Genomic DNA, 144,179 nt, shown 5'->3' on the forward strand with positions numbered 1-144,179 from the left:
CACCCGCATTCAGAGAAGTTTCTTGCGCATTATTGTGGGCATTTTTCCGTATAAACGTCCGCATAGATTGAATTTCCATGCGGATTATTGTGGACATTTTTCCGCATAAGGGCATAAGCATCCGCATACAATGATTTTTCGATGCTGGTCGAAAACGCAAATATTTCTGAAGATTTTCGTAAAAATTCGCCAAAAAAACTAAAACGGGATTTTCGAGGCGAAAATTCGCAAGCAACACTGCTACATGCTACATTAGCACTATCCAGGAGCGCCACGGGGAGGATTCCCAATGCCCCCCTTTTATACAACTGGGGGGACCACAGGGTCCCAGGCTCTCTCACTGCCTGGGAACCACAGCGACACCCCGGAGGGGGAGGCACAGGCGACCCCCCCCCCCAAGCGTGGCCAGCGTCGGGGAGAGCCGTCCACACCCACCTCCCAATATTAAAAACAGGCACTTACCTTAACGTCCATTGCGTTCTGCTACATGCGCATTAACTTGGGGGCACCACATGAGAAAGGAGTGAAGCATGGGTCACCCCAAACTTTAGAGCTCAGGGCTGGCTCACATACAGCACTCCAGAGGGGGGGGGAGGACAGGTGCAGACAACTCACTCCAGGGCTCACACCACCGGAGCAAGCCATCCACCACCTGCCTCCAAAGGATACAAACTGCAAAAAATGCTTTCCATGAGAAAATTAATGCGCATGTAGCAGAACGCAATGGACGTTAAGGTAAGTGCCTGTTTTTAATATTGGGAGGTGGGTGCAGACGGCTCTCCCTGGCACTGGCCACGCTTGGGGGGGTCGCCTGCGGCACCTAGCCTCCCCCTCCGGGGTACCGCTGTGGTTCCCGCGGTCCCTCCGGTTGTATAAAAAGGGGCATTGGGAATAGGGATGCTCAAATTCGGCTTCGGGAGATATCTGGATTTTTTCTATCCGGATATCTCCCAGTAATGCTGTGCGGGCTGGGCGGGGGGGTCAAGCTTACCTCTCTGACGTCTTCTTCGGTCGTCCCTCGGCGCCTCCCACGATGAGCTCCATGCGCGTCACTTGATTACAAACACTTCCTCCTTCAACCCGGAAGGAGGAAGTGTTTGTAATCAGGTGACGGCCGCTTGGACCGCATCGTGGGAGGCGCTGAGGGACGACCGAAGAAGACGTCAGAGAGGTAAGCTTGACCCCCCCGCCCAGCCCGCACAGCATTACTGGGAGATATCCGGATAGCAAAAATCCGGATATCTCCCGAAGCCGAATTTGAGCATCCCTGATTGGGAATCCTCCCTGTGGCGCTCCTGGATAGTGCTAATGTAGCATGTAGCAGTGTTGCTTGCGAATTTTCGCCTAAGTCATTTTCGCATCGAAAATCCTGTTTTCGTTTTTTGGCGAATTTTCACGAAAATCTTCAGAAATATTTGTGTTTTCGACCAGCATCGAAAATTCATTGTATGCGGATGCTTATGCCCTTATGCAGAAAAATGTCCACAATAATCCGCATGGAAATATAGACTATGAATGTATTTTGTAGGTACTGATCTTTTGCAGGAACGGATCTTTTGCAGATAATGATCTTTTGAATGTGTACAGCAACTTTGTGTGCAGCATCTTGCAAATATTTCTATCTTATGGGGAGTTCAGCTCCATAGAATAGACTGTGTAGGTGTGGCTCTGATACTACATGGAAGGGGGTAAAATTGGTCTGTGATCTTTCATTTTTCCAAAGACTTTTATCTGATGTGTGTACCCACCTTTATTCTTCTTGCTTCAAGGTTGAGGCACATACTCTATTAGATAGATAGAAGATGCGGCGTATGCTACGACGCGGGACGGCTAGTTCAAAATGATTCTTTCAGAGCAGTATGTGAACTAATGACCTCTCCTCTGCCAGAGGAAAAGTAAATAGTCCAGGAACAGTTGAGATAATAAAAGTCAGATAACAGCCCTCTCCATGACTAAAGGTTTCATACACTGGCCCGATTTGCGCCCGTTTCGACAGCAGATTCGATCACTGGGATCGAATCTGCTGCCAATCATTCACGCTACACGCCGAATTTCAATCCTTTTCGTCCGATCCCGTCGATCGCGTCGTGCGGAAAATAACCGTCGATCGCCCGCGGGTAAAGATCGCATCGCTAGCGGCGTTCGAGTGCCCGACAACCGACGCAATAAAGCCGCATACATTACCTGCTCCGCCGGCGCGACTCCCGGGTCTCCGCTCTTCTCCGTCTCCGCTCTGGTCTGGTCTCCGGCATGCTTCCCTTCTTCCTGTCCCGGCAGGAAGTTTAAACAGTAGAGGGCGCTCTACTGTTTAAACTTCCCCCAGACAGGAAGAAGGGAAGCATGCCGGAGACCAGAGCAGACCAGAGCGGAGACGGAGAAGAAGAGCGGTGACCGGGGGCAGTCGCACCAGCGGAGCAGGTAATGTATGCGGGCGGGGGGAGCGGCGGCAGCACCACCACAACAGATTGTGATCAGTTTCAGGCTGAAATCGGTTCACAATCTGTTTGCAGTAAAGGTAGCCATACGATCCCTCTCTGATCAGATTCGATCAGATAGGGATCTGTCTGTTGGTCGAATCTGATGGCAAATCGACCAGTGTATGGCTACCTTAACTTAGTCGGAGAGCTTAATGGCTTGTTTGCATAGAGATAACAACTGGAGTTTCTCAACTCTTCCGGTACTGGAAACAATTAGACTGATGTATCTGATCTTAATGTTTTATTTCTTAGCTGTACTACACATACAAATCATAATATCATAATTTTTTTTTCGCTTCAGTGTCTCTTTAAGCAGATATCGATCAGATATTTGACACTTCCTCAGCTCTGCTACCTGTCCATGCTGGAAGGGGGAGACACACTGATAAAGGGGGATGCCTTTGTAGGCTTTTGTGAGGAGCAATGACCATGAACACACATTGCTGGACACTATTAACCCCTTCTCACCACTTGAAGAATTTTATTTCAGCAAGCAGATTAGTGTATACACTGAGGAGTTCATTGCAGCCCTCCTGTGAAGGAAATGGTCCAGTCTGCTCTATCTGACACACAATGGACTCCTCACAGTGAATCCAAAAATTAAAAAGCAGACCTATTGGTAACAGGCAAGATGTATCTCACCATGACAGATCATGAGAATATGCTAGCTACACTGCAGATCTCATATCAGAGCGACCCACTGCATGCTGTGACAGAACAGCGGCGCCCATTGCGGCGGGTATACAGGAAGTAATGGGAAGCGGCCTTCTTGTGGGAAGCGGCCACCAAGAAGGTAATGCAATCAGCGGCCGCAGGTAGAGGGGAAGGGAGGCGGCCGAGATGCTGCTCCTGCACCCCATGCTGCCTGACGCAAATGCGTCACTTGGCATCATGGGAGATCATTTTTCATCTTTTGTTTAAAATAACTTTTCAGCATTCTGCAATTAAGAAAGTACCAAAAACTAGTATTTATTTATTTATTGCTTCCTGATCGCTAAAAAAAGCATTTTATTGATAAGGTGCAAAAATATCACCTGGGAGAAAAAGGTGAATTGAATATGGGCCCTCATATTCAAGAGAACACAAGTAAGTTCTGAAGGAAAACTAAAGCTAAACTGAAGAAAAAGAGCAATTATATGTTGTGATTAGTCATATTTTATAGAGTCCAAGCATTAAAGTCTAAATCTGTCCCTGACAACCAGATACTGCAGAAGACAACTATGATGTCGATCTTTAGTTTTAGTGTGTTGTTTTTCTCCTAGCAAGCTCAGTACTGAAGCATGGCGTGATGTGCTTCACACATTACACTCATTCAAGTGGTTCTGTCTACAAATTAGCTTTCAGGACAAAGAGAACCACAAAAGAGGAGGTGAAAAATAAGTGGGCTAAACTCCTCAGTGTGGCGGCCCTGTTACAGGCGATGTCGGTTTTTACACTCTTATAGTAATTTCTTTTTGGCAGAGTCAAGCTGGATCCTGCTTCACAGATGGCGTCAGTGGTGCAGCCATATAAACTTTCCGTTACTGTGGTGAAATCTGCAACACACAAGAGATATGGATCAGGAACCCGGTTAGTGCAAAAATAGGTCTTTGGCATCATTTGCAGCCACGTGTTTGTTAGCAGCTGACACATGGGCCCATATGCAATTAACATTTTCTCCTGAGTTTTCGGTGATATTGTCACGCATTGTCATAATCTGACTTTTAAACCACCAGTAAGTCCCGGTTTAAATTAGCATTTTGTTTGCGGATCGGAACCGGGCCGTATACTGTACAAACGGAATGGACACAAACTGATCCAATGTTAATCTATGGGACCGTACACATCCGTACGTCCGGATACATTACCTACGTTCCGGTCCCCGGATCGAAAAAATGCTGCAGGTCCTAATATTCCGGATCGTTGCTCCCTGCGGACCTGAAATGGAAGGTTTTGCAGGGCAATAGGAACAAGTAGAAAACGGAACTTATCCGTGATGAAAAACTAACTATAACAAGTAACTTGTCTATATATCTTATCTAAAGTTTAGATAGTTTACACAGCAAATCTAGCTGCAAACAGCTTCAACAGTGTATGATTATTTATTGCTGTGATACAATGAGAGCGGCCATGTTCTGTTTGTAAATATTGTCACAGGCAAGCTGATAGCATTTGCATCTGCAGACCTCAGCTCAATCCCCTCTACTCCTCCCTCCTCCCCTCTGCCTCTGAAATTTCTGGCTAGTAATCTCCTCCTCCTGCCCAGACTGAGCTCCCATGAGCCCTTGCTACAGTGCCAAGGCTCTCCAAAAAGTTGTGGGCGAGGCTTGTGTATAGGGAATTAGGGTAATAAAACAAAACAAAAAAAGTATTTGGCTTGAGAAATGCCCTGTAAACTATATGAAAGGAACACAATTATGCAATGTGTAAAAGTTTATCTCGAATCCACTTTAACAACACACTGGCTATAAAAACGGACCTTTCTAGCCTCTTCCTGTGTACTCTCTATGGTACAGCGGCCATCTTGGCTTGTTTGGCACATGGGCCTAGCAGTGCTGCAGGAGTGGGATCCATCCCAGTTCATTGATTTCTGGAAAGAGATGGAAGACATCAGGCCATACAGCATCTAGGACCTGATTGTCCAAGCAACCTTTCAAGGAGTAGATGGTGCACCCACCACCATCTCCTGCGAAGAGCAGGCCTCCGTCACACATAGTAGTAGGTTAAAATTAAAAACGAGGCTATTCCAAGCCAGAAGCTGTAGAAATACACTGGATCCATTGTCCAAACAGCAAGCTCTCTCCTCAACAATGACCACAATGTATTTAAAGCGGAATATAACCCTGCATTTCTACTTTGCTCTAAAACATTATTTACAGCATATTATATGCAAAAAGCATTTTTTTTTTACTAGACCAGCATTGGAAGAGTTAAAAACAGAGGTTTAAAGTTCCGTGGAGAGATATGCAGAAGTTCAGATTGTTACATTCTATTTAGTTAAATGTATCTATTGAGAACTGTTACACACTCTTTGGCTGTCCTCCAGCTCCTTCTCAGTCAGAGAGAGTAAGTCAAATTCAACACTTAGATACATTTATGTAAACAAAATGTATCTATGTCAGCTTCGGATGCGTCTGCAGAAATCTCCAGGAACTTTAAAGCTCTGTGTAACCCTTCCAATGCTGGTCTAGTAAAAAAAATGCTGGTTGCATATATTATGCTGTAAATAATGTTTTAGAGCAAAGTTGAAATGCAGGGTTATATTCTGCTTTAAAAACCATTTAGAGCTCTGGTGTATATATAGCTATCTTTAATGCTAATTTTAGAACTTCCCCTTTAAAATGGAAACTGACACAAAACGTATGAAAAACAGATACAAACGGAGCCGAAACGGACCGGAAACGGATTTAAACCGGTCCGCAACAAATCCGTTTGAACAGACAACGGATCCATTGGAACTGACAGTTTTGGCACGAAACGCTAATGTGAACCGGGCCTAAGCAAGAAAATACTCAAAATCATTTTGATAGTACTTTTTCACCAACATTAGGTACTTCTTTCTATTGTAAAATGCTGAAAGGTTAGTTTAAAGAGAACCCGAGGTGGGTTTGAAGAATGTTATCTGTATACAGAGGATGGATCTGCCTATACAGCCCAGCCTCTGTTGCTATCCCAAACCCCACTAAGGTCCCCCTGCACTCTGCAATCCCTCATAAATCACAGCCATGCTGTGAGGCTGTGTTTATATCTGTAGTGTCAGTCTCAGCTGCTCCCCCCCGCCTCCTGCATAGCTCCGGTCCCTGCCCCCGTCCCTTCCCTCCAATCAGCAGGGAGGGAAGGGATCCAGGCGGGGACTGGAGTTCTGCAGGAGGCGGGGAGAGCAGCAGACTGACACTATAGAGATAAACACAGCCAGCTCTGACAAGCTGTTTGTCAGCAGCGTGGCTGTGATTTATGAGGGATTGCAGAGTGCAGGGGGACCTTAGGGGGGTTTGGGATAGCAACAGAGGCTGGGCTGTATAAGCAGATCCAGCCTCTGTATGCAGATAATATTCTTTAAACCCACCTCGGGTTCTCTTTAAAGAGAAGATGAAAATTATCTCCTAGAAAACAACTAAGGAGAAAAAAAGTGAATTGCATATGGCCCATTGTGTGGTTACTGTGCAACGGGAAACCACTGCATACCCTGTCTAGCAAGCGGCTGTCAGGTTTACAAGTTACTTAGGGTTAACAGCTTGAGGGACAAAGAAAATTATTAGCTGACCCATGGGCAATGGATCATTTTCACAAATTGTGATCGATTGATTAAAAACTTTTCTTGGATGGCTTTTCTGACTGATCCCTTCTTTCCTCAGGTTTCCGTATTCATTGATTGGTTGGCTGTATATATCAGAGCAGATAAAAATGGCGCAGTATGGGTGTTAGCAAAAATGATGCCATGGTTGGCTGCAACAGTAAAAAGAGCGATTAACGGCAATTAAGTTAAATAATGGCGCTCAAAAATAGCGGGCACAATTAATCAGTCGCTATAATTTAACTTCATTGCAGCTAACCGCGCCTTTTACTTTTGCTGCCTATGTCAGTAGGGGGTAGTTTAGGGAACTAAGGTTATGCAGGGGTTGGGGGGACAAAGGGTGTTAAGGTTAGGCCCTTACTTGTCTGCTTGTTCGGTACTGAAGTGAAACTGAAGTGTAATGGTCGACGTATTGGAGTGTTGTGGATAACCCTTAACCACTTCACCCCCTAGGGGTTTTTACTCTAACAGACCAGAGCAGTCAGTGCTCCTCCCTTTTTGCCAATAACTTTATTACTACTTATCACAACAAAATGATCTATACCTCGTTGTTTTTCGCCACCAATTAGGCTTTCTGTGGGTAGTACATTTTGCTAATATTTTTTTATTCTAAATACATTTTAACACGAAAAATAAGAAAAAAAAAACCATTATTTCTCATTATACGTCCATTCTAGTTTTAAAATAAAACGTTCTGCTGTGGATAAAACCCACACTTTTCACTTTCCCATCTGTCCCGATTATTACAACATTTAAATGATGTCCCTATCACAATGTGGCAACAGTATATTGTTTGGAAATATAGGTGTTAGTTTTTCAGGTGTTTTTTTTTTTTTTTTTAATTCGTTCCCTATTAATTACAAGCCCCTATGTAGTAAAGTAATAGTAGCAGTAATGCAGTAAATAGTTGCCTGACTCCCCAAGGCAAGTATTTTATTTTTAATGATATTTTATTTTTTTTTTTGGAAGTGTAAGTTATTAATTGTATTAATATTTAATTATAAGTGTATGTGTATGTATGTCTGTGTAATTTTACGTTTTGGCCCCTAGATGGTGCTGCAACTCTCTCCTGTTTTATAGGAAGTGTTCATTTTTTTATTTTTTTTTACATTTTACTGCCTCTGAATGCTTTCTGTTTTGTGAATGAACATGGCTTCTGATCGGGGTACTGCCCATTCATTCCAGGCATTGTGACCGGGTAGAGGAGTGCTTGATCCTTTTCCTCAATCATGGATCGGGATTTTAATAGTTTTTTTGTGCTTTGTTTAAAATAATATTCCTATTTCAGCTCTCTCCTTCTGGCAGATGTACCTACCTTGTTTCTCAGTTCTCATGTAGTGTATGCAGCGTTTTTCCTCTCCGGTGCACTTTAAATTCTTGCGGCCTAGACACCGATCAGAGTTGGGGACAAAGCAAGCTGGACAGGTTAGCCCGTTGTCCTCGTCACTGATGTTTGGCACTAAGGACAGGAGAGATAACATTTTGTTATACAAGAAAAAATAAAGATATGGCAAATGTCAATGTAAGGGATTGAATAGGGATTGAATAAACATCAAGTTGTTTTGCAGCAAAGACCTGTCTTAGACTGTTTTCAACCCTAATGAGGGCTGTACAGAGACCCTGTTCAGCTTCCAACCAAGCAGTGTATTCTGCTCTATGTAGAGAGGAACAACTGGCATACTAAATATGTCCCATTGTCTGTGCTTACCCAGCCCCCTCCACCCAAGGAAACGGCTAGCTTATGTGCTGTTGCCCCACTTTCCCCTTAGATCAGGCTGCTCTGATATAGCAGAGAAGCATGTCTGTACAGCACTTGTGCCCAAACTATTACCCTTATGATCGGTGCACAAACATTAAGGGCAACAGTTACCATGACTGTGTGTGCGCACCTTTATAGAAGGTTTGGGAGTTAGAACGAGGGATGGTTTAAAGGACAACTGTAATAAGAGGAATATGGAGGCTGTCATATTTATTTCCTTTTCTGACATTTTTGTCAAATATGACAAAACTAGGTGATGACCCAGCGTTGCCCGGGTATATATTTGGCTGGTGTTGGCTCTGCCCACTTTTTCTAACCCTAACACACAATTACTCAGTGATCTAGTTTATGAGCTTTGCTGTCTTTGGCATCAATCATTTGCATTGAAATGAAACAAATCTGATTGGCTGTTTGTGGCTCCACCCCTTTTCTGAATTTTAACCCCAGTCACCCAATGGCCAACTGTACCAGGTTTGAGGCCTGTGCCATTAACATTGCAAGGAAGGCAGCAATGAAATATTCCCCTTGAAAATCAATAGGTGAATTTTGATTGGCTTTTGTAGGCTCCACCCACTTTTCTGAATATTAATCTCAGACACCCAGTGACATGACTGTGTAAAGTTTGAGAACCCTGCCATTAACAGTGTAAGAATGGCTGCAGTTTATATTTTCCCAGTGAAATGTGTATTTGTCTCCGCCCACTTTTTGGTTATGGGGACAAAAAGTATCCTATATGTTACTCCAGGTAATGTACTATGTGTGTGCCAAATTGCATTCAAATCCGTTCAGCCATTGTTGCGTGATCGAGTAACAAACATCCAAACTTTCATATCCTACTAATATAATAAATGGGAAAGTTCAGATGTTTGGATGTTCGGATGTTTGGATGTTTGTTACTTGATCACGCAAAAATGGCTGAACGGATTTGAATGAAATTTGGCACACACATAGTACATTACCTGGAATAAAGTATAGGATACTTTTTATTCCCATAACCAAAAAGGGGGCGGAGACAAATACAAATGTCACTGAGAAAATGTAAACTGCAGCAATTCTTACACTGTTAATGGCAGGGTTCTCAAACTTTGCACAGTTGGTCATTGGTTGACTGGGATTAATATTCAAAAAGGTGGGTGGAGTCTACAAAAGACAATCATAATTCACCTATTGATTTTCAAGGGGAATATTTACATTGCTGCCATTCTTGCACTGTTAATGGCACAAGCCTCAAACCTGGTACAGTTGATCATTGGGTGACTGGGGTTCAATTTCAGAAAGGGGGTGGAGCCACAAACAGCCAATTAGATTTGTTTCATTCCAATGCAAATTATTGATGCCAAACACCGCAAATCTCACATACTTGGCAATTGAGTAATTGATTAATTGTGTGTTAGGGTTAGAAAAGTGGGCACAGCCAACACCAGCCAAATACATAATCGGGCAACACGGGGTCATAAGTGGGCGGAGACAAATACAAATGTTACTGGGAAAATGTAAACAGCAGCCATTCTTACACTGTTAATGGCAGGGTTCTTAACCTCCTTGGCGGTTAATTTTTTCTGCAAAAATTGCAGAATTCCAATTTTTTTTATTTTTTTTTTTAAAGTTTCATGTAAAGCTACCAGAGTGGTAGCTACATGAAACACCACTAGAGGGCGCATGTGGCCCTCTAGTCCGATCGCCGCCGGCAACAATAGCAAACAGGGGAACGCGTATACAACGCGTTCCCCTGTTTGGCTTCTCCTGTCGCCATGGCGACGATCGGGATGACGTCATGGACGTCAGCCGACGTCCTGACGTCAGGGACACACGATCCAGCCCATAGCGCTGCCCGGAACTCATTGATCCGGGCAGCGCAGGGCTCTGGCGGGGGGGGCCCTCTTCAGCCGCTGCGTGCGGCCGATCGCCGCAGAGCGGCGGCGATCAAGCTGTGCGCGCGGCTAGCAAAGTGCTGGCTGCGCGCACAGCAATTTACAAAATGAAAATCGCCCCACCAGGGGCTGAGATCTCCCCCTGCGCGGCATAGCCCGAGCTCAGCTCGGGCTTACCGCCAGGGAGGTTAAACTTTACACAGTTGGTTACTGGGTGACTGGGATTAATATTCAGAAAAGTGGGTGGAGCCTACAAAAGCCAATCAAAAATTACCTATTGATTTTTCAGGGGAATATTTAATTGCTGCCATTCTTGCACTGTTAATGGCACAAGCCTAAAACCTGGTACAGTTGATAAATGGGTGACTGGGGTTTAAATTGATAAAAGGGGGTGGAGCAAAAAAAAACAGACAATCTTATTTGTTTCATTTTAATGCAGGTTATGGATGCCAAAAACCGCAAAGCTCACAAACTTGGTCATTGAGTAATTGTGTGTTAAGGTTAGGAAAAGTGGGCGCATCCAACACCAGCCAAATACATAATCAGCCAATACCAGGTCATCAGTGGGTGGAGACAAATACACATCTCACTGAGAAAATGTAAACTGCAGTAATTCTTACACTGCTAATGGTAGGGTTCTCAAACTTTGCACAATTGGTCACTGGGTGTCTGGGATTAACATTCAGAAAAGTGGTTGGAGCCTACAAAAGCTAATCAAAATTCACCTATTGATTGTCAAGAGGGAATATGTAATTGCTGCCATTTTTGCACTGTTAATGGCACAAGCCTTATACCTGGTACAGTTGGTCATTGGGTGACTGGCGTTCAAATTTAGACAAAGGGGTGGAGCCACAAGCAGCCAATCAGATTAGTTTAATCTCAGTGCAAATTATTGATGCCAAAGACCACAAAGCGCACAAACTTGGTCATTGAGTAATTGTGTGTTAGGGTTAGAAAAAGTAGGCGGAGCCAACACCAGCCAAATACATACCCGAACAATGTTAGGAAATAAGTGGGTGTAGAAAAATACAAATTTCATTGGGAAAATGTAAACTGCAGCCATTCTTACACTGTAAATGGTAGGGTTCTCAAACTTTGCACAGTTGGTCACTGGGGGACGGGGATTAATATTCAGAAAGGTGGGTGGAGCGTACAAAAGCCAATCAAACTCCACATATTGATTTTTCAGGGGAATATTTAATTGCTGCCATTCTTGCACTGTTAATGGCACAAGCCTCTTGCACTGTTAATCACCTGTACCTGGTACAGTTGGCCATTGGGTGATTGGGGTTCCAATTTAGAAAAGGGGTGGAGCCACATCCAATCAGATTTATTTTATTTCAATGCAAATTATTGATGCCAAAGACTGTAAAGCTCACAAAACTTTGTCATTAAGTAATTGTTCTAATTGGGTTAGGAAAAGGGGGCGGGGCCAACACCAGCCAAATACGTACCCGGGCAATGCCGGGCGTCCAGCTAGTTTATAATATTAGTAAGATTAGGTGCATGCTTGTTTCTGATGTGGTTCAGACACTGCTGCAGCCAAATAGATCAGCAGAGCTGCCAGGCAACTGGTATTGTTTAAAAGGAAATAAATATGGCAGCCTCAAATCCCTCACATCACAGTTGTCATTTAAATATAGAATTGCTGCTGCAGCCACGACAAGCTTTGACACACCATAAAGGCCTGCTTCAAGAGAAGAGGAAGTTGCTGATGGACTGGAGGGGTAAGAGTGAGGCTACTGACTATGCTGGGGTAGATGGGGGTTGGTGGTCTTGAGGCCATGATGAGGATATTGAAGATGCTAGGGAGTGATTGGGGGTTGCTGAGTGGGCAGGCCGAAACCAAGATTGCAGTGGGGAGTTGGCGTGTGAACCAGATGCTCAAGGAGTTTTGAGGCAAAAGGGAGGAGGGAGATAAGTAGGTTGGGCGGTAGTTGGAGGGTAGTGAGGGGTTTGAGGGAGGGTTTCTTGAGCAGGGGTATTACGGTGGCCTGCTTGAAGTCTGAGGGGAAGGTGCCTGTGGATAGGGAGAGGTTAAACAGGGTAGTGAGGACTGGGGCCAAAGCCAGGAAGTGCGGACGGAGTAAGTCAGAAGGGACGGGGTCAAGGAGTGAGGTAGTAGTATTGGAAGTCTGCAGAAGATGGTTGACTTCCTCAGTGGTAGGAGTGAAGGAGGTGAGGGGAGGATAGGGCGGAGGAGGAGCTGGATGGGAGGGGGTGGGAGGTGAGGATTGAAGGCTGGATCTTTCCTGACAGATGGAGACAATTTTGTTGGTGAAGTGGGTGGCTAAATCTGAGGCAGAGAGGGAAGAAAAGGACGGTGGGGGTTTAAGCAGGAAGTTGAAAGAAGCAAAGAGATGTCGGGGGTTGGAAGATGACCTTGGTGAAGTATTCCTGCTTCGCATCACCAAGCGCAGTGTGGAAATGCAGCAGGTTAGCCTTGTACTGTGGGAAATCCTGGTTGAGTAGAGTTTTCCTCCATTTCCATTCAGTGGCGCGTGTTACCCTCTGGAGGTTGCGAGTATGGGTGGTGCGCCAGGCCTGGGGGTTAGGGGGGCGGTTGAGGCAGAATATTTGGGGAGCGGCTTCCTCTAGGGCCAATGAGAGGGTTTGAGATAGGGGCATACAGATGGTCTGGAGGGGAGAGAGGTAAGCTATTGAGGATGTGGGCGTGGATATGGAGAGAGGGGCTTCTGATGGTCTGGAGTGAAGGGGTTAAGCAATTGAGTGTAGGGGATGGAGAGGGGTTCACTCAGGCTCTGGAGAGGGAAAGTTAGGTTATTGAGAATACAGCGATGGGGGTGGGTTACTGAGGGTGCTGAGTATGGACAGAGAGACTTATTTAGAGTTTAGGGGTGAAAGGAGGTGACTGAGTGTTGGGTGAAAGAGAATGAACACTACCTGATCGCGTATCCCAGTGCTGCCGGCTAGCACATTAACCCCTTAGATACTTACAGGCCGGAAAAGGTGGCTGGCACACATTCCTGTCACAGCAGGTGGTGTTGATCACAATAACTTTAGTTGAGCTTCGGATAGTCCCGGTTCGGCTGCACTCACTGGACTTCCCACACCGTCTGGTGATCTCAAATTCATCCCTTCCATCTGAAACCGAAGACTGGATAATGGCCTATCTCTGATAGCAATGCTCTATCTCTTATATACTTATCATATGAATGTATCAGACAAGCTCTATATTGCTAATCAATAGTGGTGGGCAGAAACGACGGCCATGCATAATTACGCAAACAGAAGGTATTTGCGATAATTCCGTGTTAAAGAGAACCTGTAACAAAAAAAAAGTATCCTGGGGGGTACTCACCTCGGGAGGGGGAAGCCTCAGGGTCCCAATGAGGCTTCCCTCTCCCCTGTAGCTGCAGGCAGTCCAGCGCTGGCTCCCCCGGAGTGTCCCGGAATCCTCCCTCGACAAGCCTGACAAGCGCTGCGCCTGTGCTGGAGGCGGGAAGGTAAATATTTACATTGCTGCTGTTCGGGGAGCTTTATCACCGCCGCCGTTGGACCGAGGAGGACGGGGGAAGCCTCAATAGGATCCGGAGGCTTACCCCACCCGAGGTGAGTACCCCCCGGGGAGGTTTTTTTTTTTGTTACAGGTTTTCTTTCAAGAGGAACTCCAGTGAAAATAATGTAATAAAAAAGTGCTTAATTTTTGCAATAATTATGTATAAATGATTTAGTCAGTGTTTGCCCATTGTAAAATCTTTCCTCTCTCTGATTTACTTTCTGACATTTATCACATGCAAAAGTCCAAGTTTGGTTAGCACACCAATAGAGTTCCAAATGCATTTGTATTTCTTACTGCATTTGTCAGCACTGATTTGTCAGTACTCAGTGCTGACAAATGCACTAAGAAATAAAAATGCATTTAAAACTATAAGCTTGCTAACCAAACTTGGACTTTTGTATTGAATTGGAGGGTGCTTTGCATCCTGGTTATGCACCCTAAGTACACCCACGGTAAGGTGTGCTATCTCCAAACCCACTACTGCACATTTATCACGTGGTGACATTTTTACTGCTGGCAGGGGATGTCACTGGAAGGAGATGCTGCTTGATTTTTTGGCAGTTGGAAACCGTCAGAAAAGTGCAGCAAGGCTCCCACAAAAGTGCAACAAGGCTCCCACAGTGTGATGCAAGTACCTCAGAGCTGAGGCGCTGACATCACACTGTGGGAGGGGTTTCACCACAATATCAGCCATACAGAGCCCCCTGATGATCCGTTTGAGAAAAGCAATAGATTTCTCATGGGGAGGGGGGGGGGGGGTATCAGCTACTGATTGGGACAAAGTAAACTCTTGGTTACGGTTTCTCTTTTTACAAGAACATCTGTTGTTACCCACAATGCACACTGCTACTGAATATGCAAATGATCTCTTATGCACCTGAAGCCAGGTCTTACATTCACAACCGCTGGTGTATAGCAAGCCTATAGCCTGAAAGTCGGAAACAGGCTGTCTGCATGTTGGGTTGGTGTGGCTCTGTAAAATGTAAGGCTATAGGCCTGCTATACACCAGTGGTCCGTTATACCTGGCTTCAGCGGCATAAGGAGATCATTTGCATATTCCATAGAGGTGCATTGTGGGTCACCTCAGATGTTCAGAAATACCTTCTGTTATAAGAAGGCAAAAACTCACTTGCTCCCTGCACACTGCATGCAATTACAATTCCGCTTTTTAATCGGTTTTTACATCCGATTCCGATTCTTAACCTCCCTGACGTTCTATTAAGATCGCCAGGGCGGCTGCGGGAGGGTTTTTTTTTTATTTAAAAAAAACTATTACATGCAGCCAACTGAAAGTTGGCTGCATGAAAGCCCACTAGAGGGCGCTCCTAGTGTGTACTCCGGCGATCAGAAGTAACAAGGAAGGCTGCAATGAGCAGCCTTCCTTGTTTCCCTTTCCTCATCGCCATGGCGACGAGCGGAGTGACGTCATGGACGTCAGCCGACGTCCTGACATCTGCCGCCTCTGATCCAGCCCTTAGCACTGGTCGGAACTGTTTGTTCTGGCTGCGCTGGGCTCGGGTGGCTTGGGGGACCCTCTTTCCCCGCTGCACGCGGCGATCAGGTAGCACACGCGGCTGGCAAAGTGCCGGCTGCGTGTGCTCCTTTTTATTTGAAACGAATCGGCCCAGCAGGGCCTGAGCGGCACCCTCCGGCGGTACTGGACGAGCTAAGCTCGTCCAGACCTCTAAGGAGGTTAATCTTTACTGCATGCTGCGTTTTTTGATCTGTTTTTCTGTTGAATGTATTCAGGGAAAATCGGAATTGTAAATCGGAATCAGAAACGGATTTACAGTGTGCAGGGAGCCTTAGCTTCATTTATGAAATCGTTTTTTATACACATTTTTTTTAAAACACACCTAAAGTGAGAGGGATATGAAGGCTGCCATATTGATTTTCTTTTATATAATGCACATTCCCTGGCAGCCCTGCTGATCCTCTGCCTCTAATACTTTTAGCCATAGACCCTGAACAAGCATGCAGCAGATCAGGTGCTCTGACTGAAGTGTGGCTGGATTTGCCACAGGTGTGTGGGATTCAGAGAGTTTAGCGGAATGCCAGGCAACTGGCATTGTTTAACAGGAAATACATCTCACCTATCCCAGGTGTCCTTTCAGTGGCGTAGCTAACGAGCTGTGGGCCCCGATGCAAGTTTTACATTGGGGCCCCCCCAAGCACTCTATACATAACAATTGATACGGCGCACCAAAACCTGCCAATGGCAACTACAGTGTCAGAGGTGCAAGAACGGGATGGGGAACAGTTTGTTAGTGATTACTACTATTCACGGCATCTATAGAAGTGATTATTATGAGCACAGGACCAATAGAGAGCTAATAATGTAGTTGAGGGAGAGCCCTTCGGGGCCCCTCTGGCCCAAGGGCCCCGATGCGGTCGCTACCTCTGCACCCCCTATTGCTACGCCCCTGTGTCCTTTAGGTAAAGCATGCATACTGGAAAAAATTACCATATATATTCCTGACTCTTTCAAATAAACAGACATCTTCAGAGGGTGAACACAGATAATCCAGGGAGCCGCAGTTTTCAACATTGTAATCGTGACAAATGCCACACCAGATAAAAAAACCTGGAAGAAAAAAGAGTTATAAGTAAATTAATATAATCCGGAGCAGAAGAATGAAGATGTCACACAGTGCTGCCACAGATGGCTTGTCTGAACACTGTTTTTTCACCCTTAAAGCGGTATAAAACCCTGACGTAATATTCAATAAAAACATGTTTTCCTACTTTTTATATGCCATACGGTTATCATATTTGCATTTGTGCATAAGTATTAGTATTCATTTAGAAATTACAAGTTCCCAAAAGTACATTTTTTTTCTTTGAGAGCTGACTTTGCATTTTATTCATAACTGGTTTTATTCATTATGTATTGAAGGCAGAAATGTTTTGAGTGTCTGTCTGTGTCCAGGAGCTTTTGCACTGTCAGAGAATTTGTCACATTCCTCACTTGATACATTTAAGTAAACACAAGATAACATTATCTCCACTTTCAGATGCGTCCAGATTTCTCTGCATTGAAGTTTCAAGTTCTGTGTGTAACCCTTTGAATGCTGTTCTAGTAAAAAAAAAAATGCTGGTTGTATACAATGTGCTGTAAATCATTTTTTAGCGGGAAGAAGAAATGCTGGGTTTTATTCCCCTTTAAAACAGTGTACACAGTTGACATTATGGTCACTCAGCAGGGATCAGAACACGATCGCCAGAGTGTGAAAAAAGGGCGCCAGGAAAAAAGGGCCTGGCTGGATAACGAAATGGCGCCGGTGGATAACGAATTCTTAGTAACGGTAAACATTGTTAAAGAACTTAGTTAATGATAAATATCATTTTTAAAACAGATGGGAGATAATAAAAAAAATATATTAACCGTTTCCAGACCGACGCAGTTGAAATCTACGTCCTGCATGTAGCAGCGCGGATCTGACAGTCACAGGACGTAGATTTCAACAATCGTTGCCGCGCAGGGCGATAGGCATGAACGCGGTACCCCCTGATTGGCGTCAAGTCCTGGGGTGTGTTTTGCAGGAGCTCTGCTCCGTCATCAGTCTCCCAGCGGTGATCGCTGCTTGGTGACTGTTAGATGGCAAAACCACTGTCTACTTACAACGTACAGCGCTGCGATCTAAGGCAGCGATGTAATGGGGACAGCCGTGTCACGCGACTGTCCCCTACAGAGCAACGAGAGCAATCGGCTGTCATAGGCTGCTGCCTATGACCGCCGATCGCAGTGAATGGCTGGCGGGGGCATCTCTAGCTAAGAGTGCACGGAGGGTGTAGCCACTGCCCGCCAGGAACAGGTGAGTGATTGATTCTGCTACATGTTAGGGAGCCCCAGGGAGCAGTGAGGTAATGACCATGAAGGGGCGATTGAGTTGGGGGCCCTGCTTCAGTTCGTCTCAGGGCCCCTTAAACCGACCCTGGGTGTAAGTACCAGAAATATTGCCATGCGCTGTCTCTGCATCTCAATTTTTGCCATTAGTGAATCAAACCTTATGTAACTTCGACTTGGCTCACCTGGTTTTAGATCTATGTTGCTGTTCACTTTAAAGCATTCAAAAGTTTCTACAGATCCTGGAAAAGCTAAAAAGCTCAAAGATCGGTTCTCTTTGCAGACGTTCTCACTGGCACAACCGCTGCCGACACTTTTTTTGAACCCTGTAATGAGGAGATAAAACAAGAGAACATAACCTGAAAGATCTCTAAACAATTCATCTGAATTCCTCAGACCCCCTCTATAGTGATGGTCGTAATCTGCTGATTAGGAATACACACAATTTTGAATACATTTTCACAGTTATAGCAATATGTAATTACGATTTGGGTATTCAGCTGATTTTGTGCAATCCATTCATAATTTCACATCATTTTCACATTATTTTATGTCGACTTTAGTGAAAGCCTCATACATGCTATCATCGCCAAAATTGCTACATATGTTAACCTCCTTAGCGGTATGGACGACTTAATACGTCCATTACCGCCGGAGGTCGCCGCTCAGGCCCCGCTGGGCCGATTTGAATAATTTTTTTTAAACACGCAGCAAGCACTTTGCTTGCTGCGTGTCTCACCTGATCGCCGCCGCCCGCCGCCGATCCGCCGCCGCCCGCCGCGATGCAGGGCCCCCCCAGGCAAGACCCCTGCGCTGCCTGGCCAATCAGTGCCAGGCAGCGCTGAGGGGTGGATTGGGTCTCCCTGTGACGTCACGACGTCGCCGACGTCACAACGTGCGTTGCCATGGCGATGGGGGAAGCCCTAAAGGAGATCCCGTTTCAGAACGGGATTTCCTTATGGCTTACAGCGCCGGCGGCGATCGGAGGGGTGAGAGGAATGCGGAAGGGAGGGGGGCATCATGTAGCTAGCGCTAGGCTAGCTACATGATTGAAAAAAAAATTAAAAAATAGCGCTGCGCTGCCCCCTGGCGATCTTTAACCACTTCAGCCTACAGCTTCAAAAATCTTATGCATCCGAGCAATGTTCACCTCCCATTCATTCGCTAATAACTTTATCGCTACTTATCAAAATTAATTGATCTATATCTCGTTTTTTCCGCCACTAATTAGGCTTTCTTTAGGTAGTACATTTTGCTAAGAGCCACTTTACTGTAAATACATTTTAACAGGAAGATTAAGATAGAAATGGAAAAAAATCATTATTTCTCAGTTTTGGCCATTATAGTTTAAAATTAATACATGCTACAGTAATTAAAACCCATGCATTTTATGTGCCCATTTGTCCCGCTTATTACACCATTTAAATTACGTCCCTATCACAATTTATGGCGCAGATATTTTATTTAGAAATAAAGGTGCATTTTTTCAAATTGCGTCCATCACTATTTACAAGCTTATAATTTTAAAAAATTTAATAAGATACTCTCTTGACATGTATATTTAAAAAGTTCAGACCCTTAGGTAACTATTTATGTAGTTTTTTTTTTTTAATTGTAATTTTTTTAATTTTTTTTTTTTAATACAAAAATGTATTTGGGTAATTTTAGTTTGGGAGGTAAATAGCCAATTTTAGATGTAATATAATGTATGTTTTATTCAATACAGGTATGTGGGTGCAGTTTACTATTTGGCCACAAGATGGCCACATTCAAAAAATTCCTGGATGCGAACAATGTCGCATCTAGGAACTAAAATGAAGAGAAGAAGTTTCCTGGGGGCAGAAATACCACGCTCTCTGATGAGAAAGCGTTGGTATTTCTGCCGGGGACTTAGATCGGTGAATGGGAATTATATTCCCATTCACTGATCGGGGGGGGCAGCGGGAGGCAGCGGGAGCGCGCGCGGGCGCGCGCCCGATCGCGCGCACCACACGGCTGCAGCACCACCGCCTATCTGGACGGATATATGTGTCCAGATATGGCAAAGTGGTTAATAGAACGCCAGGGAGGTTAAAGGAGAAGAACAAGGCAAAACAAAACAAAAATCAAGAAAATCTATTTTTAAAATGCAAAGGAAAGATGTTTTTTTAAACTCAGAAAAATAACAGTTTAACTAGTTACCGCACCGCAGGCGGTATATCTACGTCCTGCAGGACTTCATCTGAAGTCCCAGGGACGTAAATCTTAGTCTATTGCAGTGATCGCCACTGTGCGTACTCCCCGTTCGCTCCCGTGTGGGCTCCTTGTCGCCACCCACATGGTTCCCATTCACTGATCTAAGTGCCCGTAATCAATAAATACCAGCATCAATACGTTGCCAGCGTTCATTGATAAAAATGAAAGTGTACCATACATGCGTTACTTTCTGTAATGTTGTAACGTGTGTAGGCAGTAAAAAGAAAATAATTCGAATAAAGTTTGGGGGACAATTAGTGGTCACAAAAGTAAAATACAAACATACATACTTCCCAATACAAAAAAAATAAATAAAAAATACATGTAATATCCCATTAATTAATCTCTTACCTCCCCTACCATACTTACCAAAATAAAACACTTTAATTAATGAATTCATTTTAAAAAGTGACATTTAAAAAAAAAAGTGTGTGTGTGTGTGTGTGTGTGTGTGTGTGTGTTGTGTGTGTGTGTGTGTGTATGGTGTGTGTGTGTGTGTGTGTGTGTGTGTGTGTATGGTGTGTGTGTATGGTGTGTGTGTGTGTGTGTGTGTATGGTGTGTGTGTGTGTGTGTGTGTGTGTGTGTGTGTGTGTGTGTGTGTGTGTGTGTGTGTGTGTGTGTGTGTGTGTGTGTGTGTGTGTGCGTATGGTGTGTGTGTATACAGTGTGTGTGTGTGTATACAGTGTGTGTGTGTGTGTGTGTGTGTGTGTATGTGTGTGTATACAGTGTGTGTGTGTGTATACAGTGTGTACGTGTGTGTGTGTGTGTGTGTGTGTGTGTGTGTGTGTGTGTGTGTGTGTGTGTGTGTATGGTGTGTGTGTGTGTGTGTGTGTGTGTGTATATGTGTGTGTGTGTGTATGGTGTGTGTGTGTATACAGTGTGTACGTGTGTGTGTGTGTGTACGTGTGTGTGTGTGTGTGTGTGTGTGTGTGTGTGTGTGTGTGTGTGTGTGTGTGTGTGTAATATAACTACATAAAGCTAATACATACATTTTTTTTATATGTATGTCAAAAGTGTATACTACTGTTTTTTTATTTTGTTTTTGCAAATAAGGGCTTGTGTTGAATGCTTGAGAGGCGTAAGGATTGAGAATTGCCACCACCTGCTCCACCCTCCTTACTAGCATGCAAGCATAGCTGCTGACTTCGTATTTCCGTCTCCCCCCTCCCCTCACTATGAACAGCGTAATTCGAATGTTCCGTGCCTGAGCTCCGTGTGCTGGCTTTTTATCTTTTTATTTTTTGGTCTAAGTTTGCTTCCTTTGCTTCCTCCATTCATTACCTCAACCACTATTGCAACATTGCTGTGTCTCTTTCCCTGATCACAGCTATGTGGCTACCACCAATTACCACTAGCAGCATAGCGTGTGCCTGCATATCAGGCTCACTTAGGTTCAGAACAGCCAGTCTCTCTCTCTTTCTTTCTCTCTCTCTCTCTCTCTCTCTCTCTCTCTCTCTCTCTCTCTTTCTTTCCAAATCCAAATCCAAAAAAGCTTTATTGGCAGGACCAAATACATTTAGCATTGCCAAAGCAAAATAGAACATTAACGTGGGGGGGGGGGGGATTGTGGGAATAAGGGAAGGACATGGGTATACAGTCCATAGGAGGATGTACGGGATGGTATGGGGGGGGATGGGGTATATAGTCCATAGGGGAGGGGGGTATAGGCATACAGTCCATAGGGGAGGGGAGTATGGGGTTATACAGTCCATGTGTTATCATGTTCCTCTCAGTTGGTGGCAGGCCGTGACATATTGGGCAGCTATTTGCACAGTTTCTTCCTCTTCCCCCAGTATGATATAGAGTTTCCTCTCCTCATCTGTGGAGGTGAAATCTGCAATGTGGGCGGAGAGTCTTTGGAAATGGGCGGTCCTCAACGGTGTATATTTGCTGCAGTGTAGCAGGAAGTGGGCCTCATCCTCCAGGACCTCCTGGTCACATTGCCTGCACAGTCTTTCCTCCCGGGGCTTACATGTCTGTCTGTGTCGTCCTGTCTCTATCTCCAGGCTGTGGGCGCTCAGACGGTACAGGCTCAAGGCCTGTCTATCTTTGTGGTGGTGTAGCCTCTCCAGATATGGGGTGTCACAGGAGCCCTCAGTGGCTGACCGCACTTAGCCTTCTAAACGGTGCCAGCGCACAGATCGTGCGAACTCTGGTCGCAGTCAATGCGCAGGAACCGTTAAGAATTAGCCGCAGACAACTCAGAAGGGAGCCTGTGAGACACGGGTGATTACAACGTCACCTACTGGTTCAGAGTAAACTGCCACCACCGCGGTTACTATGGGACCGTGGGGCCCACTAACTGACTGACTAATCCTGCGAATAAAACGGTTAAACACACGATATTCTGTCTAGCCAACAACAAACAAACAGTAGCGTATCTTCAGAGACCCGGGATCATTTCTGTGTGTGCTGATAAGCAGGGTAGCGGAAAGTGAATGACTTGGAGAAAGTCGTTTATTCACGCAATATAAATAATTAATATATACAGACAATTATGAAAATCAACAATTATGAAAACAGCAATAGCCAGTATGAAAAATAAAAGAAGGGAGAAAATTACTTAGTTCCTGGAAAGATGTCCTTATTGTGGGAAGAATCATAAAGTCCTTGGTTTCAAAGTCCAGAGTTCAGACCAGGTGGATACCAGCATATCCTCAAGCTGGCATCTCATGAGTGCAAGATGGTTCAGTGTGGAGGACTCTGAGTTTTGGCTCCTCTCCCATTCTTATGCCCCTGATTCAGTAGGAGGAAGTGAGGGCGGGCCCACACACCCCCTTAGAACATGAGATGAGTCCTGCCCTTGTCCTGGAGACCAGAAATCATGCCTTAACCATATATGGGCTCTATCTCACAGAACCGTACAGGTCAGGGCAGATTTACTAATATTTTCAGATCTGCCTCGATGTACCCAGCAGTCTGATACCAAACATGAGGGGTGGGACCCCTGTGGTACCATTAGGGCACTGTTGGACTGCCTAACGGGCAGTCTTTACCTCAGAAGGTTCTGAAATGTTCTCAGACCCAACGCCAGGCAGGGCCCTACCTGCTCTGTTAGTTTGGAGGGTCTGCCAGCCTGGCAACACAGAAAATATGATACATATAGCCATTTATGGAATATGAGAGACCCCTGGGATTTATACCAGGTCATTCCCAGGCAAAGGTTCTTTGAAGTTGGCAGCAGCAAGCCACATGTCGGCTCCCTGCTGGGAAAAGGAGTCGGAGTGTCTGAGTTCCCTCACTCTAAATTTGGTTCTGTCATGGTGTTTGTCACCTTATACCTGATGGATGGGCCATCAGCACAGCTTGAAGCCAGGGACTCTCTGGGCCCAGGCTCATTAGCATATCAAAAGAGCCATCCTGCAGTTAAGGTGATGCTATTCCTCTGCTAAGAAAGGACTGCAGACCTCCTACACAATAAATGCAGATTCTATCGATTTGAAGCGCAATCGACGCAGAGAATCGAGTGCGATCGCTTTTCTTCACGGGCGGTTCCAGGACGCGCCTGCGTCCCCGCGATCGTCCGTGACAGCCCCCCACCCCCTTGTCCGTGGCTTAGCCACTCATCCGCAAGATGTGTGGCGGCGCCGCTAACCTGGCTGACGGGCCTCGAGTTGCCGGTACGGCGGGAAAACCTATTGGAGCCTGTGGCTCGGTTCCCCTGGACCGGTCGCGGTCTGCTACCCTCAGGGTTGACCCAACATGGACCGTTCTGGACAGGGCGTTTGCGCCACTGCAGTCGGATGTGGTGTCTGCCGGGACTGCGGACAACGGGCAGTGGGTTGGTTAGGTCAACAGCCAGCCCACGCAGGGTTCCCCTGCTGAGTGGCTGTGGACCTAAGGGAACCCCGCGGGAATCCCTGGACCTTCCCAGCTCCTGACAGACGGCACATGCCCTGCAGTAGTTGGCTACATCCCTGTTCATCCGGGGCCAATAAAACTGTTTCCGAATACCGGCGAGTGTCTTGCGGACACCCGAGTGCCCGGTCAGAGGATTACCATGTGCGGATTTCAGCACATGTCCCCTAAACGCACTCGGGACCACAAGCCACTTGGTATCCGCGTGGGATCTACCTGTAGGGGGCTGTACAGACTCACTGTACAGTCTCCCACCTTCCCAGTACACCTTGAAAGCGGCCCCGTCTGCGAGGGGCTCAGCGGCTTGCTGCATGAGCACCTCCAGGCTTGGGTCACTTTGTAGTGCGGCTGAGAATACGGCGCTGTCAGTTTCAGCCAACTGGCTCATGTCACACGAGGCCAGCGGCTGAAAGGTCTCATCCCTGCGGTCAGAGGAGGGGGAGGAGGCCGGAACCCCCTCCACCTGTCCTGAGCTCGGGTTCTGAGCAGTGCAGCTGCGCGGTACTGCTAGCACCGGTACACTGTCAGAATGGCACAGACGGACATTACTCAAATCATCATTGCATGCAGTAATGACATTGACAGGTATAGACATTTTTTCATTACAGACAGGTTGTACAGTAAACTCAGGTACAGTTACAGCATCATCACAACAGACAGTCTGTACATCAAACTCAGGTGCCTTTGAAGCAGGCACTATTGAACCTGGTACCCTTGAACTGGGCACATTCAACCCACCTCCCCCTGGTGCTCCCCCAAGTGTATAAAGTACCTGGTGGTGGGTGGAGAGTCCGTCTCCTTCCGTGAGCGACAAGGCGGTCGTGGCAGGTTCATAGTAGGACACAAGCTTGCCCAAATCAGTCCCTAGCAACACAGGGACTGGGAGATCCTTCATAACCCCAACAACCCTTCCGTGGACCCCTCCCACTCCCCAATCCAGCTTCACTCTGGCGTGGGCTATGTGGAAAAGGGTGCCCTCTACTCCAGTAAGGGCAAGGGATCGGCTGGAGCTGATGCTCTCCTTTGGCACAAGATGTGAGTGAACTAACGTGATGTCAGCTCCGGTGTCTCGAAATCCGGTGACAACTTTGCCGTTCACTCTAACAAGTTGCTGCTGGTCGGTTCGGTCGCGGATTTCCTTTCCGCGGGCAAACAGGACAAAATCTGATGATCCAGGCTGTGGTTCGCTGGCGGGCTGCCTCTGCGGTGGGTGAGGTGCAGGTGATGCAGATGATCCAGGTGCTGGTGGTGTCTGTCTCCGCTCCGGACAGTCGAATTTCATGTGTCCGGGCTGGCGGCAGTAGTGACAGGTGACCTCTCCAGGCGCTGCAGGCCTGGGTGCAGCAGCTGCGCTGGGTGGCCTCTGTGGCGGACGGCTCACAGGGGCAGGAGGGTCTGCCGAGGTATTGGGCTGACCTCCTCTCCAGCTGGATGGGACAGTCCTGCGGGTATCAGCCACCCGGGTAGTTGCAAAAGTCTCAGCAAGGTCTGCAGCGACAGTTGCTGAAGCCGGCCTGCGTTCTAGCACAAACTGGCGTACATCAGCAGGGCAAATGTTCAGAAATTGTTCCAGGACTATCAAGTCCTCCAGGACGCCATAAGACCCTTTGGTGAGGCCTAGAGTCCACTGACGGAGTGTGGTGAGCAAGCTGCTGACCACATCTCGGTACGAATCAGAAGACTTTTTCTGCCAGGCCCTGAACTTTTTGCGATAGGCTTCTGGCGTCAGCTGGTACTTAGTAATGATAGCGTCTTTTATAGCAGCATAATCATTATCCTTCTCCGCAGGCAATTCTGCGAAGGCATCAAGCGCTTTGTAGCGCAGCAACGGTGTCAGATGTCTGGCCCACTGGTCTTGGGACAGACGATACTGACGGCATGCTTTTTCAAAAGATCGCAAAAACAAGTCAATGTCTGTGTCTTTTTCAATATTAGCAAATTTAAATTTTGCACTTACGGGTGGTGCAGCTCCTTCAGCAGGGAGACTGGGCGGGGAACTCCGGCTGGCCTGTTGCACTTTTGCCATGTTTAGCTCATGCTGTCGTTGGCGCTCCCGTTCTCGCTCAGCGGCATCCCTCTCCGCGTGGCGTTCTGCAGCAGCGGCCTCCCTCTCTGCGTGGCGTTCTGCAGCAGCAGCAGCATTGCGTTCCGCAGATTGGCGCTCCTCACGCATGTACTGCAGGTACTTGTCCAGGTCAGTGTCCATCAGCTTTTGTAATGCCTGCTGCATTAGCGGATCAGTACAAACGGGCAGTCCAGTACTGGCCGGTTCCAGGCGAGTACTTTCAGAAATTCTGGGATTGGGGTCCACACTGACAGTCTCTGGCGTAACTGTTGCAACAGGGCCCGCAGGATGCTCAACCTCTGTACGCCTAAGATCTTCAGCCTCTGGTTCCCCTTGATTGTCAGATGGGCTGGTATCCACCTCAGCGGACACTCCCGGCTCCCGCAGTTGCTGGGCATCCCATCTGGACAAGTCTGCTATCAGGTCCCGTTTTGTCTTGCGGAGGATGCCAATGCCCCTCTCTTCGCAAAGATTTTCCAGGTCTGCTAGGCACATGTTCTGGTAGTTCCCGGACATTTCCATGCCAAATAAAATAAAACTTTGGGGAGGGGTACTGGCTACACAGTCTCTCTGTATATATAAAAAATATATTGCCTTCCAGCTTCACCAACGAATTAGTTCGTTTATCGATAGCGCTAGCGCTATCGCAGATACTTTCAGCACAACACAGGTCCCAACCGCTGCCTAACACTGTCACAGGAGCCCTCAGTGGCTGACCGCACTTAGCCTTCTAAACGGTGCCAGCGCACAGATCGTGCGAACTCTGGTCGCAGTCAATGCGCAGGAACCGTTAAGAATTAGCCGCAGACAACTCAGAAGGGAGCCTGTGAGACACGGGTGATTACAACGTCACCTACTGGTTCAGAGTAAACTGCCACCACCGCGGTTACTATGGGACCGTGGGGCCCACTAACTGACTGACTAATCCTGCGAATAAAACGGTTAAACACACGATATTCTGTCTAGCCAACAACAAACAAACAGTAGCGTATCTTCAGAGACCCGGGATCATTTCTGTGTGTGCTGATAAGCAGGGTAGCGGAAAGTGAATGACTTGGAGAAAGTCGTTTATTCACGCAATATAAATAATTAATATATACAGACAATTATGAAAATCAACAATTATGAAAACAGCAATAGCCAGTATGAAAAATAAAAGAAGGGAGAAAATTACTTAGTTCCTGGAAAGATGTCCTTATTGTGGGAAGAATCATAAAGTCCTTGGTTTCAAAGTCCAGAGTTCAGACCAGGTGGATACCAGCATATCCTCAAGCTGGCATCTCATGAGTGCAAGATGGTTCAGTGTGGAGGACTCTGAGTTTTGGCTCCTCTCCCATTCTTATGCCCCTGATTCAGTAGGAGGAAGTGAGGGCGGGCCCACACACCCCCTTAGAACATGAGATGAGTCCTGCCCTTGTCCTGGAGACCAGAAATCATGCCTTAACCATATATGGGCTCTATCTCACAGAACCGTACAGGTCAGGGCAGATTTACTAATATTTTCAGATCTGCCTCGATGTACCCAGCAGTCTGATACCAAACATGAGGGGTGGGACCCCTGTGGTACCATTAGGGCACTGTTGGACTGCCTAACGGGCAGTCTTTACCTCAGAAGGTTCTGAAATGTTCTCAGACCCAACGCCAGGCAGGGCCCTACCTGCTCTGTTAGTTTGGAGGGTCTGCCAGCCTGGCAACACAGAAAATATGATACATATAGCCATTTATGGAATATGAGAGACCCCTGGGATTTATACCAGGTCATTCCCAGGCAAAGGTTCTTTGAAGTTGGCAGCAGCAAGCCACATGTTGGCTCCCTGCTGGGAAAAGGAGTTGGAGTGTCTGAGTTCCCTCACTCTAAATTTGGTTCTGTCATGGTGTTTGTCACCTTATACCTGATGGATGGGCCATCAGCACAGCTTGAAGCCAGGGACTCTCTGGGCCCAGGCTCATTAGCATATCAAAAGAGCCATCCTGCAGTTAAGGTGATGCTATTCCTCTGCTAAGAAAGGACTGCAGACCTCCTACACAATAAATCCAGATTCTATCGATTTGAAGCGCAATCGACGCAGAGAATCGAGTGCGATCGCTTTTCTTCACGGGCGGTTCCAGGACGCGCCTGCGTCCCCGCGATCGTCCGTGACATGGGGCCATTGTGTACTCCCTCTGTAGTGATTGGTAGATAGTGAGTTTCTGGGAGTTCTTTATGTCACTTCTCCATTCCTCTATGTATCGGTCCTTGCAGCTTTCTATCATTCCTTTTATTTGGGCTTTTGTCAGCCTGTGTTGGTGGTCTTGGCTGGGCTGGCTCTTGACGTTTTCTTTCAGAGAGCGTGGTATGGCCTCCCCACCCTGGCTCAGTGAGGCTTTATGGTGGTAAGTGCTGGGGTTGCTGCTCTGTATATGCGCCCAATATGAGAGCGCCCTCTGCTGGATAGTCAGCCATAGTGGGAATCTGCCTAGCTCTGCCCGACAAGCTGAGTTCGAAGTGCTGCGATGGACTTGGAGAAGATACTTGCAGAACTCTAGATGGAAGATTTCTGTTGGGCTGGAGTCCCATTTTGATTGGTCAGGGTAGGTGACCGGGCCCCATACCTCACTGCTATAGAGCAGGATTGGGGTGATGATGCTGTTGAATATCTTTACCCAGACTCTCACCGGTGGTTTTAGGTGGTAAAGTTGCCTTCTGATGGCATAAAACGTTCTGCAGGCTTTTTCCTTCAGGGCCTGTACTGCTGGTTTAAAGCTCCAGTTTGGTTAATTTCCAGCCCCAGGTAGGTGTAACTGTTTGTGGTCTCCAGTGGGCAGCCATTTAATATAAATGAGGAGGTGGGCATTTTAGATTTTTTCTCTGGAACACCATCACTTTTGTCTTCTTTGGGTTGATGGGCAGTGCCCATGTGGTGCAGAAACTCTCTAGTACTGCCAGGCTGTCCTGTAGGCCCCTTTCTGTTGGGGAGAGCAGCAGGAGATCATCTGCATACAGCAGGAACTTCACCTCGTGGTCATGCAGAGGAGGCCTGGTGCTGGGAGGATTCCAGGGCTACAGCCAGTTGGTTAATAAATATGTTAAAGAGTGTTGGGCTCAGACTGCAGCCCTGCCTGACTCCTCGACCCTGCTTGAAGAACGCGCTTCTCTTCCCGTCCACTTTCACACTGCATTGGTTCCCAGTATATGAACTCTTGATGACATCATAGATTCTACCTCCTATTCCGCTCTCTAGGAGTTTTAGGAAAAGGCCTGGTGCCACACCGAGTCAAACGCCTTCTTAAAATCCACAAAGCAAGCGTGTATTTTGCCGCGTGAGCTGTGGACATGGGTCTTGATGAGGCTGTGCAGTGTGTAGATGTGGTCGGTTGTGCGGTGTGTTTGCCGTGTGAGCTGTGGACATGGGTCTTGATAAGGCTGTGCAGTGTGTAGATGTGGTTGGTGGTGCGGTGGTTTGGCATGAACCCGGCTTGGCTTTTGCTGAGTACGTCCTGCTGTGTGAGGAAGGAGAGGATCCTTTTATTGATGATGCTGTTAACAGTTTTCTCAGTGTGCTGCTGACACAGATTCCTCTGTAGTTTGCTGGATCGTATCTGTCCCCATTCTTGTAGATGGGTGTTATGAGGCCTTCACTCCAGGCCTGAGGAAAGGAGACCGCACTCAGGATAAGGTCTTTCTCTCTCTCTCTCTCCTCTCTCTCTCTCTCTTTCTTTCTCTCTCTCTCTCTCTCTTCTCTCTCTCTCTCTCTCTCTCTCTCTCTCTCTCTCTCTCACTCTCTCTTTCTCTCTCTCTCTCTCTCTCTCTCTCTCTCTCTCTCTCTCTCTCTCTCTCTCTCTCTCTCTCTCTCTCTCTCTCTCTCTCTCTGCTCTCTCTCTCTCTCTCTCTCTCTTTCTCTCTCTCTCTCTCTCTCTCTCTCTCTTTCTCTCTCTCTCTCTCTCTCTGTTTTTGCAGGGCACAGAGCATCTCGAAAGGTCTCAGCTCCAGCGCTATTAGTCTGCTCTGCAATATACTGCTTTCTGACGGTGCACTGCTGGCATCTAGCTACAATTTGGCTAGCAAGGATCCAGATAGTGCTTTGTCTATGTCGGCTGATCTCACAGCTTGCAGTGGCCCTAGTGTCTCTAGTTCTGAGGACTGGTTCTCTCATGAGGCAAGGTGAAACATTTGCATCAGGTGGCAGAGATTACAGGGGCAGCATGTTTGTACTGTCTTTACACTAACAATATGCAGTCAGAGTAGGAGGAGTATCAAGGGGAGAGCGAGGTGAAGAGGTCATTATTGGAGAAAAGCAGCTTGTTGTGCTGTGTGAGGAGTCTGACAGTGAGTGAGGAGGAGGGAGGCCGGAGAGCAGCATTGGGGAAAAGCAGCTTGTTGTGCTGTGTGAGAGTGTGACAGTGAGTGAGGAGGGGAGGTAGGAGAGCAGCATTGGAGAAAAGCAGCTTGTTGTGCTGTGTGAGGAGTCTGACAGTGAGTGAGGAGGAGGGAGGCAGGAGAGCAGCATTGGGGAAAAGCAGCTTGCTGTGCTGTGTGAAGAGTGTGACAGTGAGTGAGAAGGAGGAGGCAGGAGAGAATCACTGGGGAGAAGCAGCTTGTTGTGCTGTGTGAGGAGTCTGACAGTGAGTGAGGAGGGTAAGGCAGGAGAGCAGCATTGGGGAGAAGCAGCTTGTTGTGCTGTGTGAGGAGTCTGGCAGTGAGTGAGGAGGTGGGGGGGCAGGAGAGCAGCATTGGGGAACAGCAGCTTGTTGTGCTGTGTGAGGAGTCTGTCGGTGAGTGAGGAGGGGGGAGGCAAGAGAGTAGCAGTGTTTCATTTGACTTGCACAGCAGAAGGGAGGAGGTGGCACTGCTGTCCTGACTGAGGAGGAATGGAGGGGCTGAGGGTGAGCAGTGTGTCTGTCACAGACTCACAGCCAGCCAGTGTGCTATTGTGCTGAGCTGCAGCATGTCATGTGAGAACATTAAATGAAGCAGAGAAAGTTGTCGGGTGCTGTGCGATCATTCCAAATGGGAAAGAAGGGGGGAGGGGGCATCCTCACAAGTTTGCGTTAGGCAGCAAAAAGTCTACAACCGGCCCTGCTAGTTCTGGCGTCCTCAGCCCAGCCCATAGTAATTACTCATTTTTCCCTGGACTAATCCTGAAGCCTATAATCTGCAACGGCCCCAGCGTCTTCAGTCCCTGCTGCATCCTCAGCTGAGTAGACATCAAACATCCATCTTCTGCCAGACTGACCTCACAATGGCCGCATGCTACTAGCCTTATGATGCACATGATGCATTTTTTTTTTGGGTCGATTTCCGGTCAACGATTTTCGATTTGTTTTTCCGCTCAATTTCCCACTCGATTCGTTTATCTTTCTTATCAATTTTCATTCACTTCTTTGAAAAATCGGCGGGAAAACGATCAAAAGTAATATTGGACATGACGGAAATGATCAATCGAACGCATATATATCGATTGCAAAAAATGTAATGTGTGTACCTAGCATGATAAACAGCTGACACCTGCACTCTGCGGGCCTGACACAGTGACATGGCAGCGTGCAGTGATTACAGCACCCCCAGTATCTGCAACCCAGCAGGCATCCAGTCTCTAACCACCACAGCAGCTTTCATCTTCAATTTTCAGCCCAGCTACATCCAGTTTGTATCAGACATTAAAGGATACCCGAACTGACATGTGACATGATGAGATAGACGTGTATGTACAAGCACACAAATAACCATGCTGTGTTCCTTTTTTTCTTTCTCTGCCTGAAAGAGTTAAATATTAGGTATTTAAGTGGCTGACTCAGTCCTGACTCAGACAGGAAGTGACTACAGTGTGACCTTCACTGATAAGAAATTCCAACTATAAAACACTTTCCAAGCAGAGTAGAAAAGAGAGAAATGGAGAGCCCAATATGGTGTAGTATGTCAGAGATACGATGGGAAATTAATAAGTGAGATGGTTATACTCACAAGCGTGGGTTACCGCTCAGGCAACCACTGTATAGGCAGGTGAGGAGATTAGACCTGTCCACACTCAGGATTAAGAAGTCGCTCTCTGTAGATCAGAATAAATGGGGTAGGGTCACCCCTCCACCTGGGGTGGACTCAAGTATACTGGTAGGTGATCAGAGGCGCCAGCAGAATAAAATTAATATAAAATTGTTAAAAATTTGGTGGACTTCCCCTCAATAATTAGACACCAAGGTCTGTCATCGAATCAAACGAATACATTTATTCAATAGTACCCCCAAAATTGCAAACGTAGTACCCCAAAATTTGCAACGCGTTTCGTGGGAACAGACCCACTTCTTCAGGCAATAAAACGGGGACAACAAACACAGCAATCAATGCGCAGTGAATTAAGCACCTCTGTGCTAAATGTGCTAAATTCACTGCACATTGATTGCTGTGTTTGTTGAATAAATGTATTCATTTGATTTGATGACAGACCTTGGTGTCTAATTATTGAGGGGAAGTCCACCACTTTCTCTCCCGGCAATCTTTAACAATTTTATATTAATTTTATTCTGCTGGCGCCTCTGATCACCTACCAGTATACTTTCCTAGCAGAAAATGGCTTCTAAAAGCAGGAAAGAGATAAAAAAAGGTCAATAGTTCATACATTTTAGCTCTGGCATACTTCAATGAATGTTTCATTGAGCAAAAACAATAAAACAGTTAAAAACTTAAACAAGTAGATTTAAACATAAAATAAAACTGTGGAATATCTTAAAAAGTCATTTTTAGGAAAAGGAAGATAGATACAATTGTTTATTTCATTCGTTTATTTCTGCCTCGGGTGTCCTTTAAATATCTCTGTATATATATTTGGTTCTGTATATATTTGGTTAGATAGATCTGGCTAAGCATCTCTATATGTCTGGCTGCATAGATCTGGTTCTTGAGGGCCCGTTTCCACTAGCCGTTTGAAATGCGAGGTGATCGCCGCATCGCTTCGCATCCCCCTGCAGGTACGGACGACCACCGGATGCAGCGCCATACGCCTTCCCATCATCAGCTATGGGGAATTGGATGCATGCTGCGGAGAACTGCAGCATGCTATTTTTAAATTCCCCCCACGTCACATCGCGGCGGATCGCACAGGTGAATTTGCGTCAGTGGACACTACTCCATTGACGTGAATTTGTCGCAGTTTCTTTGCATTGCTAGTTATGTTACACAATAAAGACTACAGTAACATACTACTAGTCCAGTGATTGCTAAAATATTGAAATTGATGCATTTTCAAAAATTGGAGGCAACATTTTTTTTTTTTTGCAAAATGTACCTGACACTCCTAACGTATGTGACTGATGTACAGAACGTCAACACAGGTGGGTTCTCTCTTACTTACCTGTCTTGATCATCTTTTGAAACTTCAGGCAGTATTTCTCCTCTCCGGTACAGGCCATCGAGTTCTGGGCTTCACAATCACCCTCTGCACCAAAACAGGCGGGGCAAAAAACCCCATTCTTGGTTTTGTTATCCACTGGCGGCACTTAATGCAAAAAATTGAAGAAATATGGCAGTTATTTCAAGTACTTAAAAAAAAATTGTCAATGTACATACAGTAAATAGAGGTAGCCCAAACTGTTTGCCATCTTGATAAAGCCCTAATGGAAGGGCGAAACAATCGTGGACCGACCAATCTCCGAACCTCTTGCTGACCTCAACATACTTTGCTGCATTTGTTGCCTTGGAAATTGAGGCGTATAACTCTTTTACTGCTGTTATCGTTTTATGAAGATGTTTGGAAAAAGCATAGGAAGTTTTACTATACAAGTGAGTTTCTCCTGGATTCTATCTTATGTGTAATATAATGTAAAGGATCTTTGTTTAACCAGATGTTGCACCGCTTGGGGAAGTTTGTAAAAGTTATCAGGCAGATTAAACTGGTGTGCACTCACTTTTGCTCTATATAAGGAATATAAACCATGAGTTATGTCAAATAAGAGGAGCTAAGCCATGAGTTATGTCAAATAAGGAGAGCTAAGCCATGAGTTATGTCAAATAAAGAGAGCTAAACCACGAGTTGAGTTAGATAAGGAGAGGTAAACCATGAGTTATGTCAAATAAATAGAGCTAAACCATGAGTTATGTCAAAGAGAGCTAAACCATGAGCTACGTCAAATAAGGAGAGATAAACCATGAGTTATGTCAAATAAGGAGAGCTAAACCATGAGTTATGTCAAATAAGAAAAGCTAAACCATGAGTTATGTCAAATAAAGAGAGCTGAACCATGAGTTATGCCAAATAAGGAGAGCTAAACCATGAGTTATGCCAAATAAGGAGAGCTAAGCCATGAGTTATGTCAAATAAGGAGAGCTAAGCCATGAGTTATGCCAAATAAGAAGAGCTAAGCCATGAGTTATGCCAAATAAGGAGAGCTAAGCCATGAGTTATGTCAAATAAGGAGAGCTAAGCCATGAGTTATGCCAAATAAGAAGAGCTAAGCCATGAGTTATGCCAAATAAGAAGAGCTAAGCCATGAGTTATGCCAAATAAGAAGAGCTAAGCCATGAGTTATGCCAAATAAGAAGAGCTAAACCATGAGTTATGTCAAATAAGGAGAGCTAAACCAGGAGTTATGTCAAATAAGCAGAGCTAAACCAGGAGTTATGTCAAATAAGCAGAGCTAAACCACGAGTTATGCCAAATAAGGAGCTAAACCATGAGTTATGCCAAATAAGGAGCTAAACCATGAGTTATGTCAAATAAGGAGAGCTAAATCATGAGTTATGTCAAATAAGGGAAGCTAAACCACGAGTTATGTCAAATAAGTAGAGCTAAGCCATGAGTTATGTCAAATAAAGAAGGCTAAACCATAAGTTAAGTTAGAAAAGGAGAGGTGAATCAAGAGTTAAGTCATTTAAGGAGAGATAAACCGTGAGGTATGTCAAATAAAGAGAGCTAAACTATGAGTTATGTCAAAGAGAGCAAAACTTTGGAGTTATGTCAAATAAGGAGAGCTAAGCCATGAGTTATGCCAAATAAGAAGAGCTAAACCATGAGTTATGTCAAATAAGCAGAGCTAAACCATGAGTTATGCCAAATAGGAAGAGCTAAACCGTTAGTTATGCCAAATAAGAAGAGCTAAACCATGAGTTATGCCAAATTAGGAAAGCTAAACCATGAGTTATGTCAAAGAAAGAGAGCTAAACCACAAGTTATGTCAAATAAAGAGAGCGAAACCATGAGTTGTGTCAAATAAAGAGAGCTAAACCATGAGTTATGTCAAATAAGGAGAGCTAAACCATGAGTTATGTCAAATAAGGAGAGCTAAACCATGAGTTATGTCAAATAAGGAGAGCTTAACCATGAGTTATGTCAAATAAGCAGAGCTAAACCATGAGTTATGTCAAATAAAGAGAGCTAAACCATGGGTTAAGTTAGATAAGGAGAGGTAAATAATGAGTTAAGTCATTTAAGGAGAGATAAATTGTGAGTTAATAAATAAGGTGAGTGTAATGATCTGCTCAGCTGTCTGCACAGGTAGACCGCTGTTTGTCCATTCTTTAGGTCTGAGTGTTGCAGGTCTCTGGAAAAGAGACCTGTCTTCGCTTTGCAAGTTTCAGAGTTACTGTAACGAAAAATCAGCAACGCCGGATGGATTGCGGAAATATGGTCGCATCCAGTCCGGCAAGCGGACCTTCCAACGCGGAATGTGGAAATTCGTCCGCATCCGCTGCGCAAACCCTTCCGAGCACTCTGCTCCAAACTCACCAGCATGCTGCTCACCAGGGCTCTGACATCTTGCCTCTAGGGGGCGGGCGCGCACGACAGACACGCCTTTATACTCTTAGAAAGTGTGTCAGCTGACCTGGAGGTCAGCTGACATTTTAGCCTGCTCTGATTGGTTGCTGCTTGGGGTGGAGACTTCTCTCCCAGGCAGTATATAAGGAAGTGTTTTTCAGTCACACTTCGTCTGTGTTTGCGATACCCTGTGTCAGCACTCAGACCTAGTCTGCCTTGTATTTGAGATTGTGTTATGTATTGGTTTATCGCCAATATATACACATATTATACTGCCTTGATTTATCGTGTATGATTCTGTGCCTGTCTTGACTACTCTTCTGCTTCCTGATTCTGTACTACGCCAGCACGAACCGTTATCGACTATTGGTTTGGTTTCCGACTATTCTCTTGTCTCACGTTTCTGTACTGCTGCCGCCTGATCTCTTGCCGAACCTCATTTTGTCTGACCTTTCTCCCTTCAGTGGAACGTCTCCCACTGTAGGGTTCTATCAGAGGCTTGCCTCTTGAGACGACCGCCACTAGCAAACCCTTGCTGCTAGAGGCCGATACTCCTCCACTCCGTCCTTTGGAGGATCTCACACACGGGGTTCCCATTCAGAGGTAACCACACCTCTGAGGAATTACGGTGTGGTGGATATTTCCACAGACTTGAATTTACACTGTATATTATTATTGTTGTCTGCTGTTCCAGCTTGCTGGAGGTTGTATCTCCGTGCCCTATAGAGATACTCTTTTGTACCTAGCACCCTCTTGCATACGATTGTTTCGTGTCACGCTATACTTGCATTATTGGTGATTCTGCAGATCACCAGATAATCAGGTATAGCATCTGTATTATTGGTGATACTGCAGATCACCAATAATCAGAATATCTGAGCTTGCTGACACCAATCATTACAGTTACTCTGCTGGTGAGGAATTTGCATATACTTGTCATGCAAATTGCCTGGCTGCCTCCTTTGATGGCTTGCAGTATAAATACCTTTTGCTCCCAGAATTCCTTGCTGGTCATGATGGTTTGTTCCTGCTAACTCTCCTGAAGTATCAGCCTTGCTATTGTTTGCTAAGATTATCTTAGAGTAATTCCTTGGGACTGCACTAGGCATCCCTTCTAGTGCAGTCAGGTTGTATTATCTGTATTACCTTGTTCTGTCTCTCTGTCTTGATTGTCTTGTCGCCAGCGGCGGTCGACAGGAAATCATTCTGTCTGTCTGGGAGTGTAGGCCAGAGCTGCAGTTGCTACTGGCTGCTCCATCTGTCTGGATTGCATTCGCCCTAGTGGTAGTGGCAGTGCTTCCTTCTGTATTCTGCCTTAGGGGTGCTAACCAGAGCAGCGGCTGCTACTGGTAGCCCCATCTCTTTGTCTGTCTGGATCGCATCCGCTCTAGCGATAGCAGCGGTGGTTCCTTCTGTATTCTGCCTTAGGGGTGCTAGCCAGAGCTGCGGTTGCTACTGGTAGCCCCATCTGTCTGTCTTGTCTGGTACGAACGCTTGCTGTAGGCTCGGTGAGGTAACCGTTTAGCAAGCGTTCGCGTTCTCTATTTCATGTTTGTGGTTCATTGGTTAGTTAGGGCGGCACGCTTATCACTGGGCGCCTAACGCGCGGTGATCATGTCTTAAACGCGTTCGCTGTTGCAAATGAGTGCGGTGTTCGCGTTTAGCTAGCGTTTGTTATTTTCCTTGATGTTCTGATTGATGTTGCTTGCTTTGCCTTTCTTGCTACTCTCGTGCTCTGTCCTGCTCGATCTTGTGTCACTGTTGGCAATCGCAGTCTTGCAATTGAGTTCATACTTTGTTTCTGCTGATGTGTGTTCACCGTCGCTGGGTGGCGACTAGATTGGTGGACACACATTCATTCTGTCTCTATGCTCTTTCTCTTTTAGGGCTATCCAGCCCTGCATTGCTTCAACTCGTTCAATTCCCGTCTGGCATCTGTGGCTGTGCAGAGGCTGTGTTCGTCTGCACTCCACAGCTCCATCTGCCGGTGGGAATCTCCCTCTACAGGTACATTGCACCCAAGCTGGGTTCTCTAAAATTACACGCTTGTGGAGGATTTCCGTAGTGTCAGTGCGCAGCCTGTGCGCTGATCACGGAAATAATTCCGCAATCGTTACAGTGAGATAATATAACAGATAAGCTTTCTGAATCAGGCCCATGGAGAGGATCAGTGAAAAGATTAGGTAAACACCAGCATTAAAACGAATAGTGCAGCTAGCTGAACAGCATGAACTGTTTAGAGAGGATTTAATAAACAATGTTTTAGGTATAGTAAAAATATTCCTTAAAATATTAGATGTATCCCTTACACACTGGAACTTGAGGCGTGCACTCGTTTTCACTGCAACAGGTGACACTATATGCAACTTTCAATCCAGGAATCGTAAGGCTCTCACTTGTACCGCATCCCTCCTTACTTGGCAGGCAGGTCTTGTGTAGAAAAAAGTCAGAGCTCCCAGAATCTGTAAAAAGGAAGGAAAATTAATGATGTTATTTTTAATTTATCATCAATATTTTTTACTTTCAAGCACAACAGTTTCTGAAAAATTATAATTTCTACAGAGACAACCAGAAGCTTTCTTTATCCGCATTAAGCATTGTAAGGGACGGTTCACAGGTAGAGATGTCGAGAACATAGAATTTTCCGTTCACGAACAGCGATCGTGAACTTCCACAAATGTTTGCGGACAAGCGAATCTGGCAAAGCGCCATAGACTTCTATGGGCAAGAGAATTTTAAAACCCACAAAGACGGTTTCTGCCCACAAAAGTGATGGAAAAGTTGTTTCAAAGGGTCCGACACCGGGACAGGTGTCGGAAAGGGATTCATGTCAAAAGTCCCACCAATAATTACGAAGTTGATGCAAAGTCGGGTTTTAATCCCTAAAGGGCAGAAATCACATTATGCACAGCTCTGGATGTCAGTGGGCTGTGGAGTGTCTCACACACACAAAAAACACAGGAGACTGATGCGCTAGCCCTCAAAAGGGCTGTTTGGGGTACTTTCGCAGTAAGTGAGGAACAAGAACACAGGCCTAGCTAATGCTTTCCCTACCTATCCGCAGCAAATCTGACCCTACTCTCGCTAACAGTCAGCAGCCAGCAGATGTGTAACTGGGGCCTGATGGGGAGGATCTGCAGGAGGAGGAGGTGCTCACTCCACATTCTCCTCTGTCACTCTGGCCTGTCACTTATAGGATGAGGTGGTGGTGGTACAAAAAAGGCAGAAGGTGGGGCAGCACATCATGCAGTCCAGGGGCAGGGCCTCCAGTGGACGTGGAAGCCAGCAGCCACAGCCTGCTTCTGAAACCACCCACTCCCAACCCACAGTGACTGCTGCACCCCCTTCAAGCTGTAAGTGGCTGTTTACCACAGCCGTATGGCAGTATTTTGACAAGTCTGCTTCCAGTGGTGAGCGAAAATGGCGATATTCTCTTTTCATTAATCTTCACGGAAATAATGTAAAATTCAACTTTGAATTAAAAATGCCATTAAAAATCATTTTGTAATAGGTTTGTGATTTTTAAAATTTTCACGCTAAAATAAACTATTTTCACGATTTTGAAAAAAATGTTTTCTGATCGAAATGCAAAAATACAATGTATTTTCTTGAAAAATATTTTCTCAAAATAAAAAAAAGCATTTTCGATAAATGACTGTAGTGAAAATTCCCAAGAAACACTGTCTGCCCCGGATGTTTGCATTGCCATATGAATGCTATGCCACTTCAAGGTGCGAAGAGGAAAAGTGTCTTCAAAGCTTGAAAATGGAGGCCTCCATTGCCACTTGAAGAACCAACACTTGATGGAGTTTGATTGGTGCAAGCAGCAGACCAGTCAGAGCGGCAGCACCACCTTGTGCTTGACCATTCCGTTCTCCTGCACATCCAGCAGCAGCATCCAGCAGTAAACGTAGCCAACCCTCCTCTGTTCCCTCCACTGCTCCCTCAACATTCAGGCTGGTGATACCAGCCAGTCTCAGTAGCTCTCTTCACAGCTTCCCATGTTGTTCAGCCACAGTGCTTGATCTACGAGACCTTTCCTGCAATCACGGTTCTGCCTCCTACTAATAGGAGAATCTGCAAACTGAACGGGATGCTGGCCTGTGCTTTGTATTCTTAGCTCCAGCCATACTTCTTGTGGAGAAGTGGACCAATATGCTAGAGCTGCTAGGGCCAGATTTGTACTTTTCAGCACCCAAGGTCCAGTCCCACCAACTAAGGTCCCATCAATATCATACTGTCAAACTCCCTGACTACACTTCTGAGCTTACCGTGAGTCATGACCTCAGACTGTAACCTCAGCACCGTTATTTCAGTGGCCAGTCCTGACCTCAGACTTTTACCCCAGCTCTGTCCTAACTGCCGTTAGTCCAATCTCTGCCATGGCTCTGCCTCTCCCTCTTGATGTTGTAGTGTTTTTTTTCCTTTCCATTCTTCTTGTCTCTGTTAGGGTAATCCCGTGGCATGTAACCTGTTAGTCATTTGGTGCAAAGCAGTTTGCTACCGATTAGGGGTAGCGGCCATATGAAGACCAATAACTGCATAGACTTTGTACATTGGAGAGCCTGCAGCTGTCACTGGGCCTATGTTCAACGGTGCCATGAGAGCTGATCATAGTCACATTTAACAGATGAAGGCAGTGGCCTAGCTGAGTTGCTTGGGCCCCAGTGTGAGTTTTACATGGGGCTACAAGCACTCTTTTGATATGAAGCCCCAAAACCAACAAAGGACAGTTTCAGAGTCAGAGAGATGTCATCAGAGCAAGGAAATGGTTAGTTTAGTATTACTACTATTCAATGCACATACATAGGTGTTCATTACCAGTATAGCCCTAATGCAAAGTGAGATGGATGAATGGGGGCCCCTAATGGGCTCCTCTAGTCCAGGGGCCCTGGTGTGGTCACTACCTCTGCATTCTCTATTGCTACGCCACTGGATGAAGGTATTTTGATCTGGATATTGACCCAGCTGCCATTGTGGGTTCATTATCCACTCCAGGAGGAAAAGTGGCCACTGTGGTCTAGACCAGGGCTTTTCAACCTGTGGTACGCGTACCACCAGTGGTACTTTGCTGTTGGGCAGGTGGTACACTCCGGGTTTGCCTGTCACTTAATTACCCGCCTGTCTCTTGTCCCGTCTAGCCTCCACAAAGTTCAGCTCCCCCTTGCTTGCTCCTCACTGTGCTGCCCCGCGGCATACTTCAGACCTCAGCTCAGCGGTGAGGAGACAGCCAGGCGAATGGTGCACAGTGACTGCGGATATACATCAAATACAGAAAGAGACATCACTCCATCAATGCCTCCGGCTATTCCCCTCCCATATGTTCCCACTTTTCTTAAAGTGTACCTGTAAAAAAAAAAGAAAGTGCCCCGGGGTACTTACCTCGGGAGGGGGAAACCACTGGATTCTAAAGCCCCATCTACATGATACGATTCTTTGTGCAATTCGATTACAATTCTATTTACGATCCGATTAAATCCGACATGTCCGATCGGGATTCAATTCGATTTGCTATTGTTTTGCAATGGCAAATCGATTTGAATCGAATCCCGATCGGACATGTCGGATTTAATCGGATCGTAAATAGAATCGTAATCGAATCGCACAAAGAATCATATCGTGTAGATTGGGCTTTAAGAAGCTCCTTGTCGGTGTGAATGCATGCGCAGTAGCAGCTTTCCGCTCATGCTCTGGCGGGAACAGCCGAGCATGATCGGGTCCGATCTACTCCGCAGGCACACTGGTGGTACTTTACATTTTTAATGCAATAAAAGTGGTACAATTAGTGAACAGGTTGAAAAGCCCTGGTCTAGACAGCTGGAATATGTTATCCCCCTCCCCCCCCCTTCCCCCTCTGGACCAAAATTGCTAGAGATGGAGTGAGACTGACCTTCATGGATGAGTATTTCTCGGCCTGATTATCTACATACGTTTGTTACGGGATTTTTGCAAGAAGAGATTTACGAAAGTGCAGCAATGTAGTATTAATCCTACAGACATTTCTGTGGAGAAAACTCACACGTTAAGCGCAATGCATATATGGACGCGCAGACCGAACCTTCCACAATGCAGTCAGATGAAGCACCTGTGCAGTTAATTGTTGGTGGCAGAAAGTCTTTATTCCTCTGAAATGCCCCATCTTCATTTCTAGGAACATAAACCATATTACAGGAAACGCACTTTAGGGAAGAGGCTGAAATGACAAGAAAAATACAGGGTTGAAGCAGTGTTTTTTTGTGGTTTTTATCGGTGTTGAAGTGTGATCAAACAACATTACGTACCAATGCAAATCCAACTCTGAAGTAGGGTCAGATTCATCAGTGTTCACCAGAGCCGTTTTTGGACATAAGCAGTCCAGGCAAGACTCAAGGGTGCCCTCTACTGTAGCAGGTGCAAAACTGCAGCTCCCTAAGCTTTTTTTCCACCAAAATAAACACTTTTGCTGTGCACTTTATAAAACACAAAAAGAAAGTTGAGTGCTGCTGGATTAACTGAAGAAAGCAGAGAGCTCGCATGACTTTTCAGTGTAGGTTTGTTTGTATTCCACAATCCCCAGGGCAGTTTCTAGACTAAATTACACCCAGGGCAAGGGTGTAAAAATTGCACCCCCTTTTCCCCCACCCCGTAAACTTGCAAACCCTTACTCTTTAGGGACAGTCACACAGCCACAGGTCACAAGTAGATTTGCCTACTTACTAGTGACAAGCCGCTCACACTCATCCAGAAGGAAGCAGAGACCAGGAAAACACACAGGCAAAGAGAGCCCGGAAAGCCGACTCCTCCATGGGCGCTGTGCACTGACAGCCTGCAGTACCGCTACAGGACATCAGGTGTCATCACGCGGTGGTGACGTGACGATGGCTTGACGTCGGACGCAGGCAGCCCAGGAGGAGTCAAGGAAGGTGATTGCGCTGGTAATCTTCTTCTTCCATTTGACTGCACTGCATGTCTAATCTTGGGTCTAATCTCCCCACTTGCATTTACAGTGGTTGCCTATGAGGTAACCCAAGGCTTGTGAGTATTGCTATTTACATTATCCACGTGATTACCAGTACTTACTGTACTATATTGGGCTCTCGGTGTCTCTCTTGTGTTTCTTAAATGTGTGAATGTGCTGATAAGTTTAAATTGCAAGTTTTACTTTTGGAAATGAACTTTACAGTACATAATGTCAAGTGAAGTTGACTTAATACCTCAATGCCTTGCTATTTCCTGTTCCTACCCACCTCCTTAAAGAGAACGTGTAACAAAATGTACATTTTTTTTTCTTGACAAAGGGGACCCCTTGCAGGCCCCGAAACGATCGTCAGCCATTACGGTCAGATCAAAGATTACATGTGTGTGTGGTGGAACAATAAATTTCAGGCAACGTTCCAACAAGCCTGTGTGCGGATTTCTTTTTTCTATGCCTGTAACAACAAAAACGTCCCCTGGGAGGTACTCACCTCGGCAGGGTCCCAATGAGGCTTCCCCCTCCCCTGTAGCTGCAGGCAATCCAGCGCTGGCTCCCCCAAAGTTTCCCGCAATCTGGGCTAGACAAATTTGACAGGGTTAAAATATTTACCTTCTTGGCTCCAGCGGGGGCGCTGTTGCAGCTCTCAGCATGGAGATAGTCAGAAATAGCCGATCTCTGTCGGGTCTGCTGTACTATGCAGGTGCAGGAGACTTGCGCCTGCGCAGTAGAACGACCGACAGCGATCAGCTATTTCCACCTATCTCTGAGCGGAGAGCTGATACTGCGCCTGCACTGGAGACAGGAAGGTAAATATTTACATCCCCGCCGTTCAGGGAGCTTTTTCGCCACCGCCATGGGACCGAGGAGGACGGGGGAAGCCTCAATAGGACCTGGAGGCTTCCTCCACCCGAGGTGAGTACCCTCTTTAAATAATGAAAATAATGTCAGCCACACCTCCAAGAGAATGTATAACCATGGGCCTGTCCCCAGCCAGGGCTGGCTTGTCCTATATGTACAGCATGGATGGCTGCTGAAAGCTGTAGTCGCTAAGGGACCTTTTACACTTAATCAGTTGGTTTCGCATTGGTACATTTTTTTTTCCTTAGCAGTACATTGTGAGGCTAGGTACACACATAGCAGAAACGCTAACATTGCGCAAAACGCTGCGTTTTATGCAGCAATGTTAGTCTATGGGACGCAGCAAAAAAACGCAGACACCTGCGTTTTACAGTATGCGTTTTTAGATAGCTGGTTTTGTTGCATATTACGCATGAATGCCAGTAAAACGCACATAATGGAAGTCAATGGAGACACTTTCATGCATTTTACATGTGTTGTAAAATGTGATGTATTTCAGCTTCATGTTGTCTTCCTAGTGATTTGCATAAAATGCATATGCGTTTTTTAGATGCGAACCGCAAATACATTAAAACGCACGCAAAATGCTTGAAAAACGCATCTGCAGTAAAAAAAAAAACAAACGCACGAAAAACGCACACAATATTAACATAAAACATGACATAAAACCTAGTTTTTCATGTTATGTTATGTGTGCACCTAGCCTGAAAAAGATTTCAGTTAAAACATGTTTAGTGTGAACTGAGCCATAGGAAAACATGGGCATTACTTTGAAAATCAGTTATCTTTCAGTTATAACTGAGAGCAACTGACCTTAAAGAGAACCTGTACTGAGTAAAAATATTTAAAATAAACACATGAGGTAACTTCAAATGAACATTACATAGTTACCTTGCCATCAGTTCCTCTCAGAAGCTCACCATTTTCTTCTGACAATTATCCCTTCCAGTTCTGACAATATTTTGTCAGATCTGAAATATATCAGTTGCTGTCAGTAAAATATCAGTTGCTGTCAGTTATAGCTGAGAGGAAAATGGGTGTACCAGGTAATGTCCATGTTTCCCTATGGCTCAAGTGGGAGATGTTACAGTTAAACTGTGTGCTGACCAGAAAGCTGTTATGGGTAATGGCCATTTTCAAAATGGAGGACGGAAAATTCCATTGATCACAGTGCACAAACAGGACGCAGGAATGGAGAAAGAGATTGAGGAGTAGACTACACGGGAGGTAAGTATGACTTGTGTATGGTTACTTTGACTTTTATTTTCAGTACAGGTTTTCTTTAAAGAGGAACTCCGGTGAAAATAATGTAATAAAAAAAAGTGCTTCGTTTTTACAATAATTATGTATTTAGCCAGTGATTGCCCATTGTAAAATCTTTCCTCTCCCTGGTTTACATTCTGACATTTATCACATGGTGACATTTTTACTGCTGGCAAGTGATGTAGCTGCTGCTTGCTTTTTTGGCAGTTGGAAACAGCTGTAAACAGCTATTTCCCACAATGCAACCAGGTTCACAGACAGGAAACTGCCAGGAATACCACGGTACTCAGAACTTCTTGTGGGAGGGGTTTCACCACAATATCAGTCATACAGCGCCCCCTGATGGTCTGTTTGTGAAAAGGAATAGATTTCTCATGTAAAAGGGGTTATCAGCTACTGGTTGGAATGAAGTTCAATTCTTAATCACGGTTTCTCTTTAACACTGTACACATTGCACAAGTGAGTGTTTGGAGCCCTGAGGATGGGATTGTAATTCCCATGAAAAAAGGATCCACTGTGGCCTCAAAACACATGGGCGTAACTACACATTTTGGGGGCACCAGAAAAACCTTGATGCCCCACCCCCAGTGTACATGTTATGGCCAGAACCCGAAGTCTGGCCACTTCAAGTTCTGGCCAGTCAAAACTAGACGTGTCCTTCACACTGCGGCCAATACCCAAAATGAATTGATTCCTGGTGGCTCAGTTATACGGTTACTGCTCTGGCTCCTCCCCTTGCCCGCCTCCTATTGACATCTGTTAGCCAGGGACACGCATTCCCCCAGAGTCGTTCGTTGCGGCAGAACGGGTGCTGGCAGAAGCAATGTCTGCAACGTTCCCGCTCTGCTGCAACAAACGACTCTGGAAGCATGCGGGTGTCCCCGGCTGGCAATGCATGAATGGCTCTGTGTGATTGCGTGTGTCCTCGGCTGACAGATGTCAATAGGAGGCGGGCAAGGGGAGGAGCCAGAGCAGTAACCGTATAACTGAGCCACCAGGAATTAATTCATTTTGGGTATTGGCCGCAGTGCGACGGACACTTCCAGCTCTGACCAGCCAGAACCCGAAGTGGCCAGACTGCAGGTTCTGGCCGTAACATACACACCCATGCCTATCCATTGTGCCTCTTGCAGCCTGGGGGTCCATGCTGCAAGGGTCATAAAACAATTGTGGGCATCATAACTAGTGATGGGCCGAACCTCCGATTTTAAGTTCGCGAACCGGGTTCGCAAACTTCCGCGGAAGGTTCGGTTCGCGAAAAACTTCGCGAACCGCCATAGACTTCAATGGGGAGGCGAACTTTGAAAACTAGAAAAAATTATGCTGGCCACAAAAGTGATGGAAAAGATGTTTCAAGGGGTCTAACACCTGGAGGGGGGCATGGCAGAGTGGGATATACGCCAAAAGTCCCAGGAAAAAATCTGGATTGAAAGCAAAGCAGCGTTTTAAGGGCAGAAATCACATTGACTGCTAAATTGCAGGCCTAAAGTGCTTTAAAACATCTTGCACGTGTATACATCAATTAGGGAGTGTAATTAGAGTACTGCTTTACACTGACAGACCAAACTCACTGTGTAACGCACCGCAAACAGCTCTTTGTGTAGTGATGGCCATTCTGGTCTACTGCGCAACATGGCGAGATTGCTCTTCCTCACTCAGTGATGTCAGGTAATGTGTGACTGCCTTATCAACTTTCCATGGCATTGTTAAAAAGCTTACGTTTTGTTTTTAAATTACATTTTCTACTTGCTGTGTACTTGTTCAGTACCGCTACAATGAGAATCCTGTGGAGGCGGGCAAGTCTGCCATTGTGACTCCGGGGTAATGGAGAATGAGGGTTTGAATCCGGTGTGGAGCCTGAGAAACGGCTACCACTACACATCCAAGGAGGGCAGCAGGTAGGCATGCACGCCCGCCCCGAGGTAGTGACCAAAAATAACAATACAGGAGGAGGACTTTCGAGGCCCTGCTGTGTATTTGAAATGAATTAACTTTAAATCCCTTAACGAGAACCAGTTATGGCGGGCAATTATATGGTTGGCAGTCCAAAAGATCTAATTTCACGAGAATCATATGGAGGCGGGCAAGTCTGCCATTATGACCCCGGGTAATGGCCGGGGAATGAGGGTTTGAATCCGGTGTGGAGCCTGAGAAACGGCTACCACCACACAGGCAAGGAGGGCAGCAGTCAGGCATGCACGCCCGCCCCGAGGTAGTGACCAAAAATAACAATACAGGAGGACTATCGAGGGCTTGCTGTATTTGCAATGAATGTACTTTAAAACCTTTAACGAGAACCAGTTATGGCGGGCAAAGATGACACCACATTCCTTTCACAAGTCTGCCATTGTGACCCCGGGTAATGGCCGGGGAATGAGGGATGGAATCCTGGGTGGAGCCTGAGAAACGGCTACCACTACACATCCAAGGAGGGCAGCAGGCAGGCATGCTCGTCCCCAGGTAGTGACTAAAAATAACAATACAGGACTCAGGAGGACTTTTTGAGGCCCTAATTGTAATGAATCAACTTTCAATCCATTAACGGGAATCCGTTATGGAGGGCAAGTCTGCCATCCATTCAAGTGCAAGTTATGCACTGACTGCCAGGTATAATACAATGTGCAGTCACAGATGCAGTGAAAGGTATGCAGTGACTGCAAACAGCCGTTTGTGTAGTGACGGCCGTGCTGGACTGGTGCGCACCATGGCGAGAGTGCAGGTGATGGTGGCTTTTCAGCCCATATGGTCGCCCGCCTGATGTAGCTGAATGACAGAACAGTGACTGTCCAATTGATCAAATTTGGTCTGACCACAATGAAACAACGACCTTATTATCTTTGGTGTGCCACCCCCACCTGAAACACTCATATAGCTGGTCCAGGCGTTGGTGGAGGGTGGATCCCGAAGGGCTACTGCGAGGCGTTGGACTAAAGAATGTCCGCATGTCTGACATCACCCCGAGATCGCTGGAGCGTCCTGTCCTTGCCTGCGTGGACTGCGGAGGAGGAGGAGGATTACTGCCAGTGGTACCTTTATTGCGTTGTACTGTCACATCACCCTTAAATGCATTGTAAAGTATCATTGACAGCTTGTTCTGCAAGTGCTGCATCCTTTCCGCCTTGTGTGGAGTTGGTAACAGGTTTGCCACTTTGTGCCTGTACCGAGGGTCTAGTAGCGTGGCCACCCAGTACAGGTCATTCCCCTTGAGTTTTTTGATACGGGGGTCCCTCAACAGGCTGGACAACATGAAAGAGGCCATCTGCACAAAGTCGGATCCAGACGTACTCTCCATCTCCTCTTGCTCTTCCACAGTGACGTCACGCAACTCCTCTTTCTCCCCCCAGCCACGAACAATACCACGGGAACGTGGAGCAACTGAAGCCCCCTGTGACGGCTGCTGTGGTTGTTTTTCTGCCGCCGCCTCTTCCTCCTCCACAGAAACACCTTCCTCATAATCGTCATCCGAGTCTGACTCCTCTCCTTTCCCAACACGACTCCTCTTCTTCCTCCTCCTCCCCCCTCTGTGGTGCCGCAGGTGTCGAGGAAACATGTGGTTCAGATGAAAATCGCTCCCACGACTCCTCCTGCCGTAGCTGTTCCTGTTCCCGCTCCTCCACATCTTCATCCACCACTCTACGCACGGCACGCTCCAGGAAGTAAGCGTAGGGGATCAAGTCGCTGATGGTGCCTTCAGCGTGACTCACCAGGTTGGTCACCTCCTCAAACGGTCGCATGGTCCTGCATGCATTTCGCATTAGTGTCCACCTGTTGGGCCACAACATCCCCATCTTCCCAGATTGTGTCCTTCTACTGTAGTTGTACAGGTACTGGGTGACGGCTTTCTCCTGGTCTAGCAGGCGAGAGAACATGAGCAGGATGGAATTCCAGCGAGTTGGGCTATTGCATATCAAGCCTCTCACCGGCAAGTTGTTTTTCCGCTGAATGTCCGCAAAGCATGCCATGGCCGTATAAGACCGCCTGAAATGCCCACACAACTTCCTGGTCTGCTTCAGGACGTCCTCTAAGCCTGGGTACTTTGAGACCAATCTTTGCACGACCAGATTCAGCACATGTGCCATGCAGGGTACATGTGTCAGCTTTCCCAAATTCAAAGCGGAAAGGAGATTGCTGCCATTGTCACACACCACGTTGCCGATCTCCAGCTGGTGCGGGGTCAGTCATTGCTCCACCTGTTTGTTAAGAGCAGCCAGGAGAGCTGCTCCAGTGTGACTCTCCGCTTTGAAGCAAGACATGTCTAAAATTGCATGACACCGTCGTACCTGGCATGCAGCATAGGTTCTGGGGAGATGGGGCTGTCTAGCTGGAGAGGAAGAGGAGATGGCAGCACCGCTAGAGTTCAACTGCCACTCAGCCGAGGAGGAGGTTGACAGCGAAGAGGAGGTAGCTGGAGGAGAAGGAGAGGAGGTGGCAGGAGGCCTGCCTGCAAGCCGTGGAGGTGTCACAAGTCGGTCCGCTGAACAGCCACGTACTCCCTGCTTGTTGCCATCGGTCACCAGGTTGACCCAATGGGCTGTGTACGTAATGTAGCAGCCCTGCCCGTGCTTGGCAGACCAGGCATCCGTGGTCAGGTGGACCCTTGACCCAACGCTCTTCGCAATAGATGACACCACTTGCCTCTGAACTGCACGGTACAGTTTGGGTATGGCCTTTCGTGAAAAATAAGTGCGGCATGGTATCTTTCACTACGGTGTCCCAATGGCCACAAATTTACGGAAAGCCTCTGACTCCACCAGCTTGTATGGTAATAGCTGGCGAGCTAATAGTTCCGCCACACCAGCTGTCAGACGCCGGGCAAGAGGTTGACTGGCCGAAATTGGCTTCTTCCGCTCAAAGACTTCCTTCACGGACATCTGGCTACTGCTGTGGGCAAAGGAGCAGGAACCGCTCAAGGGCAGCGGCGGTGTGAAGGAGGGTGGCCGTGAAAGTTCAAGGTAGAAAGCGGATGAAGACGATGCACCTGAAGGAGGAAGAGGAGAAGGAGGGTGGCTTGTCTTTTGAGGGGTGCTGCTTTTCCTCAGGTGTTCTTCCCATAGCTGTTTGTGCCTTTTCTCCAGGTGCCTTCGTAAGGCACTTGTCCCTACGTGACTGTTGGCCTTTCCACGGCTCAATTTTTGGAGGCAGAGAGAACAGATGGCTTTGCTCCTATCTGAGGCACACACGTTAAAATATTTTTAAACCACTGAGCCCCCCTGGGGTGATGGCACTACGGTGGCATCAACAACTGACCTTGAAGGGCATGTTTGCTGCCTGGCCATAGCTAGCGATACATGGCACCGGACACTGCCCCCAGCTGTTTCTGAGGACGAGCTCCCTCTGCTTCTATCATGGAGTCGTCTCCTCCTACTCCTCTCTGGCTCCCCCTCTGAACTGTCCCCCTGGTCATCTCCTCTATTGGGAACATACGTGGCATCCGTATAATCGTCATCATAATCCTCCTGCCCAGCTTCGCTTTCCTCAGACAACTCCACAACTGCACCAACTTCAGGTGGTTCATCATCCCCCTCCTCACACATTACGTCCATACTATCGCCACCTAACTCAGACGTATGAGGTGGTGTACCTGCGCCTTCTTCTTGTTGTTGCAGTAGTGGCTGTGAATCAGTGATTTCACCACCACCACCAAATAACTCCTGTGAAGTGTCAAATGCAGCGGATGTGGTGCTTGCTGTAGCACTGGTGGCTGCGGGAGATGAGGTGTTCTGTGTTAAATACTCAAGCACGTCCTCAGAATTTTGGGAAGTGATGGCACGTGCCTTCTTCTGAGCACTGTACTTTGGGCCAGGTCCGCACGAAATCACAGCAACACCACCTCGCACAGACCTGCCAGTGCCAGGTGGCCTCCCTCTGGGTCTGCCTCTACCTCTTCCTCTACCTGGTTTGTCCATTTTGTCCATCTCGGGGGGAAGCTAGGTATATGCAGTGAGGTGAGTTCACTGAGCACAAAAGGTAGTTATATGCAGTGAGGTGAGTTCACTAAACACAAAAGGTAGTTATATGCAGAGAGGTGAGTTCACTCAACACAAAGGTAGCTATATGCAGTGAGGTGAGTTCACTCAACCCAAAGGTAGTTATATATGCAGAGAAGTGAGTTCACTCAACACAAAAGGTAGATATGCAGTGAGGTGAGTTCACTCAACCCAAAGGTAGTTATATATGCAGTGAGGTGAGTTCACTCAGCACAAAAGGTAGTTATATGCAGAGAGGTGCGTTCACTCAACACAAAAGGTAGTTATATGCAGTGAGGTGAGTTTACTGAACACAAAAGGTAGTTATGTGCAGCGAGGTGGGTTCACTCAACACAAACGTAGGTGTATGCATTGATGAGGTGGGTTAACTAAACACAACAGGTACTAATAGTAGATAAATGCAGTACTGGGTAGTACAATGTGCAGCTCCCTGTCACACACACAGGTAGTCACTGAATGTGCTGCTGCTGCTGGGCTGCTGGCAGTGGGACACACACAGTATGAATTAGCAATGCTGTCTAAGCAACACAAGTGTCTCATACACACAGGGAGTCACTGAATGTGCTGCTGGTGGGCTGCTGGCAGTGGGACCACAGTATGAATTAGCAATGCTGTCTAAGCAACACAAGTGTCTCACATACACAGGTAGTCACTGAATGTGCTGCTGCTGCTGCTGCTGGTGGGCTGCTGGCAGTGGGACACACAGTATGAATTAGCAATGCTGTCTAAGCAACACAAGTGTCAGTTTCAAACACAGGAAAAAAAAATTGATCACACGAGCAGGATGAGCTCTGAAAAGAGCTGTTCTGGTGCGCTATTATAGCAATAAGATTCAGCTAGGAGCAAGCTAAGAAGGCAAGAGCCTGACTAATCTGTCCCTCGGAGAACAAGTCTGCAGCAGCTGTCCCTAGTCTGTCTCTAGCAGGCACACGAATAAGGCTAATGGCCGCCGGAGCCTGCCTTATATAAGGGAGGGTGGGGCTCCAGGGCTTAGCGTAGCTGGATTGGCTACAATGTGCCTGCTGACTGTGATGCAGAGGTTCAAAGTTTACCCTCATAGAGCATTATGGGGCGAATCGAACTTCCGGGAAAGCTCGCTCTCGCCGGAGAAGGCGAACCACCTGAGGTTCGCCTGGAACCGTTCGGCCCACCTCTAATCATAACCTTCATATACATAACTAGTGAAGGCACCAAGATTTTTCCCTTAGGTAATATTTTCACACTTTTTTTTTCTAAGCCACCTGCAGGCCAGATAATACTCAGAATAGGAAACCATAATAGTATCAGTCAGACACCCGCGCCAGACTGAGGTTGGCAGCAGCTGAATGGATTGCAGACAGTATCCCTGGAGTACTGTATAGAGACTAAAATTGGAATAAAATCCACAGCGCTAATTGTAAAAAGTAATTAAACCATTTAATCTATAAGAATCGTGAAGTTTTACTCCTACAAACCCAATTGGGTATAATAGGCACGCATTACCCTCACACACACTTTCTCACTGCAGTGAGCACAAGCAAGGCAGGAAAAATATGGGCCCAATAAAATAAAGTGTACTACTTCCTCTGATTAACCATTTCAGCCCACGGGTATTTTTCACCTTATGGACGAGAGGAATTTTCACCTGTCAGCGCTCCTCCCATTCATTCCCCAATAACTTTATCACTACTTATCACAACTAAATGATCTATACCTTGTTTTTTCCGCCTTCAATTAGGCTTTCTTTGGGTGGCACATTATGCTAAGAATTATTTTATTCTAAATGCATTATGATGGGAATAATAAGAAAAAAATGGGAAAAAAATCATTATTTTTCAGTTTTTAGCCACTATAGTTTTAAAATAAGTCACGCTACCATAATGAATCCACACATTTTATTTGGCCATTTGTCCCGGTTATTGCAACGTTACAATTGTATCCCTACTAGTACAATGTATGGTGACAATATTTTATTTGGAAATAAAGGTGCATTTTTTTCTGATTTACATCCATCACTAATTTTTAGCCCAATATTTATATGCCCTCTTGTCATAGATATTTTTTTTCCCCTAAAGTCAATAGGTGTAATTTACTATTTGGCCACAAGATGTCCCCGCTAAGAAAAAATCCTACTAGCTTACAGTGTACGCTAATAGGATACAATGTATCATTACATTGTAACTAGGGGAAGTGACGTAGGCTTTAGAGATGGCCCGAATGGTTCCCCCGGCGAACGGTTCCCGGCAAACTTCCGGGGTTCGTGATCGCGGAGAACCACAAACTTTTCCCGGAAGTTCGGTTCGCCCCATAGTGCATCATGAGGGTCAACTTTGACCCTCTACATCACAGTCAGCAGGCACATTGTAGCCATTTAGGCTACACCCCCTCCTGGAGCCCCCCCTTATAAAAGGCAGGCGGCGTCAGGCTTTCCCCTCACTCGTGTGTCTGCAGTAATTAGTGAAGGGATAGCTGCTGTAGACTCTCATAGGGAAAGCTTAGTTAGGCTCTTGTAGGCTTCTTAGCTTGCTCCTTGCTGATTCTTATTGCTAAAAAAAAGCACCCCACAACAGCTCTTTTGAAAGCTAATCTTGTTCTTGTGATCTTTTTTTTTTCCCCACCGACACTTGTGTTGCATAGACAGCCTTGATAATTCATACTGTGTGTGTGCCACTGCCAGGCCCAGCACATTCAGTGACTACCTGTGTGTGTGACTACCTGAGTGTGTGACAGGTGCACATTGTAATACCCATTACTGCATATACCTACCTACCTGTTGTTCCCAGTGCACTCACCTACCTACGTGAGCACATGCAGAGTCACTGTGCCTGTTCGGTACCTGTCTGTGTGTGACAGGTGCACATTGTAATACCCATCCCTGCATATACCTACCTGTTGTTCAGTGCAGCCACCTACCTACGTGAGCGCACACAGTGTCACTCTGCCTGTCCGGTATCTATCTGTGTGTGACAGGTGCACATTGTAATACCCATCACTGCATATACCTACTACTACCTGTTGTTCACTTCAGTGCACCCACCCACCTACCTGAGCGCATGTAGTGTCACTGTGCCTGTGTGGTACCTGTCTGTGTGTGACAGGTGCACATTGTAATACCCATTACTGCATATACCTACCTGTTGTGTTCAGTGCACCCATCTACCTACTTTAGTGCATGCAGTGTGATATACCACTCCATGCATACCTGTTAACTGCACCTGTGTGACTGCACATTGTATTACTCAAGTCAGTGCATACCTTTCACTTCACCCCCCCCTCCCCGATATGGACAAAACAGATACAACAGGTAGAGGCAGAGGTAGAGGCAGACCCAGAGGAAGGCCACCCGGCAGGCCTGTGCGAGGTCGTGCTGATGTGATTTTGTGCAGCCCTGGACCAAAGTGGGCGGTGTAAGTAACGTACCTGCCCTGACCATGCTTGGCAGACCAGGCACTCATGGTCAGTGTCACGATTTCGCGAACGCCATTGTGGCAAGCGCATGTAAATGCGCGCAAACTATGATCTGGAGAGCCCCTTTAATTCATATGCCTGGCTTTTAGAAACTCAGTGTTTTTCCATCTCACAACCCCTGAATTGGGGAATGTGAATGTTTGTGTTGTACTTACTGAGAGAAAGCAAGAAGTTTTAAATCAGGATGATACCATTTATTGGCTAACTAAAAATGAATAAAATAAGCAAGCTTTTGGCCTTGCAGCCTTCGTCTGGCTTATATCCTGTTAGTTTGCAAACTGGTGGTACAGTGGCTTACTGAGAGAAGCCATTCACCCTAAAACCAGACCATCCACACAGGAAAAAGGTTATCTAAAAGGGGGGCAATAAAGATTCTCCAGGAAGTCTCCTATCCTAGTTTTAAAGATAAGGAGAGGAACAGATCCGGGTCGTAAACTCATTAGGACCCATTCACATTCCTGCATCTAGCCTGAGGGGAGGTAGAGAGTAAAGCTAAGTACCCACGGGGGTACAATTGTAGCTGTCGCCGCACACGGGAGCGTGTGCGCGACAGTTCGGCGGCAGTTCGGCGACAGCTCGTCGCCAAATCCCTCTGCATCCACACGGCAGCAGAGGGATTAGCGATGCGGCGGAAGCTGTCGCCGAGTTTCCTCCCCCCCGCCGGAAGCTCCGTGTGGTGTGTGTGGGTAGCTGTCGCTAGCCCGCATACACATGCGGGGCTAGCGACAGTTCCGGCGAGGTTGCGGCGACGACTGTAGCCGGCGATTGAACATGTCAATCGCCTGGCGACAGCTCCGACGGGCGACGGTTCGGGGCGCGCGCATCATACACACGGGGGAACTGTCGCCGCAACATGCGCGTGCCACGCGGTTGTGGCGACGGCCGTCCCCCGTGAGTATGGGCCTTTAGAGAGAATGACTTTTAATTCACCTTTATATGAAAGAATAAGTCATTCAGACATTTTACTAAATTAATCAGTTTCTGTCGAGGCTAGCCATTACAAAATTAGCAGACCATTAGTAGTAATGATTTGTGTGTGGTGGAACCATTCAGAATGTTCCTACCATTATCCCAAAACAAGCAACAGCGTGATTTGCCTCGGGATACCCCAAGATGCACATGTTTGGTATCTGTGTGACACAGAACGCTAGAAGCGCACCCGTGTCACTCGCTGCAGGTTTTGGTCAGCTGTTGCCGAGCTATGATCATCCCAGTTATTTCCTATTCTTTCTGCTTGTCATGACAAAGGGCGGGAGAAGGTATACAACACCCATCTCCTTTTACAACTCCGCCCTCTGGCAGAGGAAGAGTTAAAAACCAACAATGCTGGACAGAGGAGAGAGTCTTTTGTCCAGCCTTGCGATACCATCAAAGGAATTGGCATTATGACAAGACTTATCGATTCCACAGAACTTTCCATAACTGGATTTAAATCTTCTGTTGGACTTCATATCACAAAGGACACGGTAACTTGACAAACTGCTCAGACTGTAATCAGCTATTATTTTCATATTGTACCCTTATTATTTCTGTATCCATTTGTTTCTATTGCTATATTTTGTTCTGCATTATTTTTGCTATATTTTGTTGTGCATTATTTCTTTAAATAAACGATTTAAAAATCGTTCGTCTAAGGGCTGTTCTGAAAAATCTCCGCCAAAAGAATTCACATCTTCAAAGAGAGACATGTTACCATAACTGTTTTGATATTAAATATTGTTAGTTTTGCTATCTCTAGAAAGGTTGTCTAATTAACCCTTTTTCCTACAGGATTTAGGAGTTAGAATTAGCGCATTCGCACGTTTTTATTGCGGATTGGTGGCAGCGACCTGGCCTCTATATGAGAGCACATATTGTATCGATTATATATACAATCGAAATTGGACTGTGAATGGACTCACCAACCAATCCAAAAGGTTACTTTGCCTGCAGTTCTGACCGCCTTCAGGATTCCCTCAGGGTCTGAGGCTTTATGGTAAACTGCAGCAAAGGGAACAGGAATTGGTGGGTGACTGCGCATACGTCACATTGCCGGCAGCGGTGCGACCAATCTTTGGCGTCACTCTGTTCACCATATTACAAACCATCGGATGTGTCTATTCCCCGAATGGTAACGGTGTCAGATTAGACAAGATCGGCGCACGTTGTCGCATTATTACCTGACGACCCAGCAACCGCTATTTTAACGTCAACTTGCTCACAGTCTTACAAGCCATCGGAGGCGATTAATCCCTGATGGTACTGGAGTAAGTTAGACGAGATTGCGGGGCTGTTCGTCACAGTCAGGTGGACCCTTGACCCAACGCTGTGGGCTTAGGTCAACTAGTAATGCTATAAAGAACAGTGTGCTTGCTTGGCACAGTTCTGTTCTGCCCCGAGGAACTGCTGAGGTTGTCTATTTTTAAAAACAGGCCCACTAAATAATACTTTTAGCTGCTCTTTTATCTATCTTGGGGACACTGGCTGCACATTTGTCACTCCAGCCTTCCCAGTTCTGACTATTTGTTGAGTCCTTCAAGTAGGACTCTCTCTCTTACATTCATTTTATATTATGCAGCCAATGAAGTGAGACTCCTTTCTTTGACTTTTTAATGTGTTGGGACAGAGCATGAGTCAGGAATTTATACATAGACAATTTGCAGCTGAACCCTCCAAGGGGTAAAGGAACAGAACTGTGAGAATCCGCTCAGCTGCCTGTGCAGGCAGGCAGCCTTTTGACCATTGTTTAGGTTTGCATGCTGCAGGACTCTGGAACAGAGACCTGTCTTTCCATTGCAAGTTTCTGGTCTGTTCTCTTGCTGGGGAATTTGCATACATTCATTATGCAAATCCCCTACCTGCCTTCTTTGATGACTGGCACTATAAGAGCTTTATGTTTCCCAGAAGGCTTTGCTGGTCATTTCCTTTCCATGGTCTGTTCCTGATGGACACTGCTGGAGTGTCAGCCATTGCTATCTCGTATAGTTAATTCCTGGGGGTTGCTTTAGGCTTCCCTTCTAGCCCAGTCAGGTTGTATTATCTGTATTACAATACAATACAATAACATTTCTATAGCGCTTTTCTCCCATAGGACTCAAAGCGCTTAGGCTCTCTCAGATTCAGTAATTAGTAGGATGAAGTATTCACACAACAAAAGTTACATTTCTGCAAATGCCAGACTGAACAGGTGGGTTTTCAGTCTGGATTTAAACACGTCCAGGGATGGGGCTGTCCTGATCTGTTGAGGTAAAGAGTTCCAAAACGTAGGGGCAGCATGACAGAAGGCTCTGGGACCAAAAGTTTTTAAGTGGACTCTGGGTATGACTAGATTATTAGAACCTGTGGATCTGAGAATGCGGGGATTGCTACGCAGCTGTAACATATCTTTCATGTATCCAGGGCCTAGATTATTCAGGGAGTAGGCCGATCTTGAATAGGACCCTCCATTCTATAGGTAGCCAGTGAAGGGAATGCAGGACTGGCGTTATGTGGCAGTGACAGGGTTGGTTGGTTAGCAGTCTGGCAGCAGTATTCTGTATCAGCTGTAGGCGGTACAAGGCCTTTTTTGGAAGGCCAGTGTAGAGAGCATTGCAGTAGTCCAGTCGGGATGTGATGAAGGCGTGGACTAAGGTTGGCAGATCTTCTGGGGGGATGAGGTGCTTGATTTTTGCAATGTTCTTCAGGTGAAAATAGGATGATTTCACCACAGCAGAGATTTGAGTTCTAAAGTTTAAATCCCCATTAATTAGAACTCCCAGGCTACGCACATGATCAGAGCTGCGTAGATCCGTGCCTCCTATTCCCAGTGGTGAAGACTGCAAGTTAAGTTGTTTTGTTATCATGCTCTGCCCTCCAATCAGAAGGACTTCAGTTTTGTCTGCATTTAGTTTCAGCCAGTTGTCATTCATCCATTGCTGTAGTTCACGTAAGCAGGCGTTTATAGTTAGAGTTGGGTCTGTCACACCAGGCTTGAAGGAAAGATATAGTTGGGTGTCGTCTGCATAGCAGTGGTATGTCAGGCCATGTTTTTGGATTAGTTTTCCCAACGGTAGCATGTAAATCGTGAAAAGCAGGGGAGAGAGGATTGAGCCCTGGGGCACCCCATACTTAAGTGTTACAGGGGTGGACAGGAAGGGCCCCATAGACACTTTGTGGGTTCTGCCACTCAAGAAGGATTGGAACCACTGAAGTACTATGCCATCAATGCCGCAGTATTCCTGTAGCCTGTTTATCAAGATGTCATGGTCAACTGTGTCAAAGGCTGCAGAAAGGTCTAGCAGTATGAGGATCGAGCACTCTCCTCTGTCTCTTGCCATGAGCAGGTGGTTGCATATTTGGATGAGGGCAGTTTCAGTGCTGTGGTGTTTCCTGAAGCCAGACTGGAATGGGTCATAACTGTTATTTTGTAGGATTCTGGCTTCTAGCTCGTGTGTCTGCAGTAATTAGTGAAGGGATAGCTGCTGTAGACTCTCATAGGGAAAGCTTAGTTAGGCTCTTGTAGGCTTCTTAGCTTGCTCCTTGCTGATTCTTATTGCTAAAAAAAAGCACCCCACAACAGCTCTTTTGAAAGCTAATCTTGTTCTTGTGATTTTTTTTTTTCCCACCGACACTTGTGTTGCATAGACAGCCTTGATAATTCATACTGTGTGTGTGCCGTAATGCTGTAAGTTGGATGGCGGACCTTATAGCGGAGACTTTGTCTGTGAAGAAATGGGCAAATTGGTCACAGAGGTCCTTTGAAGACTCGATATTAAGTTTTTGACATGCTGGGTTGCTGAGTTTTTCCACTGTGCGGAACAGTTGGGCTGGTTTGTTAACTGCATTTGCAATCTCTTGTGATAGAAAGGATGATTTTTTTCCCGTGATTACCTTTTGGTAGCTCTTCAAGTGGAAGATTAAGGCATGTTTGTCTTCTGGGGACTGAGATTTGCGCCACAGCCTCTCAAGTTTTCGGCCTTGTCTTTTCAGCTCTTTTATACCGTTATCAAACCACTGTGCATGATGGTGTGGAGTAAGATATTTGGTGCGCAGAGGAGCAATGGTCTCAAAGGTGGAGGACACACATTTGTTGTATTTAAATACCAGAGTATCAGGGTCCAAGCTGGAGTCAGTCAATTCATCAAAGCTAAGGTTATCTCGGATATGTTGAGGTGTTAGCCCTTTTAAGCGGCGATATTTTATTTGATTCTTGACCTGGTGTTTGACGGCTGGTATTGAGAGGGAGAAGTGGATAGTGGGATGGTCTGACCAGGCAACAGGATTAATTTCCACATTGGCTATTGACAGCCCAGTATGGAATATAAGGTCCAGAGTGTGACCTTTCCTGTGAGTAGCAGAGCTGATTGATTGGAGGAAGCCCAGTTCATGTAAGGCACGAGGTAGCTCTTTTCCAAATTGTGAGGAGGAGTCGTCCACCCATGTATTGAAATCTCCAAGAACAATCCATCTGGGGTGTTCCAGTGTTAGGTTGCATAGGAGGTCTACAAGTTCCTCAAGGAAGTCTGAGTATTTTTCTGGTGGGCGGTAGATCAGCAATATGTTAATGTTTTCCTCAGCTGAAAGTTGCACCCCCAAGCATTCAAACGAGTTGGTAGGACCTACAGTAAGTAGTCTGATTTTCAAAGCTGATCTAAAGCAAAGTGCAACCCCTCCTCCCCTGCGTTCTTTCCTGTTGCAGTATATCACGGAATAGTTTGTTGGCACAGCTGCCTCCAGGGTGGGGCCAACAGGTTCAGAAAGCCAGGTTTCAGTCAGGCAGGCCAGATCAGAAGACTCTATTAGATCATGTATGATTGCTGTTTTGTTGTTTATTGATCTGACGTTGCAGAGGACAGCCTTGATGGGGCTACCCTGGGAGCTGAGGTCTGAGATTGAGGACTCCAGGAGGGAACAGTCTCCAGATGTGTGGCTGTCATCTCTGCTGGATTGTGCTGGAGCTATTAGGGTTGTTGGCTTTGTGTACTCTGTAGATTTTGTCACAGAGTTATTTTGTTTCTGCAGTGAATAACGTCTTTTCCCACGTCCCCTGGATCCTCTCTTTGTCTTTCTGTAGATTCCAACAGACTTAAGTAGAATTATTGTTGATTTGTCAATTGGATATATATTTCTTGGTTGGTATACAGCTAGAAGTGTCTGTGCTGCATATTGATGTTTACACATTAGGATGGACAAGAGACAGCTCAGGGCTCCTGCTAAGAAAGGCCCTATTTAAAGTCAAGGTGTGAACTTTCACGGCTGTGGCTGGTATCCTGCAGAGATCAAAGGGCCTGTATAGACTGAATTGTCCTTACACAGAGATGTATGGATGGACAGCATGGATTTGAAAACACAGTCCTTTGTTTAGGAGTTTGAAGATATAATATATGTAGAAAAATATAGTCTATTGAGCATAGATGCTGTAGATAATCGATGAAAGTTACTCACAGGATGGGAGACGGCGGGCACAAAGAGGCAGAAAGTCTTTAAGGTCTCAGGTCAATTCCAAGGAAGGTGTGCAGTGTTCAGCCGTGTGTGATACCAAGGAAGATCCAATCCAGCTTAAATCTTTGCCATCCCAAGTAATCCAGGTGTTCTGAAAGGTTATAGGTGTTGCTGGAGAAGTGATACATTAGAATCCACTGAAATTTTGGTCCAGTCTTTCCATTAAGAGGTTTAAAGTAGCAGAAATGAGATGTAATGTCTGGAGCAGCCTTAGAGAGCAGCAGCACCAGTCTGGGCGCGCTCAGTTAGTTATGGGTATTGCCTGTTCTGTCTTGTCTTGCCTGTTGCCATTGTCCTGTCCAAACGGTGGTCGACAGGAAATGGTTCTGATCTCTGTTCTTGGAGTATAGCTGGTGCAGCGGTTGCTACCAGCTATCTCTTCTGTTCTGTCTCCTGGGATCTCGCTAGCTACTGTCCGCTAGCGCTGTGGATCCTTCTGTTCTGCTACTCTGTACCTGGATCGCGCTAGCCACTTTTCGCTAGTGCTGTGGATCCTATCTCTCGCTTGTCCCTGTTTTCGTATGTCTGTCTTGTCTGCTACGCTTGCTGGAGGCTCGGTGAGGTAACCGTTAAGCAAGCGTATGCGTCCTCTGTTTCATGTTTGTCTGTCAATGGTTAGTTAGGCGTGCTTGTCTCTATTATGCTTATCACGTGGAGAACGCGCATAACCGCGTGCACTGTTGCGAATGAGTGCGGTGTCCGCAGTTAGCTAGCGTTTGTTATTTTCCTTGTTATTCTCATTGTATTATTTGCTGTGCCTTTGCTAACCTCGTATTCTGTTCTGATCTGCCTTGTGTTATCATGTCTGGCGATCGCACCTCTCGCGATCGCGTTCCTATTTCATATCTGCTGTTGTGTGTGCGCGGTCGCGGGGTGGCGACTAGATTGGCGCACACACATACAATCTGTCCCTTTGCTCGTTCTCATTCGCAATCGCCTCGATTGCGTTCTGCGCTTCGCACAATTCCTGTCTGGCATTTGTGGAGGTACATAGGATTGGTTCCTCTGCACTCCCCAGTGCCATCTGCCGACAGGAATTTTCCCTCTACGGGTGCGTAGCACCTTTTGCTAGGTGCCTGTAAATATACGCTTCTGGAGGATTTCCGCCGTGTCAGCGCACGCGTTGTGCGCTGATCACGGAGAAAGTTCCACAATCGTTACAAGAACGAGTGATTCAGCCTACAAGGCTGCACCGCTAACCAAAACATTACTGTAACGATTGGTGTCAGCAACCAGAGAGAGAATCTGATTCTTGGCGAGCTGCAGAATACAGATATATACCTGATTATTGAGGATCTGCAGAGTCGTCAATAAGCAAATATGTCTAACCTCTAGACACCTGAGTGTGTGAGTGTTTTGGTGCAACAGTAATCTTTGGACCACCATAAGTAGAGAAGACTCTACTGCAGTCAAGGACACCTGGAGAGGGAGTCCCTGACTGATAAGGAGCAGTGTCCCTTCTGTAGAGCAGGGGACCCCTGCGGGAAGGCTGGACACCCTGAGGGGGGTGACAGCCAGAAGGTCAGACAGGCCGGGTCGGCAACAGTGTATCAGATATGCAAGGTACCAAATCAGAGATCAGAAGAATAGTCAGGAAAGCTACAGGTCATAACAGATATCAGAACAAGGTCTAGTCTGGGGTGTGAGGGCCGTGATCTCAACACCCTGGAACTATGCTAGAGAATAACACAGATGATATACAGTATTCATAGTCTGGGGTGTGAGGGCCGTGATCTCAACACCCTGGAACTATGCTAGAGAATAACACAGATGCTATACAGTATTCCTAGTCTGGGGTGTGAGGGCCGTGATCTCAACACCCTGGAACTATGCTAGAGAATAACACAGATGATATACAGTATTCCTAGTCTGGGGTGTGAGGGCCGTGATCTCAACACCCTGGAACTATGCTAGAGAATAACACAGATGATATACAGTAACTGGCTAAGTGTGGATTCCCAGGTCCTCCTGGTTCTACCACACCGAAAGATCTGACTAAGGTCTGAGTGCTAACACATAAGCATTCGCAACTTCAGACAACCAGCAACTGAACAGCAGGAGATATATATAGTAAAGCGCCCCACAGCGCCGCCCAGCTTCCATCAACCAATCACTGACTGAGCAGGAATCAGCTGACCGCCCTTATCAGCTGATCTTCCTCCTATTGGTATAAAGAGCTTGTCTTGCAGCGCGCGCGCGCGTAGCTCTCCATCTGTGTGCACTACTAGGTCCAGACAACCCAGACACATGTTCCTGCGGGGAAACCGCCACACTGGACGCAGAATCCGCCGCCTTACCGTCAGAACATGCGGCGGCCCCCACACCATTCTTCCCATGTGCACCATTAGTTCCAGATAACCCAGACGCATGCTGACGCGGACAAACCGCCGCATCAGACGCGGAATCAGCCGCCTTACTGTCAGAACACGCGGCGGCTTTTCCGCTATTCATCACAGTACCCCACCCCCGAGGAGTGGACTCCGGACACTTTCCACCAGGCTTTCCAGGATGTAAATCATGGAACTCTTTCTTCAAATCCTCCGCATGCATGCGGCAATCTGGCACCCAAGATCTCTCCTCTATGCCATATCCTTTCCAGTGGACCAGATACTGTACGGAATTCTGCACTAGGCGAGAATCCATAATCTTTTCAATCTCATACTCTGGTTGGTCATCCACCAACACAGGGGGGGGGGGGGGAGGAGTCCACCTGTACAGCTGGTTTCAACAGGGACACATGGAACGATCTCACACCTTTCATGCTGGCTGGGAGATCAACAGCATATGTGACATTATTAATGTTCTTAGCCACTGAAAATGGTCCTATACATTTAGGGCCTAGCTTGGGCGACAATTGTTTCAAGGCCAAATGACGAGTGGACACCCACACCAGATCTCCTGGGGAGAATCTCCACTCTACAGACCGATGTTTATCTGCCTGCTTCTTCTGGGTTTGGAAGGCTTTCTCTAGGTTCCTCTTAACCATTCCCCAAATCTCTTTCAAGGCCCTCTGCCAGTCCTCCAGAGCTGGGAAAGGAGTTGATGCGACTGGCAAAGGAGCAAACTTAGGTGATCTACCTGACACCACTTGAAAGGGGGAATACCCAGAAGAAGAGCTTTTCAGATTGTTGTGCGCAAACTCTGCAAACGGCAAAAACTTTACCCAATCAGTTTGCGCATCAGCAACATAGCACCTGAGAAATTTTTCCAGAGATTGGTTAACTCTCTCGGTCTGGCCGTTGGTCTGAGGTAGTGTTGGGCGAACAGTGTTCGCCACTGTTCGGGTTCTGCAGAACATCACCCTGTTCGGGTGATGTTCGAGTTCGGCCGAACACCTGATGGTGTTCGGCCAAACCGTTCGGCCACATGGCCGAACTAAGAGCGCATGGCCGAACGTTCCCCGAACGTTCGGCTAGCGCTGTGATTGGCCGAACGGATCACATGGTTCGGACCCGAACGCGCTCTGATTGGCCGAACTGTCACGTGGTTCGGGTAAATAAATACCCAAACCACGTCATATCTCCACCATTTGTCTGTGGGTTTAGCTTTGGGTAGGCAGGCAGGGTAGTTCGCGCTCCAGCCACGCTAGCCAGGGTCCCCCCAGTCATTGTGTGTCGCTGCTGGGAACAGTAGTACACCGCTCGCTCAGCCACACTATATAGCATTGTGTTTACTGCCACTCTGTGTACCTGGCTCAGCCACACTATATAGCATTGTGTTTACTGCCACTCTGTGTCTGCTGGGAACAGTAGTACACTGCTCGCTCAGCCACACTATATAGCATTGTGTTTACTGCCACTCTGTGTACCTCGCTCAGCCACACTATATAGCATTGTGTTTACTGCCACTCTGTGTCTGCTGGGAACAGTAGTACACTGCTCGCTCAGCCACACTATATAGCATTGTGTTTACTGCCACTCTGTGTACCTCGCTCAGCCACACTATATAGCATTGTGTTTACTGCCACTCTGTGTCTGCTGGGAACAGTAGTACACTGCTCGCTCAGCCACACTATATAGCACACTATATGCTGCTGGGTTAGCGTTGCCGTTCCCTGTTTATTGAACCTCTCATCTTTATTACATTTATGACTGCATGGCGGCAAAAAGCATTGCTATATCCGCACGCTATTTGTCCTCACGCAAGGCCTGGGATGTTGTGTCTCAAAAAGCGTGGCCTTCTCCTCCTGCGCCTCCTCCTGTTCCATCACGTGTGCTGCTGCTGCTGCTGCTGCTGGGTTAGCGTTGCCGGTCCCTGTTTATTGAACCTCTCATCTTTATTACATTTATGACTGCATGGCGGCAAAAAGCATTGCTATATCCGCACGCTATTTGTCCTCATGCAAGGCCTGGGATGTTGTGTCTCAAAAAGCGTGGCCTTCTCCTCCTGTGCCTCCTCCTGTTCCATCACGTGTGCTGCTGCTGGGTTAGCGTTACCAGTCCCTGTTTATTGAACCTCTCATCTTTATTACATTTATGACTGCATGGCGGCAAAAAGCATTGCTATATCCGCACGCTTTTTGTCCTCATGCAAGGCCTGGGTTGCGTCTCAAAAAGCGTGGCCTTCTCATCCTGCGCCTCCTCCTGTTCCATCACGTGTTCTGCTGCTTGTGCTGGGTTAGCGTTACCGGTCCCTTTTCCTGGAACCTCTTCTCTGTATTACATTTATGACTGCATGGCGACAAAAAGCATGTTACCTGTGCAAAGAAACATGACATTTTCCACATTTAAAAGACAGTTTTTCCTTTGAAACTTTACAATCAATTTTCTCAAAAACTATAAGCTCTTTTTCAAATATTTTTTTTCCTCTTGTACCCACTTCCAAGGTGCACATACCCTGCAAATTTGGGGTATGTAGCATGTAAGGAAGCTTTACAAAGCACGAAAGTTCGGGTCCCCATTGACTTCCATTATGTTCGGAGTTCGGCGCGAACACCCAAACATCGCGGCGATGTTCGGCGAACGTTCGCGAACCCGAACATCTAGGTGTTCGCCCAACAAAAGTCTGAGGGTGGTAGCCTGATGAGAATGCGAGTTCCATGTCTAATTGATGGCAAAAGGCCCTCCAAAATTTTGAAACAAATTGGACTCCCCGATCTGACACTACATTTTCCGGAATGCCATGCAACCGGAAGATGTGCCTGATGAAGAGATCAGCCAATTCCTGGGCCGAGGGGAGTCCTTTCAGAGGGACAAAGTGCGCCATCTTGCTGAAACGATCTACTACCACCCAAATGACCGACTTGCCTTCAGACCGAGGGAGTTCACCCACAAAATCCATGGAAATATGAGTCCAAGGTTCATTGGGGACTGGCAAGGACTGTAACGTGCCCACGGGGGCCTGACGAGAGGGGTTACTCCTTGCACAGATCGTGCACTCCCTTACAAATTCTTTACAATCAGACCCTAAACTAGGCCACCAGGCACATCTAGCCAGTAGATCCTGAGTTCTGGTGGCTCCCGGATGACCGGCATTCTTGTGAGTGAAAAAAATGCAGAATTTGTAACCGAAAGGGCAGTGGCACAAACATGACCCCCTCTGGCTTCCCCTCTGGAACATCCTGTTGATAGGGACTCAAAGTGGCTGACCAATCTCTCCAAGTCTCAGTGGCTAACCTTTGGAGGCAGGATAGTCTCAGGAGCAGCAGGCTGCACTGACTCAAAACACCTAGAGAGCGCATCGGCCTTGATATTCTTACTTCCGGGAGTATACGTGATTATAAATCTGAATCTAGCAAAAAACAGGGACCACCAGGCCTGGCGAGGGCTAAGTCTCTTAGCCCCCTTGATTTACTCCAAATTCTTGTGGTCTGTGTAAACCGTGATAACATGTTCTGCACCCTCCAGCCAGTGTCGCCATTCCTCAAAAGCTAATTTGATGGCTAGGAGCTCCCGGTTGCCGATGTCATAATTTTTCTCGGCAGGTGAAAATCTGCGAGAAAAGTAAGTGCATGGATGCAGCTTGCCCTGCGATCCTGACCTCTGTGACAATTAGAGGTGTACTGAACGGTTCGCCGGCGAACGGTTCCAGGCGAACATTGGGGGTTCGCGTTCGCCTGCGCCAGGCGAACTTTTCCGGAAGTTCGATTCGCCCCATAATGCACTATGAGGGTCAACTTTGACCCTCTGCATCACAGTCAGCAGGCACATTGTAGCCATTCAGGCTACAGTAAGCCCTGGAGCCCCACCCCCCCTTATATAAGGCAGCCTCCGGCGGCCATTACAGTCACTCGTGTGCCTGCTAGAGAGAGGAAAGGGACAGCTGCTGCAGACTTTTTCTCTTAGGGACAGATTAGTTAGGTTCTAGGCTGCTTTGCTTGTTCCTGACTGATTAATATTGCTTTTAAAGCACCCAGCAACAGCTCTTTTCAGAGCTCAACCTGTACATTTTTTTTTTCTGACACTTTTGTTGCATGCACAGCCTAGTTGCTAATTGATAGTGTGTGTGCCACTGCCAGCAGCCCAGCACATTCAGTGACTGACTGCCTGTGTGTGTGACAGGGAGCTGCACATTGTACTACCCAGTACTGCATATACCCCAGTACCTGTTGTGTTTACTTAACCCACCTCATCACTGCATATGCCTAGCTTTGTGTTGAGTGAACCCAGCTCACTGTATCTAACTACCCAGTACCTGTTGTGTTTACTTAACCCACCTCATCACTGCATATACCTAGCGTTGTGTTGAGTGAACCCAGCTCACTGCATCTAAGTCTAACTACCTGTTGTGTTGAATGAGAACCCACCTCACTGCATCTTAAGTACCTTTACTGTATACTGTTCAGTGAACCCAGCTCACTGCATCTAACTACCCAGTACCTGTTGTGTTTACTTAACCCACATCATCACTGCATATACCTAGCGTGGTGTTGAGTGAACCCAGCTCACTGCATCTAACTACCTGTTGTGTTGAGTGTGAACCCACCTGGCCACCTCACTGCATCTAACTACCTGTTGTGTTGAGTGAGAACCCACCTCACTGCATCTTAAGTACCTTTACTGTTGAGTGAACACAGCTCACTGCATCTAACTACCTGTTGTGTTGAGTGTGAACCCACCTGGCCACCTCACTGCATCTAACTACCTGTTGTGTTGAGTGAGAACCCACCTCACTGCATCTTAAGTACCTTTACTGTTGAGTGAACCCAGCTCACTGCATCTAACTACCCAGTACCTGTTGTGTTTACTTAACCCACCTCATCACTGCATATACCTAGCCTTGTGTTGAGTGAACCCAGCTCACTGCATCTAATTACCTGTTGTGTTGAGTGTGAACCCACCTGGCCACCTCACTGCATATAACTACCTGTTGTGTTGAGTGAGAACCCACCTCACTGCATCTTAAGTACCTTTACTGTTGAGTGAACCCAGCTCACTGCATCTAACTACCTGTTGTGTTGAGTGAGAACCCACCTCACTGCATATAGCTAGCATACCCCCGAGATGGACAAAATGGACAAACCAGGTAGAGGAAGAGGTAGAGGCAGACCCAGAGGAAGGCCACCAGGCACCGGCAGGTCTGTGGCTGTGCGAGGTGGTGTTGCTGTGATTTCATGCGGACCTGCCCCAAAATACAGTGCTCAGAAGAAGGCACGTGCCATCACTTCCCAAAATCGTGAGGAGGTGATTGAGTATTTAACACAGAACACCTCATCTCCCACAGCCACCAGCGCTACAACAAGCACCACATCCGCTGCATTTGACACTTCGCAGGAGTTATTTGGTGGTGGTGGTGAAATCACTGATTCCCAGCCACTACTGCAACAACAACAAGAAGGCGCAGGTACACCACCTCATACGTCTGAGTTAGGTGGCGATAGTATGGACGTAACGTGTGTGGATGGGGATGATGGTGGACCACCTGAAGTTGGTGCACTTGAGGAGGTGTCTGAGGAAAGCGCAGCTGGCCAGGAGGATTATGATGACGATTATACGGATACCACATATGTTCCCGGTAGAGGAGATGACCAGGGGGACAGTTCAGAGGAGGAGTCAGAGAGGAGTAGGAGGAGACGACTCCATGATAGAAGCAGAGGGAGCTCGTCCTCAGAAACAGCTGGGGGCAGTGTCCGGTGCCATGTATCGCCAGCTATGGCCAGGGAGCACACATGCCCTTCAACGTCAGCTGCTGATGCCACCGTAGCGCCATCAGCCCAGGGGGGCTCAGCGGTTTGGAAATTTTTTCACGTGTGTGTCTCAGATCGGAGCAAAGCCATCTGTTGTCTCTGCCAGCAAAAATTGAGCCGTGGAAAGGCCAACTGTCACGTAGGGACAAGTGCTTTACGAAGGCACCTGGAGAGAAGGCACAAACAGCTATGGCAAGAACACCTGAGGAAAAGAAGCACCCCTCAAAAGACAAGCAGCGGAGAACAACCGTGGCAGCCGTCACAGGGGGCTTCTGCTGCTCCACGTTCCCATGGTATTGTTCGTGGCTGGGGGGGAGGAAGAATGGATACACTTTTAAACAATTTAAAAATACAACCATCTAAACTTTCAAACAATTTAAAAATACAACCATCTAAACTTTCAAACAATTTAAAAATACAACCATCTATCATTTTCAAAAAATTTAAAAAAAGGGCAAAAAAACTTGCCCTCCGTAAAACATTCTTGGCAAATGCTTTCGACTTGGTTTGTCTTCCGCTGGCTCAAGGGTCCATCTGACCACAGATGCCTGGTCTGCAAAGCACGGTCAGGGCAGCTACAGCATGGGTCTCAGCAGGCTCCCACTTCGGGCCGCAATCCAACCTTCATTCCCCGCGGTGACAATGGCAGACTTGCCCTCCATAACGGATTCCCGTTAAAGGATTTAAAGTTAATTCATTTCAAATACACAGCAGGGCCTCGAAAGTCCGCCTCCTGTATTGTTATTTTTGATCACTACCTCGGGGCGGGCGTGCATGCCTACCTGCTGCCCTCCTTGGATGTGTAGTGGTAGCCGTTTCTCAGGCTCCACACCGGATTCCATCCCTCATTTCCCGGCCATTACCCGGGGTCACAAATGACAGACTTGCCCGCCTCCATATGATTCTCGTGAAAGGAATGTGGTGTCATCTTTGCCCGCCATAACTGGTTCTCGTTAAAGGATTTAAAGTACATTCATTTCAAATACACAGCAGGGCCTCGAAAGTCCGCCTCCTGTATTGTTATTTTTGGTCACTACCTCGGGGCGGGCGTGCATGCCTACCTGCTGCCCTCCTTGAATGTGTGGTGGTAGCCGTTTCTCAGGCTCCACACCGGATTCCATCCCTCATTCCCCGGCCATTACCCGGGGTCACAAATGACAGACTTGCCCGCCTCCATATGATTCTCGTGAAAGGAATGTGGTGTCATCTTTGCCCGCCATAACTGGTTCTCGTTAAAGGATTTAAAGTACATTCATTTCAAATACACAGCAGGGCCTCGAAAGTCCTCCTCCTGTATTGTTATTTTTGGTCACTACCTCGGGGCGGGCGGGCGTGCATGCCTGCCCGCTGCCCTCCTTGGATGTGTAGTGGTAGCCGTTGCTCAGGCTCCACACCGGATTCAAACCTCTCATTCCCCGGCCATTACCCGGGGTCACAATGGCAGACTTGCCCGCCTCCACAGGATTCTCATTGTAGCGGTACTGAACAAGTACACAGCAAGTAGAAAATGTAAATTAAAAACAAAACGTAAGCTTTTTAACAATGCCATGGAAAGTTGAGAAGGAAGTCACACATTACCTGACATCACTGAGTGAGGAAGAGCAATCACGCCATGTTGCGCAGTAGTCCAGAATGGCCGTCACTACACAAACAGCTGTTTGCGGTGCGTTACACAGTGAGTTTGGTGTGTCAGTGTGAAGCAGTACTCTAATTACACTCCCCGTTTGATGTATACACATGCAAGATGTTTGAAAGCACGTTAGGCCTGCAATTTAGCATTCAATGTGATTTCTGCCCTTAAAACGCTGCTTTGCGTCACATCCAGATTTTTCACCGGGACTTTTGGCATTTATCCCACTCCGCCATGCCCCCCTCCAGGTGTTAGACCCCTTGAAACATCTTTTCCATCACTTTTGTGGCCAGCATAATTTTTTCTATTTTTCAAAGTTCGCCTCCCCATTGAAGTCTATTGCGGTTCGCGAATTTTTCCGCGAACCGAACCTTCTGCGGAAGTTCGCAAACCCGGTTCACGAACCGAAAATCGGAGGTTCGCGACATCTCTAGTGACAATACCGCTCCTACCCCCACCTCTGAGGCATCAACCTCCACAATGAAGGGAAAGGCGACGTCAACATGCCTCAGTATTGGGGCAGAACAGAACAGCTTCTTTAAAGTCGAGAAGGCTGTATGAGCCTCAGGTGACCAATGATGAGTATTAGCCCCTTTCTTGGTGAGACTGGTGAGGGGAGAGATGATGGTAGAGTACCTCTTAATAAATCTTCTGTAGTAATTGGCAAACCCCAGGAACTTCTGGAGTGCCTTCAGCCCCACAGGCTGAGGCCAGTCCAGGACAGCAGAAACCTTCCCTGGGTCCATCGAGAGACCAGAAGTGGAGATGATGTAACCTAAAAAGGTTACCGACTCTACCTCAAAGAGGCATTTCTCTAGTTTGGCATACAGCTGATTCTGTCGTAACCTCTCTAATACTCATCTGACATGCTTGCGATGTTCAGAGAGGTTGGACGAAAAGATTAGTATATCGTCCAAGTAAACCAGAACAAACTTCCCCAACACTTTCCTGAACACCTCATTAATTAACTCCTGGAAGACGGCTGGCGCATTGCACAACCCGAAGGGCATCACCAGGTATTTGTAATGCCCATCGGGTGTGTTAAAGGCCTTCTTCCATTCGTCACCATTTCTGATGCGAACCAGATTGTATGCACCCCTGAGATCTAGCTTAGAAAAAATCTTGGCATTGGTCACCTGTGTGAATAAATCGTCAACCAATGGTAAAGGGTAGCCATTTTTCACAGTGATCTTATTCAGTCCTCTGTAATCAATACAGGGGCGGAGACCTCCGTCTTTTTTCTTCACAAAAAAAACCCCTGCCCCTGCTGGTGACCGAGAGGGACGTATGAACCCTTTCGCCAAGTTTTCCCTGATGTAATCCTGCATAGCTAGTTTTTCCGGCCCAGATAGGTTATAAAGATGACCTCTGGGCGGCATACAACCAGATCTCAGATCGATAGGACAATCAAAGGCACGATGAGGGGGAAGTTTGTCTGCTGACTTTGGGCAAAAGACATCAGCAAATTCTGCGTATTGTCTTGGTACGCCTTCAACCTGAACATTGGTATTACCCAGGGTTACTTTCGCTAAACAATGATTATCACAGTGGGACGACCAGCTCGTTAGCTGACCCGTAACCCAGTCTATCTGAGGTGAGTGGATTTGTAACCAGGGCATGCCAAGGATGACGGTAAAGGTTGCCATATGCAAGACCAGAAATTGCAGACTCTCCCCATGTAAGACCCCCACCTTGAGATGCACATTAGGAGTCTGTGACAAGGGGCGGTTACTCTGCAGAGGAGAGTCATCTACCGCAGTGACCAAGATTGGTTGATTCAAGGGAAGCATGGGTATACCCAATCTTTTTGCAAACTCGTAATCGATAAAATTAGCTGCTGAACCAGAATCGATAAAGGCTTCCGTTGAAGCAGTCTGACCCTCCCATGTGACCGAACAAGGGAGTAACAGACGATGATTATGTAGAGGTAAAGACTGCGCACCCAGGGTATTACCTCTGACTACACCTAGGCGGCAGCGTTTCCCGACTTCTTGGGACAATTCCGCACTATATGACCCTCCTCTGCACAGTATAGACAAAGCTGCTCAGTTTTCCTACGATTCCTCTCTGAACGAGTTAATTTGGAGTAACCAATTTGCATTGGCTCAGGTGGAGGTGAGGCAGGTGGAGAAGTGGCATAAGAGACATATCTAACCCTGTCTTTACCACGAGTTTGCTTTTGGTATCGTAACCGACGATCCACACGTACTGCCAGAGAGATTGCTTCCTCAAGTGTTTTAGGTTCAGGGTATCCCAACATCAGTCCAGAAACTGCGTCTGATAACCCCGATAAGAAACAATCCAGTAGTGCAAAAGCCCCCCACCTAGCCGACACTAACCACTTCCTGAACTCAGCCGCATAGATCTCCACTGGATCCTTGCCTTGACGCAAGGTTTTTAGCTTCCGCTCAGAGGTAGACGCAATGTCTGGATCATCATAAATTATGGCCATGGACTTGAAGAATTCTTCAACTGACCTAAGTGCTTCATGCCCTGTTGGTAAATTATACACCCAGGTTTGAGCATCCCTGAGAGTAAGGTCTTGATAAAGGTAATTCTCTGTGCCTCTGTTCCTGACAGATTAGGCCTCAATTCAAAATATGACATCACACGATTCTTAAAATTCTGAAAGTCAGATCTATGGCCAGAAAACTTTTCAGGTACAGACATTCTCAAGTCTGTGACTGGAGGGAATCACACTGAATTAACAGTCGTCTGTAGGACTTGTAGTGACCCAGATAAGGCAGAGATCTGGGCCTGCTGACAGTCCATCACTCTGATGAGATTTTCCACCGAGGTGGTGAGTGTGTCCAGACGATTGTTAAGTGCGTCCACATTGTTTTGGTCTGGCGTTCTGTAACGATTGGTGTCAGCAACCAGACAGAGAATCTGGTTCTTGGCGATCTGCAGTATCACCAAGAATACAGATATACCTGATTATTGAGGCTCTGCAGAATCGTCAATAATCAAATATGTCTAACCTCTAGACACCTGAGTGTATTAGTGTTGTGGTGCAACAGTAATCTTTGGACCACCGGGGTAGCAGGTGGTCCAATAAGTAGAGAAGACTCTACTGCAGTCAAGGACACCTGGAGAGGGAGTCCCTGACTGATAAGGAGCAGTGTCCCCTCTGTAGAGCAGGGGACCCCTGTGGGAAGGCTGGACACCCTGAGGGGGGGTGACAGCCAGAAGGTCAGACAGGCCGGGTCAGCAACAGTGTATCAGATATGCAAGGTACCAAATCAGAGATCAGAAGAATAGTCAGGAAAGCTACAGGTCATAACAGATATCAGAACAAGGCCTAGTCTGAGGTGTGAGGTCCGTGATCTCAACACCCTGGAGCTATGCACGAGAAACACACAGTTGATATATAGTACTAGCCGTCCCGCGTCGTAGCATACGCCGCATCTTCTATCTATCTAATAGAGTACGTTCCTCAACCTTGAAGCAAGAAGAATAAAGGTGGGTACACACATCAGATAAAAGTCTTTGGAAAAATGAAAGCTCACAGACCAATTTTACCCCCTCCCATGTAGTATCAGAGCCACACCTACACAGTCTATTCTATTGAGCTGCACTCCCCATCAGATAGAAATCTTTGCAAGATGCTGCACACAAAGTTGCTGTACACATTCAAAAGATCATTATCTGCAAAAGATCCGTTCCTGCAAAAGATCAGTACCTACAAAATACATTCATAGTCTATATTTCCATGCGGATTATTGTGGACATTTTTCCGCATAAGGGCATAAGCATCCGCATACAATGAATTTTCGATGCTGGTCGAAAACACAAATATTTCTGAAGATTTTCGTGAAAATTCGCCAAAAAACGAAAACAGGATTTTCGATGCGAAAATGACTTAGGCGAAAATTCGCAAGCAACACTGCTACATGCTACATTAGCACTATCCAGGAGCGCCACAGGGAGGATTCCCAATCAGGGATGCTCAAATTCGGCTTCGGGAGATATCCGGATTTTTGCTATCCGGATATCTCCCAGTAATGCTGTGCGGGCTGGGCGGGGGGGTCAAGCTTACCTCTCTGACGTCTTCTTCGGTCGTCCCTCAGCGCCTCCCACGATGCGCTCCAAGCGGCCGTCACCTGATTACAAACACTTCCTCCTTCCGGGTTGAAGGAGGAAGTGTTTGTAATCACGTGACGCGCATGGAGCGCATCGTGGGAGGCGAAAATTAACGTGAAAAAATTAGATGGAAAATTTGCCTGTCAAAACGAAATTAGGCGAAAATTCTGTAAAAAATTATCGAAACAAATCTTTGCATTTTCGCTCATCACTGGCATGTAGCAGGGCGACTGCTTTGCAGTATTGGTTTTTTGACTCTGCATAGTTTGGCATGCAAAAGCAAATGCATATTTGCATGAGCATTGCCTCATGAATAGCCAATTAGGCCAGATTTGCAAAGCCAGACTTGCTAGGGTAGGCCTCTTTTCCACGGACAGTTGATAGGCAGTAACATGCCTCTCAAACTCTTACAACTGCTCACTACTGCCTGGTAACAGCTTGCTGCTGCCTGGAAACTGCTTGTTGCTGCCTGGTATCTGCTCACTGCTGCTTGGTAACTGCTTGCTGCTGCCTGGTAACTGCTTGCTGCTGCCTGGTAACTGCTTTCTGCTGCCTGGTAACTGCTTGCTGAGCACACAGCTCAACAGTCCGTGGAAAAGAAGCCTAAAACTTGGTGATTGAGCACGCATACATTTTCTCATGCAAAGTACTTCTTCTTCTTGCTCGAAGGTTGAGGCACTTACTCTATTATATATATAGATTCCTAGTCTGGGGTGTGAGGGCCGTGATCTCAATACCCTGGAACTATGCTAGAGAATAACACAGATGATATACAGTATTACTAGTCTGGGGTGTGAGGGCCATGATCTCAACACCCTGGAACTATGCTAGAGAATAACACAGATGATATACAGTATTCCTAGTCTGGGGTGTGAGGGCCGTGATCTCAACACCCTGGAACTATGCTAGAGAATAACACAGATGATATACAGTATTCCTAGTCTGGGGTGTGAGGGCCGTGATCTCAACACCCTGGAACTATGCTAGAGAATAACACAGATGATATACAGTAACTGGCTAAGTGTGGATTCCCAGGTCCTCCTGGTTCCACCACACCGAAAGATCTGACTAAGGTCTGAGTGCTAACACATAAGCATTCGCAACGCTAGACAACCAGCAACTGAACAGCAGGAGATATATATATTAAAGCGCCCCACAGCGCCGCCCAGCTCCCATCAACTAATCACTGACTTAGCAGGAATCAGCTGACCGCCCTGATCAGCTGATCTTCCTCCTATTGGTATAAAGAGCTTGTCTTGCAGCGCACGCGCGCATAGCTCTCCATCTGTGTGCACTACTAGGTCCAGACAGCCCAGACACATGTTGCTGCGGGGAAACCGCCGCACTGGACGCGGAATCCGCCGCCTTACCGTCAGAACATGCGGCGGCCCCCACACCATTCTTCCCATGTGCACCATTAGTTCCAGATAACCCAGACGCATGCTGACGCGGACAAACCGCCGCATCAGACGCGGAATCAGCCGCCTTACTGTCAGAACACGCGGCGGCTTTTCCGCTATTCATCACAATTACATTTACAATACGCCTAAAGTGAGAAAAATATGGGGGCAGCCATATTTATTTCCTGCCAAACAATACCAGTTGCCTGGCGGTCCTGTTGATCTCTTCAGCTGCAGTAGTATCTGAATAACACCAGAAACAAGCATGCAGCTAATCCAGCCAGCCTTCAATCAGACACATCTGATGCATACTTGATCAGGGTCTATGGCTAAAAGTATTAAAGAAAGAGGATCGGCAGGAAAGCCAGGGAATCTGTAAGGTTTAAAAGAAAATAAAGATATTAACCTCCTCATCCCTCTCAGTTGAGGTGTGCTTTAAGTTAACTAATCCTCTGAGGGACCCAAGACACTGCAGGCAATACAATATACGGTATCATCTACTTCACCTCCTTAGAATGATCAGATTTTTCATCTTCTGGTGTATAAAATCAGTACATTCAGTCTCTCACCTGTAGATAATATGCCACAGAGGATGCACACGGCAGGAAGGACTGCTTTCATGGTGTCAGGGAGGCCAGAGATTGATGCTGTAGGGATGATCAGTGGTAGAGAATGCCCGATCCAGCCTCTCTCAGCTAGGAATACATGACAGGTCCTCAGGGATCGCTGATGGAACTATCGAATACAGATCGTAAACAGGCTGTAGCAGACACACATCTATAATTCCAAAACATATACAATTGGACAAGTGCACTTCACCATAGAAAAAGTCTGTATAAGGGCTCATTTCCACTATCGCGAATTCGCATGCGTTTTTCGCATGCAAATTCGCATAGCAATACAAGTGAATGGGACTGTTTCCACTTGTCAGGATTCCTTTGCGTTTTTCTGTGCAGAAAAAATTCGCATGGCAGAGCCATCAGAATTCGCATACCGCATACCGCTATGCGAATCGCATACAATGCATTTAATAGGAAATTCGCATGAGGTTTGGGTATGCGAATTTTCATGCGAATTTTCATGCGAATTCGCACAGAAACAATGGAAAAGCACACCAGCACTGCCATGGTTAAATTCTGATACATCGTCATCCATGCGAATTCGCGTGCGAATTCGCATGAAAATTCGCATGGACATCTGGATCACCTTGATGCTGGACCCACGTCTGAAGGGGAAGCTGGGTGAGATCATGACACCATTCACCACCGAGTAATGCACAAGGGAGTTGCAGGAGGCCCTTGTGCGCAGACTACTGGAAGCATTCCCCCAGCCTTCCACCCCCACTGTAACTGCTCTGCCAATCCAGCAACAGGTGCCTGAAGCCGCCACCAGCAGCACAACAACCACCACCAGCAGCAGCAACTGGCGCCCCGGAGACTTGAAGAGCCTAAGCAATAGCCTGTATGCAGTGCAGCAGCCAAGAGCAGAGGTGCCAGTCACAGCATCCACCTCCAACCAGCACCAGCAGCGACTGACCAGCATGGTGGCTAACTGCATGGGGTGATTCAGCGGGCTTAATGACACCAACAGCCCCGTGGACCTCTTGGAGTACTTGGTCAAGAGAGGGAGCTTGCCCAGTGTGCCCTGGAACTCCTGTCCTGCCCCTCTTCCAGTGTCCTCTCTGAGAGATGCTTCTTTGCGGCCGGTGGCATGGTCACCGAGAAGTGCTCTCAGCTCTCCCACGCCTCAGTGGACAAACTCACCTTCCTGAAAATCAACCAGGCTTGGGTGGAAGGTGAGTTCCTGGCCCCTATTGTCGGACACAGGGAGACATAAAGTGGCTGCTACAATGTGTTAACCATGCCTGCCTTTCCAAAGAAAGTTACAACCTGCCTATTTTGGTTCATTTTTTGGCTGTGTTACTACCAGTAAGTTTCCATGGTCCTTCTGTGCTGCCGCACTGACCGGCCACTTTGTCCCCCTGACTCAGTCACTACTAAAGTCTGCGTTCACACTGCCCGGGTCCACTGACAACTCTGCTGTCATGTCATTGCTATATCGCTGCAAAAAAAAAAATTATAAAAACCTCTCTGGGTCTTTTTGGCGTCAGCCACTCATCCTCCTCGAGTGGTACCATCACCGCCAAGTGCCATTGGGACTCACCTTCACCTCTGTGATTGCTTAACGTGTATTTCCCTGTTTAAAACCACTTAGTACCAATTAATGGCCCCATTTAAAGTGTTGATTTCACTTTAAAATCCATTTTTATCAAAAGCAAAAAATTATTTTTGGATTTTTTTTTGTTTAAGTTTTACCCCTTATCACCTTGATAATCCATGCAATTTGGGGGATTGTAGCATGTATATGGGCTTTGCTATCAACGTTAAAAAGAAAATCCGGATCCAGCCGTGGATCCGGACGTGATTGCGTCATTCACGACCGAAAATCCGCGTCGTGGCATGGACGCGTATCAAAATCCGGAACCAATCACACCGGAGGCAGATTTTGTTTCGGCAACGGCCGTGGTTGCTGAATTCGTGGATCGGGACATCCGAACACCACTGATGGTAGGACATTAGAATAAGAAAATAGTTTAGATCCGCATGCGAATTTTTACCGCGGCGATTCGCACCGCACAAGTGGAAATGCAGCCTTAGGGCTCTTTCACAGTGGGACGTTAAAGTCGCACGTTATAAAATACTTTAACCTATTTTAGTTCCTGGACGTAGAAACTACGTCCAGGAACCATGCGCGCTCCCACGGCCGATCACGCGCGTGCACGCGTGCTCCCGGCTTGCGGTTCGTTAGCCAGGCAATCAGTGAATCGGGCTATGGTGCCCGATCACTGATTCCTCTCCCCTGCTGAAAAAGCGACAGCTTCTCTCTGAAGCTGCGCTTTTTCTGGCTGTTGCCTCCCCCATGCGTCTCTCTAAGCGTATGTTACACTTAGAGTGACGTCATGTAAACAAACTCATGGCCGCCATCTTGTGGCCAAAAAGTAAAACTACAAGTAAAAGTAAAAAAAATAAAACTCAAGACACATTTACATTATAAAACTATTGTTTACATCCCACCCTAACAAAACTACCCAAATAAAATGTTTAACCACTTCTGTACCAGAGGGTGGTTTTGCTGATCGGTGCTGCGTGGGCTCTCCAGCCCGCAGCACCGATCAGATAGCAGCCAGGGCGATCAGACTTCCCCCCTTTTTTCCCCACTAGGGGGATGTCCTGCTGGGGGGGTCTGTTTGCCGCCGGCTACTTGCGCTTGCGGGGGGAGGCTCTTCAAAGCCCCCCTCCGCAGCGCTACCTGGCCTCCTTCCCCTTGCCTCCCTCTCCCTTACCCTGTGAGCGGCGAAGGACGGAATTCCGTCCTGCACCTGATAGGATAGGCTTCTGCCTATCAGATGCCGGCGATCCCCGGCCAGTCAGAGGCCGGGGATCGCCGATCTCCGTCACGGCGCTGCTGCGCAGCAGCGCCGTATATATGTAAACACCGGGGAAGATCTTCCCCGTGTGTTTACATTTACCCTGCGAGCCGCGATCGGCGGCTCGCAGGGTGTTCACGGAGACACCCTCCGTGAACTGACATGGAACGGCCGCTCGTACGAGCGGCCGTTTCCATGGAATCCACTTCAGGATTCAGGGGCGTACTTATGTGTACGCAGAATCCTGAATTGGTTAATATAAAAAAAAAAAACATTACAATAAAAAAAACAAAAACATGTAAATATTTACCTAAGGGTCTAAACTTTTTAAATATGGATGTAAAGATGAAATATTTCTATATTTTTTTTATTTTAAACTTGTAAATAGTGATAGATGCAAAACGGAAAAAATGCACCTTTATTTCCAAATAAAATATTGTCGCCATACATTGTGATAGGGACATAATTTTAATGGTGTAATAACCAGGACATATGGGCAAATACTATACGTGAGTTTTAATTATGGAGGCATGTATTATTTTAAAACTATAATGGCTGAAAACTGAGAAATAATGAATTTTTTACGTTTTTTCTTATTCTTCCTGTTAAAATGCATTTACAGTAAAGTGGCTCTTAGCATAATGTACCCCCCAAAGAAAGCCTAAGTGGTGGCGGAAAAAACAAGATATAGATCAGTTCATTGTGATAAGTAGTTATAAAGTTATAGGCAAATCAATGGGAGGTGAACATTGCTCAAGTGAAAACGACGGAACACGAATGGGTTAAAGAGAATCTGTACTCTAAAATTCTTACAATAAAAAGCATACCATTCTATTCATTATGTTCTCCTGGGCCCCTCTGTGCTGTTTCTGACACTCCCTGCTGCAATCCTGGCTTGTAATTACCATTTTTATCCAGTGTTTACAAACCAAAGACATAGCTCAGTGTGTGAGTCATACAGAGCTTGGAGAGGGCCTGGAGAGGGTGTGTATAGCTTTTAGCCAATTGCAAGCAGCACAGCACATTCCAGCCAGACTGCCTCAGCCCGACAGACCAGACAAGAGAAGATTCGATCATATAACAGAGATAATACAGCCACTGTGCAAATAGGAAAGGCTGCAGTTAGACAGAGCACATTAGAACAGGTATCAGAACTTATAGGATAGAAGAAATAAGGATGAAAATTTTGTTACAGGGTCTCTTCAACGCAGAGTAACGCACAGCAATACAAAGTCTGTGCGACATTCACAGTGCACACGTTGCGTTAGTGTGTAACGTGTAGCGTTATTAAAAAGTGCTGCATGCTGTGTGTTTAGCAATGTATCTGCTGCGTTATGTGTGTTGCACATGCTCAGTAATGTTTTTTATTTTTTTAAATGTAACGCATGCACCGTTTTTGTTCCGTCAGTATGCAACGAAAACGGCGCACCAAGAGACACATAACGCAGTGCAAAATAACGTCCAATTTCTTAACCTACATGCGCTGCGTTAGGGGCACGTTGTGCGACTTTAACGTTGCATCAAACTCAACGTCCCACTGTGAGAGAGGCCTTAGGGCCCATTCAAACTAGAAGCGCTTTTTTGAGCGTTTTGCAATTGATTTGCGGTTTTGTAAAAAACACTCCCATTCACTGTCATTAAAATCACGGTAAAAATTGCAGAAAAATCGCTACGATTTTCACATATGCGATTGCGAAATCGTGGCAATTTTTCCACGACCTTAATGAAGGTGAATGAGAGCGATTTTAAAAAACTTCTAGTGTGAATGGTCCCTCACAGTAACTCCAAAGCAGCCAAAATTGAATTAAAATACACATCACTGTATTAACCTCCCTGGTGGTACGCAGATGCAGTGGCTGCGTCCGCGGGAGGGATTTTTTTTTTTATAAAAAATGTTTTGTATTAGTTAACTAGCACTAGGCTAGCTAACTATGTACGGCAAGTCCCCCGGCACCTCTCTGACCCGCCCGATCGCCGCCGGCAATACATACCCGTCCGCGATCCAGCGGGAGCCGCAGCTTCCCAATCAGCTTCACTCATCGCTATGGCAACGATCGGACATGACGTCATCTATGTAAAGCGCAGTCCCGATCCTCCCCATAGCGAAGCCTGGAGCTGATTGGGAGCGCCATTGCGGGATCCCTGGGGGGTATGTATTGCGGGGGCGATCGGTGAGGACCGGAGGCACTTGGGGGGCATAATTAGCTAGCCAAGTGCTAGCTGCAGAATATAAAACAAATGATATTAAAAAAAATCCTCCCGGGGCCATGCGATCCCCTGCGGCGGCGGCTAGCCCGACACTGTGTTGGGCTTACCGCCAGGGAGGTTAAGAGAGTCCTTATTGCAAAACATCACTTCAATGCAGCCACCAAAAGTCTTACAGCTTGATTCACAAAACCGTGCTAACTGTTTAGCACGGGCGTGCTAAACAGTTAGCACGTAAAGTGCCGCTCGCGGACTTTTGCGCATGCAAAGTGCCACGATCGCGACACTTTGCGCGCGCAAAAGTCAGTGAACGGCACTTCACGTGCCAACTGTTAAGCACACCCGTGCTAAACAGTTAGCACGGTTTTGTGAATCAAGCCATAAGACTTTTGGTGGCTGCATTGAAGTGACGTCCGAAGAGTTTTCTGCACAGCAAACCGCACAGAATTCCTGACAAGTGGAAACAGCCCCATCCACTTGTATTGGTTATGCGAATTTGCATGCGGACAACGCATGCGAATTCGCGTTAGTGGAAACGTACCCTCAGTCACAACCCACCTCGGTTCCATTTGATTGGCTTATTTTTAAGCTGCATACATTTGCAAATTTCTACATCCCCCCCCCCCCCCCCCCCCGAGATTATTTGCACATTTTATGACCATTCCTAATGGTGTGTACACACTTGAGATAAAAGTCTTTGGAAAATGAAAGATCACTGACCAATGTTACCCCCTTCCATGTAGTATGAGAGCCATACTCTACACAGTCTATTCTATGGAGCTGAACTCCCCATCAGACAGAAATGTTACCCCCTTCCATGTAGTATGAGAGCCATACTCTACACAGTCTATTCTATGGAGCTGAACTCCCCATCAGACAGAAATCTTTGCAAGATGCTGCACACACAGATGCTGTACACATGCAACAGATCAGTATCTGCAAAAGATCTGTTCCTGCAAAATGCATTCATATTCTATGATATCTGCAGATCATCATACACACCTTGTTTACATCTGCAGATCAGACAATCATCTGCAGATCGGAAAATCCATCCTGGTGGATCTGATCTGCAGATGAATGTCTGTTAAACAAGGTGTGTATGAGGATCTGCAGATATCATAGACTATGAATGCAATTTGCAGGAATGGATCTTTTGCAGGAACAGATCTTTTGCAGATACTGATCTTTTGTGTCTGTACAGCATCTGAGTGTGCAGCATCTTGCAAAGATTTCTATCTGATGGGGAGTTCAGCTCCATAGAATAGACTGTGTAGGTATGGCTCATACTACATGGAAGGGGGTAAGATTTCTGTCTGATGGGGAGTGCAGCTCCATAGAATAGACTGTGTAGGTGTGACTCTCATACTACATGGAAGGGGGTAAGATTTCTATCTGATGGGGAGTGCAGCTCCATAGAATAGACTGTGTAGGTGTGGCTCTCATACTACATGGAAGGGGGTAAGATTTCTGTCTGATGGGGAGTGCAGCTCCATAGAACAGACTGTGTAGGTATATGGCTCTCATACTACATGAAGGGTGGTAAGATTGGTCTGTGATCTTTCATTTTCCAAAGACTATGGTCTGATGTGTGTATGTGGCCTAATGCTACGTACACACATGCGACAACGATCGTTCGTTGTTAACGACGAACGATCTTTTAATTGACGAAAGAACGACCGAAGTAAAGTTAGTTCTAAAAAGTGTGTAACGATCACATCGTTAGAACGAACGTTACACCACGTAAAAGCACTTAATGCGCCTGCGCATAAAATTGTAAAATTCCATGGAGAAAAAGTGAAATGCGCATGTCCAGCCTGGTACGAACGATCGTTTCCAACGATGTACTACTTTTGCAAACGATCGTCGTTGGGAAAAATCCGCCGAGACAGAACTTTCTTTTGTAGCGATTTGGCTCGTTCGTCGTTAGACTTAATAGTCGGTGGTTCGTTTTTTGTAACGATCGTCGTTGGTAAAGATCGGGGAACGATCGTTACAAACGACTATAGTCGCATGTGTGTACGCACCTTTAGGCTACATACACACTTGAGATAAAAGTCTTTGGATGCATCCGCATGTGAATTTTTTTCTGTGGCGATTCCCACCGCACAAGTGGAAACGGGCTGTAAAAAAAAAAATATCATAATTTAAAACGACCAAGCAGAGTTGAAATCGCTAATCGCAAATCACAATCACTAGCAAAAAGCTTACATTTTTTTTAAGCGTTTTTCAATCACTCATGAAATCACTTACAAATCGCTAATTCAAAACACCAGCAATTGCGATTGTGATTTGTTACTGGTAGTAGGTTCCAGGCCTAATGGCGGTCAGAAAGTGCTGTTAATTCAGCCCCAGGAGAAATAAGTCTCTAAATTACAAACAGTTTGAGCATCAAAGCAAGCGAGATGTAACCTTTAAACTGGAGAAACACTTTTAATGCCTGGTGCTACAGACATAATCACCTCTCTCCTGGGACCCGATGCACAGGCGGGCGGCAGCTGTGTCGTGGGTGTTTGTTGACTGTGCAATGACAACACAAGTGTTTATGAACCTTCCTAGTAATCAACTGCACAAGCCAGTCGTTTTCTCTTAAAATGGAATAAAACTCTGACATAACATTCAATAAAAATGCCTTTCCTCCTTTTTATTAATGTACCTATACAGCTATCCTATTTGCTTTTGTGCACAAGTATGATTGCCTGTTTATAAATTACAAGTCCCCAAAGTACAGTTTATCTGCTCTGAAAGCTGCTATTGCATTATATTTATAGATTTTAATATATAAATACAGCAGATATCGAATGAGAATTTCTCATCTGTCTCGGCTTGTCAGCTCAGTACAGATCCGTTTCACCACGCGGCTGGCTGTAAGGGTGGGTGCACATAGCAGAAACGCCAGCGTTGCGAAAAAAAGTTGGTTTTGTTGCACATTATGCAGGAACACTGCCAAATGAAACGCACATAATGAAAGTCCATGGGAATGCAATGGTATGCTTTTTTCAATACGTTCCATACGTTCCCCCCCCCCCCCCCCCCTAAAAAAAAAAAAAAAAAAAAAAAAAAAAATATATATATATATATATATATATATATATATTTGGTGCTATTCTGTTAGCCGGACGCAACTACTAGGTGGCGATAAAACTTCAGCGTTGAAAAGCGCTGGGGGAGATTTGGGCGCAATTGAGCTAAGTAATGTAGAATGTCATCTCCCTCGGCCTGCAAAATCCCAGCGGCGTTTATTATTCCCCCTCCAGGCTGCCATGGATAGTAGGGAAAGATGTAACTCTGCTGCCAGAGGGAGATTACATTCTACATTACTTACCCTCTTTCCCTGAAAATAAGACCTACCCTGAAAATAAGCCCTTGCTGGAACTTTGAGCATGCTTGAAATATAAGTCCGGTTCTTTTCCGTTAGCCGGGCACATCCTCTAGGTGGCGATAGAACTCCAGCAGAGTTACATCTTTCCCAACTATCCATGGCGGCCTGGAGGGAGAATAGTAATTATCGCCACCTAGAGGATACGCCCAGCTAACGGATAAGTACCATAAGTCCTACCCCGAAAATAAGCCCTAGTGGAAGTTAAAGCGAAGGAAGAGGTAGCCAGTAAGTGGTGACACAGTGGTGCAGTGCCAATCCAGCACTGATCCTGTCATCTCAGCACACAGCAAGGTTATCTGCTGTGTGTAGGGAAGACAGGGCAGGTGCCTGATCAGTACAGTAGCATACTTTCAAATCCAGAAACATTACAGTACAAAGGAACAGGAAATGTTCTGCTGAGAGACACTTCCTAATAGAAATATAAGACATCCCCTGAAAATAAGCCCTAGCACATCTTTTAGGCTGGTTTCACAGTGGAACGTTACAGGCGCACGTTAGTGCAGCCTGTAACGCACCCCAACGCACAGCAATGAAAAATCAATGGGCTGTTCACAGTGCCCACGTTGCGTTACATTGTAACGCAGCACGTCCAGATAACGTACTGCATGCAGTACTTCGCCACGTTAGACTGTTTGCACATGCTCAGTACGGGTGTTTTTTTTTAATTTTTGGGGGCGGAGAGGAGGCAGGGAGAGGCCGGTACGTAGCCAGGCACATGGCTACTTAATATTCACTGCACTTGCAGTGTTTTCTTCTCGCTGATTGGCTGGCGGGACCACGTGATGCGGAGAGCTCCGCTCACGTGGTCTCCGCAGTGCCTCCGACAGAGCAGGCGCACCAAGAGCTGCTTGTAACGCGGTTCTTGGTAGCGTCCTGCTCCAACACCACCAGGCGTTGCATGAGGGGCACGTTATGCGACCTATAACGTCCCCTAAAACGCAACGTCCTGGTGTGAAACCAGGCTTAGAGCAAAAATTAATATAAGACACTGTCTTATTTTCGGGGAAAGACGGTAGCTCAGTTGCGCCCGACTAACAGAGTTTTATCGCCACCTAGTGGTTGCGCCCGGCTAATGGAGAAGAACCATATATTTCATTTATTTTTTTTTGCTGTATTTTCGCTCCTGTTGTCTTCAAAGTGATTTACATAAAAGGAAATATAAAAATGCATGGAAAAAGCATAGACATATGCGAACTGCAAATGCATTAAAACGCACACAAAACGCATGAAAAATGCACCGCAAATGCACCTAAAACGCAGTAAAAATGCCCAGCAAATGCACCTAAAACGCAGTAAAAATGCACAAAAAATGCACACAGCATTAACATAAAACATTACATAAAATGCAGCTTTTCACTCTAAGGGCTTCATTCACCAAGCCGTGCTAACTCATAGCACAGTCACCCTAGTGTTTTGTGCGCGCTATAACGTGTGTACCGGTTTACGTGTGCTAACGTGAATTTTTCGTGCATAATTGCTCATTTTCATGTGAAAATTAGTATTTGCGCGTGAAAATTTGCGTAAGTGCTCGCAAACCGATCCGCGCGTTATAACTGGGTGCAAAACGCTAGCGCGACCGTGCTATGGGTTAGCACTACTTTGCGAATCTAGCCCTGTGTCACATGTGAACCCAGCCTAACTAATTGTAACAATTGAGGAATGTAAACACAAGGTCATGTTATCTATAGAGATGTCGCAAACATAACATTTTCTGGTTGCGAACGCAAACTTCAGAAAACTGTTTGCGAACATGCGAATCTGGCGAACCGCCACAGACTTAAATGGCCAGGCGAATATTAAAACCTACAAAGACTGTTTCTGGCCACAGAAGTGATGGAAAAGTTGTTTCAGGGAGTCTAACACCTGGACTGTGGCATGCTGGAGGGGGATCCATGCCAAAAGTCCCACCAAAAATTACGGAGTTGATGCAAAGGCTATAATTCATAAAGGCGTGGTCGGCAAAGTAAATCCATGCAGGAAAACACTGCTTTCGGTATTTTAGACTTCTGGCTGCTCATTCATAAAAATGTTGCCAGTTGCGGTAGCAGTGCAGAGATTTCCCGAACTAGGCTGGCGGTAGGCAGGCAGTAGGCTTGCGGAAACACAGGAAGCTGGCAAGTTGATACATTTCTCCGTGTTCCGCTCTACTGCAGCTGCCTGGGAGGTCTGTGTGTCTCCATTCACTTAACATTGTTATCGCCACATCCAAGGGAGCGGTATTTCCCGTCCTCATACCACTTGTGTAAATCTTTATGAATTAACATTTTGTTACATTTGTTCCGATAATCACTGCACAAGGCAGTGATTTATCGCTCTGCTCGGTAATGTCAGCTTTTCATGCGGAAACAGCCTTTATGAATGGAGATCTTGCTATGTGTTCGGTAAAGTTGGCTGTGTTCAGCATTTCCGCATGCGGCAATGCTTTATGAATGATAGCCAAAGTCTGGTTTTAATTCCTAAAGGGCAGAAATCACATTATGCACAGCTCTGGGTGTCAGTGGGCTGTGGAGTGTCTCATACTATACAAAATGCAATAGTACTACCAGAATGCAGTGAAATAATAATACACTAGAGTAATTCTGTGCCTGCAACTTAAAGTGAACCTCCGGATTAAAAATCTACTCAGCAGCACTGAAAAGGCCTGGTGTTTCTTTAATAGTTTCACAGCATCAGAACTTTGTTTTTCTTACTCAAGCTTCATTTTTAGCTGCACAGAAGAAAACTGCCCGGGCACCTTTCCCCTAAAGCATGATGGGATTTCTGATGTTGTTGTTCTTGTTCTGCTATTTTGGTGCAATTTTTTTTTTCTTATTTGAATTTGAGACTTGAAGCCTAGCGCGCCCAGCTGGGAGGGGTGATCAGGACACAGGACAGTTGTAACTGTGTCTTATGGTCCCTGTCACTTCCTTTTAACCAAAAAAATGGTTGCCCCTATGAAAACGATGGCTGCCCCCATGAAATTACAAACACTTGCCTGTTCTTTTAAAACAGGGTGGGTAAGAAATTATATTACCTATCTATTTTAATTAACATAACTAATGTAACTTATTGACAGTATGTTTGCTTAAGCTGAAGTTCCCCTTTAATGAGGCAACAGCAGTAGTGTGCACACAGCTCTGGGTGTCAGCAGGCTGTGGAGTGTAGAGATAGCCCGAATGGTTCGCCAGCGAATGGTTCCAGGCAAACCTCCGGTGGTTCGCGTTCGCCATGTAAGGCAAACTTTTCCGGAAGTTCGGTTCGCCCCCATAGTGCGCCATTAGGGTCAACTTTGACCCTCTACATCACAGTCAGCAGGCACATTGTAGCCAATTAGGCTACACTTTCTCCTTGAGCCACTCCCCCCCTTATAAAAGGCAGGCAGTGCTGGCCATTACACTCACTCGTGTGCCTACATTAATTAGAGAAGGGACAGCTGCATCAGACTCTCTCATAGGGAAAGATTAGTTAGGCTGTTATAGGCTTGTTAGCTTGCTCCTGGCTGATTGTTATTGCTAAAATAGCACCCCTCAACAGCTCTTTTGAGAGCTAATGTTCTCCTGATGTGTTTTTTTTTTTGTGTTGCCCACTGACACTGCATTTTACAGCCCTATCTGTTGCAGCTGGGCCTTGGTAATTACTATTACTGTGCCAGCCAGGCCCTGCCTAACTATCTATACTGGGACAGCTACCTATGCCTACCTAACCACTGGGGCACCTACTTACCTATATGGGGACACCTACCTATGCCTACCTACCTACTTATACTAGGGGACCTACCTATGCCTACCTACCTATACTGGGTCTCCTGCCTATGCCTAGCTAACTACTGAGGCACCTACTAGTGTTGGGCAAACACCTGGATGTTCGGGTTCGGGAAAGTTCGCCGAACATGGCCGCGATGTTCGGCATGTTCGGGCCGAACCCCGAACTCCCCGAACATCCCGCTTTTGGGGGCCCTATGGGGTCGCAGGCATAAGGGGGGAGCATGCCCCGATCGCGGGGGGGTCGGAAATTCCCCCCACCCCCTCCGCTAGCGCTCCCCCCTCTGCCCGCTTCCCCATACAAAAGTTTAATGAAGTAAAACAGTACCGGTCTGGTGGTAGTGGGTGGCTGGCAGTGGGCGGCACTGTTTAGTGAGTGACTGAGGAGGAGGAGTCCGGAGAGTGACGCGTTGAGGGAGGCCGGGCAGCGGGCGGTTCAGCAGTAGTACGGTACTACTGCTGAACCGCCCGCTGCCCGGCCTCCCTCAACGCGTCACTCTCCGGACTCCTCCTCCTCAGTCACTCACTAAACAGTGCCGCCCACTGCCAGCCACCCACTACCACCAGACCGGTACTGTTTTACTTCATTAAACTTTTGTATGGGGTAGCGGGCAGAGGGGGGAGCGCTAGCGGAGGGGGTGGGGGGAATTTCCGACCCCCCCCCCCCCGCGATTGGGGCATGCTCCCCCCTTATGCCTGCGACCCCATAGGGGGGCAGTATTCGGCCGAACAGGGCCCTGTTCGGCCGAACAGGGGCCCTGTTCGGCCCTGTTCGCGGCCATTTAGTAGTTCGGGGCGAACCCGAACTTAAAAGGCCGAACACCATCAGGTGTTCGGCCGAACTCGAACATCACCCGAACAGGGTGATGTTCTGCAGAACCCGAACAGTGGCGAACACTGTTCGCCCAACACTAGCACCTACCTATGCCTACCTACCTATACTGGGACACCTACCTATGCCTACCTAACTACTGGGGCACCTACTTACCTATATGGAACACCTACCTAAGCCTACCTACCTACCTATACTAGGGGACCTACCTATGCCTACCTACCTATACTGGGGAACCTACCTATGCCTACCTACCTATACTGGGTCTCCTACCTATGCCTAGCTAACTACTGGGATTCCTACCTATGCCTAGCTAACTACTGAGGAACCTACCTATGCCTACCTACGTATACTGGGGCACCTACCTATAACTACCTACATACAAGAAGATAATAAGGTCGTTGCTTCATTGTGGTCAGACCAAATTTGATCAGCTTGACAGTCGCTGTTGTTCTATCATTGAGCTACCACAGCCCGGCGACCATATGGGCTTGAAAACCGCCACGGCCTACACTCTCACCACGGTGCGCACCAGTCCAGCATGGCCGTCACTACGCAAACAGCTGTTTGCGGTGCGTTACACAGTGAGTTTGGTGTGTCAGTGTGAAGCAGAACTCTAATTACACTCCCTGATTGATGTATACACGTGCAAGATGTTTTAAAGCACTTTAGGCCTGCAATTTAGCATTCAATGTAATTTCTGCCCTTAAAACGCTGCTTTGCTTCAAGTTCAAATTTTTTTCCCCCGGGACTTTGGGCATGTATCCCACTCCGCCATGCCCCCCTCCAGGTGTTAGACACCTTGAAACATCTTTTCCATCACTTTTGTGGCCAGCATAAGTGTTTCTATTTTTCAAAGTTCGCCTCCTCATTGAAGTCTATTGCGGTTCGCGAAAGTTCGCACGAACTGAACCTTTTGCGGAAGTTCGCGAACCGAAAATCAGAGGTTCGGGCCATCTCTAGCGGAGTGTCACGCACAAAAAAAATCCACAGGAGACTGATGTGCTAGCCCTCAAAAGGCCTGTTTCGGGGTGCTTTCATAGCAAGTGAGGAACAAGAACACAGGCCTAGCTAATGCTTTCCCTACCTATCTGCAGTAAGTCTGACCCTGCTCTCACTAACTGTCAGCAGCCAGCAGAGAATTAATCCAATACGTCCACCACAACTGCTTTTTGATGGGGGGGGGGGGGGTTCAAGAAGGGGTGCCAGCTGATTGGCTGCCATATCTCTACTGACTGTGACGTAAGGGGTCAAAGTTTAGCTCAATGATAATGTATAGGGGGCGAATTGAACACGCCAAATGTTTGCTGTTCGCCACGAAAGCGAACAGCCGTTGTTCGAAGAATACACTTCGCCGGCGAACTGTTCGGGCCATCTTTGGCAGAGCCGGATTAAGGCTAAATGGGGCCCTAAGCAAAGTAACTGATTTGGGCCCCCCATCATGTCGTAATAGAATCAGAAGATGCAGCTGCACAGCAACATGCCGCACACACCAGGGCAGCTGAGCTACTGGTTGCTATGGGCAACAGCCCGCTTTCCTCTGTGGGTGCACATTGCAGGGAATAGCAGCGGCAAAATGCAGAGTGAGAGATTAATGGCTTGGACATTTGTACTCAGGGGCTGGGGCACCCCTGTGAAGAGGGCGCCAGATATCACAGCAGCAGCACTTTCCCCCTGCATCTCCAGCCTGGCAATAGCAGAAAGCTCTGGACACCGCCAAACCGGAAGCCATTCCCCAGACAGAATTACATAACCACCCCCACCACCGAACAACCGATTTCCTCCCAAATTAGACAGCCACCATGCAGCCTCCATCCCAGTGAATACAATAGTCCAGCAGAGAAGGCAGCCGCAGTGGGGGAAAATGACAGCACCAGATGACTCACATTCACCTATTGCGATCCAAGCAATAGAGGTCCCGTCATCCGGAGCCCATCTGTCTCCTCTAGAGTGCTGCAGCTCTGTTACTACTACTATTACTACTTCCTACTTCCTGTCTGATCTGAGAATCAGGAAGTTTAGAGCGAGCAGCTGCACTGAAGAAGAGACAGATGGGTTTCAGATGACGGGATCTCTATCGCTTGGATCATGGATAGGTGAGTGAGTGTTTGCCATCTGCTGCTATCATTCTTGCTGCAGCTGTGGTTCTCTGGGGGAAAGGAGGGAGGAGTGGGCAGCGGCAGAGCGCACAGTATCAGGAGGGGGACCTAGGAGGAGAGCCTGGCTCTGAAGACAATCAGCAGCACACGCCATCATTTGACAAGACAAATAACATTTATATCGCGCTTTTCTCCTGGCGGACTCAAAGCGCCAGAGCTGCAGCCACTGGGATGCACCCTATAGGCAGTAGCAGTGTTAGAGAGACTTGCCTAAGGTCTCCTACTGAATAGGTGCTGGCTAACTGAACAGGCAGAGTCGAGATTCGAACCCTGGTCTCCTGTCAGAGGCAGAGCCCTTAAAGGGACTCCGAGCAGTGCCTATGGGTATGCCTTTAAGCATACCCACAACTAATTAATTACATCCTCACACCTACCAGCATGATGTTTGTAATTATATCCCCCTGGGTTCCTTATATTTCATTGCATTGTGCTGAATCGAGCTGACGACTTTGGAGAAAAGTCTTCCTGTGTAATACAATGTAACTATGGAAAGATGCATATCATTTTGAAGCCCTCTTTCTCCTCTTTCCAATGATAGATAAACTGCCACCCTATGCCTTTTAGTTTTTGCTATTTTCAGGATCGAAATTGGCGTGGCCGCGATTTCGATTGCAAAAATAGTGAAAACTAAAAGGCATAGGGTGGCAGTTTATATATCTTTGGAAAGAGGAGAAAGAGAGCTTTAAAATGATATGCATCTTTCCATAGTTACTGCACAGAGTCCCTTTAAAGGGGAACTGAAGAGAGAGGTATATGGAGGCTGTCATGTTTATTTCCTTTTAATCAATACCAGTTACCTGGCGGCCCTGCTGGTCTATTTTTCTGCAGTAGTATCTGATTAAAACCAGAAACAAGCATGCAACTAGTCTTGTCAGATTAGACTTATAAGTCTGAACCACTGAAACACCTGATCTGCTGCATGCTTGTTCAGGGGCTATGGTTAATAGTATTAGAGGCAGAGGATCAGCAGGGCTGCCAGGCAACTGGTATTGTCTAAAAGGAAATAAACATGACAGCCTCCATATACCTCTCTCTTCAGTTCCCCTTTAACCATTATACCATCCAGTCACCGCTGACAGGATGGCGAGGGCTGGTTTATGTGCTGATGGGGCCCCTTTGACTCTGAATGGGGGCCCCAAGCGACTGCTTTTGTTGCCTGGTCGGTAATCCGGCCCTGATCTTTGGTACCAAGAAACATCTTGGACTTTAAGCATCTGTTCTCGAAACAGGCTCTCCAAGTCCAAGGTGTTCACTGGAACAAACACTATTCCACTGCCCTAAAGAAACGAGGATGGACTTGTGAAATTAGTTGTCATTTGTGTCTAATACATTTAATTTTCAGAAGTCATTCCTCATACCACGCTACCTGTACGCTCATCCAGCAGATTACGCCCTACTAAAGGTCAAACTTCACCAGCAAACTCAGTTTGATTAACTTTGCATTCCTTTCAACACTTACTGAGTTCCTATCATTGCTTATGTCAATATCCACTTTCAGTGTGTCGGCATAACTGTTCTACAGAGCACAGCTTTTCTCGAATCTAGGCCAAACCAGACTGGGTTGATACGCTGTTCGCGTCGTTTCTGGACATGGTCCGACCCCCAATGACTGCTAATACAGCAGTATACATGGCCTTTTATTATGGGTCTGATATACCCATCCTGCGGGCCTCAATGCTTATGTTCTACATTTTATTACTAATATCACTGAAGGCTTGCACCTACCCGTGTTGTTCCCTTCCTTCCCCCCCCCTTCCCTCCCCTCCCCTTCGTCCATTCCATGTCTGTTATCCCCCTGTTCATATACTAAAGTTAACTCGGTTTCTGCAACTTGGTATGATCGTATCTGGCATAGTGTATCTAACTTTATATTCAACCTACTAACTGCTCAATACATACGGTACTATTTTGTTCACTGTTACTATGCACGCAAGCAGAAAGTGCATCTTGTATTCTGGCATGATTTATGGCGGCTGCTTGTGGATGACAATGGCTAGCCCTCCTCCGAGACAACAAACCCCGCCAAACCCAGTGGTGGTTATCTCCCACAACGTAAAAGGCCTAAACTCGCCTGCTAAACGCAGACAAGCCTCAGATGAATATCGCAGGAAAAAAGGGGATATCTGGATGCTCCAGGAAACACACTTTAAAAAAGGTAAAGAGCCCAAATTTTGGCACAAAAACTACCCTTCACATTTTTATTCTTCCAATAATAACAAAAAGGCGGGGCTGGCTATTGTCGTCCACAGAAGGCTAAACTTTGAAATGTGCTCTACCTATAGAGACTCATATGGTCATATCTTAATAGTCAATGGGACAATTGGAGTGCGTTCATTCTCCCTAGTTAACATTTACGTGCCAACAGAGGGAAGGGTAAACTTCTTTAAATCACTCCATAACATTATGCTCAGCAAATTCTCGGGCACCATAGTGCTTGCCGGAGATTTTAATACCAAGATTGATGACCCTGTACTACTAGCAATCCCTGCTTCACCTTCCAGAAAACGCCTGTCTCCCCCCCGCGCATTAATGAATATCCTAAATTCTTTTAATCTCTGGGATACTTGGCGTATTTTACACCCAGGTGAAAAGATACACACCTTCTACTCACACCCGCACAAATCCTACTCCAAAATTGATTTTATTTTTATAGCTGCTGGGCTTATCTCTTCTCTCACTGATGCGGATACCTCAGAAATATCATGGTCAGACCACTCCATGGTATTATCCACATTCTCTAACTGGGTAAACACCCCCAGACCTAACTTTTGGAAGATCAACGAAACTCTTTTAACAGACCCCAATTATGTCACAGAACTTGATAAAGCCATAGCCTCCTATTATCAGCTCAACTCAGGGCAAGAACAATCTTCTGCCATGGTATGGGCGGCTCACAAAGTAGTGATCCGTGGGCAACTGATACAAAAAGCTTCTCGACTTAAGCGCGAGAGAGAGAAGAGAATAGCCGAGCTAACTGCCTCTATTAAAACTTAAGAGCTCCAGCATGCTAACACTAAACTAGACTCCACACTCCTTGAATTAAATAAACTCAGGGAAGAGCTTAATAGCCTACTTGCCCATAAAACTGAGAAAGCCCTCCGATTCCTTGGCCAACTATATTATGATAAAGCTAATAAGCCAGACTCCCTACTAGCAAAACGCCTCAACCAGAAACAAGCTCAGACCAGATTACTACCTCTTCGCAACTCTCATGGGAAACTTTTACATAATCCTTTAGAAATCCTTGCAGAATTTAAAAAAATATTACTCTAAACTATATGACGGGTCTGTGACCGATAAGCTGAAAGTTCCAGCCCCCAAAGTAGCAGAGTATTTATCTGCTACCAACATCCCCAAAATAGCTCAATCGGAAAGAACTACATTAAACGACCCTATTTCAACGGAAGAGGTAGCCACTGCTGTTAAGTCCCTAAAAAGTTCTAAAGCTCCCGGGCCTGACGGTTATACGGGGGCCTATTATAAAAAACTTTCTGCTAGACTTGTCCCACTTCTTACAAAGGTTTTCAATGATGTGATGTTCAGGGGTATAGAATGGCCTCCGGACATGCTTAGGGCACATATTGTTGTAATACCCAAACCCAACAGAGACACCACACATTGTAACAATTACCGCCCGATCTCGTTAATTAACACAGACCTTAAAGTGTTTGCAAAAGTTTTGGCAACCCGACTTAACCCTATACTCTGTCGTGTCATTCACCCTGATCAAACAGGGTTTATAATGGGCAGACAAACCACCGATAATATTAGGCGTAACCTGGACTTAATACACTGGGCCCATACCTGTCGAACGTCTTCTCTGCTCCTCTCAGTTGACGCGGAGAAGGCGTTCGACAGGATAGATTGGAGGTTTCTACGTATAACTCTACAGAAATTTGGAGTAGGTCCCCACTTTTTAAATGCTGTTCGTAGTCTGTATACTTTGCCCACAGCAAAAATCTGCAATATGGGTTTTCTATCCGAAGAAGTGAGCATTAAAAATGGCACGCGGCAGGGATGCCCACTTTCACCCCTGCTGTTTGCTATGTGCATGGAGCCACTGGCTATTAGAGTCAGAGAATCTCCGGATATCCACGGGCTAACAGTAGGTAAAGAGGTGTTTAAAATATCCTTATTCGCAGATGACACAATGTTCTCCCTCTCCAACCCGGAAGTGTCTCTGCCCAACCTTGTAAAACTCATGGACGGTTTCAGCCAGGTGTCCGGGTTTAAAGTTAACTCCACTAAATCAGAAGCAGTCCCTATCTGCCTATCAGAGACCCAGCAAATGGCTTTACACCAATCTTTTGGGTTTACATGAAAGCCCAAGGGGGTGAAATAACTTGGAGTTACCCTTCCTTCAAACTTGGAGGATTTATATAAGCTTAATTACACGCCCCTGTTTCAGAAACTTCGAACTCTACTTCTGGAATGGGAGGATTACAACATTTCCTTATTTGGGTGCATAAATTCAATTAAAATGAATATCCTCCCAAAGATTCTCTATTTCTTTAGAGCCCTGCCGATCCCTGTGTCGCAGAAGGACCTAGCTAAACTACAGAGTCAATCCTGCAGGTTTGTCTGGAGGGGGAAGACCCCCCGAATTAAGTTCAATTATTTAGCTCGATCAAAATCGCAAGGTGGCACAGGCTTACCTAACTTCTCATTCTACTATAAAGCAGCACGCCTAGCCCAAAATATGGCCTGGGGCATTACTGTCTCCCCCCCTAGATGGGTCTCCCTCGAGGCTCAAATTATCCAGCCTATATCTGTCTCTGATATTTTGTGGCTCCCCTGCGGGTCACACCTTCCAGACAAACTCCGGCTCTCACCTTTTATCCAATATGCAGTTAGCTCATGGCTATCATGGAGGAAAAAGGCTAACATTTGCTACCCACACGCCCTTTTAGAGCCCTTATATCATAACCCCAACATTCCCTTCACCGCCCAATCACCTAACTGGAATAGATGGAAAAGGGCGGGCATTAAGAATGTCAACTCTGTGCTTAGTGATGGTAAATTACTCTCCTGGGAAGATTTGAAAACCAGATTCAACCTCCCAAACTCTGACTTCTTCTGCTACCTGCAGCTTAGAAGCTACATCACATCTTCTCTAAAGCTAGATATAACATCTAAACCCTCACAGGTCAAACGGGAATTTATTCAAGGAGCAGACAGGCCAAATTTAATTTCTCAACTATATACAATACTATGGTATGACACCCTACCGCTCCTTATTCCTCCTATAGAAAAATGGAACAATGCCTTAGCTATAGACTCCCCCGAAGAATGGACCTCCATTTTTGACAATATGGCCAGAACCTCAGCTAACATAGTACTAAAGGTAAAAGCTTACAAAATACTGTACCATTGGTATTTCACTCCCCGGAAATTAGCTAAAATCAAAGCCATACCAACCCCTAAATGCTTTCACTGTGATGACACCAATGCGGACACGGTTCACTGCTGGTGGAGCTGCCCTACAATCTCCAAGACTTGGGACGAATGCTTCCAACAAATCACTTTAACATTAGGTTTCCCAGTACCTAAAGATATGGGTACCGCACTATTCAGTAAGGATTGTCCAGGCCTTAACTCACATCAGAACAAGCTAGTATCTTTAATGTGTGTGGCCAACAGATGCCTTATCGCTAAATTTTGGAAAGGCCCCTTATCACCACCATCCTGGTTTGTCCACAAAATCTGGTGGCTCTACCGCATGGAACAGATCACTCATATGCTCAAGTCAACAATGCATATCTTTGACCGAATCTGGGACCCCTGGATACTAAGATTCCCCTTAGGCCAACAGCCCTTAGATTAACTACTTTAGGACCGCGGTGATTGAAATCTATGCCATGTTGTGGGGGGCTCCTGGCTGGCAGGGCGTAGATTTCAATCACCGTCTGCAGCGCGCATTTGCCGTTTCCGTCACTCCCTGCCGATTGCACCGCTCAAACCTGACGTTTCTCGACACAACTCACAGGCTCTGCCTGCCTCTATGACGGCCGTGTCTATCAATGTAAGCCGCTCCCATTGGTTTACATTGATAGACATGGTCAGGAGCCAATGAAAGTTGCTCCTGACCAGTTCACATGACTCTGCCGTCATAGAGACGGCGATGACAGCGGTTGTGGCGGGTATGCGCGGCGATTCGTCAGGATTCCGTCGTTTTTGTACCAGCGCTCTCTGGTCCTTAAGGGGGCAGATACCGCTGGTACTTAAGTGGTTAACTCATCTACTGTACTCCAAGATGCACTAAACTCTTTTCAACTTTTAAGTAGTGCCGTTGTATAGTCTACTACTTTCATGAGCAATACTGTACTCCACTTGCTGTTACCAAGTTGTAAACGCTATGTTTGTTCGAATTTTCCTCATCTGTGATACTCTGTTGATAACCAAACTTCTTGATTTTTATGTATTCTATCTCATGTATCACAAACCATTTTCTTTCAAATAAAAATATTGTAAAAAAAAAAAAAAAAGAAGTCATTCCTCATCTGAGGTAAGATACTTTATTTATCCACTTATTGTTTTTGATACTGTACATCTATGCCCCCTGAGACTTCATCTTACCCTCAGGTGTCTACCCCGCCACGATCACTGCTGTGCATGCTCCTGCGTGCGTTCTCACAGTTCCCATTCATCGATCAAATTGCCTGTGATGAGTGATCACCAGCATCAATGAGATGCCGGTGGTCATTGACAAAATGAAAGTGAAAGCATATGCTTGCATGAGAAAGGAGCGCCAGGAAAAAAGGGCCCAGCTGAATAACAAAATGGCACCCGTGGATAACGAAATCTCAATAACGATAAACATCGTTCGTTAGCAAAATTGACTAACAATCAATACCATTTCAAAGTGGACAGAAATAAAATCTATTTTCTAAATTATAATAATAAATAGCAGCCTTTTTTCAGCTGCATGATGACAAATAATAAATATTTTACATTTATTGGAGGAACCCCTCCCTTCCTATCATATTGCCGAGACAGGATCCGGCAGACTAGTGGAGGTGATAAAAACAAAAACAAAACACAGGCTGCTACTGATGATGTCACAGGGGAGGTGATCTCAGCTTGTGTGAGATTTCACATAGACGACGCCCCTTTGAGGGAGGGTAGCTGGTGACAAACACACCAATGATTTAAAACCTCCTACTAAGCTCTGAAGTAATGGCTGACACCTGTATAACCCTAGTTATGAAAAGAGAAGGGTGAAAAGCATGCACTGTAATGCTCATAGGCTTGAAGGAGTGTTTATTTATCTTTGTATGTGTCAGAGTGGTGCAACTAAATATTTTGAATTAAAAAAATGTTTGGTTTGGGTCTACTTTAAGGCTACTTGCAGCCCAAGACGTTGCATTAGGTGCCACGTTAAGGTCGCATAACGTGCACCTAACGCATCGTATGGTGCTGCAAGAGAGGACGGTAGAGTGAGCCGCGTTAGGCGGCTCTATCCCTATAAGGTCTCCCAGAGTGGCGCTGATTGGCCGGCGGGACCACGTGATGCGGAGCGAGACACTCCGCATCACGTGGTCCCGCCGGCCAATCAGCTGCCGCCAGTGCAGTGAATATTAAGTAGCCATGTGCGCGGCTACTGTAGCTGCATCTCCCCGCCTCCTCTTCGCCCCCCACTGCGCATGTGCAAACAGTCTAACGCGGCTATAGCCGCTCTAACGCCGTAGCATGCTGCACTTTCCCGACAACGTGCAGCGTTACATGTAACGCAACATGGGCAGTGTGAACAGCCCACTTGTGTTACATTGCTGTGCGTTGGGGGAGCGTTACAGGCTGCACTACCGTGCGCCTGTAACGTCACTGTGTGGAAGCAGCCTAAAGCAAACAGTCAACAGAGTTGATAACGAAAATATATTAATGTTAAAAATCATTACATAATTCAACAACACAGCTTAACCCAACTCTACTCTCACACAGAGTGGTGCCTAAAACGAACCACCCCCCAGTGGTGCCTAACCACTCCCTCGGTGGTGCCTAATCCCAACCACCCTTCCCCCCCCCCCCCCCCCCCCCCCCGTGTTGCCTAACCCTAACTGCGCCCTGGGTGGTGCCTAGCCCTAAACCCCCCCGGTGGTGCCTAACCCTAACAACTCCCCCTGCAGAAACGCCCTTTTACACATAGAAACGGTAATATCCTTGATAACATAAAATCATACAGATATACAAACAAAATAATAGGACAAAGAGATATAATGTTGCAAGCTTCTAAAACAATAACCTACTTCAAAAACTTTATTGTTCTAATGTTGGTAATGATATTTATCGCAGCACCCTTTTTTCAGCTTATTTTGCTGTATTAACAATAATTGCATTAGAGTATATGGCGGCTAGAGATGGCCCGAACCTCCGATTTTCGGTTCGCAAACCGCGTTCGCGAACCTCCGCGAACATTCGCAAACATGCAAACTTTCGTGAACCACAATAGACTTCAATGGGGAGGCAACTTTGAAAACTAGAAACATTTATGCTGGCCACAGAAGTGATGGAAAATATGTTTCAAGGGGTCTAACACCTGGACGGGGGCATGGCGGAGTGGGATACACGCCAAAAGTCCCGGGGAAAATCTGGATTTGAAGCAAAGCAGCATTTAGGGTTGAGCCGAAATTTTCGAAATTTCGCGTTACTATAATTACGCATGCAAAATTTGCTATTACGCCGCAAAATTATGGTAGCGTAATTGCCATTAAAATTGTAATTGATAATACCGTAAGCGTAATTTTCAATGCGTAATTTCGCATTTCGTTCATAACGTAATTTTACGTACAACTATACCGTAATTTCACGTTAAACCATAACTTAATTTCGCATTTCTTCGTAATTTCGCGAATTTCGTAATTACTTGTTAGCTATAAAAAGAATCAGCGGTAGTCAGACGAACGCTAACAAATTTTCGCATATGAACGCTTTTTTGCGTTAAATAATGTAAAAACTAACCATGCGCAGTTCAAGGGTGTATTGACAAGAATGTTTCTATGCATAGAGCAAGCTTTTTCGCAATAATTACACTGTGATCAATGAGAGTAATATGAACTATCACGAAATTACGTTACGTAACTACGCTTACAAACGTTTGCATGCAAGGCAAACGTAATTTCGCGATACCCACCGTAACGCGAAAACTACGCGAAAATTAACGCTTACAGTAATATGAACTATCGCGAAATTACGTTATGTAACTACGCTTACAAACGGTTGCATGCAAGGCAAACGTAATTTCGCGATACCCACTGTAATGCGAAAGCTACACAGAAATTATGCGCGAAATCCTTCTTAATTACGATGATGTACTTACGCCCATAATCGTACTTACACTAATAACGCAAAATTTCGCGAAATCGTAATTAAGTCATTACGCTCACCTCTAGCAGCATTTTGAGGGCAGAAATCACATTGCATGCTAAATTGCAGGCCTATATCTTGCATGTGTATATGTTACGGCCAGAACCCAAAGTTTGGCCACTTCTAGTTCTGGCCGGCCACTTCGGGTTCTGGCCGGCCAATGTGCGAAGTGGCCGCTGCGCTGCGGCCAATGTTAGAAATGGATTGTTTACTCTGATATTAATGTATCTTCTGGCCGCAGCGCAGCGGCCAAACGTATTAATTTGTTGCAATTAACCCGGCGGCAATGTAACAATTCAAGCCGCCGGCTTTTTATCTGCCTCTCTCTCCTTCTCCCCCCGCCTCTCTCTCCTCCCCCCGCCTCTCTCGCTCTCCTATGGGCAGCCGGCGGGGACACGAGTGTCCCCCCCGGAGTCGTTCGTCGCGGCAGGTAAGCCTGCCGTTCTTGCAGAGCGGGTGCTGGCAGAAGCAATGTCTGCAGCCTCCCCGCTCTGCTGCCCCTGCTGCGACGAACGACTCTGGGGGACTCGCGTGTCCCGCGCCGGCTGGCCATAAGAGGAGAGAGAGAGAGGCAGATAAAAAGCCGGCGGCTTGAATTGTTACATTGCCGCCGGCTTAATTGCAACAAATTAACTAAGTGGTTATACGTTTGGCCGCTGCGCTGCGGCCAGAAGATACATTAATATCAGAGTAAACAATCCATTTCTAACATTGGCCGCAGCGCAGCGGCCACTTCGCAAATTGGCCGGCCAGAACCCGAAGTGGCCGGCCAGAACTAGAAGTGGCCAAACTTCGGGTTCTGGCCGTAACATATACATCAATCAGGTAGTGTACTGCTTCACACTGACAGACCAAACTCACTGTGTAGAGCACCGCAAACAGCTGTTTGTGTAGTGACGGCTGTGCACGTATATGCAGTGATGAAGCAGTCGTAGACCTGTGAAATGTGTTGCAAAAAATGGAGTTATGAATAAAGAGAATTTTTAGCTGATACATTAACTTGTGAGAGTCAATTTGTGTAGGTAAGACTACCACTACCGCCCTTTTAAAACATTTTTTTAAATATTACTCTATTTTGGTGCCTGTGTTGAACCGCTTATATTTCACTATAAGTCCACCCTTGGTGGAGGGGTGTTACCCCATCTTCTCTTCCTGTCTACAGAAAGCGACTTTAACCTCCTTGCCAGTTATCCCGAGCTCAGCTCGGGGTAACCTGCGCAGGAGGATATCTCAGGCCCCGCTAGCCCGATTTGCATAATTTTTTTTTGTTACAAGCAGCTAGCACTTTGCTAGCTGCTTGTAACTTCCGATCGCCGCCGCTCGCCGCCGATCCGCCGCAATCCGCCGCGCCGAGTCGCTCCCCCCCACCCCAGAGCCCTGCGCTGCCTGGCCAATCAGTGCCAGGCAGCGTTGAGGGGCGGATCGGGATTCCCTATGACGTCCCGACGTCCATGACGTCGGTGACGTCATCCCGCCCCGTCGCCATGGCGACCGGGGAAGCCCTGCAGGAAATCCCGTTCTCAACGGGATTCCCTGCATACTCTGATCGCCGAAGGCGATCGGAGTGGGTGGGGGGATGCCACCGCTTAGCGGCTATCATGTAGCAAGCCCTTGGCTCGCTACATGATTTAAAAAAAAAAAAATTAAAAAATGTGCGGCGCTGCCTCCTTGCCGGATTTTTTAGACCGGCAAGGAGGTTAAAGAGGAACTCCAGTGAAACTAATGTAATTAAAAAATTACAATAATTATGTATAAATGATTTAGTCAGTGTTTGCCCATTGTAAAAGCTTTTAAATCCATGATTTACATTTTAACAATTATTACATGGAGACATTTTTACTGTTGGCAGGTAATGTAAACAGCTATTTCCCACAATGCAGCAAGGTTCACAGACAGGAAACTGCCAGGAGTACCACGGTCCTCCGAGCTTCTTGTGGGAGGGGTTTCACCACAATATCAGTCATACAGCGCCCCCTGATGGTCTGTTTGTGACAAGGAATAGATTTCTCATGTAAAAGGGGGTATCAGCTACTGATTGGGATAAAGTTCAATTCTTGGTCGGAGTTTCTCTTTAAACCCAAGTGGGGTGGGGTCTAATCTTCCCACAATGGTTACCTAAGCACTAACCCACCTTTGTGAATCCCTTTCCTTTATCACCTTAACATTGACATTAACATACTACCTGTATACTATCAAGGGCTCTCAATCTCTTCTCTTTGTCTTATTGCAATGATGAGATCTGGTGAGAAGGGCTGCTTCCTGGAAACATCTGAGCAGCTGTGAAATTACAGATGTGCGTCGTCTACAGCTTGTTTACAATCTGTGTCCCACCCTTTCAGCAGCGATCCCTGAGGACCTGTCATGTATTCCTAGCTGAGAGAGGCTGGTACCGGCATTCTCTACCACTGATCATCCCTACAACACCAATTGCTGGCCTCCCTGACACCATGAAAGCAGGCCTTCCTGCCGTGTGCATCCTCTGTGGCATTTTATCTACAGGTGAGAGACTGAATGTACTGACTTTACACTGCGGCTGAAGAAGCTGATGGTTCTAAAGGTGGCCATACACTGGTCAATTTGCCATCAGATTCGACCAACAGATAGATCCCTCTCTGACCGAATCTGATCAGAGAGGGATCGTACGGCCACCTTTACTGCAAACAGATTGTGAATCGATTTCAGCCTGAAACCGATCACAATCTGTGGAGCTGCCGGCGCGAGTCCCCGCTGTCCTTCTTCTCCGCTCCGGCTCCGCTCCGGCTACTGAACTTCCTGTCCAGGGGAAGTTTAAACAGTAGTGGGCGCTCTACTGTTTAAACTTCCTGCCGTGACAGGAAGTTCTGTGTAGCTCTGGAGCCCGAAGCGGAGAAGAAGACGACCAGGGGACTCACACCGGCCGGAGCAGGTAATGTATACCCGCTGTATTGCATCGGTCGTCGGGCATTTGAACGCCGCTAACGACGCACTCCCGACCCCCCGGCGACCGGGAAAAATCTTCCGCATGGATGGGTCGATGAGAATCGACGGGAATGATCGATTTCGGACGAAAATCGATCGTTCTGTCAGCGGTGTGCGTGTCGATTTCACAGCCGTTTCGATCACTGTGATCGAAGCGGCTGTATATCGGCGGGAAAATCGTTAGGTGTATGGGCCCCTTAAGAGGTGAATTAGATGGTAGGGTGTATTGTTTAGTTTACAGTACTTAAAGGACACCTGAAGTGAGAGAGATAAGGAGGCTGACATATTTATTTCCTTTTGAACAATGCACATTGCCTGGCTGTCCTGCTGATCCTCTGCCTCAAATGCTTTTAGTGATAGACTCTGAACAAACATGCACATCACCTGTTTCTGACCAAGGCTGGATTTATACTTTTGCTGCCCCTAAGCCACGTATGTTGGAGGTCCTGTGTGCAGCGGTGCCCCTCCCATCCCATGTACAACCCCCTCCTCCATGTATAAACATCTACAGTATGTACTGCAGCCTCTCCTTGCTTTCATGTACAACTCACTTGGGCATCAGCTTCAGTTTTCATGTGTTGCTTCCCATTGGCAACCTTCTCTTTCATTCAGGTGCCCCCTTTGGCTGCAGCCACCCTAGGCCATGGCCTCTGTGATATTTCCAGAAATTCGGCCCTGTTTCTGACTGAAGTCAGACTGGATTAACTGCATGCTTGTTTCAGGTGTGTCATTCAGCCACTACTGCAGACAAAGAGATCAGCAGGATAGCCAGGCAACTGGTATAGTTTGGAAGGAAATAAATATGGAAGCCAGCATATCCTTCTCCCTTCAAGTGTCCTTCAACTGGTCCGCGTTCCGCGTTTTTTACCCCTTAAGGTTCCTGACCAGGGCCGGATTTACCATAAGGCACTTAGGCACATGCCTACAGGCGCCTGATGATGGAAAGGTGGCTCACTCCCTACCCTAGTGCCTCCTTCCCTATGCAGAGTCCTGAGCAGAGCGGTTATTCACCCTGCTCTCTGCATTCGACTAACAAGCACTACCTTCAGTAGGGGGCACCAATAGCTACAGTGGGATGCGAGAGTTTGGGCAACCTAGTTAATTGTCATGATTTTCCTGTATAAATCGTTGGTTGTTACGATAAAAAATGTCAGTTAAATACATCATATAGGAGACACACACAGTGATATATGAGAAGTGAAATGAAGTTTATTGGATTTCAGAAAGTGTGCAATAGTTGTTTAAACAAAATGTAGGTAGGTGCATAAATTTGGGCATCACAAAAAAGAAATGAAATCAATATTTAGTAGATGCTAATTTTCCAGAAATTACAGCCTCTAAATGCTTCCTGTAAGTTCCAATGAGAGTCTGGATTCTGGTTGAAGGTATTTTGGACCATTCCTTTTTACAAAACATCTCTAGTTCATTCAGGTTTGATGGCTTCCGAGCATGGACAGCTCTCTATAACTCACACCACAGATTTTCAATTATATTCAGGTCTGGAGACTGAGATGGCCAATCCAGAACCTTGTATTTGTTCCTCTGCATGAATGCCTTAGTGGATTTTGATCAGTGTTTAGGGTCGTTGTCTTGTTGAAAGATTCAGCCCCGATACAGCTTCAGCTTTGTCACTGATTCCTGGACATTGGTCTCCAGAATCTGCTGATACTGAGTGGAATCCATGCGTCCCTCAATATTGACAAGATTCCCAGTCCCTGCACTGGCCACACAGCCCCACAGCATGATGGAACCACCTCCATATTTTACTGTAGATAGCAGGTGTTTTTCTTGGAATTCCTCCATGCATAGCACCCCTTGTTATGCCCAAAAAAACTACATTTTGGTTTCATCAGTCCACAGCACTTTATTCCAAAAGGAAGCTGGCTTGTCCAAATGTGCTTTAGCATACCTCAAGCAGCTCTGTTTGTGCTGTGGGTGGAGAAAAGGCTTCCTCTGCATCACTCTTGCATACAGCATCTCCTTGTGTAAAGTGCGTCGAATGGTTGAACGATGATGATGTAGGTCTTTGGTGCTGGTCTGTGGGTTGACTCTGACTGTTCTCACCATTCGTCGCTTCTGTTTATCTGTGATTTTTCTTGGTCTGCCACTTCGAGCCTTAACTTAAACTGAGCCTGTGGTCTTCCATTTCTTTAATATATGCCCAGGGCCGGCCTTAGGTTTCACAGCACCCTGAGCGTAGCCAGATTTTGGTGCCCCCCCCATTCAACCTCTTTGTGCGTGCACACACATACACGCCCATGTGCAAGACCCCCTTTAGTGTATATAGGCAGATCTCCCCCTTTAGTGTATATAGGCAGGGCTGCTCATCAGGATTCCGGATATTCGGGTAACCCGGATATCCAAACTTTTTTCAGCTATCCAAACGGATTCGGATTCCGGATACCTGGGCCCAAATCTGGATAGGTATCTGGATATTTGGGCGCATACCGCGGATGTCCGCCGATATTGCGGGTATCCAGATCTGAAATACTGTAACTAAGGAGATGACGTCCTGGAGCCAATCAGAGGGCTCCCAGCAGAAGCCCTAGCAACCAATCACAGAGGGGAACCCTGGCCAGCCCCACCTGACCTATTTGCGCCAATCAGAGGCCTTCCAGCCTAAGCCCTGGCACCCAATCACAGAAAGGAACACTGGCCAGCCCCCCTGTATAATAAGGAGGGTTGCCATGATGAGACAGATCGTCCTAGATTGCTGAATGCTCACTGAGAGACATGCTCCAGTGCTGGTGGCATAGCAAGGGCTGTACACAGTGATAAACCTAAGCTGTTCAGTGATTAACCCCTTCACTACTATCACTACAGTATTGTTAAATCGTTAATTAGCTTGATTGATGTCATAGACTAGTGTGAAAGTTAGAGTGTGTACTCCAGTGCTGCTCACTTTGCAAGTGCCACGTGCCAAGTGCCACCTGACAGTTGCCAAGTGACACGTGCCAAGTGCCACGTGACGCTTGGCAAGTGCCACGTGACACGTGCCAAGTGCCACGTGACACTTGGCAAGTGACACGTGCCAAGTGCCACGTGACACCTGGCAAGTGCCACGTGATATGTGTAAAGTGCCACGTGACACTTGGCAAGTGCCACGTGCCACGTCCGGCATGCTCCTGGCACACGATACACCTGCTGCTGCTGCATTGCCCTGATCCTGCTGCCTGTGCAGCTCCCACCGCCAGGACAGGGTGCCACAGGCCACTGATACCACCTATATTTAACCCAAAACACAATTGCTGCGTAATTTTTTTGGAGGTGTCTGTGCTGTCCAAGTTGTTCGGAGGCCCCAACTGCGGCAGTACGACCACTTCCTGGAACCTCTCCTTTTTTATTGTTTTACCTGTGCCATGGTACTACCAACACTAGGTGCCATAGCGATTCTCTGAACACAATAGCTGTGTAATTTTTTTGGAGGTGTCTGTGCTGTCCAAGTTGTCGGGAGGCCCCAACTGCGGCAGTACGACCGCTTTCTGGAACCTAGTCCTGATGTTAATTGACAGCCATTTTTTTTGGGGGGGGGGGAGATTATAAGTCCCCACATCATCAATTAGTGTTCCCCTTTACAAAATAATGATGCTACATGCCTCATATACCCTAAAAAAAAGCCCACTTCCGGTTTTCTATCCGGATATCCGAATCCGTTGGATATTGCGGTCGGATATCCGATTTGGATTTGGATCGGAAAATGTTGAACTCGGATATCCGACCCGGATCCGATATAGGGGTATCCGGTTCTGAATTAGATCCAGATAGTAAAAAGTGGTATCCGATCAGCACTGCTTTCAGCCATAGCCCCTCCTGAACAAGCATGCAGCAGATCAGGTTTTTCTGACAATTTTGACAGATATGACAAGATTAGCTGCATGCTTGTTTCTGGTGTGATTCAGACACTTCTTCAGCCAAATAGATCAGCAGGGCTGCCAGGCAACTGGTATTGCTTAAAAGGAAATACATATGGCAGCCTCCATTTATCTTTCACTACAGTTCTCCTTTAATCCCCGCCGTCTTTCATCGCAGCTCACTGGCTCTGCCTGTCTCTATGACGGCAGAGCCCTGTGATCGGGTCAGGAGCCAATTTCATTGGCTGCTGGCCGTGTCTATCAACGTAAGCCACTCCCATTGGCTTACATTGATAGGCAGGGTCAGGAGCCAATGGAAGCGGCTCCTTAAGCGGCTCACAGGAACTCTGCTGTCATAGAGATGGCAGAGTGGGTGGCCCAGGTTTCCGCCGTGTGGCGGTGACGGCAATTGCGGTGAGTATGTGGGGCGATTTGTTGGGATTCCGCCAAGATTGTGCCATTTCTTAGCGGTTGCTATGGGGCCCGCCCGAGCCCTACATCACAGGGGGCCCGCAGCAGGATGCCCCCCCTAGGACCTGGAGGGGTTGCAGCATGAGGGGAGAGCTTGGCGGCACGTCGGTAGGGAGGGGGGACGGGCCCCCTCACCCCTCACCTCGGGCTCTTCCCTCTGCGCTCCCCTCCAGCATTAAATAGCGTGGTTATGCAGGCGGCGGTGTTTTATACAGAAAGTCGCGTCAGAGGCTAGATAGAGGAAGTTCCACGTTGGAGCGCACGGAAGGTATGTATCTGCCGCTGCCCGCCACCTGCATAACCACGCTATTTAATGCTGGAGGGGAGAGCCTGAGGTGAGGGAGGGGGGCCCATCCCCCCTCCCCACCGACGTGCCACCAAGCTCTCCCCTCATGCTACAACCCCTCCAGCCCCCAAAATGGCGGCCTAACCTAACCTGGGGGGTGCTGCCTGTCACTCACTACCTAACCTGGGGGTCCCTGTCACTCACTACCTAACTGGGGGTCCCTGTCACTCACTACCTAACCTGGGGGGTCCCTGTCACTCACAGCCTAACCTGAGGATCCCTGTCACTCACTACCTAACCTAGGGGTCCCTGTCACTCACTACCTAACCTGGGGGTCCATGTCACTCACTACCTCACTGGGGGTCCCTGTCACTCACAACCTAACTTGGGGGGTGCCTGTCACTCACTACCTAACCTGGGGGGTGCCTGTCACTCACTACCTAACCTGGGGGGTCCCTGTCACTCACTACCTAACCTGGGGATCCCTGTCACTCACTACCTAACCTGGGGGTCCCTGTCACTCACTAACTAACCTGGGGGTCCCTGTTACTCACTACCTAACCTGGGGGGTGCCTGTCACTCACTACCTAACCTGGGGGGTCCCTGTCACTCACTACCTAACCTGGGGATCCCTGTCACTCACTACCTAACCTGGGGGTCCCTGTCACTCACTAACTAACCTGGGGGTCCCTGTTACTCACTACCTAACCTGGGGGGTGCCTGTCACTTACTACCTAACCTGGGGGGTCCCTGTCACTCACAGCCTAACCTGGGGATCCCTGTCACTCACTACCTAACCTGGGGGTCCCTGTCACTCACTACCTAACCTGGGGGTCCCTGTCACTCACTACCTCACTGGGGGTCCCTGTCACTCACAACCTAACCTGGGGGGTGCCTGTCACTCACTACCTAACCTGGGGGGTGCCTGTCACTCACTACCTATCCTGGAGGGTCCCTGTCACTCACAGCCTAACCTGGGGAACCCTGTCACTCACTACCTAACCTGGGGGTCCCTGTCACTCACTACCTAAACTGGAGGTCCCTGTCACTCACTACCTCACTGGGGGTCCCTGTCACTCACAACCTAACCTGGGGGTCCCTGTCACTCACTACCTAACCTGGGGGGCGCCTGTCACTCACTACCTAACTTGTGGTCCCTGTCACTCAATACCTAACCTGGGGGTCCCTGTCACTCAATACTAGGGATGCTCATTCGGATTCCGCAGAAATGCAATTTCCGAAATTCCGATCGGAAATTGCATTTCCACATCGGAATGCAGAAATCGGTAATGCAAGCTCTGTATGCGGATTTCCACCGGAAAGCGTGGAAATTTCCGCCGGAAATCGCGGAAATTCCACCCGACTTTAACATCGATTTTCTCAAAAACTATAATGTCTTTTTGAAAACTTTTTTTTGCATCTTGTTCACAAGATTAGGTTTAATAAACCCTGAAAATTTGGTGTTTCTAGGACTTAAGAGGGCTTTACTATTAACCGCTAAATTCGGCGGATTTTTACTGTAATGTAAAATGCAGAAAATCTGCATCTGCCCATTTGTGCATTTTACATTACAGTAAAAATCCGCCGACTTTAGCGGTTAATCGCAAAGCCCCCGTAAGTCCTAGAAACACCAAATTTTCGGGCGGAATCTCCGCGATTTCCGGCGGAAATTCCGCATTGGAATGCGGAAATTGGTAGCGGAAAGCGGAATCGGTAATCGGTACATGACGGAATGCGGATTTACCGCGGAATCGGAAATTGGCATTCCGACCATCCCTACTCAATACCTAACCTGGGGGTCCTTGTCACTCACTAACTAAAACTACTTACACTGAGGGGCTAATGTCACTGCCTGAACTGGGGGGCTTCTGTCACTGCCTGAACTGGGGGGCTCCTGTCACTACCTGAACTGGGGGACTCCTGTCACTACCTAAACTGGGGGACTCCTGGTGCTACCTTAACTAGGGGGCACCTGTCACTACCTAAACTATCCAGGCCAGCCAGCCCAGCATCTCCACCAGCCAACCAGCCCAGAATCACTGTCAAAAAGGCCACAGCATCACCACCAGTCAGGCCAGCATTTACTTCAACCAGCCAAGCACAGCCCAGCATCACCGCCAGCCAACCTGGCCACAGCATCACCACCAGCCAACCCGGCCACAGCATCACCGCCAGCCAGGCCACAGCATCACTGCCAGGCCTTTCAGCCCACACATTATCCCCAATCCAGCCAAAAACAGTATTGCCAGGAGGCGCAGCAGCCAGTACAGGAGAATTCAGAAGCCAGGTGAGAGCTGTCTACCATATTAAGGGGGCATTCTGCCTATTTATGTGAAATGCTGTCTATTTATGTGCCTCATGACTGCTGAATTTGTCTTGTTGGGGGTCTCCTGATTTGCTGGGGGCCTCACGATTGCTGAATTTGTCATGTTGGAGGCCTCATGATTCCTGAATTTGTCTTGTTGGGGGCCTCATGATTGCTAAATTTGTCTTGTTGGGGGTCACATGATTGCTGAATTTGTCTTGTTGGGGGTCACATGATTGCTAACTGCAAGACTATGGAAAAAGCTGAATCATCATCATATGAGACAATAGCATTAACCTTCTGCCGCCCGCGTCACGCCAGTAGGCGTGGCCGCGGCGGCAGCCCCAGGACCGCCTAACGCCAATTGGCGTAAAGTCCTGGGGCTCTGTTTTGCATGAGATCGCGCGCATCTCATGCACGGAGGGCGGAGCTCCGCCCCGACTTCAGTCTCCGAGCAGCTATTGCCACTCGGGAGACTGTTAGACGGTGATCACGCCGTCTATTTACTTGGTGCAGCGCTGCGATGAGCAGCAGCGCTGCACTGGGGACAGCCGTGTGACACGGCTGTCCCCATGGGGGACAAGAGAGCGATCGGCTCTCATAGGCAGAAGCCTATGACAGCCGATCGCCATCATTGGCTGGCTGTGGGGAGGGAGGGAGGGAGGGTAGAAATTTAAAGTAACAGGGGTTTTTTTTAAACAAAACAAAACAATAATGTTTATTAAAAAAAAAATAAACATGGGGGGAGCGATCAGTCCATCTCTTCATAGGGGATTCTCAGCAAGGCTTTAATTCTTTATAAAGATACCGTATATCCTCGGCTATAAGTCGAGAAATTTAGGACTGACTCACAGTGTAAAAGTGGGGGGGTCGACTTGTACTTGAGACAGTCCTAAATTTACCAACTTATAGCTGGGGTCCGGTGCCTCTTTCTCTTAATTATGCTATTCTAAACTGCCCCCCTCTCTGGCTCTCCCTCCCTCCTGCCTCCACCTACTAATAATTATGGCCAGTTTCCCTAACAAACCTCCCCTCCCTTCCCAGCCGCTGTGGTGCCTCAAATTTGAATTTGAGACTTGAAGCCTAGCGCGCCCAGCTGGGAGGGGTGATCTGGACACAGGACAGTTGGAACTGTGTCTTATGCTCCCTGTCACCTCCTTTTAACCAAAAAAATGGTTGCCCCTATGAAAACGATGGCTGCCCCCATGAAATTACAAACACTTGCCTGTTCTTTTAAAACAGGGTGGGTAAGAAATTATATTACCTATCTATTTTAATTAACATAACTAATGTAACTTATTGACAGTATGTTTGCTTAAGCTGAAGTTCCCCTTTAATGAGGCAACAGCAGTAGTGTGCACACAGCTCTGGGTGTCAGCAGGCTGTGGAGTGTAGAGATAGCCCGAATGGTTCGCCAGCGAATGGTTCCAGGCAAACCTCCGGTGGTTCGCGTTCGCCATGTAAGGCAAACTTTTCCGGAAGTTCGGTTCGCCCCCATAGTGCGCCATTAGGGTCAACTTTGACCCTCTACATCACAGTCAGCAGGCACATTGTAGCCAATTAGGCTACACTTTCTCCTTGAGCCACTCCCCCCCTTATAAAAGGCAGGCAGTGCTGGCCATTACACTCACTCGTGTGCCTACATTAATTAGAGAAGGGACAGCTGCATCAGACTCTCTCATAGGGAAAGATTAGTTAGGCTGTTATAGGCTTGTTAGCTTGCTCCTGGCTGATTGTTATTGCTAAAATAGCACCCCTCAACAGATCTTTTGAGAGCTAATGTTCTCCTGATGTGTTTTTTTTTTTGTGTTGCCCACTGACACTGCATTTTACAGCCCTATCTGTTGCAGCTGGGCCTTGGTAATTACTATTACTGTGCCAGCCAGGCCCTGCCTAACTATCTATACTGGGACAGCTACCTATGCCTACCTAACCACTGGGGCACCTACTTACCTATATGGGGACACCTACCTATGCCTACCTACCTACTTATACTAGGGGACCTACCTATGCCTAGCTAACTACTGAGGCACCTACTAGTGTTGGGCAAACACCTGGATGTTCGGGCTCGGGAAAGTTCGCCGAACATGGCCGCGATGTTCGGCATGTTCGGGCCGAACCCCGAACTCCCCGAACATCCCGCTTTTGGGGGCCCTATGGGGTCGCAGGCATAAGGGGGGAGCATACCCCGATCGCGGGGGGGTCGGAAATTCCCCCCACCCCCTCCGCTAGCGCTCCCCCCTCTGCCCGCTTCCCCATACAAAAGTTTAATGAAGTAAAACAGTACCGGTCTGGTGGTAGTGGGTGGCTGGCAGTGGGCGGCACTGTTTAGTGAGTGACTGAGGAGGAGGAGTCCGGAGAGTGACGCGTTGAGGGAGGCCGGGCAGCGGGCGGTTTAGCAGTAGTACGGTACTACTGCTGAACCGCCCGCTGCCCGGCCTCCCTCAACGCGTCACTCTCCGGACTCCTCCTCCTCAGTCACTCACTAAACAGTGCCGCCCACTGCCAGCCACCCACTACCACCAGACCGGTACTGTTTTACTTCATTAAACTTTTGTATGGGGTAGCGGGCAGAGGGGGGAGCGCTAGCGGAGGCGGTGGGGGGAATTTCCGACCCCCCCCCGCGATTGGGGCATGCTCCCCCCTTATGCCTGCGACCCCATAGGGGGGCAGTATTCGGCCGAACAGGGCCCTGTTCGGCCGAACAGGGGCCCTGTTCGGCCCTGTTCGCGGCCATTTAGTAGTTCGGGGCGAACCCGAACTTAAAAGGCCGAACACCATCAGGTGTTCGGCCGAACTCGAACATCACCCGAACAGGGTGATGTTCTGCAGAACCCGAACAGTGGCGAACACTGTTCGCCCAACACTAGCACCTACCTATGCCTACCTACCTATACTGGGACACCTACCTATGCCTACCTAACTACTGGGGCACCTACTTACCTATATGGAACACCTACCTAAGCCTACCTACCTACCTATACTAGGGGACCTACCTATGCCTACCTACCTATACTGGGGAACCTACCTATGCCTACCTACCTATACTGGGTCTCCTACCTATGCCTCGCTAACTACTGGGATTCCTACCTATGCCTAGCTAACTACTGAGGAACCTACCTATGCCTACCTACGTATACTGGGGCACCTACCTATAACTACCTACATACAAGAAGATAATAAGGTCGTTGCTTCATTGTGGTCAGACCAAATTTGATCAGCTTGACAGTCGCTGTTGTTCTATCATTGAGCTACCACAGCCCGGCGACCATATGGGCTTGAAAACCGCCACGGCCTACACTCTCACCACGGTGCGCACCAGTCCAGCATGGCCGTCACTACGCAAACAGCTGTTTGCGGTGCGTTACACAGTGAGTTTGGTGTGTCAGTGTGAAGCAGAACTCTAATTACACTCCCTGATTGATGTATACACGTGCAAGATGTTTTAAAGCACTTTAGGCCTGCAATTTAGCATTCAATGTAATTTCTGCCCTTAAAACGCTGCTTTGCTTCAAGTTCAAATTTTTTTCCCCCGGGACTTTGGGCATGTATCCCACTCCGCCATGCCCCCCTCCAGGTGTTAGACACCTTGAAACATCTTTTCCATCACTTTTGTGGCCAGCATAAGTGTTTCTATTTTTCAAAGTTCGCCTCCTCATTGAAGTCTATTGCGGTTCGCGAAAGTTCGCACGAACTGAACCTTTTGCGGAAGTTCGCGAACCGAAAATCAGAGGTTCGGGCCATCTCTAGCGGAGTGTCACGCACAAAAAAAATCCACAGGAGACTGATGTGCTAGCCCTCAAAAGGCCTGTTTCGGGGTGCTTTCATAGCAAGTGAGGAACAAGAACACAGGCCTAGCTAATGCTTTCCCTACCTATCTGCAGTAAGTCTGACCCTGCTCTCACTAACTGTCAGCAGCCAGCAGAGAATTAATCCAATACGTCCACCACAACTGCTTTTTGATAGGGGGGGGGGGGTTCAAGAAGGGGTGCCAGCTGATTGGCTGCCATATCTCTACTGACTGTGACGTAAGGGGTCAAAGTTTAGCTCAATGATAATGTATAGGGGGCGAATTGAACACGCCAAATGTTTGCTGTTCGCCACGAAAGCGAACAGCCGTTGTTCGAAGAATACACTTCGCCGGCGAACTGTTCGGGCCATCTTTGGCAGAGCCGGATTAAGGCTAAATGGGGCCCTAAGCAAAGTAACTGATTTGGGCCCCCCATCATGTCGTAATAGAATCAGAAGATGCAGCTGCACAGCAACATGCCGCACACACCAGGGCAGCTGAGCTACTGGTTGCTATGGGCAACAGCCCGCTTTCCTCTGTGGGTGCACATTGCAGGGAATAGCAGCGGCAAAATGCAGAGTGAGAGATTAATGGCTTGGACATTTGTACTCAGGGGCTGGGGCACCCCTGTGAAGAGGGCGCCAGATATCACAGCAGCAGCACTTTCCCCCTGCATCTCCAGCCTGGCAATAGCAGAAAGCTCTGGACACCGCCAAACCGGAAGCCATTCCCCAGACAGAATTACATAACCACCCCCACCACCGAACAACCGATTTCCTCCCAAATTAGACAGCCACCATGCAGCCTCCATCCCAGTGAATACAATAGTCCAGCAGAGAAGGCAGCCGCAGTGGGGGAAAATGACAGCACCAGATGACTCACATTCACCTATTGCGATCCAAGCAATAGAGGTCCCGTCATCCGGAGCCCATCTGTCTCCTCTAGAGTGCTGCAGCTCTGTTACTACTACTATTACTACTTCCTACTTCCTGTCTGATCTGAGAATCAGGAAGTTTAGAGCGAGCAGCTGCACTGAAGAAGAGACAGATGGGTTTCAGATGACGGGATCTCTATCGCTTGGATCATGGATAGGTGAGTGAGTGTTTGCCATCTGCTGCTATCATTCTTGCTGCAGCTGTGGTTCTCTGGGGGAAAGGAGGGAGGAGTGGGCAGCGGCAGAGCGCACAGTATCAGGTGGGGGACCTAGGAGGAGAGCCTGGCTCTGAAGACAATCAGCAGCACACGCCATCATTTAACAAGACAAATAACATTTATATCGCGCTTTTCTCCTGGCGGACTCAAAGCGCCAGAGCTGCAGCCACTGGGATGCACCCTATAGGCAGTAGCAGTGTTAGAGAGACTTGCCTAAGGTCTCCTACTGAATAGGTGCTGGCTAACTGAACAGGCAGAGTCGAGATTCGAACCCTGGTCTCCTGTCAGAGGCAGAGCCCTTAAAGGGACTCCGAGCAGTGCCTATGGGTATGCCTTTAAGCATACCCACAACTAATTAATTACATCCTCACACCTACCAGCATGATGTTTGTAATTATATCCCCCTGGGTTCCTTATATTTCATTGCATTGTGCTGAATCGAGCTGACGACTTTGGAGAAAAGTCTTCCTGTGTAATACAATGTAACTATGGAAAGATGCATATCATTTTGAAGCCCTCTTTCTCCTCTTTCCAATGATAGATAAACTGCCACCCTATGCCTTTTAGTTTTTGCTATTTTCAGGATCGAAATTGGCGTGGCCGCGATTTTGATTGCAAAAATAGTGAAAACTAAAAGGCATAGGGTGGCAGTTTATATATCTTTGGAAAGAGGAGAAAGAGAGCTTTAAAATGATATGCATCTTTCCATAGTTACTGCACAGAGTCCCTTTAAAGGGGAACTGAAGAGAGGGGTATATGGAGGCTGTCATGTTTATTTCCTTTTAATCAATACCAGTTACCTGGCGGCCCTGCTGGTCTATTTTTCTGCAGTAGTATCTGATTAAAACCAGAAACAAGCATGCAACTAGTCTTGTCAGATTAGACTTATAAGTCTGAACCACTGAAACACCTGATCTGCTGCATGCTTGTTCAGGGGCTATGGTTAATAGTATTAGAGGCAGAGGATCAGCAGGGCTGCCAGGCAACTGGTATTGTCTAAAAGGAAATAAACATGACAGCCTCCATATACCTCTCTCTTCAGTTCCCCTTTAACCATTATACCATCCAGTCACCGCTGACAGGATGGCGAGGGCTGGTTTATGTGCTGATGGGGCCCCTTTGACTCTGAATGGGGGCCCCAAGCGACTGCTTTTGTTGCCTGGTCGGTAATCCGGCCCTGATCTTTGGTACCAAGAAACATCTTGGACTTTAAGCATCTGTTCTCGAAACAGGCTCTCCAAGTCCAAGGTGTTCACTGGAACAAACACTATTCCACTGCCCTAAAGAAACGAGGATGGACTTGTGAAATTAGTTGTCATTTGTGTCTAATACATTTAATTTTCAGAAGTCATTCCTCATACCACGCTACCTGTACGCTCATCCAGCAGATTACGCCCTACTAAAGGTCAAACTTCACCAGCAAACTCAGTTTGATTAACTTTGCATTCCTTTCAACACTTACTGAGTTCCTATTATTGCTTATGTCAATATCCACTTTCAGTGTGTCGGCATAACTGTTCTACAGAGCACAGCTTTTCTCGAATCTAGGCCAAACCAGACTGGGTTGATACGCTGTTCGCGTCGTTTCTGGACATGGTCCGACCCCCAATGACTGCTAATACAGCAGTATACATGGCCTTTTATTATGGGTCTGATATACCCATCCTGCGGGCCTCAATGCTTATGTTCTACATTTTATTACTAATATCACTGAAGGCTTGCACCTACCCGTGTTGTTCCCTTCCTTCCCCCCCCTTCCCTCCCCTCCCCTTCGTCCATTCCATGTCTGTTATCCCCCCGTTCATATACTAAAGTTAACTCGGTTTCTGCAACTTGGTATGATCGTATCTGGCATAGTGTATCTAACTTTATATTCAACCTACTAACTGCTCAATACATACGGTACTATTTTGTTCACTGTTACTATGCACGCAAGCAGAAAGTGCATCTTGTATTCTGGCATGATTTATGGCGGCTGCTTGTGGATGACAATGGCTAGCCCTCCTCCGAGACAACAAACCCCGCCAAACCCAGTGGTGGTTATCTCCCACAACGTAAAAGGCCTAAACTCGCCTGCTAAACGCAGACAAGCCTCAGATGAATATCGCAGGAAAAAAGGGGATATCTGGATGCTCCAGGAAACACACTTTAAAAAAGGTAAAGAGCCCAAATTTTGGCACAAAAACTACCCTTCACATTTTTATTCTTCCAATAATAACAAAAAGGCAGGGCTGGCGATTGTCGTCCACAGAAGGCTAAACTTTGAAATGTGCTCTACCTATAGAGACTCATATGGTCATATCTTAATAGTCAATGGGACAATTGGAGTGCGTTCATTCTCCCTAGTTAACATTTACGTGCCAACAGAGGGAAGGGTAAACTTCTTTAAATCACTCCATAACATTATGCTCAGCAAATTCTCGGGCACCATAGTGCTTGCCGGAGATTTTAATACCAAGATTGATGACCCTGTACTACTAGCAATCCCTGCTTCACCTTCCAGAAAACGCCTGTCTCCCCCCCGCGCATTAATGAATATCCTAAATTCTTTTAATCTCTGGGATACTTGGCGTATTTTACACCCAGGTGAAAAGATACACACCTTCTACTCACACCCGCACAAATCCTACTCCAAAATTGATTTTATTTTTATAGCTGCTGGGCTTATCTCTTCTCTCACTGATGCGGATACCTCAGAAATATCATGGTCAGACCACTCCATGGTATTATCCACATTCTCTAACTGGGTAAACACCCCCAGACCTAACTTTTGGAAGATCAACGAAACTCTTTTAACAGACCCCAATTATGTCACAGAACTTGATAAAGCCATAGCCTCCTATTATCAGCTCAACTCAGGGCAAGAACAATCTTCTGCCATGGTATGGGCGGCTCACAAAGTAGTGATCCGTGGGCAACTGATACAAAAAGCTTCTCGACTTAAGCGCGAGAGAGAGAAGAGAATAGCCGAGCTAACTGCCTCTATTAAAACTTAAGAGCTCCAGCATGCTAACACTAAACTAGACTCCACACTCCTTGAATTAAATAAACTCAGGGAAGAGCTTAATAGCCTACTTGCCCATAAAACTGAGAAAGCCCTCCGATTCCTTGGCCAACTATATTATGATAAAGCTAATAAGCCAGACTCCCTACTAGCAAAACGCCTCAACCAGAAACAAGCTCAGACCAGATTACTACCTCTTCGCAACTCTCATGGGAAACTTTTACATAATCCTTTAGAAATCCTTGCAGAATTTAAAAAAATATTACTCTAAACTATATGACGGGTCTGTGACCGATAAGCTGAAAGTTCCAGCCCCCAAAGTAGCAGAGTATTTATCTGCTACCAACATCCCCAAAATAGCTCAATCGGAAAGAACTACATTAAACGACCCTATTTCAACGGAAGAGGTAGCCACTGCTGTTAAGTCCCTAAAAAGTTCTAAAGCTCCCGGGCCTGACGGTTATACGGGGGCCTATTATAAAAAACTTTCTGCTAGACTTGTCCCACTTCTTACAAAGGTTTTCAATGATGTGATGTTCAGGGGTATAGAATGGCCTCCGGACATGCTTAGGGCACATATTGTTGTAATACCCAAACCCAACAGAGACACCACACATTGTAACAATTACCGCCCGATCTCGTTAATTAACACAGACCTTAAAGTGTTTGCAAAAGTTTTGGCAACCCGACTTAACCCTATACTCTGTCGTGTCATTCACCCTGATCAAACAGGGTTTATAATGGGCAGACAAACCACCGATAATATTAGGCGTAACCTGGACTTAATACACTGGGCCCATACCTGTCGAACGTCTTCTCTGCTCCTCTCAGTTGACGCGGAGAAGGCGTTCGACAGGATAGATTGGAGGTTTCTACGTATAACTCTACAGAAATTTGGAGTAGGTCCCCACTTTTTAAATGCTGTTCGTAGTCTGTATACTTTGCCCACAGCAAAAATCTGCAATATGGGTTTTCTATCCGAAGAAGTGAGCATTAAAAATGGCACGCGGCAGGGATGCCCACTTTCACCCCTGCTGTTTGCTATGTGCATGGAGCCACTGGCTATTAGAGTCAGAGAATCTCCGGATATCCACGGGCTAACAGTAGGTAAAGAGGTGTTTAAAATATCCTTATTCGCAGATGACACAATGTTCTCCCTCTCCAACCCGGAAGTGTCTCTGCCCAACCTTGTAAAACTCATGGACGGTTTCAGCCAGGTGTCCGGGTTTAAAGTTAACTCCACTAAATCAGAAGCAGTCCCTATCTGCCTATCAGAGACCCAGCAAATGGCTTTACACCAATCTTTTGGGTTTACATGAAAGCCCAAGGGGGTGAAATACCTTGGAGTTACCCTTCCTTCAAACTTGGAGGATTTATATAAGCTTAATTACACGCCCCTGTTTCAGAGACTTCGAACTCTACTTCTGGAATGGGAGGATTACAACATTTCCTTATTTGGGTGCATAAATTCAATTAAAATGAATATCCTCCCAAAGATTCTCTATTTCTTTAGAGCCCTGCCGATCCCTGTGTCGCAGAAGGACCTAGCTAAACTACAGAGTCAATCCTGCAGGTTTGTCTGGAGGGGGAAGACCCCCCGAATTAAGTTCAATTATTTAGCTCGATCAAAATCGCAAGGTGGCACAGGCTTACCTAACTTCTCATTCTACTATAAAGCAGCACGCCTAGCCCAAAATATGGCCTGGGGCATTACTGTCTCCCCCCCTAGATGGGTCTCCCTCGAGGCTCAAATTATCCAGCCTATATCTGTCTCTGATATTTTGTGGCTCCCCTGCGGGTCACACCTTCCAGACAAACTCCGGCTCTCACCTTTTATCCAATATGCAGTTAGCTCATGGCTATCATGGAGGAAAAAGGCTAACATTTGCTACCCACACGCCCTTTTAGAGCCCTTATATCATAACCCCAACATTCCCTTCACCGCCCAATCACCTAACTGGAATAGATGGAAAAGGGCGGGCATTAAGAATGTCAACTCTGTGCTTAGTGATGGTAAATTACTCTCCTGGGAAGATTTGAAAACCAGATTCAACCTCCCAAACTCTGACTTCTTCTGCTACCTGCAGCTTAGAAGCTACATCACATCTTCTCTAAAGCTAGATATAACATCTAAACCCTCACAGGTCAAACGGGAATTTATTCAAGGAGCAGACAGGCCAAATTTAATTTCTCAACTATATACAATACTATGGTATGACACCCTACCGCTCCTTATTCCTCCTATAGAAAAATGGAACAATGCCTTAGCTATAGACTCCCCCGAAGAATGGACCTCCATTTTTGACAATATGGCCAGAACCTCAGCTAACATAGTACTAAAGGTAAAAGCTTACAAAATACTGTACCATTGGTATTTCACTCCCCGGAAATTAGCTAAAATCAAAGCCATACCAACCCCTAAATGCTTTCACTGTGATGACACCAATGCGGACACGGTTCACTGCTGGTGGAGCTGCCCTACAATCTCCAAGACTTGGGACGAATGCTTCCAACAAATCACTTTAACATTAGGTTTCCCAGTACCTAAAGATATGGGTACCGCACTATTCAGTAAGGATTGTCCAGGCCTTAACTCACATCAGAACAAGCTAGTATCTTTAATGTGTGTGGCCAACAGATGCCTTATCGCTAAATTTTGGAAAGGCCCCTTATCACCACCATCCTGGTTTGTCCACAAAATCTGGTGGCTCTACCGCATGGAACAGATCACTCATATGCTCAAGTCAACAATGCATATCTTTGACAGAATCTGGGACCCCTGGATACTAAGATTCCCCTTAGGCCAACAGCCCTTAGATTAACTACTTTAGGACCGCGGTGATTGAAATCTATGCCATGTTGTGGGGGGCTCCTGGCTGGCAGGGCGTAGATTTCAATCACCGTCTGCAGCGCGCATTTGCCGTTTCCGTCACTCCCTGCCGATTGCACCGCTCAAACCTGACGTTTCTCGACACAACTCACAGGCTCTGCCTGCCTCTATGACGGCCGTGTCTATCAATGTAAGCCGCTCCCATTGGTTTACATTGATAGACATGGTCAGGAGCCAATGAAAGTTGCTCCTGACCAGTTCACATGACTCTGCCGTCATAGAGACGGCGATGACAGCGGTTGTGGCGGGTATGCGCGGCGATTCGTCAGGATTCCGTCGTTTTTGTACCAGCGCTCTCTGGTCCTTAAGGGGGCAGATACCGCTGGTACTTAAGTGGTTAACTCATCTACTGTACTCCAAGATGCACTAAACTCTTTTCAACTTTTAAGTAGTGCCGTTGTATAGTCTACTACTTTCATGAGCAATACTGTACTCCACTTGCTGTTACCAAGTTGTAAACGCTATGTTTGTTCGAATTTTCCTCATCTGTGATACTCTGTTGATAACCAAACTTCTTGATTTTTATGTATTCTATCTCATGTATCACAAACCATTTTCTTTCAAATAAAAATATTGTAAAAAAAAAAAAAAAAGAAGTCATTCCTCATCTGAGGTAAGATACTTTATTTATCCACTTATTGTTTTTGATACTGTACATCTATGCCCCCTGAGACTTCATCTTACCCTCAGGTGTCTACCCCGCCACGATCACTGCTGTGCATGCTCCTGCGTGCGTTCTCACAGTTCCCATTCATCGATCAAATTGCCTGTGATGAGTGATCACCAGCATCAATGAGATGCCGGTGGTCATTGACAAAATGAAAGTGAAAGCATATGCTTGCATGAGAAAGGAGCGCCAGGAAAAAAGGGCCCAGCTGAATAACAAAATGGCACCCGTGGATAACGAAATCTCAATAACGATAAACATCGTTCGTTAGCAAAATTGACTAACAATCAATACCATTTCAAAGTGGACAGAAATAAAATCTATTTTCTAAATTATAATAATAAATAGCAGCCTTTTTTCAGCTGCATGATGACAAATAATAAATATTTTACATTTATTGGAGGAACCCCTCCCTTCCTATCATATTGCCGAGACAGGATCCGGCAGACTAGTGGAGGTGATAAAAACAAAAACAAAACACAGGCTGCTACTGATGATGTCACAGGGGAGGTGATCTCAGCTTGTGTGAGATTTCACATAGACGACGCCCCTTTGAGGGAGGGTAGCTGGTGACAAACACACCAATGATTTAAAACCTCCTACTAAGCTCTGAAGTAATGGCTGACACCTGTATAACCCTAGTTATGAAAAGAGAAGGGTGAAAAGCATGCACTGTAATGCTCATAGGCTTGAAGGAGTGTTTATTTATCTTTGTATGTGTCAGAGTGGTGCAACTAAATATTTTGAATTAAAAAAATGTTTGGTTTGGGTCTACTTTAAGGCTACTTGCAGCCCAAGACGTTGCATTAGGTGCCACGTTAAGGTCGCATAACGTGCACCTAACGCATCGTATGGTGCTGCAAGAGAGGACGGTAGAGTGAGCCGCGTTAGGCGGCTCTATCCCTATAAGGTCTCCCAGAGTGGCGCTGATTGGCCGGCGGGACCACGTGATGCGGAGCGAGACACTCCGCATCACGTGGTCCCGCCGGCCAATCAGCTGCCGCCAGTGCAGTGAATATTAAGTAGCCATGTGCGCGGCTACTGTAGCTGCATCTCCCCGCCTCCTCTTCGCCCCCCACTGCGCATGTGCAAACAGTCTAACGCGGCTATAGCCGCTCTAACGCCGTAGCATGCTGCACTTTCCCGACAACGTGCAGCGTTACATGTAACGCAACATGGGCAGTGTGAACAGCCCACTTGTGTTACATTGCTGTGCGTTGGGGGAGCGTTACAGGCTGCACTACCGTGCGCCTGTAACGTCACTGTGTGGAAGCAGCCTAAAGCAAACAGTCAACAGAGTTGATAACGAAAATATATTAATGTTAAAAATCATTACATAATTCAACAACACAGCTTAACCCAACTCTACTCTCACACAGAGTGGTGCCTAAAACGAACCACCCCCCAGTGGTGCCTAACCACTCCCTCGGTGGTGCCTAATCCCAACCACCCTTCCCCCCCCCCCCCCCCCCCGTGTTGCCTAACCCTAACTGCGCCCTGGGTGGTGCCTAGCCCTAAACCCCCCCGGTGGTGCCTAACCCTAACAACTCCCCCTGCAGAAACGCCCTTTTACACATAGAAACGGTAATATCCTTGATAACATAAAATCATACAGATATACAAACAAAATAATAGGACAAAGAGATATAATGTTGCAAGCTTCTAAAACAATAACCTACTTCAAAAACTTTATTGTTCTAATGTTGGTAATGATATTTATCGCAGCACCCTTTTTTCAGCTTATTTTGCTGTATTAACAATAATTGCATTAGAGTATATGGCGGCTAGAGATGGCCCGAACCTCCGATTTTCGGTTCGCAAACCGCGTTCGCGAACCTCCGCGAACATTCGCAAACATGCAAACTTTCGTGAACCACAATAGACTTCAATGGGGAGGCAACTTTGAAAACTAGAAACATTTATGCTGGCCACAAAAGTGATGGAAAATATGTTTCAAGGGGTCTAACACCTGGACGGGGGCATGGCGGAGTGGGATACACGCCAAAAGTCCCGGGGAAAATCTGGATTTGAAGCAAAGCAGCATTTAGGGTTGAGCCGAAATTTTCGAAATTTCGCGTTACTATAATTACGCATGCAAAATTTGCTATTACGCCGCAAAATTATGGTAGCGTAATTGCCATTAAAATTGTAATTGATAATACCGTAAGCGTAATTTTCAATGCGTAATTTCGCATTTCGTTCATAACGTAATTTTACGTACAACTATACCGTAATTTCACGTTAAACCATAACTTAATTTCGCATTTCTTCGTAATTTCGCGAATTTCGTAATTACTTGTTAGCTATAAAAAGAATCAGCGGTAGTCAGACGAACGCTAACAAATTTTCGCATATGAACGCTTTTTTGCGTTAAATAATGTAAAAACTAACCATGCGCAGTTCAAGGGTGTATTGACAAGAATGTTTCTATGCATAGAGCAAGCTTTTTCGCAATAATTACACTGTGATCAATGAGAGTAATATGAACTATCACGAAATTACGTTACGTAACTACGCTTACAAACGTTTGCATGCAAGGCAAACGTAATTTCGCGATACCCACCGTAACGCGAAAACTACGCGAAAATTAACGCTTACAGTAATATGAACTATCGCGAAATTACGTTATGTAACTACGCTTACAAACGGTTGCATGCAAGGCAAACGTAATTTCGCGATACCCACTGTAATGCGAAAGCTACACAGAAATTATGCGCGAAATCCTTCTTAATTACGATGATGTACTTACGCCCATAATCGTACTTACACTAATAACGCAAAATTTCGCGAAATCGTAATTAAGTCATTACGCTCACCTCTAGCAGCATTTTGAGGGCAGAAATCACATTGCATGCTAAATTGCAGGCCTATATCTTGCATGTGTATATGTTACGGCCAGAACCCGAAGTTTGGCCACTTCTAGTTCTGGCCGGCCACTTCGGGTTCTGGCCGGCCAATGTGCGAAGTGGCCGCTGCGCTGCGGCCAATGTTAGAAATGGATTGTTTACTCTGATATTAATGTATCTTCTGGCCGCAGCGCAGCGGCCAAACGTATTAATTTGTTGCAATTAACCCGGCGGCAATGTAACAATTCAAGCCGCCGGCTTTTTATCTGCCTCTCTCTCCTTCTCCCCCCGCCTCTCTCTCCTCCCCCCGCCTCTCTCGCTCTCCTATGGGCAGCCGGCGGGGACACGAGTGTCCCCCCCGGAGTCGTTCGTCGCGGCAGGTAAGCCTGCCGTTCTTGCAGAGCGGGTGCTGGCAGAAGCAATGTCTGCAGCCTCCCCGCTCTGCTGCCCCTGCTGCGACGAACGACTCTGGGGGACTCGCGTGTCCCGCGCCGGCTGGCCATAAGAGGAGAGAGAGAGAGGCAGATAAAAAGCCGGCGGCTTGAATTGTTACATTGCCGCCGGCTTAATTGCAACAAATTAACTAAGTGGTTATACGTTTGGCCGCTGCGCTGCGGCCAGAAGATACATTAATATCAGAGTAAACAATCCATTTCTAACATTGGCCGCAGCGCAGCGGCCACTTCGCAAATTGGCCGGCCAGAACCCGAAGTGGCCGGCCAGAACTAGAAGTGGCCAAACTTCGGGTTCTGGCCGTAACATATACATCAATCAGGTAGTGTACTGCTTCACACTGACAGACCAAACTCACTGTGTAGAGCACCGCAAACAGCTGTTTGTGTAGTGACGGCTGTGCACGTATATGCAGTGATGAAGCAGTCGTAGACCTGTGAAATGTGTTGCAAAAAATGGAGTTATGAATAAAGAGAATTTTTAGCTGATACATTAACTTGTGAGAGTCAATTTGTGTAGGTAAGACTACCACTACCGCCCTTTTAAAACATTTTTTTAAATATTACTCTATTTTGGTGCCTGTGTTGAACCGCTTATATTTCACTATAAGTCCACCCTTGGTGGAGGGGTGTTACCCCATCTTCTCTTCCTGTCTACAGAAAGCGACTTTAACCTCCTTGCCAGTTATCCCGAGCTCAGCTCGGGGTAACCTGCGCAGGAGGATATCTCAGGCCCCGCTAGCCCGATTTGCATAATTTTTTTTTGTTACAAGCAGCTAGCACTTTGCTAGCTGCTTGTAACTTCCGATCGCCGCCGCTCGCCGCCGATCCGCCGCAATCCGCCGCGCCGAGTCGCTCCCCCCCACCCCAGAGCCCTGCGCTGCCTGGCCAATCAGTGCCAGGCAGCGTTGAGGGGCGGATCGGGATTCCCTATGACGTCCCGACGTCCATGACGTCGGTGACGTCATCCCGCCCCGTCGCCATGGCGACCGGGGAAGCCCTGCAGGAAATCCCGTTCTCAACGGGATTCCCTGCATACTCTGATCGCCGAAGGCGATCGGAGTGGGTGGGGGGATGCCACCGCTTAGCGGCTATCATGTAGCAAGCCCTTGGCTCGCTACATGATTTAAAAAAAAAAAAATTAAAAAATGTGCGGCGCTGCCTCCTTGCCGGATTTTTTAGACCGGCAAGGAGGTTAAAGAGGAACTCCAGTGAAACTAATGTAATTAAAAAATTACAATAATTATGTATAAATGATTTAGTCAGTGTTTGCCCATTGTAAAAGCTTTTAAATCCATGATTTACATTTTAACAATTATTACATGGAGACATTTTTACTGTTGGCAGGTAATGTAAACAGCTATTTCCCACAATGCAGCAAGGTTCACAGACAGGAAACTGCCAGGAGTACCACGGTCCTCCGAGCTTCTTGTGGGAGGGGTTTCACCACAATATCAGTCATACAGCGCCCCCTGATGGTCTGTTTGTGACAAGGAATAGATTTCTCATGTAAAAGGGGGTATCAGCTACTGATTGGGATAAAGTTCAATTCTTGGTCGGAGTTTCTCTTTAAACCCAAGTGGGGTGGGGTCTAATCTTCCCACAATGGTTACCTAAGCACTAACCCACCTTTGTGAATCCCTTTCCTTTATCACCTTAACATTGACATTAACATACTACCTGTATACTATCAAGGGCTCTCAATCTCTTCTCTTTGTCTTATTGCAATGATGAGATCTGGTGAGAAGGGCTGCTTCCTGGAAACATCTGAGCAGCTGTGAAATTACAGATGTGCGTCGTCTACAGCTTGTTTACAATCTGTGTCCCACCCTTTCAGCAGCGATCCCTGAGGACCTGTCATGTATTCCTAGCTGAGAGAGGCTGGTACCGGCATTCTCTACCACTGATCATCCCTACAACACCAATTGCTGGCCTCCCTGACACCATGAAAGCAGGCCTTCCTGCCGTGTGCATCCTCTGTGGCATTTTATCTACAGGTGAGAGACTGAATGTACTGACTTTACACTGCGGCTGAAGAAGCTGATGGTTCTAAAGGTGGCCATACACTGGTCAATTTGCCATCAGATTCGACCAACAGATAGATCCCTCTCTGACCGAATCTGATCAGAGAGGGATCGTACGGCCACCTTTACTGCAAACAGATTGTGAATCGATTTCAGCCTGAAACCGATCACAATCTGTGGAGCTGCCGGCGCGAGTCCCCGCTGTCCTTCTTCTCCGCTCCGGCTCCGCTCCGGCTACTGAACTTCCTGTCCAGGGGAAGTTTAAACAGTAGTGGGCGCTCTACTGTTTAAACTTCCAGCCGTGACAGGAAGTTCTGTGTAGCTCTGGAGCCCGAAGCGGAGAAGAAGACGACCAGGGGACTCACACCGGCCGGAGCAGGTAATGTATACCCGCTGTATTGCATCGGTCGTCGGGCATTTGAACGCCGCTAACGACGCACTCCCGACCCCCCGGCGACCGGGAAAAATCTTCCGCATGGATGGGTCGATGAGAATCGACGGGAATGATCGATTTCGGACGAAAATCGATCGTTCTGTCAGCGGTGTGCGTGTCGATTTCACAGCCGTTTCGATCACTGTGATCGAAGCGGCTGTATATCGGCGGGAAAATCGTTAGGTGTATGGGCCCCTTAAGAGGTGAATTAGATGGTAGGGTGTATTGTTTAGTTTACAGTACTTAAAGGACACCTGAAGTGAGAGAGATAAGGAGGCTGACATATTTATTTCCTTTTGAACAATGCACATTGCCTGGCTGTCCTGCTGATCCTCTGCCTCAAATGCTTTTAGTGATAGACTCTGAACAAACATGCACATCACCTGTTTCTGACCAAGGCTGGATTTATACTTTTGCTGCCCCTAAGCCACGTATGTTGGAGGTCCTGTGTGCAGCGGTGCCCCTCCCATCCCATGTACAACCCCCTCCTCCATGTATAAACATCTACAGTATGTACTGCAGCCTCTCCTTGCTTTCATGTACAACTCACTTGGGCATCAGCTTCAGTTTTCATGTGTTGCTTCCCATTGGCAACCTTCTCTTTCATTCAGGTGCCCCCTTTGGCTGCAGCCACCCTAGGCCATGGCCTCTGTGATATTTCCAGAAATTCGGCCCTGTTTCTGACTGAAGTCAGACTGGATTAACTGCATGCTTGTTTCAGGTGTGTCATTCAGCCACTACTGCAGACAAAGAGATCAGCAGGATAGCCAGGCAACTGGTATAGTTTGGAAGGAAATAAATATGGAAGCCAGCATATCCTTCTCCCTTCAAGTGTCCTTCAACTGGTCCGCGTTCCGCGTTTTTTACCCCTTAAAGTTCCTGACCAGGGCCGGATTTACCATAAGGCACTTAGGCACATGCCTACAGGCGCCTGATGATGGAAAGGTGGCTCACTCCCTACCCTAGTGCCTCCTTCCCTATGCAGAGTCCTGAGCAGAGCGGTTATTCACCCTGCTCTCTGCATTCGACTAACAAGCACTACCTTCAGTAGGGGGCACCAATAGCTACAGTGGGATGCGAGAGTTTGGGCAACCTAGTTAATTGTCATGATTTTCCTGTATAAATCGTTGGTTGTTACGATAAAAAATGTCAGTTAAATACATCATATAGGAGACACACACAGTGATATATGAGAAGTGAAATGAAGTTTATTGGATTTCAGAAAGTGTGCAATAGTTGTTTAAACAAAATGTAGGTAGGTGCATAAATTTGGGCATCACAAAAAAGAAATGAAATCAATATTTAGTAGATGCTAATTTTCCAGAAATTACAGCCTCTAAATGCTTCCTGTAAGTTCCAATGAGAGTCTGGATTCTGGTTGAAGGTATTTTGGACCATTCCTTTTTACAAAACATCTCTAGTTCATTCAGGTTTGATGGCTTCCGAGCATGGACAGCTCTCTATAACTCACACCACAGATTTTCAATTATATTCAGGTCTGGAGACTGAGATGGCCAATCCAGAACCTTGTATTTGTTCCTCTGCATGAATGCCTTAGTGGATTTTGATCAGTGTTTAGGGTCGTTGTCTTGTTGAAAGATTCAGCCCCGATACAGCTTCAGCTTTGTCACTGATTCCTGGACATTGGTCTCCAGAATCTGCTGATACTGAGTGGAATCCATGCGTCCCTCAATATTGACAAGATTCCCAGTCCCTGCACTGGCCACACAGCCCCACAGCATGATGGAACCACCTCCATATTTTACTGTAGATAGCAGGTGTTTTTCTTGGAATTCCTCCATGCATAGCACCCCTTGTTATGCCCAAAAAAACTACATTTTGGTTTCATCAGTCCACAGCACTTTATTCCAAAAGGAAGCTGGCTTGTCCAAATGTGCTTTAGCATACCTCAAGCAGCTCTGTTTGTGCTGTGGGTGGAGAAAAGGCTTCCTCTGCATCACTCTTGCATACAGCATCTCCTTGTGTAAAGTGCGTCGAATGGTTGAACGATGATGATGTAGGTCTTTGGTGCTGGTCTGTGGGTTGACTCTGACTGTTCTCACCATTCGTCGCTTCTGTTTATCTGTGATTTTTCTTGGTCTGCCACTTCGAGCCTTAACTTAAACTGAGCCTGTGGTCTTCCATTTCTTTAATATATGCCCAGGGCCGGCCTTAGGTTTCACAGCACCCTGAGCGTAGCCAGATTTTGGTGCCCCCCCCATTCAACCTCTTTGTGCGTGCACACACATACACGCCCATGTGCAAGACCCCCTTTAGTGTATATAGGCAGATCTCCCCCTTTAGTGTATATAGGCAGGGCTGCTCATCAGGATTCCGGATATTCGGGTAACCCGGATATCCAAACTTTTTTCAGCTATCCAAACGGATTCGGATTCCGGATACCTGGGCCCAAATCTGGATAGGTATCTGGATATTTGGGCGCATACCGCGGATGTCCGCCGATATTGCGGGTATCCAGATCTGAAATACTGTAACTAAGGAGATGACGTCCTGGAGCCAATCAGAGGGCTCCCAGCAGAAGCCCTAGCAACCAATCACAGAGGGGAACCCTGGCCAGCCCCACCTGACCTATTTGCGCCAATCAGAGGCCTTCCAGCCTAAGCCCTGGCACCCAATCACAGAAAGGAACACTGGCCAGCCCCCCTGTATAATAAGGAGGGTTGCCATGATGAGACAGATCGTCCTAGATTGCTGAATGCTCACTGAGAGACATGCTCCAGTGCTGGTGGCATAGCAAGGGCTGTACACAGTGATAAACCTAAGCTGTTCAGTGATTAACCCCTTCACTACTATCACTACAGTATTGTTAAATCGTTAATTAGCTTGATTGATGTCATAGACTAGTGTGAAAGTTAGAGTGTGTACTCCAGTGCTGCTCACTTTGCAAGTGCCACGTGCCAAGTGCCACCTGACAGTTGCCAAGTGACACGTGCCAAGTGCCACGTGACGCTTGGCAAGTGCCACGTGACACGTGCCAAGTGCCACGTGACACTTGGCAAGTGACACGTGCCAAGTGCCACGTGACACCTGGCAAGTGCCACGTGATATGTGTAAAGTGCCACGTGACACTTGGCAAGTGCCACGTGCCACGTCCGGCATGCTCCTGGCACACGATACACCTGCTGCTGCTGCATTGCCCTGATCCTGCTGCCTGTGCAGCTCCCACCGCCAGGACAGGGTGCCACAGGCCACTGATACCACCTATATTTAACCCAAAACACAATTGCTGCGTAATTTTTTTGGAGGTGTCTGTGCTGTCCAAGTTGTTCGGAGGCCCCAACTGCGGCAGTACGACCACTTCCTGGAACCTCTCCTTTTTTATTGTTTTACCTGTGCCATGGTACTACCAACACTAGGTGCCATAGCGATTCTCTGAACACAATAGCTGTGTAATTTTTTTGGAGGTGTCTGTGCTGTCCAAGTTGTCGGGAGGCCCCAACTGCGGCAGTACGACCGCTTTCTGGAACCTAGTCCTGATGTTAATTGACAGCCATTTTTTTTGGGGGGGGGGGGAGATTATAAGTCCCCACATCATCAATTAGTGTTCCCCTTTACAAAATAATGATGCTACATGCCTCATATACCCTAAAAAAAAGCCCACTTCCGGTTTTCTATCCGGATATCCGAATCCGTTGGATATTGCGGTCGGATATCCGATTTGGATTTGGATCGGAAAATGTTGAACTCGGATATCCGACCCGGATCCGATATAGGGGTATCCGGTTCTGAATTAGATCCAGATAGTAAAAAGTGGTATCCGATCAGCACTGCTTTCAGCCATAGCCCCTCCTGAACAAGCATGCAGCAGATCAGGTTTTTCTGACAATTTTGACAGATATGACAAGATTAGCTGCATGCTTGTTTCTGGTGTGATTCAGACACTTCTTCAGCCAAATAGATCAGCAGGGCTGCCAGGCAACTGGTATTGCTTAAAAGGAAATACATATGGCAGCCTCCATTTATCTTTCACTACAGTTCTCCTTTAATCCCCGCCGTCTTTCATCGCAGCTCACTGGCTCTGCCTGTCTCTATGACGGCAGAGCCCTGTGATCGGGTCAGGAGCCAATTTCATTGGCTGCTGGCCGTGTCTATCAACGTAAGCCACTCCCATTGGCTTACATTGATAGGCAGGGTCAGGAGCCAATGGAAGCGGCTCCTTAAGCGGCTCACAGGAACTCTGCTGTCATAGAGATGGCAGAGTGGGTGGCCCAGGTTTCCGCCGTGTGGCGGTGACGGCAATTGCGGTGAGTATGTGGGGCGATTTGTTGGGATTCCGCCAAGATTGTGCCATTTCTTAGCGGTTGCTATGGGGCCCGCCCGAGCCCTACATCACAGGGGGCCCGCAGCAGGATGCCCCCCCTAGGACCTGGAGGGGTTGCAGCATGAGGGGAGAGCTTGGCGGCACGTCGGTAGGGAGGGGGGACGGGCCCCCTCACCCCTCACCTCGGGCTCTTCCCTCTGCGCTCCCCTCCAGCATTAAATAGCGTGGTGGTTATGCAGGCGGCGGTGTTTTATACAGAAAGTCGCGTCAGAGGCTAGATAGAGGAAGTTCCACGTTGGAGCGCACGGAAGGTATGTATCTGCCGCTGCCCGCCACCTGCATAACCACGCTATTTAATGCTGGAGGGGAGAGCCTGAGGTGAGGGAGGGGGGCCCATCCCCCCTCCCCACCGACGTGCCACCAAGCTCTCCCCTCATGCTACAACCCCTCCAGCCCCCAAAATGGCGGCCTAACCTAACCTGGGGGGTGCTGCCTGTCACTCACTACCTAACCTGGGGGTCCCTGTCACTCACTACCTAACTGGGGGTCCCTGTCACTCACTACCTAACCTGGGGGGTCCCTGTCACTCACAGCCTAACCTGAGGATCCCTGTCACTCACTACCTAACCTGGGGGTCCCTGTCACTCACTACCTAACCTGGGGGTCCATGTCACTCACTACCTCACTGGGGGTCCCTGTCACTCACAACCTAACTTGGGGGGTGCCTGTCACTCACTACCTAACCTGGGGGGTGCCTGTCACTCACTACCTAACCTGGGGGGTCCCTGTCACTCACTACCTAACCTGGGGATCCCTGTCACTCACTACCTAACCTGGGGGTCCCTGTCACTCACTAACTAACCTGGGGGTCCCTGTTACTCACTACCTAACCTGGGGGGTGCCTGTCACTCACTACCTAACCTGGGGGGTCCCTGTCACTCACTACCTAACCTGGGGATCCCTGTCACTCACTACCTAACCTGGGGGTCCCTGTCACTCACTAACTAACCTGGGGGTCCCTGTTACTCACTACCTAACCTGGGGGGTGCCTGTCACTCACTACCTAACCTGGGGGGTCCCTGTCACTCACAGCCTAACCTGGGGATCCCTGTCACTCACTACCTAACCTGGGGGTCCCTGTCACTCACTACCTAACCTGGGGGTCCCTGTCACTCACTACCTCACTGGGGGTCCCTGTCACTCACAACCTAACCTGGGGGGTGCCTGTCACTCACTACCTAACCTGGGGGGTGCCTGTCACTCACTACCTATCCTGGAGGGTCCCTGTCACTCACAGCCTAACCTGGGGAACCCTGTCACTCACTACCTAACCTGGGGGTCCCTGTCACTCACTACCTAAACTGGAGGTCCCTGTCACTCACTACCTCACTGGGGGTCCCTGTCACTCACAACCTAACCTGGGGGTCCCTGTCACTCACTACCTAACCTGGGGGGCGCCTGTCACTCACTACCTAACTTGTGGTCCCTGTCACTCAATACCTAACCTGGGGGTCCCTGTCACTCAATACTAGGGATGCTCATTCGGATTCCGCAGAAATGCAATTTCCGAAATTCCGATCGGAAATTGCATTTCCACATCGGAATGCGGAAATCGGTAATGCAAGCTCTGTATGCGGATTTCCACCGGAAAGCGTGGAAATTTCCGCCGGAAATCGCGGAAATTCCACCCGACTTTAACATCGATTTTCTCAAAAACTATAATGTCTTTTTGAAAACTTTTTTTTGCATCTTGTTCACAAGATTAGGTTTAATAAACCCTGAAAATTTGGTGTTTCTAGGACTTAAGAGGGCTTTACTATTAACCGCTAAATTCGGCGGATTTTTACTGTAATGTAAAATGCAGAAAATCTGCATCTGCCCATTTGTGCATTTTACATTACAGTAAAAATCCGCCGACTTTAGCGGTTAATCGCAAAGCCCCCGTAAGTCCTAGAAACACCAAATTTTCGGGCGGAATCTCCGCGATTTCCGGCGGAAATTCCGCATTGGAATGCGGAAATTGGTAGCGGAAAGCGGAATCGGTAATCGGTACATGACGGAATGCGGATTTACCGCGGAATCGGAAATTGGCATTCCGACCATCCCTACTCAATACCTAACCTGGGGGTCCTTGTCACTCACTAACTAAAACTACTTACACTGAGGGGCTAATGTCACTGCCTGAACTGGGGGGCTTCTGTCACTGCCTGAACTGGGGGGCTCCTGTCACTACCTGAACTGGGGGACTCCTGTCACTACCTAAACTGGGGGACTCCTGGTGCTACCTTAACTAGGGGGCACCTGTCACTACCTAAACTATCCAGGCCAGCCAGCCCAGCATCTCCACCAGCCAACCAGCCCAGAATCACTGTCAAAAAGGCCACAGCATCACCACCAGTCAGGCCAGCATTTACTTCAACCAGCCAAGCACAGCCCAGCATCACCGCCAGCCAACCTGGCCACAGCATCACCACCAGCCAACCCGGCCACAGCATCACCGCCAGCCAGGCCACAGCATCACTGCCAGGCCTTTCAGCCCACACATTATCCCCAATCCAGCCAAAAACAGTATTGCCAGGAGGCGCAGCAGCCAGTACAGGAGAATTCAGAAGCCAGGTGAGAGCTGTCTACCATATTAAGGGGGCATTCTGCCTATTTATGTGAAATGCTGTCTATTTATGTGCCTCATGACTGCTGAATTTGTCTTGTTGGGGGTCTCCTGATTTGCTGGGGGCCTCACGATTGCTGAATTTGTCATGTTGGAGGCCTCATGATTCCTGAATTTGTCTTGTTGGGGGCCTCATGATTGCTAAATTTGTCTTGTTGGGGGTCACATGATTGCTGAATTTGTCTTGTTGGGGGTCACATGATTGCTAACTGCAAGACTATGGAAAAAGCTGAATCATCATCATATGAGACAATAGCATTAACCTTCTGCCGCCCGCGTCACGCCAGTAGGCGTGGCCGCGGCGGCAGCCCCAGGACCGCCTAACGCCAATTGGCGTAAAGTCCTGGGGCTCTGTTTTGCATGAGATCGCGCGCATCTCATGCACGGAGGGCGGAGCTCCGCCCCGACTTCAGTCTCCGAGCAGCTATTGCCACTCGGGAGACTGTTAGACGGTGATCACGCCGTCTATTTACTTGGTGCAGCGCTGCGATGAGCAGCAGCGCTGCACTGGGGACAGCCGTGTGACACGGCTGTCCCCATGGGGGACAAGAGAGCGATCGGCTCTCATAGGCAGAAGCCTATGACAGCCGATCGCCATCATTGGCTGGCTGTGGGGAGGGAGGGAGGGAGGGTAGAAATTTAAAGTAACAGGGGTTTTTTTTAAACAAAACAAAACAATAATGTTTATTAAAAAAAAAATAAACATGGGGGGAGCGATCAGTCCATCTCTTCATAGGGGATTCTCAGCAAGGCTTTAATTCTTTATAAAGATACCGTATATCCTCGGCTATAAGTCGAGAAATTTAGGACTGACTCACAGTGTAAAAGTGGGGGGGTCGACTTGTACTTGAGACAGTCCTAAATTTACCAACTTATAGCTGGGGTCCGGTGCCTCTTTCTCTTAATTATGCTATTCTAAACTGCCCCCCTCTCTGGCTCTCCCTCCCTCCTGCCTCCACCTACTAATAATTATGGCCAGTTTCCCTAACAAACCTCCCCTCCCTTCCCAGCCGCTGTGGTGCCTCAAATTTGAATTTGAGACTTGAAGCCTAGCGCGCCCAGCTGGGAGGGGTGATCTGGACACAGGACAGTTGGAACTGTGTCTTATGCTCCCTGTCACCTCCTTTTAACCAAAAAAATGGTTGCCCCTATGAAAACGATGGCTGCCCCCATGAAATTACAAACACTTGCCTGTTCTTTTAAAACAGGGTGGGTAAGAAATTATATTACCTATCTATTTTAATTAACATAACTAATGTAACTTATTGACAGTATGTTTGCTTAAGCTGAAGTTCCCCTTTAATGAGGCAACAGCAGTAGTGTGCACACAGCTCTGGGTGTCAGCAGGCTGTGGAGTGTAGAGATAGCCCGAATGGTTCGCCAGCGAATGGTTCCAGGCAAACCTCCGGTGGTTCGCGTTCGCCATGTAAGGCAAACTTTTCCGGAAGTTCGGTTCGCCCCCATAGTGCGCCATTAGGGTCAACTTTGACCCTCTACATCACAGTCAGCAGGCACATTGTAGCCAATTAGGCTACACTTTCTCCTTGAGCCACTCCCCCCCTTATAAAAGGCAGGCAGTGCTGGCCATTACACTCACTCGTGTGCCTACATTAATTAGAGAAGGGACAGCTGCATCAGACTCTCTCATAGGGAAAGATTAGTTAGGCTGTTATAGGCTTGTTAGCTTGCTCCTGGCTGATTGTTATTGCTAAAATAGCACCCCTCAACAGATCTTTTGAGAGCTAATGTTCTCCTGATGTGTTTTTTTTTTTGTGTTGCCCACTGACACTGCATTTTACAGCCCTATCTGTTGCAGCTGGGCCTTGGTAATTACTATTACTGTGCCAGCCAGGCCCTGCCTAACTATCTATACTGGGACAGCTACCTATGCCTACCTAACCACTGGGGCACCTACTTACCTATATGGGGACACCTACCTATGCCTACCTACCTACTTATACTAGGGGACCTACCTATGCCTACCTACCTATACTGGGTCTCCTGCCTATGCCTAGCTAACTACTGAGGCACCTACTAGTGTTGGGCAAACACCTGGATGTTCGGGCTCGGGAAAGTTCGCCGAACATGGCCGCGATGTTCGGCATGTTCGGGCCGAACCCCGAACTCCCCGAACATCCCGCTTTTGGGGGCCCTATGGGGTCGCAGGCATAAGGGGGGAGCATACCCCGATCGCGGGGGGGTCGGAAATTCCCCCCACCCCCTCCGCTAGCGCTCCCCCCTCTGCCCGCTTCCCCATACAAAAGTTTAATGAAGTAAAACAGTACCGGTCTGGTGGTAGTGGGTGGCTGGCAGTGGGCGGCACTGTTTAGTGAGTGACTGAGGAGGAGGAGTCCGGAGAGTGACGCGTTGAGGGAGGCCGGGCAGCGGGCGGTTCAGCAGTAGTACGGTACTACTGCTGAACCGCCCGCTGCCCGGCCTCCCTCAACGCGTCACTCTCCGGACTCCTCCTCCTCAGTCACTCACTAAACAGTGCCGCCCACTGCCAGCCACCCACTACCACCAGACCGGTACTGTTTTACTTCATTAAACTTTTGTATGGGGTAGCGGGCAGAGGGGGGAGCGCTAGCGGAGGCGGTGGGGGGAATTTCCGACCCCCCCCCGCGATTGGGGCATGCTCCCCCCTTATGCCTGCGACCCCATAGGGGGGCAGTATTCGGCCGAACAGGGCCCTGTTCGGCCGAACAGGGGCCCTGTTCGGCCCTGTTCGCGGCCATTTAGTAGTTCGGGGCGAACCCGAACTTAAAAGGCCGAACACCATCAGGTGTTCGGCCGAACTCGAACATCACCCGAACAGGGTGATGTTCTGCAGAACCCGAACAGTGGCGAACACTGTTCGCCCAACACTAGCACCTACCTATGCCTACCTACCTATACTGGGACACCTACCTATGCCTACCTAACTACTGGGGCACCTACTTACCTATATGGAACACCTACCTAAGCCTACCTACCTACCTATACTAGGGGACCTACCTATGCCTACCTACCTATACTGGGGAACCTACCTATGCCTACCTACCTATACTGGGTCTCCTACCTATGCCTCGCTAACTACTGGGATTCCTACCTATGCCTAGCTAACTACTGAGGAACCTACCTATGCCTACCTACGTATACTGGGGCACCTACCTATAACTACCTACATACAAGAAGATAATAAGGTCGTTGCTTCATTGTGGTCAGACCAAATTTGATCAGCTTGACAGTCGCTGTTGTTCTATCATTGAGCTACCACAGCCCGGCGACCATATGGGCTTGAAAACCGCCACGGCCTACACTCTCACCACGGTGCGCACCAGTCCAGCATGGCCGTCACTACGCAAACAGCTGTTTGCGGTGCGTTACACAGTGAGTTTGGTGTGTCAGTGTGAAGCAGAACTCTAATTACACTCCCTGATTGATGTATACACGTGCAAGATGTTTTAAAGCACTTTAGGCCTGCAATTTAGCAATCAATGTAATTTCTGCCCTTAAAACGCTGCTTTGCTTCAAGTTCAAATTTTTTTCCCCCGGGACTTTGGGCATGTATCCCACTCCGCCATGCCCCCCTCCAGGTGTTAGACACCTTGAAACATCTTTTCCATCACTTTTGTGGCCAGCATAAGTGTTTCTATTTTTCAAAGTTCGCCTCCTCATTGAAGTCTATTGCGGTTCGCGAAAGTTCGCACGAACTGAACCTTTTGCGGAAGTTCGCGAACCGAAAATCAGAGGTTCGGGCCATCTCTAGCGGAGTGTCACGCACAAAAAAAATCCACAGGAGACTGATGTGCTAGCCCTCAAAAGGCCTGTTTCGGGGTGCTTTCATAGCAAGTGAGGAACAAGAACACAGGCCTAGCTAATGCTTTCCCTACCTATCTGCAGTAAGTCTGACCCTGCTCTCACTAACTGTCAGCAGCCAGCAGAGAATTAATCCAATACGTCCACCACAACTGCTTTTTGATAGGGGGGGGGGGGTTCAAGAAGGGGTGCCAGCTGATTGGCTGCCATATCTCTACTGACTGTGACGTAAGGGGTCAAAGTTTAGCTCAATGATAATGTATAGGGGGCGAATTGAACACGCCAAATGTTTGCTGTTCGCCACGAAAGCGAACAGCCGTTGTTCGAAGAATACACTTCGCCGGCGAACTGTTCGGGCCATCTTTGGCAGAGCCGGATTAAGGCTAAATGGGGCCCTAAGCAAAGTAACTGATTTGGGCCCCCCATCATGTCGTAATAGAATCAGAAGATGCAGCTGCACAGCAACATGCCGCACACACCAGGGCAGCTGAGCTACTGGTTGCTATGGGCAACAGCCCGCTTTCCTCTGTGGGTGCACATTGCAGGGAATAGCAGCGGCAAAATGCAGAGTGAGAGATTAATGGCTTGGACATTTGTACTCAGGGGCTGGGGCACCCCTGTGAAGAGGGCGCCAGATATCACAGCAGCAGCACTTTCCCCCTGCATCTCCAGCCTGGCAATAGCAGAAAGCTCTGGACACCGCCAAACCGGAAGCCATTCCCCAGACAGAATTACATAACCACCCCCACCACCGAACAACCGATTTCCTCCCAAATTAGACAGCCACCATGCAGCCTCCATCCCAGTGAATACAATAGTCCAGCAGAGAAGGCAGCCGCAGTGGGGGAAAATGACAGCACCAGATGACTCACATTCACCTATTGCGATCCAAGCAATAGAGGTCCCGTCATCCGGAGCCCATCTGTCTCCTCTAGAGTGCTGCAGCTCTGTTACTACTACTATTACTACTTCCTACTTCCTGTCTGATCTGAGAATCAGGAAGTTTAGAGCGAGCAGCTGCACTGAAGAAGAGACAGATGGGTTTCAGATGACGGGATCTCTATCGCTTGGATCATGGATAGGTGAGTGAGTGTTTGCCATCTGCTGCTATCATTCTTGCTGCAGCTGTGGTTCTCTGGGGGAAAGGAGGGAGGAGTGGGCAGCGGCAGAGCGCACAGTATCAGGTGGGGGACCTAGGAGGAGAGCCTGGCTCTGAAGACAATCAGCAGCACACGCCATCATTTAACAAGACAAATAACATTTATATCGCGCTTTTCTCCTGGCGGACTCAAAGCGCCAGAGCTGCAGCCACTGGGATGCACCCTATAGGCAGTAGCAGTGTTAGAGAGACTTGCCTAAGGTCTCCTACTGAATAGGTGCTGGCTAACTGAACAGGCAGAGTCGAGATTCGAACCCTGGTCTCCTGTCAGAGGCAGAGCCCTTAAAGGGACTCCGAGCAGTGCCTATGGGTATGCCTTTAAGCATACCCACAACTAATTAATTACATCCTCACACCTACCAGCATGATGTTTGTAATTATATCCCCCTGGGTTCCTTATATTTCATTGCATTGTGCTGAATCGAGCTGACGACTTTGGAGAAAAGTCTTCCTGTGTAATACAATGTAACTATGGAAAGATGCATATCATTTTGAAGCCCTCTTTCTCCTCTTTCCAATGATAGATAAACTGCCACCCTATGCCTTTTAGTTTTTGCTATTTTCAGGATCGAAATTGGCGTGGCCGCGATTTTGATTGCAAAAATAGTGAAAACTAAAAGGCATAGGGTGGCAGTTTATATATCTTTGGAAAGAGGAGAAAGAGAGCTTTAAAATGATATGCATCTTTCCATAGTTACTGCACAGAGTCCCTTTAAAGGGGAACTGAAGAGAGGGGTATATGGAGGCTGTCATGTTTATTTCCTTTTAATCAATACCAGTTACCTGGCGGCCCTGCTGGTCTATTTTTCTGCAGTAGTATCTGATTAAAACCAGAAACAAGCATGCAACTAGTCTTGTCAGATTAGACTTATAAGTCTGAACCACTGAAACACCTGATCTGCTGCATGCTTGTTCAGGGGCTATGGTTAATAGTATTAGAGGCAGAGGATCAGCAGGGCTGCCAGGCAACTGGTATTGTCTAAAAGGAAATAAACATGACAGCCTCCATATACCTCTCTCTTCAGTTCCCCTTTAACCATTATACCATCCAGTCACCGCTGACAGGATGGCGAGGGCTGGTTTATGTGCTGATGGGGCCCCTTTGACTCTGAATGGGGGCCCCAAGCGACTGCTTTTGTTGCCTGGTCGGTAATCCGGCCCTGATCTTTGGTACCAAGAAACATCTTGGACTTTAAGCATCTGTTCTCGAAACAGGCTCTCCAAGTCCAAGGTGTTCACTGGAACAAACACTATTCCACTGCCCTAAAGAAACGAGGATGGACTTGTGAAATTAGTTGTCATTTGTGTCTAATACATTTAATTTTCAGAAGTCATTCCTCATACCACGCTACCTGTACGCTCATCCAGCAGATTACGCCCTACTAAAGGTCAAACTTCACCAGCAAACTCAGTTTGATTAACTTTGCATTCCTTTCAACACTTACTGAGTTCCTATTATTGCTTATGTCAATATCCACTTTCAGTGTGTCGGCATAACTGTTCTACAGAGCACAGCTTTTCTCGAATCTAGGCCAAACCAGACTGGGTTGATACGCTGTTCGCGTCGTTTCTGGACATGGTCCGACCCCCAATGACTGCTAATACAGCAGTATACATGGCCTTTTATTATGGGTCTGATATACCCATCCTGCGGGCCTCAATGCTTATGTTCTACATTTTATTACTAATATCACTGAAGGCTTGCACCTACCCGTGTTGTTCCCTTCCTTCCCCCCCCTTCCCTCCCCTCCCCTTCGTCCATTCCATGTCTGTTATCCCCCCGTTCATATACTAAAGTTAACTCGGTTTCTGCAACTTGGTATGATCGTATCTGGCATAGTGTATCTAACTTTATATTCAACCTACTAACTGCTCAATACATACGGTACTATTTTGTTCACTGTTACTATGCACGCAAGCAGAAAGTGCATCTTGTATTCTGGCATGATTTATGGCGGCTGCTTGTGGATGACAATGGCTAGCCCTCCTCCGAGACAACAAACCCCGCCAAACCCAGTGGTGGTTATCTCCCACAACGTAAAAGGCCTAAACTCGCCTGCTAAACGCAGACAAGCCTCAGATGAATATCGCAGGAAAAAAGGGGATATCTGGATGCTCCAGGAAACACACTTTAAAAAAGGTAAAGAGCCCAAATTTTGGCACAAAAACTACCCTTCACATTTTTATTCTTCCAATAATAACAAAAAGGCAGGGCTGGCGATTGTCGTCCACAGAAGGCTAAACTTTGAAATGTGCTCTACCTATAGAGACTCATATGGTCATATCTTAATAGTCAATGGGACAATTGGAGTGCGTTCATTCTCCCTAGTTAACATTTACGTGCCAACAGAGGGAAGGGTAAACTTCTTTAAATCACTCCATAACATTATGCTCAGCAAATTCTCGGGCACCATAGTGCTTGCCGGAGATTTTAATACCAAGATTGATGACCCTGTACTACTAGCAATCCCTGCTTCACCTTCCAGAAAACGCCTGTCTCCCCCCCGCGCATTAATGAATATCCTAAATTCTTTTAATCTCTGGGATACTTGGCGTATTTTACACCCAGGTGAAAAGATACACACCTTCTACTCACACCCGCACAAATCCTACTCCAAAATTGATTTTATTTTTATAGCTGCTGGGCTTATCTCTTCTCTCACTGATGCGGATACCTCAGAAATATCATGGTCAGACCACTCCATGGTATTATCCACATTCTCTAACTGGGTAAACACCCCCAGACCTAACTTTTGGAAGATCAACGAAACTCTTTTAACAGACCCCAATTATGTCACAGAACTTGATAAAGCCATAGCCTCCTATTATCAGCTCAACTCAGGGCAAGAACAATCTTCTGCCATGGTATGGGCGGCTCACAAAGTAGTGATCCGTGGGCAACTGATACAAAAAGCTTCTCGACTTAAGCGCGAGAGAGAGAAGAGAATAGCCGAGCTAACTGCCTCTATTAAAACTTAAGAGCTCCAGCATGCTAACACTAAACTAGACTCCACACTCCTTGAATTAAATAAACTCAGGGAAGAGCTTAATAGCCTACTTGCCCATAAAACTGAGAAAGCCCTCCGATTCCTTGGCCAACTATATTATGATAAAGCTAATAAGCCAGACTCCCTACTAGCAAAACGCCTCAACCAGAAACAAGCTCAGACCAGATTACTACCTCTTCGCAACTCTCATGGGAAACTTTTACATAATCCTTTAGAAATCCTTGCAGAATTTAAAAAAATATTACTCTAAACTATATGACGGGTCTGTGACCGATAAGCTGAAAGTTCCAGCCCCCAAAGTAGCAGAGTATTTATCTGCTACCAACATCCCCAAAATAGCTCAATCGGAAAGAACTACATTAAACGACCCTATTTCAACGGAAGAGGTAGCCACTGCTGTTAAGTCCCTAAAAAGTTCTAAAGCTCCCGGGCCTGACGGTTATACGGGGGCCTATTATAAAAAACTTTCTGCTAGACTTGTCCCACTTCTTACAAAGGTTTTCAATGATGTGATGTTCAGGGGTATAGAATGGCCTCCGGACATGCTTAGGGCACATATTGTTGTAATACCCAAACCCAACAGAGACACCACACATTGTAACAATTACCGCCCGATCTCGTTAATTAACACAGACCTTAAAGTGTTTGCAAAAGTTTTGGCAACCCGACTTAACCCTATACTCTGTCGTGTCATTCACCCTGATCAAACAGGGTTTATAATGGGCAGACAAACCACCGATAATATTAGGCGTAACCTGGACTTAATACACTGGGCCCATACCTGTCGAACGTCTTCTCTGCTCCTCTCAGTTGACGCGGAGAAGGCGTTCGACAGGATAGATTGGAGGTTTCTACGTATAACTCTACAGAAATTTGGAGTAGGTCCCCACTTTTTAAATGCTGTTCGTAGTCTGTATACTTTGCCCACAGCAAAAATCTGCAATATGGGTTTTCTATCCGAAGAAGTGAGCATTAAAAATGGCACGCGGCAGGGATGCCCACTTTCACCCCTGCTGTTTGCTATGTGCATGGAGCCACTGGCTATTAGAGTCAGAGAATCTCCGGATATCCACGGGCTAACAGTAGGTAAAGAGGTGTTTAAAATATCCTTATTCGCAGATGACACAATGTTCTCCCTCTCCAACCCGGAAGTGTCTCTGCCCAACCTTGTAAAACTCATGGACGGTTTCA

At 47.2% G+C, this 144,179-nt stretch overlaps 1 protein-coding gene across 2 annotated transcripts; it reads right to left on the bottom strand.

Moving 5' to 3' along the window:
* Nucleotides 1-3,573: 3,573 nt before the first annotated feature.
* On the bottom strand, nucleotides 3,574-76,555 carry LOC137523104 (uncharacterized). Of its 2 annotated transcripts, none has more exons than XM_068243321.1 (8): nucleotides 76,412-76,555; nucleotides 41,655-41,828; nucleotides 37,945-38,097; nucleotides 33,236-33,379; nucleotides 17,937-18,077; nucleotides 16,369-16,488; nucleotides 8,066-8,209; nucleotides 3,574-4,012 (listed from the first exon to the last, which is right to left on the bottom strand). In XM_068243321.1, exons 1-8 carry the CDS (start codon nucleotides 76,461-76,463, stop codon nucleotides 3,804-3,806), a joined length of 1,137 nt encoding a protein of 378 aa, XP_068099422.1. In that variant the 5' UTR covers nucleotides 76,464-76,555; the 3' UTR covers nucleotides 3,574-3,803. The 2 variants fall into 2 exon arrangements, with proteins under 2 accessions (XP_068099422.1, XP_068099423.1); XM_068243322.1 differs by lacking the exon at nucleotides 76,412-76,555 and adding an exon at nucleotides 44,340-44,408.
* Nucleotides 76,556-144,179: the final 67,624 nt, after the last annotated feature.

The sequence above is a fragment of the Hyperolius riggenbachi genome, chromosome 6 (genome assembly GCF_040937935.1).
Source record: "Hyperolius riggenbachi isolate aHypRig1 chromosome 6, aHypRig1.pri, whole genome shotgun sequence".
NCBI classification, from domain to species: Eukaryota; Metazoa; Chordata; class Amphibia; order Anura; family Hyperoliidae; genus Hyperolius; species Hyperolius riggenbachi.

Coding starts and splice junctions, on each gene's coding strand:
- LOC137523104 (XM_068243321.1), bottom strand. CDS start 76,463: ATGAAAGCAGTCCTTCCTGCCGTGTGCATCCTCTGTGGCATATTATCT. Junction 41,829..76,411: donor CTGTGGCATATTATCTACAG/GTGAGAGACTGA, acceptor TTGTCATTTCAG/CCTCTTCCCTAAAGTGCGTT. Junction 8,210..16,368: donor AAGAGTCAGGAATATATATG/GTAATTTTTTCC, acceptor TCCTGTCCTTAG/TGCCAAACATCAGTGACGAG.